This window comes from Cervus elaphus, chromosome 16 (genome assembly GCF_910594005.1).
Source record: "Cervus elaphus chromosome 16, mCerEla1.1, whole genome shotgun sequence".
Taxonomy (NCBI): domain Eukaryota; kingdom Metazoa; phylum Chordata; class Mammalia; order Artiodactyla; family Cervidae; genus Cervus; species Cervus elaphus.
In genome coordinates, this window is record NC_057830.1 from 30,002,648 (window position 1) to 30,120,724 (window position 118,077).

The 118,077-nt window shown below is 42.2% G+C and overlaps 2 protein-coding genes across 2 annotated transcripts; one reads left to right on the plus strand and one right to left on the minus strand.

Annotated features, from left to right (window-relative positions):
• Positions 1-8,154: 8,154 nt before the first annotated feature.
• FBP2 (fructose-bisphosphatase 2) lies at positions 8,155-51,695 on the plus strand. Its single transcript, XM_043870486.1, has 7 exons — positions 8,155-8,430; positions 13,441-13,603; positions 15,550-15,642; positions 33,813-33,953; positions 40,894-41,031; positions 47,893-48,012; positions 51,287-51,695. The coding sequence occupies exons 1-7, from the start codon at positions 8,261-8,263 to the stop codon at positions 51,479-51,481; spliced, it is 1,020 nt and encodes a 339-aa protein (XP_043726421.1). The 5' UTR covers positions 8,155-8,260; the 3' UTR covers positions 51,482-51,695.
• A 13,552-nt stretch (positions 51,696-65,247) lies between these two features.
• CTSL (cathepsin L) lies at positions 65,248-70,171 on the minus strand. Its single transcript, XM_043927631.1, has 8 exons — positions 70,057-70,171; positions 69,448-69,583; positions 68,833-68,955; positions 68,594-68,740; positions 68,185-68,409; positions 67,113-67,275; positions 66,092-66,209; positions 65,248-65,623 (listed from the first exon to the last, which is right to left on the minus strand). Exons 2-8 carry the CDS (start codon positions 69,571-69,573, stop codon positions 65,524-65,526), a joined length of 1,002 nt encoding a protein of 333 aa, XP_043783566.1. The 5' UTR covers positions 69,574-69,583; positions 70,057-70,171; the 3' UTR covers positions 65,248-65,523.
• Between the last annotated feature and the right edge of the window lie 47,906 nt (positions 70,172-118,077).

A 118,077-nucleotide genomic window follows, 5' to 3' on the forward strand; every position in this document is an offset into this window, starting at 1 on the left:
GGGCAGCTGATCTCTGGCTGTGACCCTCCTGGCAGATGTCAACCGTCCAGAATCCCAGGAAGTCTTGGTTAGCAACTGGGAGCCTGCTTGCAATTTGGTAGAGGATGCTGTCTCTGAGGCCAAGATTGCCCCTTTCCGGCTCTGGCTTCCGCCCACCTGCCTCCCTGCCTCTGGCGGGGGATGGGCCGGTCTGCAACCGGCTAGCTCTCTTCTGCTATTCGCTCAGTCCTTTGTTCTGCGAGCGGGCCAGGCAGTGCGTTAGGTTAGGGCTTTTTTCAGGATAGTTCTCTCTTCTCTCTCTTTTTCTCCCCTCTCTCTGGCTACCCCACAGTTTGGGTTGCTATCTCACATTAGCTCCCTCAGATTGCCCTCAGGGCATTCAGGCCCAGTTCCTACCCTGAGCAATGCAACCCATGCCTCCCTGTTCAGCCCCCACTTGATGGTGGCAGATGTGAGCATCTGGGCTACTTCTCTGCTGGGAGTTGCCATAGGCACGTAATCTGTGGGTTTCGTTTATTTATTTCCTCCCAGTTATGTTGCCCTCTGAGATTCCAAAACTCCCCACAGACCTGCCAGTGAGAGGGTTTCCTGGTGTTTGGAAACTTCTCCTCTTTTAAGACTCCCTTCCTGGGACAGGTCTCCATATCTAACTCTTTTGTCTCTCTTTTTATCTTTTATATTTTGTCCTACCTCCTTTTGAAGACAATGGGCTGCCTTTCTGGGTGCCTGATGTCCTCTGCCAGCGTTCAGAAGTTGTTTTGTGGAATTTGCTCAGCATTCAAATGTTCTTTCAACGAATTTGTCAGGGAGGAAGTGGTCTCCCCGTCCTATTCCTCTGCCCATCTTAGGGCCACCCCAATGCAAAAATTCTTAACAAAATATTGGCAAATCAAATTAAAAAATTGTAAAAATAATTATATACCATGACCAAGTGGGACTTACACAGGTATGCAAGGCTGGCTCAACATTTGAAAATTAAGTAATGTAATCCATCACATAACAGACTAAGAAAGAAAAATCACATAATCACATCAATAGATGCACAAAAAGCATTTGACAAAACCCATTTAAGATAGAAATTCTCAGTAAACCAGGGATAGAAGGGAATTTTCTCAATTGATAGAGATTATCTACAAAAACCCTACAGATAATATCATATTTAATGATGAGAAGCTGAAAGCTTTCCTGTTAAGATCAGGTACGAGGCAAGGATGTTCCCTCTCATCTCTCTTTTTCAGTGTCATACTGGAATTTCTTGCTAATGCAATATGGCAAGAAAATAAAAGATACACAGATTGGGAAGGAAGATAGAAAAGTGCTTTTGTTCACAGATGACATTGTAGTCTATGTAGAAAATCCAAAAGAATTGATACACACACACACACAAAAAAACCCTCTTGGGACTATTGAACAATTATAGCAAGGTTGCAGGCTTCAAGGATATTATACAAAGGTAAACCGTTTTCCTACATACCAATAATGAACAGGTAGAATTTGAAATTAGAAATATTTCTATTGATATTGACACCTTGAAAAATGAAACAGTGTAAGTCTAACAAACAAAACCTTAAAACTCTGATGAATGATATCAAAGAACTAAATCAATGGATAGAAAGCCTCAATATTATCAAGATGTCATGTCTTTCCAACTTGTTCTATACATTCAATGCAATTCCAGTCAAAATCCAAACAAGTTATTTTATAAATATTGTCAAATTGATTCTAAAATTTATATGGAGAGACACAATATTGAATGAGAAGAAAAAGCTGGAGGACTGATGCTACCTGACTTGAAGACTTAAGATAAAACTATAGTAATTAAGACAATGTGGTATTGGCAAAAGAATAGACAATGAAACAGAACAGAGAGATCAGAAATAGAACCCCTCAAATACAGTCAACTGATCTTTGATAAAGGTGAACAGGCAACAGCAACCAGGATGTCCTTCCATAGGTGAGTGAATAACTGAACTGTGGTACATCTAGACAATAAGAAATTATTCATTGCTAAAAGAAATGAGCTCCCAAGCAATGAAAAGACAGGAAGGGATCTTAAACACCTATTTCCAAATGAAAGCAGCCAATCTGAAAAGGCTACCTTCTGTATGCTTCTAATTATTTGACATTCTGGAGAAAGCAAAACTATGGAGGCAATAAGAATATCAGTGGTTGTCAGGGGTAAGGTGGCGAGGCGAGATGAAAGGCAGAGCACATAGGGTTTTTAGTGCAGTGAAACTATTCTGTGTGACATATACCACATACTATATCACATATATTATCATAATAGGCGTATGTCATTATACATTTGTTCAGACTCACAGAATCTACACCAAGAGTGGACCTTAAGGTAGATTATGGTCTTTGAGTGATAACGCTGTGTTAATGTAGGTTCATTCTTTGTATTAAAAAAAAAAAAAAGTGAACAAAATACCATACTATTCTGGTGAGTGATGCTGATAACATGGGAGACTATGCACATGTGGTTACAGTGGGAAATGAGGAATCTCAGTACCTCCTCTCAATTTTGCTGTCAACCTAAACTACCCTAAAAAGTAAAGCTTTAAAATTTTTTTCAAACAGCATAGTATCATGAGAATATAGGTAAATGGTGCAGTGGGTACCAAAGAATTAAAATATAAGCCCAGGGACTTCTCTGGTGTTCCAGTGGTTAAGAGGGCTTCCCAGGTGGCACCAGAGGTAAAGAATCCACTTGCCAATGCAGGAGATATAAGAGATGCAGACTCCATCCCTGTGTTGGGAGGATCCCCTGGAGGAGGGCATGGCAACCCACTCTGTATTCTGGTCTGAAGAATCCCATGGACAGAGGAGCCTGGAGGGCTACAGTCCACAGGGTCACAAAGAGTTGGAAATGACTGAAGTGACTTAGCATACATGCATATCAGTGGTTAAGAATCTGCCTTCCAATGCAGGGGACTCTGGTTTGATCCCTGGCTAGGGAGTTCACACATTCTGTAAAGCCGGTGTGCTGCAACTAGAAAAATCTGCAAACTGCAACTAAGACTCGATGCAGATATATAAGTAAATATTTTAAAAAAGAAAAGAAAATATAGGTCCAACATATGCCAGTCCCACTTTAACTTCATTTTTGCATTTGAAGAATGTATACAGCACTTTCTTCATATTTTTATACATTGAAAGCTAGACTTGGTATTACTATGTTATAGTAAAGTTGAAATTGTATTCTTTACTTTTTATCTTTGTTTTCTGTTAACCTACAAAGCTGATGCTTAAGCATCAAGCTGATTTCACTGAGGCATGAGAAAAGGAAGATGTGATCTCACGAAGAAACAGTCCCTATGTGAAGCAGTTTAGCACAGCATTCAATGGTCAGTGCTCAGGTATATAGTAAGTACTATAGTCCTATGGCAACAAGTGTGTAGATATTCTGACACATTTTGCCATAATTGCATAATTTTTTGCATTACAATTTTTTTTTCCATTTTTACCTGATGGCCTTGTGATAGGGCTTCCCAGGCGGCATAGTGGTAAAGAATCCACCTGCCAATGCAGGAGATGCATGGGACGTGGGTTCAACCCCTGGGTCAGGAAGATTCCCTCCAGCAGGAAATGGCAATCCACTCTCATATTCTTGCCTGAAAAATTCCATGGACAAAGGAGCCTGGTATATAGTCCATGGGGTTGCAAAGAGTCAGACACAACTGAGCAATTAAACACATGTTTTGTTATAATAAAATCTTCTCTGATTGAAAATTTCAAAAACAAAGTAAAATAAGAAACTATGTTGGGATTACATGAGACAGTATACATAAAGCATCTTAGCAGAGTTTTGCTAACAAAGAATAGTCCCTCAGTTGACAGTCTAGAGTCACATTCTGGATCCCTGCCTTTGGGTGAAGGGCCCTGAGGCAGAAATGAGATCATCCCAGCTATTAGAAGGGTCTGCTTTTCTTTATTAGACTTAAGTCTGTGAGCATTTTTCACTAAACAGAGCAAGGCCAGAGATAGCTTTGTGGTCACCAGTGTATCCTTAGCACTGAAATAAATGTGATCTGGATGCTCTTCTCCCTTCCTCCAGGCTTTCACCATAGCTCCTAATGTGTTTCCACCCTGTCATGTGCCCTGAAAGAACTTTGGCATTTGCTGAAAGGTCATCAGCTGCAATCTTAGACCACTGGGTAACTCAAACTTCTGACATTTAAATGCAGTTGCAAAGGGGTGGGATTGCTGCTCCAGCCTAGCCCAGGCTGGAGGCTGGCAGCCCCTGCCTTGGATCCCTTTATAAATGAGTGGTTGACTGCTTAGAGGTGACACCAGCCAATATTCTCCCTCCTATCCTCAAATTATCTACCCTGGGTGCCTGTGATAAAGCACTAGTCTGTTTGTTACTTTCATTTCCAATCTCTTGTGAACAAACACTTTCAGAAAACATAATAAAAGGAAACTACAAAGGCTAATAAGTACATGAAAAGATGCTGAGCATCACAAATTATTAGGGAAATGCCAAAGACACAATAAGATACCATTTCATACCCATGAGGATGGCTGTTATTTAAAAATAAACAAACAAACACACATGGACATCCCTGCTGGTCCAGTGGTTAAGAATCCATCTGCTAATGCAGGAGACACAGATTCAACCCCTGGTCTGGGAAGATTTCACATGCCATAAGGCAACAAAGCCTGTGCACCAAGACTACTAAAGCCCACGTGCTGTAGAGCCCATGCTCTGCAACAAGAGAAGCCTCTGCAATAAGAAGGCTGCATATTGCAACTAGAGAGTAGTCCCCACTCACCTCAACCAGAGAAAGCCTGCTTGCAGCAACAAAGACCCGACACAGCCAAAAATAAAAACAAAGAAATAAATTTAAAAAAAAATTCTTGGCAAAGATGTCTACACACTGGAACTCTTGTGCACTGCTGGCGGGAAAGTAAAATGGTGCAGCTTCTGTGGAAAATGGTACAGTGATTCTTTAAGAAGTTAAACACAGAGTTATCATGTGACCCAGCAATTCTACTTCTGAGTATGTACTCTCAAAAAACTGAAAGCAGGGACTTGAACATGTATTTGTCCTACAATGGACATGATAGCATTATTCATAGGAAAAGGTGGAAGCAATCAAACTGTCCCTCAATGGATTAATGGGTAAACAAAATGTGATATATCCACCAGTGGAATATCATTCAGCCTTAAAAAGGAAGATTCAGACACATGCTACAACATGGATGAACCTTGAAAATATGATGCTGAGTGAAATAAACCAGTCACAAAATGAGAAATATTATATGACTCCACTTATATAAAGTACTTAGAATAATCAAATCTATAGAGACCAAAAGTAGAATGCTGGTTGCCAGGGACTAGGGATTGCGGGGAAGAGAGAGTTATTGTTTAACAGGCATAGAGTTTCACTTTACAATAAAATAATGCTTTTTAAATGAATAGTTTTATGAATTTTGACACATGTATAGGTTCAAGTTGCCATCACCATAATCAGGATATAAAACAGTTTCATCAGCAAAGAATTCCCTGTTCCATCCTCCCTGCCCACACCAACTAACCTGGCAACAATGAAGTTGGTCTCTGACTATAGTTTTGTTTTTTTGAGAATATCATATAAACAGAATCATACAGCATATAGTCATTTAAGCTTGGCTTCCTTCCCCTGCATAATGTCTCTGAGATTCATCCCAGTGCCACATGCAGTTTGTACCAATAGTTTGTTCCTTTTCATTGCTGAATATTGTTCTATTTTGTGCATCTATTAATACCACAGTTTCTTTACCACCACTGAGGAGCATTTGGGTGTTAGCAGTTTCTGACAATTATAAATAGAGCTGTCATAAATATTTATGAATGGGTTTTGGCATGAACATACGCATTCATTTCTCTAGAAGAGATGTGACAGTCCACTCTGAGTGGCATTGTTTTGTACAACCGTGGGGGAAACCCTCTTAATCAGATGACGACATTCAACTTCAAAGGAAACCTGGAAACCAAGCAACCAGACCAGTCTCTTCAGTTACAGCCAACTGCTGACCCAGATAGCCTAATATCCAGCCACTGCCCTTTCTATAATTATGTCTGAAGAATTATGGTTGATCTCCCGTGTGAAGGACAAAACTGAATTACTTATGGATGGCAACATGATACATGAGGACCAAAGAAAGTTCCATTCTACAGTCCTCACAATTCCTAGAAACTATTGGGGAAGTAAAAGAAAGTTTTCTTATGTTCTTAAAGAAATTTAGATCCTGGTGATGTCAAAATTAAAATGCTCTGACACAGCAGTTCGTCTTCTCCAGCTGTATCTTACTGAAGCACTGGCACATAGGTAAGGAAGCTTGGTGCAGCACTGTTGGAAGAACAAACATTTAAAAAAAATCCAACTGTCCACACATGGGAGTGTGGTATGTCTCTGTGTATTGACACAAAGATGTTTTGCTGTGGTAGACACTTAAGACTGGATATTCAATACCGGTGTCCAACTCTTGCAGCAAAGCATCACCCATCTGGCCAATGCTACATAAGTGGAAGGTTATTCGGGACAGCAGTGAGGGGTGGTGATGGATGTTTCTGGGGAATTACTTATTTCCTAATAAAAGAGAACTAATGTGGTTGAAGCTGCCTTCTCCTCTCTGAATCTTCAATGTGCGCTAGATGTTTGGAGCTGCAGTGCCCATTTTGTGCCCATGAGATGGTAAGCATGGAGGCAAAAGCCCACTGGCCAAGGATTACAGAGAGGAGACAGAGGGGTTCCTAATGGAACTTTTGACCAGCTAAATGAGTGCCAGCTGCTGCCTCGGAGAAAATATGAGAAAAATATGTGAGACTTCCCACATATTTAAATCACTCTTCATTTTCTATTACTTGCAGCTAAACACATTCCAATTGAAGTAACTGTCAAAGGAAAAAATCAAATTGCCCAGCAATGTGCATATTGTCCTATTTTGTAAAATGAAACTGTATATGTATACATAATAGTGATACAGACATCAAAAAATTGGAAGGGTAATAGTAATTAACCAGTATTGGGCACCTACTGTGTGACAAGCATACCTTATCACGTTAAGCCTCACAATCTGTAAAGGTAGATGTTTTATTGTTTTCACCACTTATAAGTGAGGAAACTGTGGCTTCAGGAGCTTTTCCAAATTGTACAACTAGCAGATGGTTAGCCTGGAACCTGGAGCCAGGTTCTCTCTGCTCCTAGAGACAGTGCTTGGACCACCCTATGCAGACCCCACCCACACCCCTGCCCGAGGTGCCTATTACTTATACTGTGTGTGCTTAGCTGCTCAGCCGTGTCTGACTCTTTGCGACCCCATGGACTATAGCCTCCCAGGCTCCTCTGTCCATGGGGATTCTCCAGGCCAGAATACTGGAGTGGGTTACCATGCCCTCCTCCAGGGGATCTTCCCAGTCCAGGGACTGAACCCAGGTCTCCTTCACTGCAGGCAAATTTTTTACTGTTTGAGCCACAAGGAAGCCCATTACCAATACAGACCCCACCAGCTCTAACGCAGCTATTTCTAGGGGGTGGTTTAGGGGACGGTCCGTTTCCATAGTGTTTCCTTTCCAATAAGCAAGTATTATTTTTGTTTTGAAAATACAAATGTAGAGAAATTGAAAAAATAAAGAATTAATAAAGTAACTCTGGTGTTAGGCACTGTGCTGGGAATATTTCTTTCTTCCAGATTTGAATATCAACTATAAATATCCATTCAGTCACATAAGCCTTTTGGAATTAAAAAGCATCCTTTTCAAACATACGAAAGGAACCTGGCTAAGCGGATTGCCAATATTTTGTTATGTGACCTATACCCCAGATAAGTTATCTGCCAATCTGACTCCTGCCCCATGAAGGAATGAAACCCTGCAGGAAATACATGTGAAGAATGCTTTTGAGTCTTTGAATAAGAGTTTTATGAATCATTTTTCTAGTGGCTGGATTTCTCATCTCCTACCTGTTACCAAACGATTGCTTCTTAGGGTCCTTAAAGAAAAAAAGTTCATCAAGAAAAAGCAGGTCTGTGTTCCAGGTTCTATTTACAGCTGACTTATAGGCCTTGGCAGCCTTCAGGTCAGCCAGCCGGAGAGATTTCCTTGAGGGCTCGCCCAGTGATCTCAACCACGTGGTCTGAGGCACTTTCCCTTAAAGGTCCTGGCACCAGGGTACAGATTTCTAATCAGCTCTGAAACTGCAGAGGCACTGATCAGCCCTTAGAGATAAGGCTTTCTTCTGCAGTGAGAAAAGAATCTGAAAATTTACCCGCCGCCATGGGGGACAGAAGCCCCTTCGAAACGGACATGCTTACCCTGACCCGCTACGTTATGGAAAAGGGGCGTCAGGCCAAAGGCACCGGGGAGCTCACGCAGCTACTCAACTCCATGCTGACGGCCATCAAAGCCATTTCCTCGGCCGTGCGCAAGGCGGGCCTGGCCAACCTGTGAGTGAGATCCCGTTGCGACCCCGGCCCGGTGGGGGTGGGTAGAGCTGCAGGAGTCTGGGCCGGAAGCTGGGTCAAAAGTATTAACCTGCGCGCCCTGCAGGGAAATGGTCTTTCAAGTTTCTGCCAGGTGTGCTTTGATAAGAGGGCCTTTGACTTGTTTCAGGAAAGACACAAAATTCTTGGAGACATTCTATGGAGGAAAAAAAGCATCATTTTTCCAGTCGCTGTGTATTCTAATGACAACAAGCTCGGGGGCTTGTTCCATGAAAACATATTAAATCTGAAATCTGTTAGTTGTTTGGTCATGTCCGACTCTTTGCAACCCCATGGATTGTAGCCCACCACTCTCCACTGTCCACAGAATTTTCTAGGCAAGAATACTGGAGTGGGTTGCCCTTTCCTTCACCAGGGGATCTTCCCGACCCAGGGATTGAACTTGGGTGTCGTGCATGGCAGGCAGATTCTTCACCCTCTGAGCCAACAGGGAAGCCCACCTCTGACAAGGTGACTCTTATTTGCATTCTCACTGGCACAAAGCGACCGCCGGGAGACTTGAGACGATTCCTGACGCCCTGGGCAGATAGGAGCGGTTTTATCGTCACGGCCTTTGCCCATAGTTGTCAGGAGCTAGAAATCATTTACCGAATCTTTCTTTCTCTCATTTACCAAATCTTAAGGCCCGTCATCCATCTCCTGTTAATCACTGAAAGAAGCGTTTTGCTTTTAAAACCAGTTGTTATTTCTTCTCTGTGACTCAAGCTTCTGTCCACTTGGTATGCAGGACGCTGGGAGGTGCTGGCCTGGGAGCGGGGAATGAAGAGCCTTCTTCCACTTTGCTCTCTTGGAGCTTCACCCAAGCCCAGGAGGCCAAGTTCAGGCTGTGCCGCTGATCCTCACAGCCGAGGGTCCGGTTCCAGTCTGTGGTGAAAAGGAGCAGTCTTTGGGTTTCCACTTTCCTGGTAGCAATTCCAATGGAGGTCCTCTCAGAAGATGAAGAGATCTATTATTGATTATTATTATTATTCCAAAATGAAGAAATAGCCAATTCCAATAATTTAAAATATTTATTCTTGGGCATTCCCTGACGGTTCAGTGATTAAGACTCTGTGCTTCCATTGCAGGGTGCATGGGTTCAATCCCTGGTCAGGGAACTAAGATCCTGGCAGCCAAGGGACCAAAAAAAAAGTAAAAAATATTTATTCTTAACAACTTAGCACTTTTAATACCAAAAACAATGTGATAATTATAGAATTTATTTATATTAATGTGAGGTTTCGTGACCCAGTAACCCAGTAATGAGCTCCAAGTCAGAGGAGATTGTGACTGGCTTCCCCTCTCTCTGTGTATTGCTTTAACTGTCTTAGTACCTCGCTTGGCAGTAATGACCGACTCCACCTTTAAGGACCTTCGTGAGTGTGAGCCACAGCCACTTGCCTCTGTTCTGCGCCTGCCTGATGGTGAGCCGGGCTGTGTGTAGAGTAGTTCCCTGGGCTGCCTGCTGAGTGTTACTCAAGTGAATGGGCTCCCTTGTGCAGGGGGCTGGGCAGGGCAGGGGTTATGGCTAATTGCAGCAGAACTCTGACTTCATGGTCATGTAGTGTCCAGAGGAAGTGGACTTAGGGATTGGATAATTCAGGTGTTCCTCTGACTTGGTTTTTCATACCATCTGATTAAAATCAATGGCCCACTCTCGCTAAGGCCTGTAAAAATGTAAAATGGCTTGGATACTAATATCCTCTAACTAACTTGTGGGGCTGTTATAAGGCTTAGTAAGTCCATGTGATGATGATTTTGACATTGCCAGCCCCATAATAAATGCTCAGTAAGTGCTCATTATTTGTTGTTGTTCAGTCGCTCAGTCATGTCCGACTCTTAGACTCCACGGACTGCAGCATGCTAGGCTTCCCTGTCCTTCACCATCTCCTGGAGTTTGCTCAAAGTCTTGTCCCTTGAGCTGATGATGCCATCTGACCATCTTATCCTCTGTCATCCCTTTCTCCCCCTGCCCTCAATCTTTCCCAGCATCAGGGTCTTTTCCAATAAGTCGGCTTTTCACATCAGATGGCCAAAGTACTGGAGCTTCAGCTTCAGCATCAGTCCTTCCAATGAATATTCAGTGTTGATTTCCTTAAGAATTGACTGGTTTGATTTCCTTTCTGTCCAAGGGACTCTCAAGAATCTTCTCCAACACCACAGTTCAAAAGCATCAATTCTTCAGCACTCAGCTTTCTTTATAGTCCAACTCTCACATCCATACATGACTACTGGAAAAACCATAGCTTTGAATATACAGACCTTGGTTGGCAAAGTGATGTCTCTGCTTTTGAATATGCTGTTTAGATTTGTCATAACTTTTCTTTCAAGGAGCAAGTGTCTTTTGATTTTGTGGCTGCAGTGATTCTGGAGCCCAGGAAAATAAAATCTGCTATGGTTTCCACTTTTTTCCTCAACTATTTGCCATGAAGTGATGGGACAGAATGCCATAATCTTAGTTTTTTGGATGTTGAGTTTCAAGCCAGCTTTTTCACTCTCCTCTTTCATCCTCACCAAGAGGCTCTGTAGTTCTGTTTCCCTTTCTGCCATTAGAGTGGTATCATCTGCATATCTGAGGTTGTTGGGTTCCAAGTCCAGTTCAGTTAAGTCGCTCAGTCAAATCCGGCTCTTTGCGACCCCATGGACTGCAGCACGCCAGACTTCCCTGTCCATCACCAACTCCTGGAGATTGCTCAAACTCAGGTCCAAACCTGGGGAAATTTGCGGGCTAGCAGGTTGATGTTGCCAACTGACCACTAGATGGCGGGCGCAGCCCGTGGAAACAAAATGTCAGACTTTCACACTTGATCGGAGGGTAGAGGCAGGATTCTTCAGTTAGGCAGAGACCATGTGTTCTGCCAATTCAGATATTTCTGTCGCTTTCCCATTCAGGGGGCTTCAAGCCCCTCATTCCTCTGCTTCCTCTTTTTTGGAAGATATTTCTAGGCACATGCTCCATAAATGCAAAACTAATCAGAAAGTCTCATATTTTTCTTTTTTTTCTCTGCTTCCTGCTGTAGGAAGAAGGGAATGCTGACCCCAGAATCCTCTCCACAGCTTCCTAATGTCAAAATGCAGAAAAATTCATTTAAAATTTGTCAGTAAAATTTTAATGTTAGTAAAAGCAGTAAGAAGATAAAAGCATTTTCCTGTCCATGATCTAACTTGGAGCAGTTGTCAGGCAATTAGATCTCTTGTGAATGAGCTTCCATTCTTTCTGAAAGGAGAGGTGTTGATGGAGGGACTGTGGGGAGGGAGGGAGATAGAGCAATATGCCCAGTTCCTGCAAGGAGGGTGCACAGGGTGGGCTGAGGGGTAGAGTAAGGGCAGGGTTAGTGTGGTGTTGGGGAGAGGTGTTTGCAAAACACAGAACAGAGAGCCTGTTTCTCTTCCCCATCACCCACAGGCCCCAGGCACCCCAGCTTTTCATTCTCCAGTAGAAGCTGCATTAAACAGGAAAACTGAGTTTCCAGGGTTTGTGAATGCTGTAAATGCTGACGCAGAACAGTCTAGTTTTGTCACTGTTGTGTGTTTGTTTGCTTTTATTTTGAAGCAGGAGGTACAGTCTTTGAGGTCAGCCTACCAGTATCATTTTCCAAGGCAGAGCTCATCACATCAGACATCAAGTAATGGGGGACACCTGTTGGGGAGAGGGGAGATGTTGTCAGTCGGGGAAAAGGGATGGGAAATGAGTTGTCTCCCGGTTTAGGGTAAATCAGTGGCTCTCAACCCTGGCTACTTGTTAGAAACACTTGAAGAATCCTTCAATAAATAAACGGTGTTAACAAAAAGGAGAGGCAGGAATTACTTTCCTGCCATCCATTCTTTGTAATTCAGAGAAGGTGTACTGAGCCTCTGAGCACTGTGGAAACAGGCACAGTGAGTCATAGCCCTTGCCTGCAGTGAGCAGACAGTCCAGCAGGGAGGACATTCCTATGAACAGACTGTGAGCTGCCGTGGAAGGCCTGGTATGTGGTGGGACCAGGGAAGCTTCTAGAAGGGGTTAGGAGGGCTAAGCTGTCGGTGGGCAGAAAGCACTCCCATGGGGTGGGGGGACACCCCATGACTGAAGGTGGGAAGGAGAGAAGCAGCTTGCGGGGTGCCGGTGGCCTCAGGACGTTTGCGGCTGTTGGAATGTGGAAGGCTGGAGGGGAGTGAGAGAAGAGCATGGAGCCCGGGGACAGTGAACCAGGAGTCCATGGAAGGCAGGCGTGTGCCCACGCAGGCTTCCAGAGGCTGAGGGTGAAAGGCTAAGAGGCAAGGCCAAGTGTGGGGCCAGGGCTTCCTTGATGGGGTCTGAAGCCAAGTATGGGGGACTTGGGGACTCTGGGAGAGATGGGGGTGATCTGACTGGCTTTTTAGAAGGTTCCTACCCACGAGGACGGGAGCTGGAGACTTTAGATAGCAATCCTCTATAACCCAAAGCACCCAAATAGAATTTTTACACTGGCACTCTTTCTTATATTGCTTGGTAATGGTAATAAAGAACCAAATTAAATTTTATCCCTAATTTCCTTCTTTATTCAAGTAATGCCAGGCTGCCAGCAGAACAGTTTTTAATTCAGCCCAACAGGCCACTATTTGAGGATAATCAACAAATACTAGAAATTCCAAGGCTGGAAACCCACAGTCCTTTACTTTTAAAAGTTTTTAATTATGGTGATGTGTCTGACTTTATGAACTCCCCCTCCATCTTTCAGGGCCCTGAGGGAGGCGGGGGTGGGGCAGAGCTGTACATTAGTAAGATTGAATTCTATAGTGTTACTGGAGTGACTAGGGACTTGCAACAGTGGCTCCGAGTCAGGGTTAAGAACCAGCGCTGTGAGACAGGACGCACTCGGTCATATTTATAATCTGGAGACCCTGGAGCCATGAAGGGAAAATAGGAATACAGGGGAGGTGTCTTGGCGTCCTGGCATGTTCGCTGGAGTCTGGGCTCCCTTCCTGATTTCCTCCAGCTTTTTGCTGTCTTAGGTACGGAATCGCGGGAAGCGTGAACGTGACGGGGGATGAGGTGAAGAAACTGGACGTGTTATCCAACGCCCTGGTGATCAACATGCTCCAGTCCTCCTACAGCACCTGCGTCCTGGTGTCGGAAGAGAATAAAGAGGCCATTATCACCTCCAAGGAGAAGAGGGTACGTGTGGCCGCCGGGCTGAGGTTCTTCTATTCACCATTAGAGGGCGCAACAGAACTGGGAAGAATCTTGGATTGCCTTGCTTTTAGTTTCTGGGATTTTCCTCAATTGCTTAATTTTTGTTTTCCAGAAACGATGGCTTGCATATTTCTTCACTTTGAAGTTTTATGCTGTCTGGTCGAAAAGACTCCATAATAAGGAAGTGATTCATTCAGGAAATATATCAGTGCTTTACCGAAACTTATCAGTGGACAGGGTTCATTTTGGGTTTTCACCTAGTGTAACAAATCCCAACGTTTTGGAGCTTGATAATCAGATCCAGTAAAAAGCAGAGTTCCTGGAAAGAGCGATATTTTTGGTCTTTTACTCTTCTCATCCCCACAATCCTCACCCCTTCCCCAAGGGGGTTTGGTTCTAGCAGAGATTTCTTCAGGCCTGACAATCTGTTAGACTAAAACAGAAAAGAAATTGTAAAGATTGTTGCTCTTGCCTTAATACAATGGTAAACTTGTTTAGCTCATGGCATGCCTGGGGAGGGTCTATATTCAGTATGGTTCCACAGTTTATTTTTTAAAAAATTCGTGGCCAAAAATTCAACCCATGTTCAGTTGCAATACAGTAATACCAAATAAATGTCAGCACTGTTGGCTCTTGTTTTATGCACTGGGTCTTGGGACAAGATGCCATTTCTTTATGATTAGCTGAAAGGATGGAAAAAGTAAAGGCAAATTTATTAAACACTTACTGTATACTGGGGACTGTGCAAAAGCCCTTTGTATTTGTTGTCTCACGTAATTCAGGCTAAGTCACACCTGTTATTTTCAACTCAACTGTCACAGCAGCTTCTGAACATTCTCCATTGTGTGCTTGACATTGAACAAATAACTGCTGAATGCATGCATGAATGAATGGGCTGATTTGGATTATCTACAGGGAGAATGAAAGATTTCCAAGTTTATGGATTCCACTCCCCCACCCCTACCTTCTATTGAGAAAGAAAGAAGGAAGGAAAGAAAGGAAAGACAAATTAAGCTAGGGCAGTACTCATTGGAAAGTCAGGGGTAAAGTAGCTAAGCAGTGGGAGAAATGATTCCCATTTTACTTGATGTTGTGCTGGCAGTATTTAATGAGCCAGGAGACCCTCGTCCCCATCATTAAAGCTCTCACAGAACCTTGTACCTAAGAGGTCTATAAAAAGTATCTGGTGATTTCTTTCTACCAAGTTGTCTGTGACAGCAGTGTGGGTAGACATGAGGGACCTGGTATCTCAGGACCCCACCTGGTCTGTCTTCTGGTCTTCACATCAGAAAGGAAAGGTGGATGCAGCAAAACCCAAAGGAATACTTTTATTCTGCTGTTGCACTTACATACAGCTGCTATCTTAATAAGAGAGGCCCAGAGGCCCAGGGACCTTGTTCTGAAGTTTTCTTTTGGTAACAATGTGCCAAAATGAAGAAAGCCTGTCTTGGGAGAAGCTCGATGTATCAACAATTCAATAATGACCTTACTATGGACTTAGGTAGAACTTGTCCAAGTTTATCTTCAGCTTCTCCAACTCCTTCCAGCACAGTGCCCAGTTCAGACCTGGTTTCCTCTTGCACTTTCAGCAATTCCGAGTTCCCAGTGGTCCCAGGTAGGAGGGGAGGATGAAGCCAGGGTAGGTGGGAGCAAAGATATTTGAGGGTAGATGGGACCTCCATTAGCATCAGCTAATCTATTTATGGGCAAATGAGCTCTGAACTGCACAATTAATATATGTGGATATGCTCTGCATTCCTAAGTAATTGTAGTTTTTGATAAGGATATCCCTTTGCTCTAAATCGCTTTTGATGGGGTGTTACCTGCCAGACTCATCCACTTACAGAGTGTGTTGACTGGAACAGGGTGTTGACTTACACAGTGTGTTGACCTGTGTTGATCAGGTGTTCTGCCCTCTGTGCATGTAGGGGAAATACGTGGTCTGCTTTGACCCACTGGACGGATCTTCCAACATCGACTGCCTGGCTTCCATTGGAACCATATTTGCCATCTACAGAAAGGTGAGCAAACAGTCTGCTCTTTAACACCTCCTTCCTCTGGTGGTTTCAGGAAGGTTCCTGGGCTCGGAGCCACGAGTCTGGAGTTCTAACCTTTGTCCTCCCACTCAGCAGACACACCATGGCAGGCAAGCTACGAACCTCCCTCTGCCTCAGGATCCTCACTGAAGGCCTGAGTTGGTCTTTTCCCTTCACCCTCTTCTCAGTGTTCATGGGGAGGTAGGGTGAGAGGATACATGCGACCTTGTTTTGAAAATCTGGATGCGATACAAATGCCAGACATGGAGTTAGGTTCCAAGCGACATCCGAAGGCCCCTGTGTTCCTTCCTTAGGTATCTCAAATCTTATTGCATTCATTTTCTGTTGCTGCTGTGACAATTCACACGCATTTAGAGGTTTAAAACAACACCCATTTATTGTGTCCCAGTTCTTGGGTCAGAAGTCTGACAGCATGGCTGAGCTCTATCTGATAAGGCCCAAATCTGGGTGTCAGCTGGCCTGGTCTTCTATTGAGAAGAGCTTGCTTCCAGGCTCATTGAGGTTGTTGGCAAAATTCAATGAAATAGTCAATATCCATCCCCTCAGTAGTTACAGTTTTTTGTTCTTGTGATGAGAACTTTCAAGATCTACTCTCACATTAGTTGCTCAGTCATGTCTGACTCTTTGCCACCCCATAGATTGTAGCCCACCAGGCTCCTCTGTCCATGGAGTTCTCCAGGCAAGAATACTGGAGAGGGTTGCTATCCTCTTCTCCAGATCTTCCTGACCCAGGAATCGAACCTGGGTCTCCCACATTGCAGTCAGATTCTTTATCATCTGAGTCACCAGGGAAATTTCATAGCAGCTTTCAAATATACAGTGTGGTATTGTTAACTGTAGTCACCATGCCATCCATTACATCCCAAGGACTTATTTATTTTATAACTGGACGTTTGTACCTTTGACCACCTTCACTCACTTCACCTACCTCCATCCCCTGATTCTGGCAACCACCAATCTGTTCTATGAGCTGTTTTTTTTTTTTCTTTGAGTCCACATATAAATGAGATCACATAGTACTTATCTTTCTCTGACTTATTTCATTTAGCATAACACTGTCAAAGTTCATTCATATCATCACAAATTGCAGGATTTCCCTCTTTTTCATGGCTGAATTTTATGTGTGTGTGTATATATATATATATATATATATATATATATATATGACTTCCCCGGTGGCTCAGACAGTAAAGCATCTGCCTACAATGCAGGAGACCCAGGTTCAATCCCTGGGTTGGGAAGACCTCCTGGAGAAGGAAACGGCAACCCACTCCAGCATTCTTGCCTGGAAAATCCATGGACAGTGGAACCTAGTAGGCTATAGTCCATGGGGTCACAAAGAGTCAGACACGACTGAGTGACTTCACTTTCACTTTCATATATATATATGTATACATATGTATACATATATATATGCATATTTGAAATAGTGATTTCATTTCCTTCATGTGTATACCCAAAAGTATAATTCCTGGAAATTATATAGCTCTATTTTTAGTTTTCTGAAGAACCACCACACTGTTTTCCGTAGTGGCTGTATCAGTTTACATTCCTACAGGCAGTGCACAAGGGTTCCGTTTTCTCCACATCCTCACCAACATGTGTCCTCTCTCATCTTTTTACTTAGTCCTGGCAGGTGTGAGGTGATATCTCATTGTGGTTTTGATCTGCCTTTCCCTGACGGTTAGTGATGTTGGACACCTTTTCATGTACCTGTGGACCCTTTGTATGTCTTCTTTGGAAAAATGTCTATTTGGTCAGATTGTTTGTGTTTTTTGCCATTAAGCTGTGTGAGTTCTTTATATATTCTGAATATTCATCCCTTATTCTATGTATAATCTGCAAACGTTTTTGCCTTTTCCTTTTTTATGATGGTCTTAATAGCGTCTTAAAACCAACTGATTTAAAAATGAAAAGGAATAATGAAGGAGGCTGTGCATGTGTGCAGACAGGGGATATGTTGGAAATCTCTATTTCTTTCCCACATTTTTTCTGAGATTCTAAAACTGTTCTAAAAAAAATGGAGTCTGAAACAAAAAAAAAAGAGGGATATTATTATATATAATATGGGCTATTCACATATGGATTTTGGTAATTTTCAAACACAGAGATATTTTGTCTTAAAATTTAAGTAAAGCACAGGCTTTGAAGGCTAGTCCAAATAACCATAGATCCTCTCTGATTGTATTGCTAAAGAAGGGGGACAATGTTGCTTAATGGTCTAGTGAGAGAGCAGGTCGCTTCAGAGCTCTAATTACCAAAAAACTGCAAAAGTAAAGACACTGTAAATAAAATGAACAGGCAGATGACAACTAAGGAAAATGTTTGCAACATATAAGGAATTTACGTTTTTCATATATAAAAAGCAAATCAACACTGCCTGCATACCAAGTTGCCTCAGTCATGTCCGACTCTGCTGCCTATGGACTGTAGCCCACCAGGCTCCTCTGTCTGTGGGATTCTCCAGGCAAGAATATTGGAGGTGGCCGAGCCCTCCTTCAGGGGATCTTCCTGACCCAGGAATTGAACCCAAGTCTCTTATGTATCCTGAATTGGCAGCAGACCACTAGCATCATGTGGTAAGCCCAAAATCGATAATAAGAAGATGAATATCCAGATAGAAAAGTAACCAATGACATGAAACAGGCAACTTACAAAATAAATAAAATGGTCAATTAATATACAAAAATTTACTTTATTAATTATACAAAATGGAAACTAAAGCAAGTTTCTTTTTTTTTTCACCCATCAAGTTGACCAAGTTGAAAAAACAACACTATATTAGGTTTATCAGATTAAATTAAAATGAATGCTCTTGTCACTGGTACCAGCCTTCTCATGGCGAATGGGCTTGCATAACTCTGTGAAGTTATGAGCCATACTGTGCAGGGCCACTCAGAACAGATGAGTCATAGTGAAAAGTTGTGGCAAAATGTGGTCCACTGGAGGAGGCAATGGCAACACACTCCAGTATTTTTGCCAGGAGAACTCCATGAACAGTACGAAAAGATAAAAGCATATGACACTAAAAGATGAGCCTCCCAGGTTGGAAGGTATCTAATATGATACTGGGGAAGAATGAAGGGCAATTACTAACAGGTTCAGAAAGAATGAAGCCGCTGATCAAGGAGGAGACGGCAAGACTGAACATCTGCTTTTTAGTAGATGTTAGTGAACATTACATGTTAGGAATTAGTGAACTAAAATGGATGGGAATGGGTGAATTTAATTCAGGTAATCATTGTATCTACTACTGTGAGTAAGAATCCATTAGAAGAAATGGAGTAGCCCTTATAGTCAACAAAAGTGTCTGAAAGGAAATACTTTGGAGCAACCTCAAAACTGGCAGAATGATCTTAGTTCATTTCTGAGGCAAACCATTCAGCATGACAGTAATCTAAGTCTATGCCCCAACCACTCATGTCCAACTCATTGCAACCCCAGGGACTGCAGCACTCCAGGCCTCCCTGTCCATCACCAACTCCCGGAGCTTACTCAAACACATGTCCATCTTATCCTCTGTCGTCCCCTTCTCCTCCTGACTCCAATCTTTCCCAGCATCAGAGTCTTTTCAAATGAGTCAGTTCTTCACATCAGGTGGCCAAAACATTGGAATTTCAACTTTAACATCAGTCCTTCCAATGAATATTCAGGACTGACTGATTTCCAAAGAATGGCAAGGAGAGATAAGAAAGTCTTCCTCAGCAATCAATGCAAAGAAATAGAGGAAAACAATAGAAGAGGAAAGACTAGAGATCTCTTCAAGAAAATTAGAGATACCAAGGGAACATTTCATGCAAAGATGGGCTCAATAAAGGACAGAAATGGTATGGACCTAACAGAAGTAGAAGAGATTAAGAAGAGGTGGCAAGAATACACAGAAGAACTATACAAAAAAGATCTCCATGACCCAGATAAGCACGATGGTGTGATCACTCACCTAGAGCCAGACATCCTGGAATGTGAAGTAAAGTGGGCCTTAGGAAGTATCACTACGAACAAAACTAGTGGAGGTGATGGAATTCCAGTTGAGCTATTTCAAATCCTAAAAGATGATGCTGTGAAAGTGCTGCACTCAATATGTCAGCAAATTTGGAAAATTCAGCAGTGGCCACAGGACTGGAAAATATCAGTTTTCATTCCAATCCCAAAGAAAGGCAATGCCAAAGAATGCTCAAACTACTGCACAATTGCACTCATCTCACACACTAGTAAAGTAACGCAAAAATTCTCCAAGCCAGGCTTCAGCAATACGTGAACTGTGAACTTCCAGATGTTCAAGCTGGTTTTAGAAAAGGCAGAGGAACCAGAGATTAAATTGCCAATATCCACTGGATCATCGAAAAAGCAAGAGAATTCCAGAAAAACAGCTATTTTTGCTTTATTGACTATGCCAAAGCCTTTGATTGTGTGGATCAAAATAAACTCTGAAAAATTCTTCAAGAGATGGGGATACCAGTCCACCTGACCTGCTTCTTGAGAACCTGTAAGCAGGTCAGGAAGCAACAGTTAGAACTGGATGGAACAACAGACTGGTTCCAAATAGGAAAAGGAGTACGTCAAAGCTGTATATTGTTACCTTGCTTATTTAACCTATATGCAGAGTACATCATGAGAAATGCTGGGTTGGATGAAGCACAAGCTGGAATCAAGATTGCTGGGAGAAATATCAATAACCTCAGATATGAAGATGACACCACCCTTATGGCAGAAAGTGAAGAAGAACTAAAGAGCTTCTTCATGAAAGTGAAAGAGGAGAGTGAAAAAGCTGGCTTAAAGCTCAACATTCAGAAAACTAAGATCATGGCATCCAGTTCTATCGCTTCATGGCAGATAGAGGGGAAACAGTGGAAAGAGTGGCAGACTTTATTTCTTTGGGGCTCCAAAATCACTGCAGATGCTGACTGAAGCCATGAAATAAAAAGATGCTTGCTCCTTGCAAGAAAAACTATGACCAACCTAGACAGCATATTAAAAAGCAGAGACATTCCTTTGCCAACAAAGGTCCATCTAGTTAAGGCTATGGTTTTTCCAGTAGTCATGTATGTATGTGAGAGTTGGACTATAAAGAAAGCTGAGTGCTGAAGAATTGATGCTTTTGAACTGTGGTGTTGGAGAAGACTCTTGAGAGTCCCTTAAACTGCAAGGAGATCCAACCAGTCCATCCTAAAGGAAATCAGTTCTGGGTGTTCATTGGAAGGACTGATGTTGAAGCTGAAACTCCAATATTTTGGTCACCTGATGGGAAGAACTGATTTATTGGAAAAGACCCTGATGTTGGGAAAGATTGAGAGCAGGAGAAGGGGATGACAGAGGATGAGATGGTTAGGTGGCATCACTGACTCAATGGACATAAGTTTGAGTAAACTCGGGAGTTGGTGATGGACATGGAGGCCTGGCCTGCTGTGGTTCATGGTATCGCAGGGAGTTGGACACGACTGAGTGACTGAACTGAACTGAACTGAACTGATTTCCTTTGGGATGGACTGGTTGGATCTCCTTGCAGTTTAAGGGACTCTCAAGAGTCTTCTCCAACACCACAGTTCAAATCATCAATTCTCCTGTGCTCAGCTCTTTTTATATTCCAACTCTCACATACATACATGACTACTGGAAAAACCATATCTTTAACTAGACAGACATTTGTTGGCAAAGGAATGTCTCTGCTTTTTAATATGCTGTCTAGGTTGGTCATAGTTTTTCTTGCAAGGAGCAAGCATCTTTTTATTTCATGGCTTCAGTCAGCATCTGCAGTGATTTTGGAGCCCCAAAGAAATAAAGTCTGCCACTCTTTCCACTGTTTCCCCTCTATCTGCCATGAAGTGATAGGAGTGGATGCCATGATCTTAGTTTCTGAATGTTAAGCTTTAAGCCAACTTTTTCACTCTCTTCTTTCACTTTCATCAAGAGGCTCTTTAGTTCTTCTTCACTTTCTGCCATAAGGGTGGTGTCATCTTCATATCTGAGGTTATTGATATTTCTCCCAGCAATCTTGATTCCAGCTTGTGCTTCATCCAACCCAGCATTTCTCGTGCTGTACTCTGCATATAAGTTAAATAAGCAGGGTGACAATATACAGCCTTTCCTGATATACTCCTTTCCTGATTTGGAACCAGTCTGCCATTCAGGTATGACCTAAATCAGATCCCTTATGATTATACAGTGGACGTGACCAACGGATTAAAGGTATTAAATCTGGTAGACAGAGTGCCTGAAGAACTATGGATGGAGGTTCATAACACTGTACGGGAGGCTATGACCAAAGCTATCCCAAAGAAAAAAAAATGCAAGAAGGCATAGTGGTTGTCTGGGGCAGCTTTAACTGAGGCAAGGAGAGAAGCAAAAAGCAAGGGAGAAAGAGAAAGATATATCCAACTGAATTCAGAGTTCGTAGAAAACAAGAGAGATAAGAAGGCCTTCTTAAATGAACAATGCAAAGAGAAAGAGAAAAATGATAGAATGGGAAAAACTAGAGATTTCTTCAAGAAAATTGGAGATATCAAGGAAACATTTTATGCAAGGATAGGCATGATAAAGCACAGAAAAGATAAGGATCTAACAGAAGCAGAAGAGATTAAGAAGAGTTGGCCAGAATACATAGAACTATATAAAAAAAGGCCTTAATAATGCAGATAACCACAATAGTGTGGTCACTCACCTAGAGCCAGACATCCTGGAGTGTGAAATCAAGTGGGCCTAAGGAAATATTACTATGAACAAACCTAGTGGAGGTGATGGAATTCCAGCTGAGCTATTTAAAACCCTAAATGATGATGCTATTAAACTGCTGCACTCAATATATCAGCAAATTTGGAAGACTCAGCAGTGGTCACAGGACTGCTGGTCAGTTTTCATTCCAATCACAAAGAAGGATAATGGCAAAAAATGTTCAAACTACCATACAATTGCACTCATTTCACATGCTAGCAAGGTAATGCTCAAAATCCTTCAAGCTGGGCTTCAACAGTATGTGAACCAAGAACTTCCACATGTACAAGTTGGATTTAGAAAAGGCAGAGTAATTAGAGATGAAATTGCCAACACTTGTTGGATCATGGAGAAAGCAAAGGAGTACCAGAAAAATCTTACTTCTGCTTCATTGACTATGCTGAAAACTTTGACTGTGTGAATCACAATGAACTGTGGGAAATTATTTAAGAGATAGGAGTACTAGACCAACTTATCTGTCTCCTGAGAAACCTGTATGTGGGTAAAGAAGTAACAGTTAGAACTGGAAGTGGAACAACTGACTGTTTCCAAATTGGAAAAAGAGTATGACAAGGCTGTATATTGTCACCCTGGTGGTTTAACTTATATGCAGAGTACATCACGCAAAATGCCAGGCTGGATGAATCACAAGCTGGAATCAAGATTGCCAGGAGAAACAACAACAACCTCAGATATTCAGATGATATCATTCATTGCAGAAAGTGAAGAGGAACTAAAGACCTTCTTGATGAAGGTGAAAGAAGAGAGTCAAAAAGCTGGCTTGAAAATCAACATTCAAAAAACTAAGATCTTGGTATTCAATACCATTACTTCATGCAAGTAGAAGGGGAAAAAGTGGAAGCAGTGGCAGATTTTATTTTCTTGGGCTCCAAAATCACTGAGGATGGTGACTACAGCCATGAAATTAAAAGACACTTGCTCCTTAGAAGGAAAGTTATGACAAACTTACACAGCGTATTACAAAGCACAGACATCACTTTGCCAACAAAGGTCCGTATAGTCAAAGCTATGATTTTTCCAGTAGTCATGTATGGACCCTAAAGGATGTTGAGTGCTGAATAATTGATACTTTTGCATTGTCCTGAAAGAGACTCTTGAGAGTTCCTTGGACTACAAGGAGATCAAATCAGTCAATTCTAAAGGAAATCGACCCTGAATATTCGTTGGGAGGACTGATGCTGAAGCTAAAACTCTAATACTTTGGCCACCTGATGGTAAGAGCAGACTCATTGGAAAAGACCCTGATGATTGAGAAAGATTGAGAGCAAAAGGAGAAGAGGGTGGCAAAGGATGAGATGGTTAGAAAGCATCACTGACTCAATGGACATGAATATAAGCAAACTCGGGGAGATAGTGGAGGATGGAGGGGCCTGGCATGCTGCAGGCCATGGAGTTTCAAAAAGTGGGATACGACTTAGTGACTGACCACCACCACCAACAAACCATAAGTTTATTTTTCATGTCTGTAACTCTGTTTCTGCTTATATGTGAAATCTACCAAAAAAAAAAAAAAAAAGAGTGGGCTTCCCTGGTGGCTCAGATGGTAAAGAATCTGCCTGCAATTCAGGAGACCTGGGTTCAATCCCTGGGTCAGGAATTTGCCTTGGAGAAGGAAATGGCCACCCACTCCAGTATTCTTGCCTGGGAAATCCCATGGACAGAGGAGCCTGGCAGGCTACCATCCATGGGGTCGCAAAGATTCAGACATGACTGAGCGACTAACACACACATTTAAAAAAAAGAGTACAAATAAATTTATTTACAAAGTGGTGGCTTCTCTTGTTGTGCAGCATGGTGTCTAGACGAGTGGGCTCAGTAGTTGCAGCCCTGAGCTATAGAACATGGGTCCAGTACTTGTGGCACATGGGCTTAGTTCTTCCGAGGCATGTGGGATCTTTTTGGAACAGGGATCGAACTGGTGTCCTCTGCACTGACAGGCAGATTTGCATTTACACCACCAGGGAAGTCCTAAAACTTAATCTTTTATTGTTTTTTCTTGGCCCTGCCACACAACTTGTGGAATCTCAGTTCCCTGACCAGAGATTGAACCTGGGCCGTTACAATGAAAGCCTGGAATCCTAACCACTAAGCCACCAGGGAACTCCCTAAACATAAAACTTTAAAAAAATTATAGTAAAACATAAGATAAAAATCTCTAGGAATTAGGGCTTAAGTTCTTAGACCTAATTCCAAAATCATCCATAAAATTTTTTAAAATGATAGTTGGATTTCATTAAAATTAAAAACTTTTGCTTTGCAAAGAGCTCTTTTAAGGGGATGAGTATAAAAACTGTAGAGATTATTTGTAAACCACATGCCTGACAAAGGACTCATACCTAGAATATAAAAGAACTTTCAAAACTCAACTGTAAAAATGCCAGACAATTCACTTAGAACATGGAATGTGAAGAGACATGTCACAGAACAGGTAAGGTAAGTTTTTTGGCAAATAAGCATGTGAAAAATGTCCAACATCACAAGTCATTCAGCTCAGTTCACTTCAGTCGCTCAGTCGTGTCTGACTGTTTGCGACCCCATGAATCGCAGCACGCCAGGCCTCCCTGTCCATCACCAACTCCCGGAGTTTACTCAAACTCATGCCCATTGAGTCGGTGATGCTATCCAGCCATCTCCTCCTCTGTCGTCCCCTTCTCCTCCTGCCCCCAATCCCTCCCAGCATCAGGGTCTTTTCCAATGAGTCAACTCTTCGCATGAGGTGGCCAAAGTATTGGAGTTTCAGCTTCACCATCAGTCCTTCCAATGAACACCCAGGACTTATCTCCTTCAGGATGGACTGGTTGTTAGGAAAATGCAAATTAGAAAATGCAAATTAAGTGCTGTATCTTTATGTGATGGTGTGCACATAATCTACTCATGTGAAAATGCCATAGAGCTATACATGCACTTAATACCAAAATTCCTGGTTTTAATATTGTACTATCATAAAATATATAAAATGTAACTATTTGAGGAAATTGGGTGAAAGGTACACAAGATCTCTCTGTATTATCTGTGCAACCTCCTGTGGATCTATAATTATTTTTAAGTAAAAACTTAAAAGAATTTTTTAAAAAATTTATTTTATTTTTGGTTGTGCTGGGTCTTCATTGTTGTGTGAAGGCTTTGTCTAGTTGCTGCAAGAGGGAGCTACTCTCCAGTTGCAGTGTGCAGGCTTCTTGTTGTTGTGGCTTCTCGTGTTGCAGTGCGCACGGGGTCTAGGGTACGCAGGCTTCAGTAGTTGCAGCTTGCCGGCTCTAAAATGTGGGCTCAGTAGTTGTGATGCATGGGTTTAAGTTGCCTGGTGGCGTGTGGAATCTTCCCGTGCAAGCTGTGTCCCCAGGATTGGCAGGCAGACTCAACCACTGGATCACCAGGGAGTCCAAAAATGTTTTTTAAATTTAGGAAAAACCTAAACTTTAAGTGACAGAGATTGATTAAATTTGGGGTGTCCATACAATAGACTATTCAGCATACTGGTGAAAAAGTATATATGAGTGTGAATAAATTTGCTTGTGTTTATGTGTGTATGAACTGAATGCAACAACCACGGGCCGGATTGCACTGAGGTAGGAAAGCAGATGTAAACAAGACAGTCAGCACTGCCAGCATGGAGCTTACAGTCTGTTTAGGAAGCTGGACATCAATCACGCTAATGAGTTATATTGGGAGCATCAGAGGAAAAGCACTGAGTACCCAGAAGACCAAACCTTGAAGTCTGGGAAGGCTTCTATGGGGAAGCTGATGTTTTACCTGAGACTTGAAGGCTGAGTATGAGTTCCTTAGGTAAAGGGTATGGGAGAAAGGAGAGAGCCATTCTGACTAGGAACACATGCACAGGCAGAGTCCTGGAGCTCACATGCAGGATGGAATGTTCAAGAAGAGAAAATAAGCTTGGTGAGCCAGGGCCTGGGTTTAGAGAGGGAGAGGATGGTGTTGGACAAGGCTGGTCAGCCAGCAGGGGTCAGGTCTTGGAAGACCTGGTAAAAGGAGTTAGGAATATTGGACCCAAGGCAGTGGGAAGTCAGTGAAGTGTTTCGAGAAGTAAAGGGCCATAGGTGAGGGCAGGGTGAGGATGAAGTCAGGGGACCAGACAGAAGGTGGTGGTTTGTTCAGACGAAGTAATGGTGGGGGTGGATAGAGAGGAAGGCATGGTCCTGGGGAGAGAGCTAGCAGGACTGACTGGACTGAATGATTGAAAGGCTATGGATGAGGGTGAGGAGGATGGTCAGGAGATGGTGGGGAGGGTGACACTGAAGTTGCTCCAGGAACCATTTGTCAAGATGGGCAGCAGTGGGAGAAGATCAGGGATTTGGGGAGGGGTGAGTGAGAAGGGGCAGATAAGTCCATCTCAGACGTGTTAAGGTTGAGGCATCTGTGGAATACCTGAGCAGGAATGTCTGGTGGGCAGGTGGCTCCAAGGCTGGGCTATCAGGGGAGATGGAGCTGTAGGTCTGGGAGGCAGCATCTGTGTGGGGCTTAGAGTTTTGGCTGCAGGTGAGATGGCCAAGAATTGTGTGGAATATAAAGAGAAGAGAGTTTTATTAGTTAGGACTCTGTTATAAATGTCAGGGATGAGTCAAGAAACCTCAAAGCTTCAGAGAGGGACTGAACCAGAGAAGGTCAGGCCACGAGAGCTTTTTCCCTTGAAGTCTCTCATCTCACCTTCCCAGTTTTCTCTTGTTCTTTAGCCAGTGGCAGAGGAAAGATGGTCACCCCATAACTTCTATGTGGATATTCATCAGAATGCTGTAGCCCCAAACAGATTTCTGGAGCATAGAGTGGGCCAGTTGGAGTCACCACATTCCACAAGGTGGCAATGAAGAAAGTTCTTTAGATGTTCTGGCTGGATATTCTGAGTGCTGGGAAGAACCAGGAGCAGCACTGATGTTTCAAAGGTCAGAAGAAGGGGAGTTGGCAAAAGCAAAGAGAAGGCATATGGAGAGTCTTAGAAAGAAATTCAGAAAAGAGGGAAGTGGACAGAAGCTCAGGAGAGACACATCTCACGAATGAGACAGGAGCTACTGGATCCAGTGCTACCAAGAAGCAGGGTAAGAGGAAGACTGGTAAGAGAAAGAGGTATGCCCAATTTAGTTGCAGCCTGCAGTGAGGACAGGAGAAGGGAGATAACCAGTGTAGGCAGATGTTCTCCATTCCAGAACCTAGATGAAGACAGAGATGGGGCAATAGCTGGAGGGAAGCCCTGGGTCTAGAAGGTATTATTTAAATTTTTCTAAGGCCAGTGAACTAAAGAGCCCTTGATGAAAATGAAAGAGGAGAGTGAAAAAGTTGACTTAAAACTCAACTTTCAGAAAACTAAGATCATGGCATCAGGTCCCATCCCTTCATGGCAAATAGATGGGGGAAACAATGGAAACAGTATGAGATTTTACTTTGGGGGGCTCCAAAATCACTGCAGATGCTGACTGCAGCCATGAAATTAAAAGATACTTTCTCACTGTAAGAAAAGCTATGACCAACCTAGACAGCATATTAAAAAGCAGAGACATTACTTTGCCAACAAAGGTCCATCTAGTCAAAGCTATGGTTTTTCCAGTAGTCATGTATGGTTGTGAGAGTTGGACTATAAAGAAAGCTGAGCACCTAAGAATTGATGCTTTTGAACTGTGGTGTTGGAGAACACCCTTGAGAGTCCCTTGGACAGCAAGGAGATCCAACCAGTCAATCCTAAAGGAGATCAGTCCTGAATATTCATTGGAAGGACTGATGCTGAAGCTGTACTCCAATACTTTGGCCACCTGATGTGAAGAACTGATTCATTGGAAAAGACCCTGATGGTGGGAAAGATTGCAGGCAGGAGGAGAAGAGGACGACAGAGGATGAGATGGTTGGATGGCATCACCGACTCAATGGACATGAGTTTGAGCAAGCTCTGGGAGTTGGTGATGGACAGGGAGCCCTGGTGTGCTGCAGTCCATGGGGTCACAAAGAGTTGGACATGACTGAGAGACTGAACTAAACTGAAGGCCAGTGAGGTCTATTTGTAATTCAAAGCCAGAGGAGCCAAAGGGGGAGGAGTGGTTCTTTTCAAGCCCCAGTGCAGAGTCTAGAGGATCAAGGACAAGGTGTGCTGCCAAGTGGAGGCTGCAGGATCACAGCTCCGAGAAAGAATAGGCTCTAGTTTGGGAGAAATCAGAGAATAGAACTCTGGTTTCATACACAGAAAATGTAATCCTTCTGATGACTAAATGAAGATATTTCAGAAACTTCAATGGGGAAGACTAAAGATTTTTAATAAAAAATCCAATTCTGCATTTGACTTCCACCTTGCTGAAAGTCCTTAGGAGATCATGCTGTAGAGCAGTAGCCTCACACTTTAGTGTGGAAGGTTGATTCTGGGGGCCCAGGGTTTCTGATTCTGTAGGCCTGGGGTGAGGTTCAAGAATTTGCATTTCAAAGATCCCAGGTGATAATGCTGCTGCTTGGCCACATTGAGAATCATTTCTCTAGATCCTGGTTCTCAGAATCTGTATGTGGCCTAGGAATCTGGAAGTAAAGTGAATTTACTGAGTACATGTGCAAGTTGGATGAAATGTATCTAGCTGCAAGAAAAAAAGAGTATTAGAAAGAATGCAGGATTGTGAAAGTAAGGAAAAATATTAAAGGGAATATACAGTTTTGATTTTTTAATTAATGGTTTTTGTAGTCCTGAGGAAATATGAAAATAACAAAAATATTAAAAGGAATGTGGCATCTTTAAAGAAGGATAAAATTTGGTGTAAAGATAAAGGCCCTGGGGGAATCCCTGATAGTCCAGTGGTTAGGACTCTGTGCTTTCACTGCCAAGCATGGGGGTTCAATCAGAAGCTGCACAGCATGGCCAAAAAAAGAAAAGTCATTGTGATTTTACTAGTCAACAGCAAACTTGGCCCCATATTCCATGTGATGTTGCAAAGAATGCTGGCTTCCCACCAAGAGACTTGGGTCAAGCCCCAGCTTTATCACTGGCTGGTTTCAAGATGCTGTGTACCTTTCTGACCTCCATCTCTCCTCTTTCAGAAGAAGAGAAAAGTTCTCTTTGAAAAATTCTCTTTCAAAAAAATTTTATAGAGCCTCTTCATTGTTTCATAAAACATAATGTGAAAGTGCTGTGCCATAGGGAAGCAAAATTTTCCACCCCAAAAAGTGTCTCCATGGCATGAAAATTCATTCAGGCTGATTATTTTTAAGGCCCGAAAGACTCAGGAAGAACCTTTAATCTACCCCTCAGTTGCCTAAAACAATGTGGATAGTGAGACCTTGTTTCCGGAAGGGAGCTATTACCATCAATATTATAGTATGAAACTAGGCTTGTAGATTGGCAAGAACTTAGCAGAGTCTGTTTGTTAGAATTGCACTCTGTATCTGCAGGGTCCAGGGAACATTTATTTACCAAACATTTGCTTTTCCATCTCCATGTGAATTGCCTTCCTCACCTCTGAAGTCCCAGGCCACTACCTCCAACATCCTCTTTTGTCTTTAGCTGATGATGAGGGCTTTAGACATTTTGGTGAGTTACAATTTTCCTGGGTCTCTCCCATGTAAACTTATTACTAAACCTTTTTTTTTTTAATCCTGTTAATTTGTCTCATATCAGTCTAATTCTTAGAAGAGCCTGGAGAACTTAAAAGGGTAGAGGAAAATTTCTTTCTCCCTGAGAGTACTTTAAAAGATATAAAATCTCATATAATTACAACTTATTTTTTTACCTTGAAATTTTTTTTTCAGGAACTTCCTGATGGTCCAGTAGTTAGGGCTCCATGATTTCATTCCTGGGGGCCCAGGTTAAAAATCCCTGGTTGGCGAACTAAGATCCTACAAGCCACATGGCTTCAGTTCAGTTCAGTTCAGTTCATTTCAGTCGCTCGGTCATGTCCGACTCTTTGCGACCCCATGAATTGCAGCACGCCAGGCCTCCCTGTCCATCACCAACTCCCGGAGTTTATTCAAACTCATGCCCGTCGAGTCGGTGATGCCATCCAGCCATCTCATCCTCTGTCATCCCCTTCTCCTCCTGCCCCCGACCCCTCCCAGCATCAGGGTCTTTTCCAGTGAGTCAACTCTTCTCATGAGGTGGCCAAAGTATTGGAGTTTCAGCTTCAGCATCAGTCCATCCAATGAACACTCAGGACTGACCTCCTTTAGGATGGACTGGTTGGATCTCCTTGCAGTCCAAGGGACTCTCAAGAGTCTTCTCCAACACCACAGTTCAAAAGCATCAATTTTTCGGTGCTCAGCTTTCTTCACAGTCCAACTCTCACATCCATACATGACCACTGGAAAAACCATAGCCTTGAACAGATGGACCTTTGCTGGCAAAGTAATGTCTTTGCTTTTTAATATGCTATCTAGGTTGGTCATAACTTTCCTTCCAAGGAGTAAGTGTCTTTTAATTTCATGGCTGCAGTCACCATCTGCAGTGATTTTGGAGCCCAAAAAAATAAAGTCTGACACTGTTTCCACTGTTTCACCATCTATTTCCCATGAGGTGATGGGACCAGATGCCCTGATCTTAGTTTTCCGAATGTTGAGCTTTAAGCCAACTTTTCCACTCTCCTCTTTCAGTTTCATCAAGAAGCTTTTCAGTTCCTCTTCACTCTCTGCCATAAGGGTGGTGTCATCTGCATATCTGAGGTTATTGATATTTCTCCCAACAATCTTGATTCCGGCTTGTGCTTCCTCCAGCCCAGCGTTTCTCATGATGTACTCTGCATATAAGTTAAATAAGCAGGGTGACAATATACAGCCTTGATGTACTCCTTTTCCTATTTGGTACCAGTCTGTTGTTCCATGTCCAGTTCTAACTGTTGCTTCCTGACCGACATACAGATTTCTCAAGAGGCAGGTCAGGTGGTCTGGTATTCCCATCTCTTTCAGAATTTCCCACAGTTTATTGTGATCCACACAGTCGAAGACTTTGGCATAGTCAATAAAGCAGAAATAGATGTGTTTCTGGAACTCTCTTGCTTTTTTGATGATCCAGCAGATATTGGCAATTTGATCTCTGGTTCCTCAGCCTTTTCTAAAACCAGCTTGTACATCTGGAAGTTCTCAGTTCACGTATTGCTGAAGCCTGGCTTGGAGAATTTTGAGCATTACCTTACTAGCGTGTGAGATGAGTGCAATTGTGCGGTAGTTTGAGCATTCTTTGGGATTGCCTTTCTTAGAATTGGAATGAAAACTGACCTTTTCCAGTCCTGTGGCCACTGCTGAGTTTTACAAATTTGCTGGCATATGGCTTGGCCCCCTCCAAAAAAAATTTTTTTCAAGAGTTACTTCTCATAATGGACATGCTTCCAATGTGTGTATAATATTCAAGCTCAATCATTCTCTTTCCTATGAACATAATCACCAAATCGGTCTTCCTAACTTTAAATGTGTTATCTTTCACTTCCATCAGTTTCCAGCTCTCTGGAATTTTCTGCTCAGGAGGAAATCTCTATGTAGTATTTCTGGACCTGTCTTTTTGTTGCAGGAAGGGAGATCCCTTGCAGGGCCCAAGAGTGGGCTCTTGTCTAACACTCAGAAGTGAATTGTCTGAGGAGACACAAATGCTGACAGAGCAAGAGACTTTATCGGGAAGGGCTGCCCCGGTTATGAGCAAGAGAGTGAGGGAACCCAGGACTGCTCTGCCACGTGGCTCCCAATCTCAGTCTTGGGTTTTATGGGGATGGGATTAATTTCCTGGTCATCTCTGGCCAATCATTCTGACTTTGGGTCCTTCCTACTGGTGCACACATTGCTCAGCCAAGGTGGATTCCATCAAGGAAGATTTTGAGAGGGTGACAGGACATGTGGTATCTCCTTTTGACCTTTTCCCAACTCTTCCAGTTGGTGGTGGCTTGTTAGTTCTGTGTTCCTTATCAGGACTTCCTGGCTTAAATAACTCATGCAAGAGGTTACTATCGTGCCTGACCAATGTGGGTGGTTTCAATCAGTGTTTCCCCTAACATTTTAGCCAAAACTCACTGGTGTCTAGAGAGAACACAGCCTCTAGCTGAATATCTGTGGCAGCTACTCTAGTAAACAGATGGGAGAAAATCGAATGACAGTCGAAGCAGTAAGACCAACAATTTTTCATTTGATCCTTGCATAGGAAGCAGCACAGCCTCTGGATATGGTGATCTTTGGGAAGCAAGTTTGGAGCCTCAGCTTGTCACATATGTCATACTTATTTGCTCAGTGTGTGAAGATGAAGCTAGCTGGATCTGTTGCTCTGAAAATAGTTCATTCAGATCTGCCCATTCACTTTTCCTTCAAAGCTCCTCTCACATTTGCCATCCATAATGATGTTAGGGTGTAGAACCAGAGCCCTAGTGTTCCTGCAAACATTCCCCCCTCCCCCACTGCTTCCAAAGTGTATGCAGTGTAGTCAGAATCTTAGACGACGGTGGAAAAAGAACTGAGCAAGCCCAGTGGCCATGTTCCTGCCTCTCCTTCTGCCATCCAGTCAGCTCCTTACAGTGAGGGCAGGAAGTTCACTCTCCTTTTTTCCAAATTCATAAGATTTGATTCCTTGCCTTTTTGAACATAAGAAAGTAGGGGAGGACAAGCCCTTCAAGGGATCCTTGGAAAAGCAGGTTTTGAAATCCAGTCTCATCTGCAGCTCTCCCCTTCCATCAAGAACCTCTGCTGCTTCTTCCTTGGATGCCTACCTCATCTTGTCTCACTGAATTCCCACTTCCATGCACACTGTTATCACTGTTAGCTGACAAGAGAGGCTTCCTCATGAAAATGTCCAGATTTGTAGACTTGGGCCCTGGGGGTGTGAACAGGCAGGGGCAGGGCCTTGAAGGGGCAGCTGCCTGGGTTGATTCCAGTTCTGCTTGATGTTGGGTGAATTATCTAATCACTCAGGCTCTGAGTTTTTCATCTGGATGATGGAGACCATAAATATACCTATCTCGGAGTGCTGTTGTGTATGTAAAATGAGATACTGCACAAAATCAGAGCTCAATGACTGTGGTCATTATAATCATTAAGGAGCATGGCTTATGATTTTTAAGAGAGGCTGTGATCTTAGCACCTTGGCATGCTGTTCTTGGCAGGATAGAGACAGCTATGTTCAGGAAATGGAGAAGTCCAAGAATGGCCTTTGCAATGGCTCAGCTAGACCCAGTCAGTAACATGGCAACTCGTTTTCTCCAGCTCGCTTTACTGCAGCTTGGAAATCTGGGAAGCGCACTTCCTTCCATGGTTCAAGCAGATCTGATATGCAGTTCAGTTCAGTTCAGTCGCTCAGTTGTGCCTGACTCTTTGCAGCCCCATGGACTGCAGCACACCAAGCGCCCCTGTCCATTACCAGCTCCCAGAGCTTGCTCAAACTCATGTCCATCGAGTCGGTGATGCCGCCTCTGGCAAAGGGCTCTCTCCAGAGACAGTAATGTTTCTCTTACTCTTTTTTGCAGACCTCAGAGGATGAGCCTTCTGAAAAGGATGCCCTGCAGCCAGGTCGCAACATTGTGGCTGCTGGCTATGCGCTCTACGGAAGTGCAACCCTAGTGGCTCTTTCCACGGGGCAAGGAGTGGACCTCTTCATGCTGGACCCAGTAGGTACCTGGTGATGAAATATGAGCCTTTGTGCTTTCATTCCTGTCCCCTGGGATAATTTACTGGTTATTCCTAATGCTTGCTTTGGGGGCCAGAGAGTCTGGTTTGGGGGACCAACAGCATCATCTAAAAACATTAAGATCTCTGTTCATGGGAGGGTACTTGAGGGGTTCTACATGGTCAAATGTATCACTTAGGTCCTGTTTGTGAGGAATTTATTATCAAAAAAATATATTCAGCTTCTGTGGTTTGTGGAACTACAATGACTTAAGAATCTCAATGCTGCCAATTTCCAGGCAGAAACAGATTCTTTTTATTTGTTTGTTTGTTTTTGGCTGCTTTGTGCAACATGCAGGGTCTTAGTTCCCTGACCAGGGATCCAACTGGTGACCCTACATTGGAAAGGTAGAATCTTAACCTCTGAACCACCAAGGAAGTCCCAAACATGGATTCTTTACAGTAGAACCATCTGGTAGAATTTTCTGTGATAATGATTATGCTCTGTAATCTATGCTGTCTGGTATGGTGGCCACTAGCCTTTTGTGACCACTGAACATTTGCAGTGAGTTAGTGTGACTGAGAAACTGGGTTTTTACATTTTATTTCATTTTAATTAATTTAAGTAACTACACGTGACTACTGGACTGCTGTTACCCTATTGGACACCAGTTTGGAGGATGTCCCCTAATATACATGTTCTTCCCAAAAGGAGGAGTCACTGGTAGAAAGCTGTTTTATCAGAAACTGTGTTATTCTCCACACTTCCCACAATGATAAAATAGCAGTAGCAGAAGAGGAAGAAGCACAACCTCTGGGTAGATGAAAAATATAACACAGTGCTGATTGGAAGAAGTAATTGGATAAAGACACAGAGTTCAAAAACAAAGATTGAGCCTTCATGGCAAATGTACACTAAAAATGTTCAGATCAACTGTTCTTAAAATTTTTCATGTCAATGGAAAATACTAAAAACAATAAATAAATTTACTACACATACGTTTACTTGCTAACTATGAAACTCTTTTGTAATGCTATGATCAAGCTAATTCATCATTTCACAAAAGCAAGATATCTATTCTGAGAATAAATGATTTTGGGGGGCCTCTAGAATGAAATGGCAATCCACTCCAGTATTCTTGCCTGGAGAATCCCAGGGACAGGGGAGCCTGGTGGGCTGCCGCCTATGGGGTCGCACAGAGTCGGACACGACTGAAGTGACTTAGCAGCAGCAGCAGCAGCTAGAATGAAAGATTCAGTTCAGTTCAGTTCAGTCTCTCAGTCGTGTCTGACTCTTTTCGACCCATGGACTGCAGCATGCCAGGCCTCCCTATCCATCAACAACTCCTGGAGCTTACTCAAACTCATGTCCATATAGTTGGTGATAGTTGGTGATGCCATCCAACTATCTCATTCTCTGTCATCCTCTTCTCTTCCTGCCTTCAATCTTTCCCAGCATCAGGGTCTTTTCCAATGAGTCAGGTCTTCACATCAGGTGGCCAAAGTACTGGAGTACAACTTCAGCATCAGTCCTTCCAATGAATATTCAGGGCTGATTTTCCTTTAGGATGGACTGGTTGGATCTCCTTGCAGTCCAAGGGACTCTCAAGAATCTTCTCCAACACCGTAGTTCAAAAGCATCAATTCTTAGGTGCTCAGCTTTCTTTATAGTCCAACTCTCATATCCATACGTGACTACTGGAAAAACCATAGTTTTGACTAGATGGACCTTTGTTGGCAAAGTAATGCCTCTGCTTTTTAATATGCTGTCTAGGTTGGTCATAGCGTTTCTTCCAATGAGCAAGCATCTTTTAATTTCATGACTGCAGTCAGCATCTGCAGTGATTTTGGAGCCCCCCAAAGTAAAATCTCACTGTTTCCATTGTTTCCCCATCTATTTGCCATGAAGTGATGGGACCAGATGCCATGATCTTCGTTTTCTGAATGTTGAGTTTTAAGCCAACTGTTTCACTCTCCTCTTTCACTTTCATTAAGAGGCTCTTTAGTTCACACTGCTTATTTAACTTATATGCAGAGTACAGCATGAGAAATGCTTGGCTGGATGAAGCACAAGTTGGAATTAAGATTGCTGGGAGAAATATCAATAACCTCAGATATGAAGATGACACCATCCTTATGGCAGAAAGTGAAGAAGAACTAAAGAGCCTCTTGATGAAAGAATGAAAGATTAATTTTAATAAACATGTAAAATCTAAAAAAAAAAAAACATGTTCAGGAGAAATTTTTGACAATATGTGTAACTTAAAGAATTTCTCTTTTAAATGCTGGAGACTTTGCCTATCACTTGTGAACTCCTTTGACAAATATAATCAGGTCTTGTGAAAACTCAGATAATTTTGGTCAAAGCCCATTTCAAAGTTTCCAGTATTCCATGAATCAAAAGCAGGTGTTCAGTATTTCAATTTAATTTGAAATTACAGGTGTTTATTGAGAACTTCCAGATGTTCAAGCGGGTTTTAGGAAAGGCAGAGGAACCAGAGATCCAATTGTCAACACCCGCTGAATCATCGAAAAAGCTATAGAGTTCCAGAAAAACATCTATTTCTGCTTTATTGACTATGCCAAAACCTTTGACTGTGTGGATCACAATAAACTGTGGAGAATTCTGAAAGAGATGGAAAGACCAGACCACCTGACCTGCCTCTTGAGAAATCTGTATGTAGGTTAGGAAGGAACAGTTAGAACTGGACATGGAACAACAGACTGGTACCAAATAGGAAAAGGAGTACGTCAAGGCTGTATATTGTCACCCTGCTTATTTAACTTATATGCAGAGTACATCATGAGAAACGCTGGGCTGGATGAAGCACAAGCTGGAATCAACATTGCCGGGAGAAATATCAATAACCTCAGATATGCAGATGACATCACCCTTATGGCAGAAAGTGAAGAAGAACTAAAGAGCCTCTTGATGAAAGTGAAAGAGGAGAGTGAAAAAGTTGGCTTAAAATTCAACATTCAGAAAAAGAAGATCATGGCATCTGGTCACATCACTTCATGGCAAATAGATGGGGAAACAGTGGAAACAGTGGCTGACTTTATTTCTTTGGGGCTCCAAAATCACTGCAGATGCTGACTGCAGCCATGAAATTAAAAGATGCTTACTCTTTGGAAGAAAAGTTATGACCAACCTAGATAGCATGTTAAAAAGCAGAGACATTACTTTGCCAACAAAGGTCCATCTAGTCAAGCCTATGCTTCTTCCAGTAGTCACGTATGGATGTGAGAGTTGGACTATAAAGAAAGCTGAGCACTGAAGAATTGATGCTTTTGAACTGTGGTGTTGGAGAAGATTCTTGAGAGTCCCTTGGACTGCAAGGAGGTCCAACCAGTCCATCCTAAAGGAGATCAGTCCTGGGTGTTCATTGGAAGGATTGATACTGAAGCTGAAACTCCAATACTTTGGCCACCTCATGTGAAGAGCTAAGTCATTGGAAGAGACCCTGATGTTGGGAAAGATTGAAAGCAAGAGGAGAAGGGGAAAACAGAGGATGAGATGGTTGGATGGCATCACTGACTCACTGGACATGAGTTTGAGTGGACTCCAGGAGTTGATGACAGACAGGGAGGCCTGACATGCTGCAGTCTGTGGGGTCGCAAAGAGTTGGACACGACTGAGCAACTGAACTGATTGAGCATCCAGTGAGTCCTCAGATACCATTCTAGGTAGTGGAGGGAGATAACACACTGGTCAAACAGGAACTGTCTGTCAGGAGTTTACATGCTGATGCATGAGAGAGCACACAGCTCTGGTCATGGTGCCTGTGGGTGTATCATATTAGTTTGCTAATGTGCACTGAGGCTCAAGGTCTAGTGAATGTCGACTCTGTCTGCCATCTTGGACCTATTTGGTTCTAGTCAGTTTATTTTGTGTCCTCGTATTATGTCATTCTTTTAAAGACTGTGCCCTGTCCACTTCCCTCCTGTATCAATTGTCACACGCTCTCTGCTGAGCTCTCTTTATTAGCCTGAAAACCCACAAAGGACACTTGAACAAGGACCCTATGTATGAAGCTTAGGACCTGTCTGAGAGGTTGAAACAGCATATGGCACTTGTTACAGATAGAAAACCATGGAGGGTGGCCTGCACGTTATTCAGGCAGGGCCTCACAAGACAGAGTTCCTTGATGGGGCAACCAGAGCCTCCCTAATCTGTGAGTTTGCAGAGCTGGTAATTTGATTTTGTCAAAGCACAAATTTTGTTCAGGTACAGAGGGATTACCTCACTTAACCAAACCCTCAACTGTGGTCTAAGCCACAATGAGACATATTTGTTTACATATGGCAGATATAATTTCCGAATGGCAGGGATATGGTGCCTGATCATCAGGTGCCCTCTTGTCCAAGTTGTGGAAGGCCATTTGTATGCACGATGGGTGCTAGTGATCACAGTCAGAACAAAGGTATATATTTTCCAGGTTGGAGTAAGACTCCACAACCATCTTCATCCCACAATAGAGAACAACTCGTCAGGGGCCTGAGTGTCCACATTCCCAGCCCTGGGGTGGATAAACAAGTGAAGACATTATTTAGACAACAGTTGTGTATCTGTCTTGATCTTTGTGGTGCTGGAGAATACCCTTGAGAGTCCCTTGGACAGCAAAGAGATCAAACCAGTCAATCCTAAAGGAAATCAACTCTGAATATTCATTGGAAGGACTGATGCTGAAATTGAAGCTCCAATACTTTGGCCACCTGATGCGAAGAGCCGACTCATTAGAAAAGACCCTGATGCTGAGAAAGACTGATGGCAGGAAGAGAAGGGGATGACAGAGGATGGTTGGATGGTATCACCGACTCAATGGACATGAGTTTAAGCAGGCTCTGGGAGATGGTGATGGACAGGGAAACCTGGTGTGCTGCAGTCCATGGGGTCGCAAAGCGTCAGACACGACTGAGTGACTGAACTAAAAGAGTCAAGGATCTTGGCTTAACTAAGTTGAGGGTGTTATTGCATTAACAGGAAAGCTGAGGCCCCAGGTTAGAGATGGGCAGGCCTAGGAGACAGGATTCCCAGGACCAGTCCCACAGCACTGCCCCTGGTCTGGACACCACCCATGATGCTGTGTCTCTCACTCAGGTTTCAAATGCCAGGGAGGAGTAATTATGTTGCTAATACTTTGCTAATATTTTGCTAATACCAAGCCAAGTCAGGTACTTGACCTTGGGCTAGGGGAGGTCCAGCTTAGAGTCTTTCTAGACTGGCATCCAATAGGAAGCGTTGATTATTCAAAGGAAGTTCAGGTGCTTTTAAAAAGTGAAACTCCACGCTGAGCTACTCCAAAGCAACAAATGTCTAGAGCAGGTTACTAAAGTTCATGATCCAGAGACTGTCAAGAACTTCCCTAAGAAGCTGGGTTTACTAAGCCTGGGAGAAGGCATTCTAGAAGAACCATGAGACCTCGTGCTGAGAGGGTGTTCAGTTCAGTTCAGTTGCTCAGTTGTGTCCAACTCTTTGCGACCCCATGGACTGCAGCATGCCAAGACCCCTGTCCATCACTAACTCCCAGAGCTTGCTCAAACTCATGTCCATCGAGTTGGTGATGCCATTCAACAGTCTCATTCAGATGAGAGAGGAGGTTGGCATGGTCTTATTGTATATAGAACATGGGCTTTTGCTTGATGATTCTAAGGAAGGTTTGAAAAAGAGAGGGTCAATTCTGGATTGGGTATTGTCTAGATGTGGGTACAATTAATGATTTTGTATCTCAATTTTTATCTAGGAGGTGGGAAGGTTAAAGTGAGGGTGAAGATTCATTGGTAAATAAGCAGTCAGTACTCACATTTCACAGAAGAGAAGTGTGTTTGGTTATTTTTGCGGTTGAGTATCCTTGTCATTGTCTTATTTCAGACACGGTCAGTGTAGCCTTGTCTCTTTGTCAGAGTGTTGTCAATGTTCATTAGGAATCTTCTAGCTGTGAGCTGTCATCTTAGGGGATTTTTCCTTTCTCAGTCTTCAAAGTTTAATCAGAACTGATTAGATTTCCAGGTCTTGATTTCCTTCCTAGTGACTTAGTGAGACATCGAGCCTTTCAAAGTGAATTTGCAGCTAGCTGATTGCCGCCCTAGAGATGAGACCATCAGCTCTCAGGTAAAGAGATACCTGAGGGATGCCCTGCAGAAAGGGACCAGGTGGCTATAGGGAGATGGGGCACTTTTGTTAGTAATTCTGAGGATGAAAATAAATTTTATCAATGATTCTTCATGCCAAGTGAATACAGTTTCTGATTGAAGGGATTTCCTCTTTAGCCTGTATAAGAATACTTGGGGTACAAGGAACTTTGCTTTTTTTTTGTTCTTTTTTTTGCTGTGAAGTGCAGCTTTCAGGATCCCCACCAGGGATCAAACCTACGCCCCCTGCACTGGAAACATGGAGTCTTAACCACCGGACCACTAGGGAAGTCCTTAGGGATGCAAGGAAATTTGAATGGCTTCCAAGATTGAGTCATTAAGATAAAATAACTGGACCACAAACTAGTGGTCTAATTACATCCCCACTTTCATGACAAATCCCATCTGTGTAACTTCTTCCTCTCATTGTTGATGGCCCAAATCTTCCTGAAAACATTAAGGATTAACTGGGGATGAGAACTTGAGGGGATAAATACAGCTAGGTTCTTTACAAATGAGTAGTCTAGCTACAGTGAGAGTTACAAGGGAAATTTTCCTTCTTATTCCTTTGACTTATTTTATTTTTTGTTATATCACAGCTTGTGCGACCTGTGCAGGCTCCACATTGTCCCTGTTCTTTGTAAGTCTCATAAAAACATCGCTGGACAGGCTACAGGAGGACCTCGCTACCCCCTGGGTCCTTCCAGCAGGTCCACCTCAGTTATTGTTCTCTGGTTATTGGAGTGTGTGCTATTGACTTCTGGTTCCTGATATCTCTCTTCTTCCTGGTATTTCCCTTCACCTTTCTAGGCTCTTGGTGAATTTGTCTTGGTGGAAAAAGATGTCAAGATTAAAAAGAAAGGAAAGATTTACAGCCTCAACGAGGGCTATGCCAAATATTTTGATGCTGCCACCACAGAATATGTGCAGAAAAAGAAGTTTCCTGAGGTGAGTGAAGAAAGCCTGAAGCAGAAGCAGGGAGAAGACTGTCTCAGTGGGTTCCTGTTTGGGAAATGGCTGTGGGGGGCTGGCTGAAAGAGGTTGTTGCCCCTGTTTGTGGCTTTGGCCAGTGTGAGCATGGCGGACTCTGACTTTCTTCATTAGCAATCAATATCTTTCTTTGATAGCTAAAATTTCCTACTAATGGTATTACTTTCTAGGTTAGGGTTGGTTTATCCAGGAGAAATTGTCTATGAAGAAGGCAGAGACCAATTTTTCAAAATCCAGAGTTTTAGGCCAGAGCATCTCTCATCTTTTGCCGAGCTGCCATGGTGTAGATTCTGGTCACTCGGTTATATTTAAGTGAAGGTCCCTTTCACGTGGTCTAACATTAGGACATGGTGTTTACTCCAAGTTTTAGAAAGGTCTTTGGCTCTAAGGGTGAACACCGAGTCCTAGACTTCATGTGGCTATTAATACAGCCCAAACAATCCAATAAGTATGCCTGCCATACAAAAAGCCCTATTAAGACAAATGTGGGAGGGAGTCACAGTGTTTCCAGGTCTAGAGTGTGAAGTCTGACCCACACTGGAAGGGACTGGAAGGACAGTGGTGTGAGGTGCCAGCCTGGCTGTCCCTGGAAGCGCTTCACAAGCTCTAGGCAGAAAGTGCTCAGGATTCCATGGAGTCCAGAGCACTTGGTCAGCAGGATGCTGGACATACTTCTGCTGCCTCAGACTGAAGCTTTAGAGAGTTTTCTTCTTTCCCTCTTGTTTGTTCTTGAAGCAAAAATCTTAGAAGTGCGGTTTCCAGTATCTCTCCTTTGTCATCTCACACAAGCCCATCCGCTTTATCGTCTGAGCCACCAGGGAAGCCCCTTAGGTGTCTTAAGGGCAGAAGTAATAGGATATGGATTGTGAGGTTGATAAAGTCAAAATTATTTATTTACAACTTCCCAGTCTTGGCTATAATTTCACAATGGTTCCCATTCTAAGGTAAAACATACCTCTTCTAGAATCCATAAAGGAAGATACTTATTTTACCACTGGAAAACCAAACTCTTAGGCACACACACACACACACAAAACAAAAAACAAAACCATAAATCCTTTTGAAGGAGAAGTTTCAAACTGAGAAACAAAGGAGTCATCCATGTTTGACCAACAACAGGTGAAGAGTCTGACTACACGAGGACCCAAATCCAAGGATGAACACCCAAACAGAAAACCAGTCAAAGGGCACACTCATGCAAGTCATGAGAGAAGCAGGAATGTCCAGTTAACAAATTGGAAGATGCTAATAAAAAAGAAATGCAAATTAAAATACAACATCATTTCCACATTTGAGATTTGCACAGATTCAACAGATGTATAGTGCTCAGTGGTGTGGGAAAATAAGTACTCTTATAAATATTAAAGGAAACTTAAATGTCCCCCCTCACTTCCCAAACTTTCTGGGTGGGGCAATCTGACAGTATGATTTCCAATATTAAATATTCATATCTTTGGACTCAGTTAATCCTAAATTTTCCCCGGAAACTGATCCTAAAAAACCAATTGATCAAATAAAAACAGAGATAAATGAACAAGGATATGTCACTGCAGTATTGTTTTATAACAACAACGAAGGAACAACTGAAGTATCCAATAGGAAGGGTTGGCTGGGGCATTCACAATATTCTAGTAAAGTGTTGTGCCACACAGCTATTCATCTATTAGAAATTTAAGTCCTGCTTTATATATTGGTAGTGAGACATGTCCACAAGATAGGCAGTCAACAAAATGGATTACACCATTAAATACATGTGAATGTATTTCTGCATACACATATGTATATATAGGATGTGTGTATGAATAAAATGTCTTCAAAATGTGCCATCTTGTTAATAGTGGTTTCTAGAAGTTAATATTATGGAGTTCTTGACTTTCTCTGATGTATGAATATGTGCAACATGTCACTGAAAAGAAATCATTGTAACTCTTTCTGGAAATTATTGCAAAAACCATTGTCATTTGCAGAGGCAATCAAAGAGTATACAACCAAGAAAATTGAAGGGGAAAAAGCATATCAAGTAGTTAATTAATAAAAAATACTATATTCTTTTTCTGGATTTTATGGTGTTTAGTATAGTAAGAGTCAGCTTTTAAAGATGTGTAATATGTTGTGATTTCTTCTTCCTTATTTTAAATAATACGTGTTTAAATAAGAAGTGTTTACTCTTACACTTAAAAAAGGAAAGAAAATAGAATATTCTGTTTTGAAAAGAAGTCCCTTTGCTGTCCTGTAGTTTTGCCCTGGGAAGCCCATCTCCAGGGTGTGCAGGCAGTGTCCCTTCCACTCCTCATTCTTCCAGAGGCCATTGCTTTCTGGCAGGGTCTTTGTGTTTTGGCTGCTCTTGCACCCCAAGGAGATGGGAAGTGGACCAGCACTTTTCTACACCATCCACCACTGTGGAAAGAGCAGCCCTTCTTTGCTATTTCTGTCTCTTACCAGTGGCAGTTTCTCCTATTAGCCATGATAATCATAGCTATTGTGTATTGTGTCTGTTCCAAGTGCTTATCATGTACTAACTCATCAATTCTCCAACAGATTACAAGATAAGTATTAATACCACAACCCTCATTTTACAAATAAGGGGACTGAGGCCCAGAACAGTCAAGTAATGTTAAGGAGTGCAAGCTCTTACTGCTTGCCACATGACAAGCCAATAAAACAAGAGACGAGTTGTTGGGGCAAGGAATAGGAACTTTATTAGGAAAGTCAGCAGACCAAGAAGATAGTGGACTAGTGTCCCAAAGAACCATCTTGCCTGAGTTAGAATTCAGGCCTCTTTTATACTAAAAAGGGAGAGGATGTGGTTGTTTGTTGCAAACTTTTTGGTGTCAGGATCCTTTGTCCTTGCAGTTGCCCAGGTAGGTCAGGATGTGATGTTCCTGTAAATCTCCAACAAGACAAATGTTATTCTCTGTTCTGCAACTTTTTATTTCTCTCTCTCTGTGTTAGTTGCTCAGTCGTGTCTGACTCTTTGCAACCCCATGATCTGTAACCCCCCCAAGCTCCTCTGTTCATGGAGTTCTCCAGGCAAGAATACTGGAGTAGGTTGCCATTCCCTTCTCCAGGGAATCTTCCTGACCCAAGGATTACTTCTAAAGGTCAGAGCCATGAGAATGGGCTATCCTGTATATTTCAAGTTAGAGGCAACATCAATCACAAATACGTTCTTCGTTAATTATTCACTTAGCTGCATTGGGTATTAGTTGCAGCACTCAGCGTCTTCATTGCATCAAATGGAATCTTTCGTTATGGTGCATGGACTCTCTAGTTGTGGTGTGCAGGCTTGGTTGTACCTCTGCATGTGGGATCTTAGTTTCCTGACCAGGGATTGAACCCACGTCCCCTGCATTGCAAGGCAAATTTTTAACCACTGGACCACCAGGAAAATCCCCTAGAGGCAGCATTCTTGTGGTAAAAGCAATAGGATACAAAGGTTGAAATAAAAACAAACAACAACAACAAAAGAAAAAACAGATACAGTATGTATTCAGAGTTGTTCTTCCCTATTCAGTAACTTGTCTAAGGTGACTTTTAACTGAGAAAGCCAAGATTAAAATCTAGGCCTTCTGTTGTGCAACAGAGCTTTAGGATAGTTTTCATCTTGCAAAACTGAAATTCTATAGCCATTGAACAACAATTCACCATCTTCTCCTTCCCCCCACCCCCATCCCTAGTAACCATATCCTACTTTGTGTTTCTATATATTTGACTACTTTAGATACCTCATATAAGTGAAATAATGTTGTATTTGCCTTTTTTGACTGGCTTATTTCACTTAGCACAATGTTCTCAAGTTTCACCCATGTTGTGATGCTTAAAGCTCAGCTTCTCTGTACACTGGTGCCGACTTGAACCTTGGAGACAGAATTTGGGGTGAAGTAGAAAAGAATAGTTTTATTGCCTTTCCAGCAAAGGGGGACACAGAAGGCTCATACCCTCAAAATCATGTGTCCCCTCTTGGGGAAGATAGTGAGAAGTTTTGTAGCAATTGTCCAAAGAGGACGTGATCAGCTTGTGGACATTCTTCTGATGGGTTGGTGGTGAGCTGAGTTGGAATCAGCATCATCAACCTTCAGGTCCAACTGGTCTGGGGTCTACGTGCTTGTGGGCGGCATACCGTCATTAACTGTTGTCTTCTCCCACCTGGAGGGGGTTTCAGTATCTGCAAAATAGTTCAAAGATATTGTTGTGTGTATCCTTTGATGGGGAAAACAGGACCTTGTCCCAAGGCTGCTCTTGACTGTTTCTCCTTGATCTCCCATCCCCTCCCTATTCTGATTAACAGCTGCTTGAATCTGCCCCTTGTAACTCAGGGAAGGTTATGAAGGCTCAATGAAGGCTGCTTCCTATAATCAAAGAAATGGGGGACACAGAAAGTTTTTGTGCCTAGGTACCCCAAAGGGCCCTGCTTGATATCAGTTGAGCAAGTGACAAGATTTTTTTTTTTCAAAGTCCAAATAATATCCTACTGTGTGTATACACCACATTTTCCTTATCCATCCATCCATCAGTGGACACTTAGGCTGCTTCCACTTCTTGGCTATTGTGAATAATGCTTCAGTGAACATGGGTATGCAGATATCTCTTTGAGATTCTGTTTCCAATTCTTTTGGATAAATACCCAGAAGTGGAAAGAAAGTTTTCATTTTTTGAAAGTTTTTCTTTCCTTTCATTCCCTCTTTAACCCTCTTTGCTCCAATATCAGCCCTTTGTAATCCTCTTTTACAAAATCCAGCATCATGTTTCCACCTTATGTTATTTGACCTCTCCATGGCATTTAGGGTTGTTTACTCTTCCCTCCCAGCTTCTCTGGTGGCTCAGTGGTAAAGAATCTATCTGTTAATGCAGGAGAAACAGGTTCAATCCTTGGGTCTGGAAGATTCCCAAGAGAAAGAAATGGCAACCCACTCCAGTATTCTTGCCTGGGAAATCCCATGGACAGAGGAGCCTGGCAGGCTATAGTCCATGGGATTGCAAAATAGTCGGACACAATTTGGTGGCTAAACAACAACAACAGCAATCCCGTCCTTCATGAAACTCGTCTTCTTTAGCCTTGTGTCTGGTTTTCCATCCATCTTCCTAACCATCTTCTTCTTTTATTAGTTCCCATACCTCTGCCTATGCTTCAGTCTTGGTACATATAGGACTCTATTCCCAACAAACCTTTTGGCTCACACTTGTCCCCCCAGGGTGATCTCATCCAGTCTCTTCTGATAGGATTCAGATCTGCTTGCTCCTCCAGACACCGAGAACTCCACATATCCAACTCTGACCCTCCTATTCCCTACCCCCCACCACTCTACACACACACAAACACACACACACACACCCATACACACCATCTTCCAAGTTTACTACTTTCTGGTTTTCTTCTCTGGACCTATACTGCCTCTACCATCATATTCATTCCCAACAAAGTTTGGGGAATCCAGAGAATTACCTCTTCCTCATGCCCATAACTAATCATTTACTGGACATTACCAACTCTATTTCCTAAATATTCCTCAAAAAGTGAAAGAAGTCACTCAGTTGTGTCCGACTCTTTGCGACCGCATGGACTGTAGCCTGCCAGGTTCTGCTGTCTATGGGGATTCTCCAGGCAGGAATACTGGAGTGAGTTTCCATTTCCTTCTCCAGGGGATCTTTCCAACCCAGGGATTGAACCTGGGTCTCCTGAATTGCAGGCAGACTCTTTACCCTCTGAGCTACTCAAGTTAGTCCATTTTCTTCATCCCCAATTCAGACCTGCATTCTTTTACCTATTGAGAAGTCTCTTAATTGGCATCTGAAGGTGTTTTGTATACTTGATATCATTATGTAAATAAAATGGAGGAGGCAAAATCTTCCATGTAATTTTTAACATACAACCTGAATAGTGCTTTCAAGACATCTCATGTGTATGCACTTCAGAAAGTATTTCCCCAGCAGCTACTTTTTGCCCCACACCAGGCTGAATTCAGGGAATGATGCCAAGATCAAGCAGACAGTCTTTTCCCCAAGGGTGTCACACACTGATGGAGGGGTTTGGCATATAAATGCTTATAAAATCAATGCATTTTATAGTGGCTGATGCCACACAAAGCATTGGATATTTGCTCTGAAAATTTTTGGTATTTCCTTGTCCTGTTAGAGAATTATTAGATTAGACACAGAAATCTCACATGGGTCACTGAGTGAGGGAAAAGCAAACCTGCCCGAAGGAGCCCTTTCATCAGATAGTCATGCCTTACTGATATGCCCTTACTTAAGGGAACTCATGAACTTTGACTTATTTCTTTCAGAGCAGATTTTCTTTTCATTACAAGACTAATGAAATTGGCATTTACACAGAAGCTATTTTATTTCTTTGAATGATTTCTAAAGGTATTTAAAATAATTTTACCAGTGGGTAAACACTGCCTGCACTAAGTGTAAAAGTTGTCATGGTTCAAGGGGATCTGGTTTTCAAGAAGCTAAAAAGTGTTCTGAACTGTGGGGGCCAAGGAGAAGATTCAGAGGAGCCCAGCAGTTGCTGTTTGTCTATACTTCTTTTTTCAGTGTTTTGTTTTTTTTTTCTCATTAGCTTCTGTCTTAGGACAAATATTGTCTCTCACTTTAAGCAGTCCAACATTTAATGAGTCCAATTACTAGTTGAAGTTTGGGGACTCCTAATGAATGGAATGGTCAGCTACATAATAATTTCAATTCCTAAGCTAGTGGGTAGAGGAAAGAGGACTTGGAACGCAGAGCTCACACCCACTGGATGTGTCACCTGAAGCAAGTGCTGACTGATTGCTAAACCCATTGCATCTTGCCTCTCCCCTCTCCATCCTCCAGGACGGCAGTGCTCCCTATGGGGCCAGGTACGTGGGCTCCATGGTGGCTGATGTGCACCGCACCCTTGTCTATGGAGGGATCTTCCTGTACCCAGCGAACCAGAAAAGTCCGAAGGGCAAGGTAACTCTCCTCTGTCCACTGGCTGAATCTGCTCAGGGAGCCGGTCACAATTCCCTTTCTCATCACGCCTGTTTTTGGCTACCATCTGTCTGTGAGTGGACAGGTGGAAGAGAAATGAAGCATATATCCCATTAATAGACTTCCAAGGTTGTGATAGAAGGTCTGGAGAAGGAGGAGGCTGAAGTTGTTGGTGACTGTCACTGGCCTTCACTTCTGCGGCTCTCACGCTCCTCAGTTCGCTGTGAATCAGCTGTGTTCATCCCCCACTTTCCACATGCTGTGTCTGTCTTTTTGCTTCATTACCAGCTGATTTTGGATCATAGATCCTCTTGAGAACTTAATGAAACTTATGAAACTTACATGAAATGTATTACATGTAAACATACACATTACATATGTTGTCAAGGGGTTCACAATAACCTGAGGTCAACCCAAGAATTTCCTAGAGAATTCCCAGAAGTTCAGGCTAAGAATTTCTGAACTACCTGTAAAGATAGGTCTGGGAAGATCTCATTGCAACTTTATGAAACCAAATTTAAAATACTTGTGTTATCAAGTGGGAGTCCTATGATCCAATTCGTCTATCTTGAATAGACCCTGCTATGGAAAGGTGTCTGATTTTTAGCCAGTCACAGAATCATAGGTAAGAAGACAAATTCAAATAAATGTCTGCATATTCTCTGACACACTAACAACTAGCCACACGTATATGCATCTCTCAGTGTGGGTGATCTAATCTGAATTATTGGAATGCCAGATTCAAAGCCACGATAAAGTCTAACACAGCAAGTGAAACCACAGAGAAGATTTTTAACATGCCGGTTGGTGTATCAAGCATTTCTCTTCCTGTGACAGTTTAGCTCTTGTATATTAGCTTGTTGGACAGATAAATCTAGTGAGCAGAACAGTGTTAAGGAGTATTACATGCGATCAAGTAGATGATGTGGAAATTCTTAAGTAGAACCACATTTGCCAGCTACTCAGTTCTAACAAGGAGAACATTAAGACTAATTACTACTAGCTATCTGAAGTGACTTAGCATTAATATTAAGATGATTTAAAATTAGTCAGAAAATATCTACATATAATTACAAAAATATTCCCATAAGATATATAACTGCATATATAGATCTACATTCACAGTATCATATTCAAAGTACTGTTGATTTCTTTTTTTAAATTTTATTTGGAGGAAAATTGCTTTAGAGTGTTGCGTTGGTTTCTGCCATATGACAACGTGAATCAGTCATAAGTATACATATATCCCCTCCGTCTTGAATCTCCCTCCCACTCCCCACCCCATCCCATCCCAACATAGCACCAGTTTGAGCCTTCTGTGTTACACAGAAACTTACCATTATCTGTTTTACATATGGCGATATATATGTTTCAATGCTACTCTCTCAATTTATCCCACCCTCTGCTTCCGCTGCCGTGTCCACAAGTCTGTTCTCTGTGTCTGCGTCTCTATTCCTGCCCTGCAAATAGGTTCATCAGTACCAGTTTTCTAGGTTCCATATATATGTGCTAATATATGATATTTGTTTTTCTCTTTCTGACTTACTTCAGTCTCTATAACAGGCTCTAGGTACCACTGATTTCTGATCTCCATGTTTTAGCTCTCCTGGTCTCTGTGACCATGTTTCTGTGAGGGGGTGGGTGGTGGGGTGTGACTGCTTCTCCTCATATTGTCTCTGTGGAGCAATGTAGATTTTAATTGTGGGGAAGAAAGTAGATCACATAGCCTGTAGGTAAAGGCACCATGAAGATCTGGACACTGTGTGTTAAAATGAGTTTATTAAAATGAGTTTACTACAACAATATCTTAAGGTCAGAACAAAACTTGGTTCCAAGGTAAGTTTTATGTAAGTATCCCTGTCCTTATCTATCTATGTTTTTGTTTATAGTATCTGAATTAACATGGTACAAATAAAAGCATCCTATTCTGTTTCCCCAAAATGGAAATAAATATCCCCTACAGTTTTAACTTACTTTCTGCCAGTGCCTAGCTCTCCAATTCAGATCGGAAATAGTTTGTTCCTCTCTTTGAAATAACAACAATCTAAAAATCAGCACAAGATGTAACTATGAAGAAAAGAATGGGAAGAAGTCGTGCAGAGCTGGATCAATCACATTGAAAGCTGATTACAGAAAAGGAAGTTTAAGTTACAGATTTCATACCTACGAGGGAAGGAAGGAGAGGATGGTGTGATATAGAGTCAGAGCATGCAGCAAGAACATCACCTGAATCTAAGTGATGTGTGTGTGTGTGTGTGTGTGTCTGCTGGGGGTCAGGGGATGAGGAAGAAGTCAAAACATAATGACAGAAAAAGACCCAGAAAGGACATTCAATCAGCCCATTTCAATGCAACTCACCATATCCTAACTGGACACAGGATTGACACCTAGTCGCCCCACAGTGCCTTTTAGAAGGACATTTCTTTCTCAGAACAGGCACTGGATCCATGTACCCAGCTTGGCAAAAAATGATCCGGCTGATTTCTCCCCATTTCTGCCCTCCCCTGGGAGCCCTTGTGCAGCCTTGTTTGGACACTGCCTACATGTCAGGCAATACTAGGAATGAAGATGCCACAAAGACCAACCTTAAGAGATGCCTCCCCTGCCCTCAAGGGAGGGCGTCCAAGGAGTAAGGCAGATGTTAAACAAACCTCAGAGTTAGGATTATCATGAAAGGGGAAATACAGGATGCTGTGGGAGAGCAAGCAACAAGAGACTACGCAACTCAGTCTAAGGGGTCAAAAGAAGAGGTCATCTAAACACCAGCAAACTCTTCAGCCAAGTTGACACTTGAGCTGTTCCTCCCCATGATCCTTGACACTGGGGTTATCCTGAGAGACCACCCAGCACTCTCTAGGTGACCCTCCGATCCCATCCAAGCTTGACTCTATTGGCCTTAAGGTCTGGCATGTAGAGGCTCCTAACCTGGACTCAGAATCACTTCGCCACATTGACGAACCAGTGAGGAGTGAATACTAAGATCTCATACTCCCAAGTCTCTCATAAGCACAAAGGTTAGGAGACAGGTAGCTATCGAGCAGAGGTGTCCCCAGAGGCATATGTGATCAGCATCAGCTGGGGCCAGCCTTGTGGAGACTGTGGGTCTCTGGCAGCCGGCTCCCCTGAGATGCGCAAATGTACTTGCACTATTGAGACAGAGGTTCAGCAGTTGGAATTCCTCCTGGAGCTTCAGGCGCATGGTTTGGGGATCTTGGCAACTTGGAACACTTGTCCACCTGACTCTGTTTCTCCGCAGCTCCGGCTCCTGTATGAGTGCAATCCCGTGGCCTACATCATCGAGCAGGCGGGAGGCCTGGCGACCACAGGCACCCAACCCGTGCTGGACGTGAAGCCTGAAGCCATTCACCAACGAGTCCCCCTCATTCTAGGGTCCCCAGAAGATGTACAGGAATATCTCACCTGTGTACAGAAAAATCAGGCAGGCAGGTAGTGAGTCTGACCCACAAGCCCTCTTCTCTTTGTATGTGCTTTGTTAGGGACCCTAGATGAATAAGTGAGTGAATGCTGGTGATGAGAAACAGAAGGTAAATCCACTGAATCATGTGCAGAAGAGCAGCAGCCCACTGCTCACAACAGGTCTAGAAGCCAGAGGCGAGTCTGTGCTCAGTGTAAAGGGCTGAAAATAAAACTCACATGTGAAAAGAGCAACTGTGATTTGTCTTCCATCATGAACAGTGGTAAATAGGGTTGTTATTTATCAGCCCAAGTAATCAGCAGCTATCCCTTGTGGGCAGAAAGTACAGAGGTCAGTTAAGAATTTGTCTTGGCTGAAAATTTGAACCTAATGTCTTAATCCTATAGTGATTAATTTCCTTTCATATAAAGTAGATACATATATTTACTATATATACTCATTTTATATATACTTATATATATTTAATGTATATAAATTCATCCATTATAGATATTTAAATGGCTGACTTAATTTCTTAAAAGTTTTTTGTCTTATTGTGGATAGGCTTTGAGTTATAAATCTCATGGCTATTAAACTGTAAAATTTTGGATCAAGCAAACAAAGATACATCAGGACAAATCCAACTTATTTTTAGGAGCAAAGATTTGGATGACCAATAACTACTTGAATGGAAAAATGTGGTCACCTGTTGACAAAGTCACATACTAACTGGAGTTAATATTTAAAAATTAATACCTGGTTTTCTCAGCCTTGTGACTTTTCCTTTTTAATTTTTTGGGAAAATACTTTAATCCATTCTAGATCCTAACCAGAGTACATTGGTTAATGACTTCATTTGTCCAAACTGTGTTATGATTGGAATGGGTGGCTATGCATCAGAAATCTGTTTACTTTTCCAAGAGTTGCTATATATGTGTATAGACCTGGAGGCCAAAAATGCCTAGTGAAATATTCACAAACAAATCCAGAAATATAAATCAAAGATACATCAGGACAAAGTCAGACTTTACTCCAAAATTCAAGAATGATTCAGTATTAGAAAACCCATTAAAGAATGCATTAGATTAAGGCAAAAGGCAATGGTGGGGAAGTGGGGGCTTGGAGAAACCATGGAAGGAAACATTCCTTCACTTTCGCTTTGGACAAGGTGGTTCATACAGCCCAGAGGTGGATTTCAATTTGGATATAATTCAGGACTCAACTTTGTTCCTCAGTCCACCTCTGCTTGGCAGCAGTAAGAGAAGCAGTAAAATTTAAGCATAATCAAAAAGTTTTCATCTCCCCCCACAAAACACAGAAATTTTCTTTCTCTAGGAAAAATTCTGATGATAAGCAATGGGCTATTAATGCTTTATTATACAGTTCATCTGAAACTTATATCTGAACAATTCAAACTGAAGTCTTTGCTTCTTAGGAATAAATTGATATGGTGCACTTATAACACATGATTTCAAGACCTCACAGCCAGGAGGAAAGTTTTTCTGGAAGCAAAGCTGAATGATACCACCTTCAATCATGATTTGTATTGCTCTGATGAATATGGTAGGTGCTCAGGGAAAGATTCATTCACTATCCTTCTTTAAGCTGAGACTGTTGGTCCCTGCACATCAAATCTAAAAACAGGAATCTAGCAAACAGCATGGGACTCTCATTCAATTCTTAGTGGCTACATATCAAAGATTTGAGGGTATCAGTCAGTGGTGCCTGGGTGGCCAGTGCTTTCATAAGCAGCGTCTGGAAAGACCATCAGAAAGAGGTTGTGCCTTCTGGCCTAAGTGATCTGAGAATCCCTTTTCTCTTGGTTTCTCATTCCTTCCTGAATACCTTCACAGTTTAGTGAAGGTATTGCTTGTGTCCAATTCAGGAGAAGCCCAGTTGTCCTTTCCATTTTCCAGCAGCCTCCAGGGCCATACACTCTCCAGGTGTGGCCCCACTTGAGGAAAGTGGGACCATTCACTGGTTTCCTTTGTAATTTGTACAGATGAACTTCAAGGGAGCAGACCCATTAACACATCAAAAGGAGAAAAGATATTTTAATAGGTGCTCTTTAAAAATAAAAAGAAAACATGCTGTTTCAAATCAGTGGGTAAAGAAATGACTGGTGTTTGAATAATTAGCTTGTCATTTGAGGGGGAAAAAACCCAAAACCTGGATCTGCAAATGTGTTGCAGATGGATTCAAAAATTAAGCATAAAAAGTAAAACTGTAAAGGCATTGCAAAAAGATAAAGCATATATTTATGACCTTAAACAGGATCAAAAGACACAAAGCCCAAGATATAAAGGAAAGACCGATGTGATTACATCGAAATAAAAACAATACACCATGAATTTAAAAAGACAATTTATAGCTTAGGAGAAAATATTTATAATATATAACAAAAAATGAACACCAAGAATCATACATATTGAGAGAAAAAAGAAGCTATCCTAGAGAAATAAACTAACGATAAAAAACTGCAATTTGCAGAAGAGTAAACGCAAATAGTCAATACACATGTGAAAAGGTGGTTAGACTCCCTGATAATCAGGGAAATATAAGTAAAATAACATCAGATTCAGTTCAGTTCAGTTCAGTCGCTCAGTCGTGTCCGATACTTTGTGACCCCATGAACCACAGCACTCCAGGCCTCCCTGTCCATCACCAACTCCCGGAGTTCACCCAAACCCATGTCCATTGAGTCAGTGATGCCATCCAACCATCTCATCCTCTGTCATCCCCTTCTCCTACTGCCCTCAATCTTTCCCAGCATCAGGGTCTTTTCAAATGAGTCAGCTCTTCACATCAGGAGGCTAAAGTGATTGGAGTTTCAGCTTCAACATCAGACCTTCCAATGAACACCCAGGACTGATCTCCTTTAGGATGGACTGGTTGGATCTCCTTGCAGTCCAAGGGACTCTCAAGAGTCTTCTCAAACACCACAGTTTATTTTTTTATTTTTATTTTTATTTTTTATTAGTTGGAGGCTAATTACTTCACAACATTTCAGTGGGTTTTGTCATACATTGATATGAATCAGCCATAGATTTACACGTATTCCCCATCCCGATCCCCCCTCCCACCTCCCTCACCACCCGATTCCTCTGGGTCTTCCCAGTGCACCAGGCCCGAGCACTTGTCTCATGCATCCCACCTGGGCTGGTGATCTGTTTCACCATAGATAGTATACATGCTGTTCTTCTGAAATATCCCACCCTCACATTCTCCCACAAAGTTCAAGAGTCTGTTCTGTATTTCTGTGTCTCTTTTTCTGTTTTGCATATAGGGTTGTCGTTACCATCTTTCTAAATTCCATATATATGTGTTAGTATGCTGTAATGTTCTTTATCTTTCTGGCTTACTTCACTCTGTATAAGGGGCTCCAGTTTCATCCATCTCATTAGGACTGATTCAAATGAATTCTTTTTAATGGCTGAGTAATATTCCATGGTGTATATGTACCACAGCTTCCTTATCCATTCATCTGCTGATGGGCAACACCACAGTTTAAAAGTATCAATTCTGCACTCAGCTTCTTTGCAGTCCAACTCTCACATCCATACATGACTACTGGAAAAACCATAGCCTTGACTAGATGCACCATTGTTGACAAAATAATGTCTCTGCTTTTTAATATGCTGTCTAGGTTGGTCATAACTTTCCTTCCAAGGAATAAGCATCTTTTAATTTCATGGCTGCAATCACCATCTGCAGTGATTTTGAATTACAAGAAACAATGAAGACTGCAAATATTACATTGCTAACAAGGCTGGGAAATGATCCCCTTATCCCCGCTGGTGAGACAGATAGTGGGCACATTCTTCTGGGAGGGCAATTTGACAGTTCTTTTTTCTTTAATGTTTGTTTATTGACTGTATTTCTGACTGTGCTGGGTCTCTGTTGTTGTGCGGGCTGTCTCTAGCTGTGAGTGGGAGTCAGGGGTGGGGGTGGCGCTACTCTTCGTTGCAGTGCACTGGCTTCTCACTGCAGTAGCTTCTCGTGTTGTGGAGCACAGGGGCTAGGGCACTCAGGCTTCAGTAGTTGTGGCTCATGGGCTCCATAGTTGCAGCTCCTGGGCTCTAGAGCAACAGGCTCAGTAGTTGTAGTGCACAGGCTTAGTAGCCCTGCAGCAGGTGGAATCTTCCCAAATCTGGAATCAAACCCATGTCTCCTGCATGGCAAAGCAGATTCTTTAGCACTGAGCCACCAGGAAAGCCCTGAAAGTTCTTTCTAATTGGAAAGCCCCCCTGGCCCAATAGTCCCATTTTGGTATTTACAAAAGCCTATATTAGTCTTTTAAAAATTAAGTATTATTTGTGATAGTGAAAGGATGAGAATAATTTTTTTTTTACCTTATTCACAGAAATTCATGCTGTATTTTTTTCTAGGGTAATATGGAATACTGAATTACAATTGCTTCCTCTGTTTAGCAATCTAAGCTATGTGTTGACTTTTGATTCTTGTAGATTTATTCCAAACTATAGTTGCTAGTATACTTAGCCTTTGTGAACTTCATATATACCTAGTTGACCAGCAAAAATGAACAAGCAATAAAATAAAACAAACAAAATACCCAGGATGAGAACAATTTAAATGTCCACATGCAGGGAGATAACAGATTTGCTATGTAGTAGTTTACATAAGTTGGGACTTACAAACCCACTGGAAATAAATATATTAAATAGATTTATACAAAGGCATTCTTAATATTAAAATAGACAAATGCAGAAAGAAAATATGTCTGCTAGCACGCTTTGGCCTTTTGTTTCCTTTTAACCTGAATCGAATTAACATGTTCTTTACTCTCTGGCTTCACATTCGTGAAATGAAAGCTATTCACTTTTTTTTTGGTAAGGAAGAGAATACAAATGAGAAAGATGTGGAGGGAAGGTGGGAGAGGGAGGGTGGGTCTATAAGGTGGGTCTGTATGTCAGTCAGGGTTCTCCAGAGAAACACAACTGATCGGGGAAATGGGCACACACACACACACACACACCATGAACCCATGCTAGTGATTTAGCTGTGAAGTAGACAAAGTCCCTGCCCTCAAAGAGCTCAGGCCTGGTGGATGAGACACGTGTTTAATTGCCACTCACTGTGATGAGGGCTCTAGGAATAAAGTACTGTATGTTTGCTCTGGAGCCATTTAAAGGAGCTGCTGTTCTGAAAGTGAGGAGTCAGGCAAGGCTTTCCAGTGGAAATGACATTTAAACTGAGACTTGAAAGTGAGGCCAGAAACTAGTCAGGAGAAAGTTAGTGGAGAAAGCAAGTGAGAGGATATGCACGAGCAGGTGACAGAACCTATGGGCAAAGATTTGAGAATAGGTAGAGTATGATTTGCTAAGCATATGCCTGCAATGCGGGAGACCTGGGTTCAAGGGTTTGGAAGATCTCCTGGAGAAGGAAATGGCAACCCACTCCAGTGTTCTTGCCTGGAAAATCCCATGGACGGAGAAGCCTGGTAAGGCTACAGTCCATGGGGTTGCAAAGAGTCAGAAATGACTGAGCGACATCACTCACTCACTCACTCAGAGTATGATCTACTGGGGGCACAGCTGGTAATTCAGTTGGGAGTAGAATGTGAGGAGGGGGAGTGAGAGGTGAGGCTGCAGGGGTAAGCAAGGCCTAACTCATACAGGGTGTTCTGAGTTGGTTAAGGAGTTTGGAATTTGTCCTGAGGGCAATGGGGAGCCACTGATGAGTTTTAAGCAATGGAGGAACATAATCAATATGCATTTTAGTAAATATTGCTTATACTATCAAGATAGGCGGGAAAAACATCAACAACCTCAGATATGTGGATGATACCACTCTAATGGCAGAAAGTGAAGAGGAAGTAAAGAGCCTCTTGATGAGGGTGAAGGAGAGTGAAAGAGCCGGCTTAAAACTAAAATATTAAAAAAACTAAGACCATGGCATCCAGTCCCGTTATTTCATGGCAAATAGAGGAGGAAAAGGTGGAATTAGCAACAGAGTTCCTCTTCTTGGGCTCTAAAATCACTGTGGACAGTGACTGGAGCCATGAAATCAGAAGATGATTGCTTCCTGGAAGGAAAGTGATGACAAACCTAGACAGTGTGTTGAAAAGCAGAGACATTACTCTGTTAACAAAGGTCCGTATAGTCAAGGCTATAGTCTTCCCAGTGGGCACATACAGTTGTGAGAGCTGGATCGTAAAGAAGGCAAAGCGCCAAAGAATTGATGCCTTTGAACTGTGGTGCTAGTGAAGACTCCTGAGAGTCCCTTGGACAGCAAGGAGATCAAACTAGTCAATCTTAAGGAAAATCAACCTTGAATACTCACTGGAAGGACTGATGCTGAAGCTGAAGCTCCAGTATTTTGGTCATATGATGTGAACAGCTGACTCATTGGAAAGTTGTGGAGGTGTTGGGAAGGATTGAGGGCAGAAGGAGAAAAGGGCATCAGAGGATGGGATGACTGGATGGCATCACTGATGTAATAGACATGAACTTGGGCAAACTTTGGGAGAAGGTGAGGCACAGGGAGGCCTGGCATGCTACAGCCCATTTGGTAGCAAAGAATCAGACGTAACTGGACAAATGAACCACAACTTATACTATAGAAAATGGATTCGGAGTAGTCAAACGAGAGGTTTGTTAGAAAGTCAATGTCATCATCTCCATGGAAGTTGATGGTAATGTGACCGTGACAAGCAAAAAAGCCATAAGTATGGAGAAAGCATAGGTGTTTGAGAAATATTCATGAGGGTTGAGGTATCAGGGGTTGATTATGTATGTCAGAGAAAAGGAGAGGGAGGGAATGAATGAAATGGATGTTTGTGCCATATACAAAGCCAGGGAGCACTTGCCGATGACCTGTCCCAGGGAAAATTCAGCGCTGTACATTGGAGTTTGAAGTTTCTGTGGGTTAGCTGGGTTAGGACATCTTACAGGCAGTTGGGTACATGGGGGGTGTTGAGCTCAGGAGAGGGACTGAAAGTCATCAGAAATTTCAGGTGGTACCTGTAGTAACTAGAGTAAATGAGGTCATTTGGAAGGGTCTGGACTTTAGGGATGGACTTAATAAAAGGTGAGGATGTGGAGTATAGCAAGTTTAAACAAGCTGTTCAAGAGATTCAGCTGGAAACAGGAAGAAGAATATAATGTAGTAACTGCAGTAGTAACCTGGGGCTAAGAGGAGGTTTGCTTGCTTGTTTTATGATGGACAAGACACATTTACACCTTAAAAAAAAAAAAGAAGAAGAAGAAAAAAAAACAGTGAAAAACAAAACTCCACGTGTGTTTGGGTAAAGACAAAGCAAAAGGACTATTCACATCCCTGAATTAATAATTGTGGTTGTTCCCCTGAGGAAGGGGAATATTTAAGGGGGTATAGTTTCAAAAGGGGCCTTTGCATTATCTTCACTGCTAGACTTTGGAAACTCTGAGAATGTATTCATATAATGTGAGTACATCGGTTATTCATTTGTCCGGATAGCAGATCATATTGTGTGCCTACTCTGTGCCAGGTCTTGTCTTCAGCACTGAGGATAGAGAGGTGAACAAAACAGAACCCCTTGTCTCTGTGTGGATCTCTGAATAGACTGAATGCTGATGTGTGGAAGAGACACAGTAAACAAAACTAACAAATAAAATGTAATAGTGTAATAGATGGTGGTAAACGCTATGGGAAAAATAAATCAGGGGAGGGGAGAACAGTACTATCAGGGGTTATTTTAATTTTAGTTCTGGGTAAGGGCAGAATTATACTTTTGTCCATATGTATGCCTAGGAATGGGATTTTTGGATCATATGGTAACTCTATATTTAGTTTTTTGAGGAGCTTCCATACTGTTCTCCATAGTAGCTGTACCAAATTCCACTCCCACCAACAGTGTAGAAGGGTTCCTTTTTATCCACACCCTCTCTAGCAATTGTTATTTGTAGAGTTTTAATGATGACCATTCTGACTGGTGTGAGGTGATACCTTGCTGTAGTTTTGATTTACTGGTAAATAAATAGCTGGAAAAGTGAGTAGGTAAAAGGTAAATTCTGGTTCTCACCAGGTGAATAGTTAACTCCACCTGAGACCATGTTCTCTGGCCCATTCCTTAACAAAAGAGTTTCTCAGGCACACAAGGGTTTTTTGTTTGGAAACGCAGCTCATCTCCAGGAAGCTCTCTTCTTGGAAGTTAGAATGACACGCAGGACAGTATGACAGTCTGTGATAAAAGTCATGTGACAAAAGGCTCCCAAGACATCCAGGGAGAATGAGGGTGGTGGGCCAGTAAGTGCGGGCCGGGACTACCTCCTACCGAAGGAAAGCAAAAGTCAACCCAGGAGTCAGAGAGAGACTCCTATTACTAGGGGGCAGGAATTCAGTGTCAAAAAAGACCATAAAAGTATTCCCCAGCATGACTTAGGCCATTTTGTGTCACGACTACTTTTTTTAGCAGCGTTTATATTGTTAATATTAAGTCTTGTTGCATCAACTCCCATGTTCCCTTCACATCTTATCATCTTTCCTCCCTCACAGAGAAAAACAGGAAACATTTGATGTCATCAAGTAAAAGTGGTGCCAGTGAGTAAAGAAGACATTAATTTTCAAGTTAATAACTTTAATTCTCAAGTTAAATACAAAGAGAAGGAAGCAAAGCTTGTTTTCAGTGCATTTTAATGTGTGACAATGTCTTTCTATGAGGTATCGACTATCTCTAGTTTGAAACACTGACCAGTGCTTGATTTAGATGAGAGAGGACTTGTGAGGAAGGGAAAAGATACCCAAACTTCTTGTGCCATTTTTTCCACTTGCTGATCTTTAAATCCACTGCGAAGTCATTGTAGGGTTTCTTCAACTTCTCCTGTCTTAGCTGACTATTGCCTTGTGGACAGTACCATTTGAAGAATTGCGAGGAAAGGCTGAGAACACTATGAGCTGAGGGATTCCTGATGTTACTTACCCCTCTGTGTTCAGCAGGTCTGACTCATCTTGGGTGGTCCTGAGCCAATGAGTCCTCTTGGGCAGTCTGGGCTGCGGAGGAGAGAACAGGGGAGCTGTGCCGGCCAGGGCGGGCGTTTCCCGGGGCTGACATACACCACACACTATGGTTTAAAGTCATAGGAATTTACTCTCTCACTCCTGGAGGCCAGAATTCCAAACCAAAGTGTCTGCAGGGCTATATCCCCATGAGGGCTCTAGGGAGGAATCCTCGGTTGACTTTTCAGCTTCTGATGGTAAGTTTATGTTTCAGACCAGATTATTGTGTCAACTGAAGAAGAAGAAAAAAAGCACAACCTTAAAGTTGGGAATTATGCTTTACTTAGGGGCTTCCCTGGTGGCTCAGACGGTAAAGTGTCTGTCTGCAGTGCGGGAGACCCAGGTTCGATCCCTGGGTTGGGAAGATCCCCTGGAGAAGGAAATGACAACCCACTCCAGTACTCTTGCCTGGAAAACTTCATGGACTGAGGAGCCTGGTAGGCTACAGTCCAAGGGTTTGCAAAGAGTTGGACACAACTGAGCGACTTCACTTTCATCTACAGATTTAAGCAGGAGAGACAGCCTCTCAGATAACTCTGAAGGACTGTTCTGAGGAGGTAAGGGAGGAGCCAGGATATATAGGAGTTTTTGCAAAAAACAAAACAAAACAAATAAAAAAATACCCCAGGTAGCTTTCCTAGTAGATCAAACAGTAAAGCAACTGCCTGCAAGGCAGGAGACCCAGGTTTGATCCCTGGGTCAGGAAGATCCCCTGGAGAAGGAAATGGCAACCCACTCCAGTATCCTTGCCTGGAAAATTCCATGGACAGAGGAGCCTAGCGGGCTATAGTCCATGGGGTCGCAAAGAGTTGGACACGACTGAGTGACTAACATACAGTCAGAACATCAAAAGATAACTGTTAATTACTTTGTGTGCTTAGTCAATCAGTTGCACCTCATTCTTTGAGACCCCATGGACTATAGCCTACCAGGCTCCTCTGACCATGGGAATTCTCTCCAGGCAAGAATACTGGAGTGGGTTGCCGTGCCCCTCCTCCAGGGGATCTTCCCAACCTGGGGATCGAACCAAGGTCTCTCAAATTTCAGGCAGATTCTTTACCCTTTGAGCCACGAGGGAAGTCAATTAATTACTTTAAAAGTGCTTTTCTATGTTTAGCGAGATGCCAGAATCTGGATTCACTGCAATCATTTCTTTGATTTGCACCTTAATTATCTAGGTCTGGTATCCTGTTTTTCTCCATCCTAAATCCCCTCAGGTTCACAGCTGGTGGCAGCTTTTAGTGGCTGAGGGGTTGATGGCTGCAACATCCTTGGTTTACTGATATGGCAACATTTGTCTAAAATCAAAATTTGTTTTCAGCTTTATTTGATTTATGTCAGTTGGCTTATTTTCAAAAGCTTTTACGACAGATACTTTTTCAAACTTTTCACAGTTTGCATAAATACAAATGTCTTTGAAAGTTCCAAAAGATTCTAATATCTGTTTAATCATTTGACATCTGAGAGGTCTTCACATTTTCATTCATATCAGCAGCTAGGCATTTTCTTAGAATCTTGGGCTGTACTTCCAAGATTACATGAAAGCAGTATGAACTAGCCTGTCATAGTGAAGCAAGGTGACAGACACTAAGGAGTCCTTTCCAGTGGACTTTCAGAGATTGAAGGTGGCAGATTGCCTTTTCCAAAGATGGCCACAACCACATCTTCCATCCCACATGCTCTTCTACTAAATGACCTTGCCTTGCCCCACCAGGAGGTGGACTGTCAACCCCTTCCCCTGGAACCTGGGCAACATGCCCTGAATACAGTGAAGCAGCAGAGGTTGCACTTGGGACTAAGATCAGGTCAAAAGAAGCCTTACAGTTCTTCGTTAGGCATTCTGGCCTGTTCTCTCGGGATGTTCCTCTCCGAGCCAGCCTTCATGCCATGGGAGTTCAAGTCATGGGGAGGTCCATGTAGGTACTCTGGTTGGCAGCCAGGGCTGAATGCCCAGACTGCAACAGCATCTAGGACAGCCATGTGAGTGAGCCTGCTTGGATGTCAGCCTGTCAGAACTGCTAGTGATTCCCGCATGCATGAAAGACTTCCAATGGAAAACAGTGTAGTTAAGCTCAGTCAGGAAATTGGAAAGATAGTTTTTTTTTTTTTTTTCCAAACTGCTATGTTTCCTTATAGTTTGTTTTTAAAGTAACAAAAAATCGGAATAGTCTTTTCACTGCATGCCCCACTGGTTCCCCTGTGTCCTAAAAACCTGTGTGTGTCCTAAAAACCTAAAAAGCCCCATCTCCCGCAGCTTAATCTAAGCACTTTCCACTTTCTCTAAATGTCATTTCTCTTTTCTAAGGGTTCTGACCTGGGAATTCTATGCTCAGACACCCACCCTTTTATCCTGTATTATTATTGATTGACTCAGGCATCCCTGGTGGCTCAGTGGTAAAGAATCTGCCTGCAATGCAGGAGACCCAGGTTTGATCCCTGGGTTGGGAAGATCCCCTGGAGAAGGAAATGGCAACCCACTCCAGTATTTTTGTCTGGAGAATTCCGTGAACAGAAGAACCTGGTGGGCTACAGTCCAGGGGGGTTGCAAGAGTCGGACATGACTTAGTCTCTAAACAACACAACAACAATAACATTGACTGGATCCTCTGGGTCCACATCAGGTTTCTCTCCCTGCTGGTGTTTCAACCAGCTCCCTCGAATAGCACCATCTCCTCCTCAGGGTTGGGAATGTCTCTTCCACAGCGTCACCAGGACACAGAGGATGCTACCATTCTGGTGTCTCAATCTGGTCCCAACCAGTCAAAGGGGCTCAGATTAGGAGCCTCCCAAATTTTCCCATGGCTACACTGGATTGTGCTATCTCAAAACACACAGACTTTTACTCCAAACACATCTGTCATTTTGGGTCAGGAAGTTGGAAATATAAGCAGCTGTGGCCACACTGAGGCTCCAGCGTTACACACAGTCCAGTGCAGATGGACTTGACCAGAGGCTGCTGGAGGTTTTGTGGGCTGAGACCCTAACTGTGCTCCACTTCATGTCCTCATAAGGAATTACAGCATTCTATTAACTGAATGCTTCCACTTGCTTTTTATTTCCTTGAGTAGGAATATGAGAATTTTAAACCCAAAGACAGTAAGTACTATGTGTTTCCTTAGCCTGCAGAATGTAGGGAGTTTTTCTTTTTAAAATCAAATTCAGGAATTAGGGACCTAGGTGTAAATTAGGCTTCGGACAATCACTTCTGATATTCGCCTATTGTCCACCTCTGAGGCCACCAGACTACTTTTGAAGCCCAGTCTCAAAAGTGGGTGCTTGTCCTTCATTGCTTATGGATGTGAAGATAAACATTCTTGGCAATGCTTTGGGTCTGTTGCAAAGTAGCCACGTTGTCTTCACTAGAAGTCCGGCAAGTTGCACCAGAAACAGACTCTGGGACATTGATTTTCAGAGTTATATCCTATAACATCGTGGGTCAAACGATCATGATCTCTAAGGCCCTTTTCTCGATTGGAAATCATATGCGTGGGTGTTCACTTTTCTAAAATGTGAATTATTTCCTTATGAAAACAATTTACCGTCTTTCCCCAGGGCAGTGCCCTAGCACGCCTGCGCAGCAGACCACGCCCTGCTTCCCCCTGCCCCTCCCCCTTACTTATCCCTCCCTCCCTTCTCCCTAGTTCCTCAATTCTTCATCCCCTTCCCGCCTGGTCTCAGAGGACCCCACTGTAGCACCACTTGTCTCCGCCCTGCCGGCAACCTTCGCGAAGCCGTCGGTACCACTCCCAGCTCACGTGGGCCCCAGTGGGCTGCCCACATCTGTCCCCCAGCTCCCTGTTCTGCTGGGCTTTCTGAGTCATCAGAAAGATGACTCGTCGTGGGTGGCTTTCTGAGCGGCCCCTTCCATGCCCCCTCTGCATCCTCTTCCGCCACTTGGGACTCCGCCTCCTCGCCCCTCTCCGCCTCCACCCCACCCCATTACCGCGTTCCCCGCCCCAAGGATCCGGTGGTCATGTGTCCCAGAATCGGCCAAGCCAGGTGAAGAGGAAGATCCTGGTGTTACTCACTCCCCTTTTGGTGGGGTCGTGAGACCCACGGTCCACCTGGAACACCTCCTGACTTCATTCTGGAGGTGGTAATGGACAAACATCCCCTCGGGATTTTGTAGGTAAGAGGCCCCATGTGGCTGCCTTCCTGGAAGTGGTGAGCCCGTGGTCCCAGCTGGTGGTGGTCACAGCAAGTGGGACTCGAGAGACTCCTAGGAGAGCCACAACAGTGCCTGGGGGATAAACAGGTGGCCGGAGTGTGAGACACATTCAGTAATCTAGGAGGCTCAAAAGAGAATTCAAGCTAGCTTTGTTTTGATTTTTTAACAACTCTTGTACAAGACGACTTACCCTTGTCCTTTAGATTGTCAGATTTTGCTCTATTCAAAGGATGTCAGACACAGTCAATGGGCAACTAACATAAGATCTGCGTATTTGTAACTATAAGAACCAGAAGGCCACACAGCCATTCTCCTAATAGACCACTGGCACATCCAGTTAGGGGCTTCCCTGGTGGCTCAGAGGTAAAGAACCCACCTGCAGTGCAGAAGACGTGGGTTTGATCCCTGTTGGTAAGATCCCCTGGAAAAGGAAATGGCAACCCACTCTGGTATTCCTGCCTGGGGAATTCCATGGACAGAGGAGCCTTGTGGGCTATAGTCCATGGGGTCACAAAAGAGTCAGACATGGCTTAGCAACTAAAACAACAACAAATAATCAGTTATGTCTTAAGAGCCCAATTATGTTTTTTACTCTACAAAAATTTAATGTATTAAAAACAGAAAGAAGCACCACCTCTATTCTGAAATAAAGTTTTATTTTAAAAGGTAAAACTTTATACATCCTTTTAAAACATGAAAGTTCAAAATTCATTAGGCAAGTTGATCATACAAACATATTTACAACAGTAGTGAAAGAAGTGGTAATATTTCACCAGAGTAAAGAGGTGATAAAATTCAGATCACAACTTGGATTTTCAATGATTCAAGTCTTTCATTCCCACACAATAAAGTCTGGTCAGTTTTAAGAGAATATCCTTCCTCTGGATATTGTTCTTAATCCAGCCTTTGAGATTTAGACAGTAGGATAACTGATCATGGTGGCGATTCCACAGTGGTTGTTCCGGTCTTTGGCCATCTTTATGTAGCCATTCATGCCCCAACGTTCACCCCAGCTGAAAGAAGAGAAGGTTTTCATTTTATACAAAGAATCAAACACATTTATATTTATTAATACTTAAACAGTGCACCACAGGTCAAGACAGATTCAGAAAGAAGCAAGAAATGCAGTTGTTCTTGTTCATGGTTGAGTTCTAAATGTACAAATAACTTCTATCCCCAAACCTTTCACAGAACTATACAATTAGAGATGTGAAAAAGAAACTCTTGGGGCCAGATGTGTTTTAGAATTAAAAAAATGTTTGGATTTAGAAATGAGATGATACCAAAACTACATCAATACCTTAGGCAACTTCAGACAGTATCTTAATGTTATAATCAAACATTAATATGTCTGTGATCACCCTAAGTGGCATAAGACTTCAGAAGTGTACTTAAGGATTTGAGGACCTGAATTCAAATGCTGATTCCAAAAAGGACTCCCCTTTTCAACCTCAAATATAAGTATTTGGGACATTTTATACCTGTTTTTGACAAGCCAATATTTATTGTCATCTGAGTGTGCTCCTTCAAAGCCATAGCCAACTACCAGAACAGCATGATCCACGGATTCACTGCTGCATTTTGGCTCATAATAAATGCCTGGGAAAATAAAATACAATGTTGGGGTGAAGACCTCCAAGTGACCTACTCTATTAATTAGGGCAAGGAGAAATATCAAAATTCAGCTAAATGATATAAATCTAGATAAGATTTAAAAACAAGATTCTTTTTTTTTCATTCTAGGCCAGGGATCCAGGCCCTCATCTAACACTAGCAGATATACAAACAGCATACTCTCTTTTGTAAACAGCATGTCAAGAGACATAAAAGAACACTCCATAAAATCTTATCATTTTACTTTCAGGACATTCAGTCTAGGGAAATAGCACACAACACAAAATTACTTCAGCCAAGTTCTTTCTAGTTTTAATTACAGTAGCAAAATTCTTTGGAAAATTTCAAAGTTCTAACAGTGAAACTCTGGGTGGCTACAGTCATAAATAGGGCTTTCCAGGTGGTGCTAGTGGTAAAGAATCTGCCTGCCAATGCAGGAGACTCACGAGACGTGGGTTCAGTCCCTGGCTTGGGAAGATCCCCTTGAGTAGGAAATGGCAACCCACTCCAGCATTCTTGCCTGGAAAATTCTACAGGCAGAGAAGCCTGGTGGACTACAGTCCATGGGGCTGCAAAGAGTTATGGACACAACTGAGCACACACAACTGGAAAAAAGTGAACTAAGCTATATGAATCAAATTAAGTAGCCATTTAAATATATTTATGAATATGTTATATATATATATGAATATATGCTTAAAATCATGGGGATATGGTTCAAGTAGTGTCAAATGGACACATCAGGCACAAATACTAATATTAACAACTATATTAAATCTATACACCTTCAAATTTTACATTGAATACATACTGAAGAGTCAGTTTTGCTGTTTGTCATGGTGATTTTCCATTTTTTCTGCCTAAATTTCAACATAGACAAATACTTACCTGACTTATAGAACTGGAAAGATGGATTGCTTGCATCTATAGCAGCAGAGATGGGGCCCAAAGTTGCCACTGCCTTCATAAGGGCCTTCTCCTGCTTAGGGAGGTCCACGAAACCAGTTACATTAGCAGCAGAATTGTTGGGATTGTAATGGCAGGTGCCAGCCTTTCAAAGGTAATGGGGAAGAGACTTGATTAATACCATCCTCCTCCTGGGGTACATGAGTTCAAGACAATCTGCAGCTTAATGATTTCCAAGTCAAGTTTGTTACAAAGCATCCCAGGAAATGAAATGCTATTGGCTGTTTTGAAATGGAAAAATTAGCTTGTGTCTATTCAATCAGACACTCTCAATCTACCTGCCCATAAGAAACTTTTACTCAGGAGAAATTTGTACTTATAGAGGATGATATGTATATTTCCCCGGTGCCTCAGCAGTAAATAATCCACCTTTACTCCTACAAGGCAGGAGACACGGAGACGGGGGTTTGATCCCTGGGTCGGGAAGATCCCCTGGAGGAGGAAATGGCAACCCACTCCAGTAATCTTGCCCAGTAAATCCCACAGACAAAGGAGCCTGGCAGGCTACAGTCTATGGGGTTGCAAAAGAGTCAGATACGACTGAGTGACTAAACAACAACAACAAATGTAATTTCCATGTACTATAGAAATATTAACAGCTTTATGGTAACTCTCTGGGCTTCCCAAGTGGCACTAGTGGTAAAGAACCTGACTGCCGATACAGGTGACATAAAAGATGTGGGTTCGATCCCTGGGTCAGGAAGATCCTCTGGAGGAGGACACGGCAACCCACTTCAGTAATCTTGCCTGGAGAATTCCATGGACAGAGAAGCCTGGTGGGCTACAGTCCAGAAGGTTGCACAGAGTTGGATATGATTGAAGCGACAGCATGAACACATGGTAAGTAGCTAAACAGAGAACTGTGCAAAGCTAACTATTTTAATGACCGTTCTGACTGTCTGCAGATAAAGATTCTACAATCTAAAATGTGGATTCTAAACATGATATCTGTTTTCCCCTTTGTTCAACTTTGATAACAAGGAGCTCCTCTTACCAATCCAGTGTATGGGTAGGATTCCTCTGAGTCCAGGCCTCCAACATCCAAAACATACTGGAAGGCATTATCTGTGAGGCCACCTTGACAACCATGATTGCCTTCAGGTTGAGAGCAGTCCACCAGGTTCTGCTCACTCAGTGAAACAAGTTTGCCAGTTTTTCGGAACATCTGTCCTTCAAGGGCACCTGTGGTACTAAAAGCCCAACAAGAACCACACTTACCCTGAAAACAAAATTTAAAAGCATAATTTACAAAACAAATAGCAAGACTTTGACAGTAGCCCATATATTTGGAAATGCTTTTAAAACCTAGTGAATTGCATGTTGTTGCACAGTGTATCAGAGCAAGGATGGCAATTCCTATTCGGCTTTACTCTTGGAGAGAGATCTGCTGAATACCATCATACCTGATCCTTCACAGGAGTTACATAGCCTTTCTCTCTCCAATCCACGGACAGGGGAATCGAAGCAAAGATAGTTTCTTGGGACACTTTCCTCTTCTTGTTCTTCTGCCTTTGAAAGCCATTCATCACCTGCCTGAATTCTTCATTGGTCTTCAAGGAAAAGGAAATAGAATGTTGAAAAGCAAGAGGTTATTTTGCTAAACTGTTAAGGAGAAGGCACAAAAAATTCATGCCACACTCACCATGTCACCAAAGGCATTCATTGCCATGCTGAAGCTATATTTCCCTTTGCTGTATTCCTGATTATGCAGCTCAATCATTTTCATATTCTTCTTCCACACCTCTTTTCTCCATCCTTCTTCATTCTAGAGGCAAACAAGTAACCTATACTTTTTTCTATTTAAATCCAACTCACCAAGGGCTTCACCAGGTGGTGTTAAGTGGTAAAGAACTCCCATGCCAAGGCAGGAGATGCAAGAAACACAGATTCAATCCCTGCACTGGGAAGATCCCCTGGAGGAGGGTATGGCAACCCACTCCAGTATTCTTGCCTGGAGAATCCCATGGACAGAGAAGCCTGGTCACAGAGTTGGAAGCAACAGCACACAGTGGCACCAAGTGGATTTGTATATAAAGAGGAAGGGAGACCATGGCCAGAGATGGCTCTATACTCTTGGGAGCTGTTCTCCAGCGCCCACATAACAGGGCAGATGCCCATAGTGTACTCAGTAACAGGTGCCATGAAGTTACTGCCCTGATAGGAGCCAGCCTCAAGAGACTACTATCTGCTATAAACTCCCAACAGCATGGACCATTCTCTGCAGAATTTCAGATGGACAGTTTCAGATGTTACCAACCAAGTCATACAGTCTCCTGTGTACTGCCTTCCACAATTCCCATTGTGTATTTAAACTGTGGTCAAATTCTGGAGCAGCTGAAGCTATTCCCAAGCAAAGGGCTGTCAGGAGGAGTGAAGGATTCATGTTCAAAAACCTAGGAAGGGAGAAGAAATGAGTATCTGATTAAACCAGTCTTTCTAAAAGGCCATCTTTTTTTTTTTTTTCTGAGCCACTGTGGTGGAGTAAAAACATTTATATTCCCAAGTATTTATACAAGGACAGTAGGGGAAGTCTATGGATGTGGGTGGAGAAAAAGAGCTCTGAGACCCCAGTTTCCGCGCGGGACAGGGTCAGGCTCTTCTGGGACTCAAACAGCGGCCAGGACGAGCCACCCGCCCGCGCTGCAGGCGGGCCCAGTCCGGGGCGGGCCCAGCGAAGTCCCTCCGCTGACAGAGTATGTAGACGCGGTGCCGACAAACGCTCTGCAGTCCAGCTAGCGGGGGTCATGCTGTCTTGTCGGACCGGCGCCTCCTGGAACCCCTCCTCAAGCCCTCAACCCCCAAGGCTGCCATCGCGCTGCTAGCCGGGGTGACCCCGCCGCGCTACGTCCCAGCCCGTGGCGCTCACCTGTGGCGAGGGCTGCCGCAGAGGTGCAGGCGGCGACTCCAGATCCCGGGGCGTCTTAAGTTGGGCTGTGGGCACCAAGACCTCCTATTTAAGGCTCCAGGACTGCGCTCGGCAGGCCCCGCCCCCCCCCCCCCCCCCGCTAGTACGCCCCGCGATTGGCTGAGCTTCATATAGGCGGGGCCTGTGCTGGGACTCCCGGCGCGTGACAAGGCTGGTCCCAAATTGTCCAGATGCCAGCCTCAGTGGACCCCACGGCAGCGAGCTGGGGGCCACTGGGCAGAATTGAGAAGGGCGGCCGGCGCCTCCCTGGGGACCCGGATCAACTAATTATCTCGAATTCGTGCGCTTGGTCGGTGGTTCACGAAAAGAGGCTTGCAGGGGGTCCCAAGTGGATTTTTAGAGCAACCCTGTGCCTCCTTCCCTAGGGTTTTGTCTTGTTTTGTTTAAATTTTAAGTCCTAATCCTAGAGTTCTTGGTGAAAGTCTTCGGGAGGACTGAGAACTGTCTCGTCCAGGGGCTCCCGCTTATTCCGCAGCGAAGATGGGGCAGGCTGGAGGAATGCAAAGCCCGCAGGCCGACCTCCAGGATTAAGCGGGTACAAGATGGGTTTGAGGAGCGGAATCGCAGTTCCTCAGAGACCCTGGCGCCCTGGTCACTGCCCAAATCTCAGGAAGGCAAAGGGCTGGGAGGGTCTCCAGAGAAGAGGTGGTATTTTGTAATACCCTTCTCCTGTCTTCCCCATTTAGGGGTTCTTCTTGTCTCTCAAGTTTTCCTCAAAACCAACAGAAACGAGTTGTTTACAGAAAATTTTAGTTTAATTAAGAAAAAAGGAAAAATGGCAGGTAGTAACTGGTTTTACTTTCCCGCTCTTCTTCCTTAGTATCTAGGTCCTTTTCTCGAGACTTAAGAAATTTAAGATTTAAGAAAAGGTCCTTTTCTGGAGATTTAAGAATTGTGACTTTTACTTCAGTGATTTCTACTTTAATTTACATTGACTGTCAGGATTTAAATGACAGCGAAACGTTTTAAATGGAGGAAAATAGGTTTATATGTTAAATACAAATTTACATAACTAAGAACTTAGGGAATACAAGTCAAACTTTGTGCATATTTGTCCTTTACTACATAAAAACATATTCATTATAGAAAATCCCATTTGAACCAGTCCTAATGAGATGGATGAAACTGGAACCCATTATACAGAGTGAAGTAAGCCAGAAAGATAAAGAACATTACGGCATACTAACACATATATATGGAATTTAGAAAGATGGTAATGATAACCCTATATGCAAAACAGAAAAAGAGACACAGAAATACAGAACAGACTTTTGAACTCTGTGGGAGAATGTGAGGGTGGGATATTTCAAAAGAACAGCATGTATACTATCTATGGTGAACCAGATCACCAGCCCAGGTGGGATGCATGAGACAAGTGCTCCGGCCTGGTGCACTGGGAAGACCCAGAGGAATCAGGTGGAGAGGGAGGTGGGAGGGGGGATTAGGATGGGAAATACGTGTAAATCTATGGCTGATTCGTATCAATGTATGACAAAACCCACTGAAATGTTGTGAAGTAATTAGCCTCCAACTAACTAAAAAAAAAAAAAAAAGAAAGAAAATCCCTTTTAGAAAAAAATGATCATTAGCCTCACGTCCGGTCCCACATTACTTTTTTTCTGAGCATATTTTGAATCGTTTAAATTAAAATGTAGTCATGATTCACTGGACTTCTAAACTAATTTGTACTTAAGATTAAATTGATAAGCATTTTAGAAGCACAATCAGACATGTAATTTTACTATGTTGATATCTACATAACATAAAAATGTTTATTTAAGTGTACAGTTCTGTGGCATTAAGTACATTCACATTGTTGTGCAACCATAACCATCACCCATCTTTGGAACATTTTCATCTTCCTAAAGAGAAACTCTGTACCATGAAACAGTAACACTGCATTTCTCCCTGCACGCTGCCCAGCCCCCACCCCAGAAGCCCTTGGCAACCACTATGGAATCATGGTGATATTTGTCATCTTACGCATATTTCAGTTAAAATAATGTTTTAGAGGTTTATTCATGTTGTAGTGTATGTCAGAATTTCTCTTTTTTCTGAAGGTGACTAAAATATCCTTGGACAAATGTTTTGTTTCTCCAGGCATCCCCAGATGACTATATGGGTTATTTCCAGATTTGACTGTGTTAAATGACACTACTGTCAATGTTGTTGTACAAATGTTCATGTTTCTGTTTTCAGTTTTTTAGGGGATCTACCCAGAAGTGGAATTGCTGGATATGGTAATTCTATGTTTAATTTTTTTCTCTGTTTTCCACTGTGTCTGCATCATTTTACCAGCATTGCACAGGTTCCAATCTGATTGTGATTTGCAAATATTTTCTTAAATTCTGTGAGTTGCCTTTTCATAAAATCAGTACGGTCCTTTGGTGCACCAAAGTTTTAAATTTTGATGAAATCCAGTTTACCTATTTTTTCTTTGGTTGCTTATTCTTTTGGTATCATATCAAAAAAAAATTATTACTAAGCCCAGTATCATGAGGCTCTTTACTTGTGTTTTCATCTAAAGTTTTGTAGTTTTAGTTCTTATGTTTGGATCTTTATCCATTTTGTGTTAACTTTTGCATATGGTATAGTTAAGGGTCCAATTTCATTCTTTTGCATGTGGATACCTGACTTTCTCAGCATTATTTGTTTAAGACTATCCTCTCCCTATTGAATGGTCCTGGCAACCCCATACAATTTAGAAAAATCAGTTCTTTTAAAGTTTTAAGATCTTTGAGGAAATAGAAGCTTTCCTTTCTCAGACACAGCTAGAGGCCAAAGGTCTTAGGTGGTTACAAAGTATTGGAAATGACTGGAGGTTAAAATTTTTTAAAAATATACCATGGAGTTCTACAGTCATTCATTTAAGAAATCTAACTGCATCGTGTAATATATGGGTTTTACATTTGCCCTTGGGTCACAGAGTGGAAAAACCCTACCACTGCATGACGTCTATACCTGGGGCAGCCTAAAGACTGCCTGCCTAGCCTGCCTGGAGGCTGCTCCAAGGAATGGCAGCTCCTTTGTTTCTTGGAATGTGATATAAATGCCCTGGAGAAAGCTGGACTTTTTAAAATTCCAAATGTGCCCCAAATCTAAAATTAGGCTAAGAAATACCTAAATGCCAGAGAAATATAGGAGAAGGTCATTTAAGCAAGAAACTGTAACATCTATTTATACAAAATCTGTTAAGTAATGTTTTACAGAAAGGCACTAACCATTTTGTTCTTATTCCTACTCTTCTCTGCCATTTCTTTGCCAAATAACTTCAGTTCAGTTCAGTCGCTCAGTCGTGTCCAACTCTTTGCGACTCCATGAGCTGCAGCACGCCAGGCCTCTCTGTCCAACACCAACTCCCGGAGTTTACCCAAACTCATGTCCATTGAGTCAGTGATGCCATCCAACCATCTCATCCTCTGTCGTCCCCTTCTCCTCCTGCCTTCAATCTTTCCCAGCATCAGGGTCTTTTCAAAGGAGTCAGTTCTTCGCATCAGGTGGCTGAAAGTATTGGAGTTTCAGCTTCAACATCTGTCCTTCCAATGAACACCCAGGACTGATCTCCTTTAGGATGGACTGGTTGGATCTCCTTGCTATCCAAGGGACTCTCAGGAGTCTTCTCCAACACTACAGTTAAAAGCATCAGTTCTTTTGCACTCAGCCCTCTTTATAGTCCAACTCTCACATCCATACATGACTACTGGAAAAACCATAGCCTTGACTAGATGGACTTAGATAAGTGCTAATTATTAAAATAGTCATATTTTAGCTAAGTGATCAATTCTTTGCTCTGCCTTTGATAAAATGCAGTTGGTGGATTCCTACTTAAAATGCAGTATCTCTGAGAACATATTTTTGTGTTCATCTGTCTAGATTTCTTTTGCTTGCTGGGGAAACAGGATATGATTCTTTACCCTGTGTCTGAAAGTTTTAAATCCTAGGGTGATGAAAAAATCTTGTATGATAGTATTCAAAACCCTGAGGCCACTTAACAACTATCCCCAATATAACAACCCACTCCAAGTTGATTAAATTTAATGAGCCAAGAATTACTCTTAAGAAACATTATCCAGGCAACTGTCCATTTGTAAAGTGGTTTATTATCACTTGGGCTTCCCTGGTGGCTCAGTGGTTAAAGAATCCACCTGCCGATGCAGGAGACGCAGGTTCAGTGCCTGAACTGGAAAGATCCCCTGGAGAAGGAAATGGCAACCCACCCAGTATTCTTGCCTGGGAAATCCCACGGACAGAGGAGCCTGGCGGGCTACAGTCCATGGGGTCGCAAAAGAGTCGGATGTGACTTAGCGACTAAACAACAGCAACAACAATTTATTATCACTTATAATTTTATGGACAAGAACTGTTTATAGTCACAGACTATTGATATTCATGTGAAGCCATTTATGAAACAAGTTACTTTTCTGAGCTACTCTAACATTGCTTTTCCTGTAGGATTAAACAGTGAGCCAATTCATTAAATCAGTCAACAAGAATTAGTTAAGCTCTGCCCTTGTGCTCACTGTCCTTTGCTTGGTGTAGCTTGAGCATAAAATTATAACAGTTTTCTCAGGTGTAGCCTGTTCAAGGCAAAACACCCTCCTGGAAGCTGACTGGGGTGGGAAGAGGTCCAACCCATTTCAGGCAGCATGCCTTCTGCGTGGCTTACCTGTCTTTTCCTCCTTTCACATGACACCAGGTAAGCCAGCATCAGCGCTAAATTCCAGAGCCTGGCCCTGGGGAGCTGTGGTTCCTTATCTCACATTTTCCTCATGCTCTCTGGCAACCAGAGTCCAATTTGCCGAGTGACTGATGGGGGCTGCGGGTGCAGGGCAAAAGCAAAGTCTCCAAAGTTCAGCTTCCTTTTCTAAGCTCTGCCGGCCTAAAGCACATTTATTTCCTCGCTTTAGAGAGGAATCTGGTACCATCCTTGATTTTGTATACCCCACTGCCGTGACCATCTCCATCTGTAAAATGGGGCATGCAGTAGCACCCATCCCTTGGGGCAGTCATTCTCCAAATGGGTCCCCTTACCCGAAACATCTACATCACTTGGGAACTTACTAGAAGAGCAAATTCTGGAACCCCATGCTAGATCCAGTGACTCAGACACTAGCGGATAGAGGTCTGTAGTCTGACCCCAGGTGGTTCCGATGCACCTTCAGTTTGGAGAATCACAGTCACAGGGTTGTTGGGAAGAGTCAATGAAGGAGCATTTGTCAGAAGCTCAGAACATTGCCTGGTTCTTGTGTTGTTTGGCTATTAGAATTGTCACGTGAGTGTATGCTCCTCGGTTCTTTGTCTCGTCACAACAAAAATTTGGAGTGACGGACATAAAAGCCCCTTGGCGGGTCACAGCTCTCGCAGAACAGACCGTGTTATAGCTCTTAAATAAACCAGTGTTAGTGCTCAGTGTTACAGCTCTTATTTATTTAGATAATAGCAGAAAAATCCATCTTTGAAGCGTGAGGGCATGTCGATCCAAAGACGCGAAGAGAAGATCGCCCCATCGCGCGGGAGAGAGAGAGAAAAGGGAAGAGGCCTTTGGCTTCTCTTTTTATATGTTTCTCTGTCCCTGGGCCTGCCTTATGTAAATTGGGCCTAGGCAGGAGCATTGTTTGTTTTACCTGAGGTTCTCACTCCAGTCCTTGGACCTTCCTTTGTTCTTTTTCGCGGGCTTTCCCCTTCCAGGTCTTTTAGCCACCGCCATTTTGGACTCTTTTTCCCTATTCTAACTACCTAACAGAATCATCATTATCATGGTTGGAATCTTTTCTAATCATGTTTTCATTTCTAGGAGTAGTATTCACAGGTGGAGATGCTCTTCCTGTGGAACAAAGCCAAAGGCACGTATATATGCAAGCTCTCTCAACAGCACAAAGATTTTCTCTGTTTCAACTACTTACCTTAATGATACGGAACTTGATCTTTACTTATGTTTCATTTCTTTTATAATATATAGCATTCTTTTAACATATAACCCATCATTTTAAAGTGAATATTATGTGGGTTTTAGTATATTCACTGTGCTATGCAACCATTGCTGTGCTGTGCCAAGTCACTTTAATCATGTCCGACTCTGTGCGACCCTATGGACTGCAGCCTGCCAGGCTCCACTGTCCATGGGACTCTCCAGGCAAGAATACTGGAGTGGGTTGCCATGGCCTCCTCCAAGGGATCGTCCCAACCCAGGTTTGAACCTGCGTCTCTTACATCTAACCTGCATTGGCAGGTGGGTTCTTTACCACTAGCACCACCTGGGAAGCCCAGAACATTCACAGTACTCCAAAAAGAAGCCATGTACTTGTTAGTTTAAATATAGCATGCCTTGGCTTCCCTGTCCATCACCAACTCTTGAAGCTTGCTCAAACTCATGTCCATCGAGTCAGTGATACCACCCAACCATCTCATCCTCTGTCGTTCCCTTCTCCTGCCTTCAATCTTTCCCAGCATCAGGGTCTTTTCCAGTGAGTCAGTTCTTCACATCAGGTGGCCAAAGTATTGGAGGTTCAGCTTCAGCATCAGTCCTTCTCAGTTAGTCCCAATTCCCTCCAACCCCAGTTCCCATAATCTCCATATGGACTCTATGGATTTGTCTGTTCCAGACACGTCACAGAAATGGAATCATGAAATATGTGACCTTTTGTACCTGGCTTCTTTCATTTAGCATAAGGTCTTCAGGTTTTTTGCATACTATAGCACATATCAGTATTTCACCCTTCTTTGTGGCTGAGTAATAGTTCAATGTATGAATATACCATATTTTAAAAATTTATTCATCAATTGATGGCGTTTGTGTTTTTTTCACTTTTTTAGCTATTATGAGTAATGTCACTAAAAACATTTGTGTACAGGTTTTTGCATGATGATATGTTTCTATTTCTCTTGGATGTATACATAGGAACTGGTATGTATAACTTTCTGAGGAAATTCCAGACTATTTTTCACAGTGGCTACATCATCTTATTTTCCTACCTGCATCATATGAAGGTTTTGATTTCTCCACACCCTAAGACATCTCATTTGTCCATTTTGAAATGATATCCAGGCTTGTAGGTAGACGTGCTAGCTTGTGGTTTTGATTTGCATTTCCCTAATGAATGACGGTGTTGAATATCTTTTCATGTGCTTGTTGGCTGTGTTTATATATTCTTTGGAGAAAGGTCTATTCAAATCATTTGCCCATTTTTAAATTGGGTTATTTATCCTTTTATTGTTGAGTTGTAAGCGTTCTTTATATACTTTGGATATTATACATTTATGAGCTATGTGATTTGCAAATATTTTTCCCATTCTGTCGTCTGGATTTTCACTCTCTTGATAGTGTTGTTTTTAAAAATTGTGGTTAAAATACCCATAACATAAAATTTACCACTTTAACCATACAGTTCAGTGATAATAAGTACATTCACGTTTTGTGTCCCCATGGCCACCATGTATCTCTGGAATTCTTTTCCACTTATAAAATTGAATCTTTGTCCCATTAAATAATAAATCCCCATTCCTCCCTTCCCCCAACCACCAGCAGCCATCATTGTACTTTCTGTGAAAATACTAAAAGCTACCGAATTGTCCACTTTCATATCATGAATTTTCTGATATGTGAATTATATCTCAATTTTTAAAAAAGCAAGAGAGAGGAATTGATTGAAGTCATTGGACATTTTATGGTGTCTCTTAATGTTGCTGTCATCTACTGGGATTGATTTCAATTGTCTGCCCTTCTCCCGATGGAGCCCTTCAGGGGTACCGAGAAGGAAACAGTTCATGGGAAAATGGTAAAAATGAGCATGGAGGTAAGACTCATTTTAACCAAATGGCTCATCTGGTGACTTACAAGTGTACCAGCACAGTAAAATCATTTGGCACTGACCCTTATTGAGCACTCTGCAGATCTAGGCACTGAATCCCCCAGTCAATGAAACTTCCTGTAAACACAATGGGGAGTTGTCACCTCAGAATGGATAGTTTGATCATTTGCCCAGTAGATGAAAAGGCCAATGTTGGGACTTGCTTGAACTGTTATTTCTGTTCTATTTTTTGGTTTCCCTTTTGGATTGAAGAAGTAGTGAAAATCACTTATACTTTCTCTTCTTGTAGTTTATCATTTTGATTGAGGTGGAAGAAAGCACTGATAAATAATCATGTTTGACTGGAAATAGTAAACTTCAATAACCAAAATTACAGAACATCCCAAGGTTTCTGTTTAAAAACTTTTCTGTTACTGCCATGTCTGCATTAAAACAGTCATGGAAAAAAGACAAACCAACAGAAACAATTTTTATATTCCTTGACTTCATGGTTTTACCACCCAATTGCACTGGCTTTGAAACGTAGATAATTCCTGTCTCATCCTCAGTAATCATAAACTTTGCACAAATAACTTATCCTCTTCAAGCTTTGGTTTCATCCAATCTAAGATGTGGACAATGCTAATGACCTCATAAGATGGTATAAAAAATTAAATGAGATAACATGAATACTGATACAAGCAGCCACATTCAGAATTTCTCTCTCTAAAATGGACATATCCTTGAATGACATTCATTCCAAAGGCACACTAACATTGCAGTGACCTCTGTTGATGCTGAGATATGATCTGTTGGTCATGTTATTACTTTTAGCATTCACTTAGAATCCTACTGTAAGGCAGTAGAGACAGTTGTAACTTAATTCAGGGAAACAACCCTCAATGACTACAAAACCATGGGAGCTGGCATCCTTCCCATTCAGGATGATCCTCTGCCAAATTTCTTCCCTTTTTTCACATTATTGTCCTAGGAAGGTCTCCCCTCCAGGAATTCATGTGGACCTATGAGAGGATTTGAAATCCTCTAAGAGGGTGATAGAATTCTAAAATATGCTTCCAATTTCATTTAAGGATTTTGAGTGGTAGGCATGAGACAAAGGATCTTGAGGCATCTTGGCCTCAGGTGCCAGGCCTGCATCCAGAGTGACATGAATGACTATGCCTTGCCTTTACTGCCAGCCCTTTAGCCAGATCTGTAAGCCTGGGTGTTACATCCATCTCTTCTTCACTCTCTACCATCTGGGGATACTGTATGAAGAGGTTGGAATGAAAGGGTGGAGCCTTGGGATAAGTGACTATTTACTTATAAGTGAGTATAAGTCACCATTACCTTCTGCACAGTGACTGGATTCAGGAGGTGATGTTTTGCAATTCATTCTAGTGTTTTGTTTAAAACCTCGAAGGTGGCACCATTCTGCCACTACCTGTCCTCTCTGATTGGAATATTGGCCCTTATTTCCTCTGTTAACACAGAGGGACCTGCAGAAGGTAAGTCCCTTTTATGTCAGGCCCTGTGCTGAGGAATCAGTGATGAACAAGCACGGATACTTGCTGTGCTGGAGGAGCTTACATCCGTGCAGTAGACATGAATCAAATATTCCCTTTGGATAATATATAGACTTGCGCTTGCTTTCTTCCCCTGTTCACCTAACAATCTTGGCACTTTCTCATTTTGTGGGTCCACAGGTAATGAAGTTTTCATGTAGCCATCCCATGCCCCTGGTAGAGGGAGGCTTAGAAAGTGTGGCCACTTCCTCTTCTCTGGATTTCATCAGGAAAAAGAGAAGTCCTGAACTACATCAAATAAAAGACCTTTTGACCTAGTGCTCTTCATTACAGCTCAGATGTGCCTGGTTGATTCAGATGTTTCAGCCAGAATCACAGGGCCCACTTGGCTCTGCTCCACCTCACCTGACTGTGGCCTGATGTCTGGTCTCCGTCTTCAGGGAGTCTGACTGCACCATTGGCCTTCAGACTGTCCTTATCATGTCCTTTGGTGACCTCACCATTACCTTCTGGAGGTCCCCCTGTATTCACAGAGGAAACAAGGGCCAATATTCCAATCAGAGAGGACAGGTAGTGGTGGAATGGTGCAGCCTTTGAGGTTTTAACGAAAACAGTTTCATCACCACCTTGAAGTTATTTATCAGAAGGCAAAATGTTTATTTTAACAGAATGGGTACAGAATCCATCCCCTGTCTACCACCAAAGGTATTACCAAAACGTCTAGGATCATAAACGGCACCAATAACACAAATTCTTCTGTTTTAGATCTAATACTATACCATGGATATCTTTCCTTGACAATACATGTAGGCTTGCATTGTTCAGTTGTCATTCCCTTAATCTCCTTTCATCTACTGGTGGCCATTTAGATTAGGCTTTTATTTTTTCCTTTGTAACATAGCACTGAGTATCTTTGCACATATATCTTTGCATATATGTATAAATAGTATTATAAAATTATTCACTGTTATCTCTCCATTTTGAGTTTATCTTTGTGTATGGTGTTAGGAAGTGTTCTAATTTCATTCTTTTACATATAGCTGTCCAGTTTTCTCAGCACCATTTATTGAAGAGGCTATCTTTTCTCCATTGTATATTCTTGCCTCCTTTGTCAAACATAAAGTACTCATAGGTGCATGGGTTTATTTCTGGGCTTTCTATGTTGTTCCATTGGTCTATATTTCATCCTTCAATAAAAAATAAATACATTAAAAAAATTAATTCCTGGAAATGGCACTACTTACTTAAAAAAAGTTATTTCGGTGTGTAATACCATCTGTAGTGAATTTCCTCACAACTCATACACTAGCTGTTTTAATAGGCAGAATGTCACCTAATTTGCATATCTTGGAAAGAAAAAGAAAAGAACGTTAGTCACTTAGTCATGTCTGACTCTTTGTGACACCGTGGACCGCAGCCTACCAGGCTCCTCCATCCATGGGATTTTCCAGGCAAGAGTACTGGAGTGGGGTGCCATTGCCTTCTCCGATATATGCACCACTATATATAAAATAGATAACCAACAAGGACTCACTGTAGAGCACAGGGAACTCTACTCACTATTTTGTAATAACCTAAAAGGGAAAAGAATCCAAAAAGATAACAGCTTCTCCCCCAAGCCCAGCCCTGGCAATCACTGATCTGCTTTCTGTCGCTGTAACTTTGCCTTTGTGTGCATGCTAAGTCACTTGAGTTGTGTCCGACTCTGCGATGTTATGGACTGTAGCCTGCCAGGGTCCTCTGTCCTTGAGATTTCCCAGGCAAAAATACTGGAGGGGGTTGCCATTTCCTCCTCCAGGGGATCTTCCTGACGCAGAGATTGAGCCCATGTCTCTTAAGTCTCCTGCATTGGCAGGCAGGTTCTTTACCACTAGCGCCACCTGGATGCCTTTATTAGAAGTTTATATAGGGCTTCCCTGGTGGCTCAGTGGTGAAGAATCTACCTGCCAATGCAGGAAACATGGGTTCAATCCCTGGTTCGGAATTGAGCCCCTGTGCCACAAATATCGAGTCTGTGCTCTAGAGCCGGGTAGTCACACCTACTGAGGCCCTCACGCCCTAGAGTCCCTGCTCTGCAACAAGAGAAGCCACTGCAGTGAGAAGCCCTCGCGCCGCAACTAGAATGTAGCCCCCACTTGCCACAACTAGAGAAAAGTCCAAACAGCAAAAAAGACCCAGCACAGCCACAAATAAATAAAATTGTCTTTTTTAAAAGTCCACATAAATGGACTCATACAGTAAGCTTTCTCTCGTGTCTCGCTTCTTTCACTTAGCACTATGCTTTTGAGATTCATATCTTTGATTATTAGTGCATTTTATTATCATTTCATATTGGTTCTTTGTTCTACAATAGACTGTTGATGTAGTTCCCCCATTTTCTATTGGTTTCTTGCTCCTTTCGTTGTAAATTTATAGAAGCACTTTTTTTAAAAGTCAGTGAATAGCATGGAAGTTGACTTTATTTTTCTAAAGCTTCCTGAGTTTCTTTTTCCACCCAAGGGCCTCCTTGAGCAGCGATAGCCATAGATGTCACCTTCATCCTCTCTTCTGTTACCTCTGGAGGTGCTTCTTCCCTCCCACTTCCCAGCTCGCCGCAGAGGAGCACACGCTGGCCTGCTGCTCACACCGCCCGGGTGGGGCTGAGGGGCCCTGGCAGGGGACAGCAGAGGACAGAGCCCCTGCTTCCGCCCCTGCTCCTCGGCGCCCATCTAGGGTGATGTCCCTGCTGCACACTTCTGTCTCCAGACCCCGCTCACTGTTCATGAGCCTGTGCATTTGGTCCTGGGACCAGAGATCCTGCTTGGCCAAAGCCCGGATTTGCTCTGACCTGCAGCAAGCCTCCTTTTCGTCCTGTGCGATGGGATGAACTAAGGGGTGGAGGAGGGACTGTCGCCCTCATTCTGCCTTGTTACTCCCCATAAAGACTCAGAAAGCCTCCACAGGGACGGGTAGTCTTTGCAGCGGCCACTTCCTTTTAGCGAAAAGGGAAGTCTGGGCAGGTGTACGGGGCTGGGGAACAAAGGGTGGTGGGAAACCTCCTGGGACAGACAGGGTCCCATCCATCCCCACAGCCCGAGGCTGCCTGGGTGCCACCCCCATGCCTCCTCTCTCCCAGGCTGCACTGTGGTGTCGTGATGCTGGAAGAGCCCGCCATCTCTCCGGCCCCAAAGGCCTGGATCTGCTGCGCTGGGACTGGTGTGTGCCTGGCTTCCTGGGAGATCTTACTGCCCACAGAGGTGAGGCTCTGTGCCATCAGCAGGGCCCCACCTCAGGTGCACCCCGTTAGTGGGCTATCCTGTACCAGCCTTAGTGCCTAACCACCAAGCACTTGGCACCTATGAGAAAATACATCTTGTTTTCCAGTCAGCCCACCAGGCATACATTAAGGGCACACACGCTGCTTATAAACTGGGGTTACCCTGTTTAAAATTCATAGAAAGCTTAGGAGTGCTTCTCAGTCAGGTACAGGTGGATTTTGCTCAGTTTTCCTTTTTATTCTGTCTCTACCTAGTTCAAGATTGCATTGAAGAGGACACATAGCAGCATGGAGTAATTCAAAATGAGAATGGTGATGATGGTGAACAAATAATCTTGGTTCAATTCCAATGCACACCTGAAAGTTCTTTTATTAAAAACTATTAACTGGAAAATATGTGCATAACTGTCCTCCTATGATGATTTCATGTGTTTTTGTTCCAGAATTTCTTTATGTTACTCTCTGAAATTCCCAGCTCTTAACCAACTGAATCTTCCCTAGTATCTTCAAATTCCCCATCTTTAGATTTGAAGGTCCTTGTAAAAGGTTTCTTGAGATTTCTTTCTTTTTTTTTTATTTTTCTTTTGATTTTGGATATGAAGCTTGTGGGATCTTAGTTCTCTGACCCGGAGTCCTAACCACTGGACCACCAGGGAATTCCCAGGATTCTGAAGATTTTGACTCAGTAGCCAACAAAAGCCCTCCCAAACATTTTTCTGACTCTGCAGTCCACAAAGAGACTGGAAGCACTTCTCAGCATCTTTCCGTGGAAAGACTACCTGCTCCATCCTCTGCTGCAATACAACCACCATGAAGCTCAATGGTTAGCTTCACTGAATTTATCTTACCACGTAGGCTTGGATTTCCAGGTATGTTTGTGCTGTGTTTCATATTCAAGTACGCAGTTCCAACAGTTTATAAGTTGTATTCTTTGTCTACCTTGTATTCTATGAAGCATCAGGTACAGAGCCCATCTATCTCTGTGTGGGTGCTCTGCAAACATTAATTAGTGATGATCAGGATAATGATATTGACCAATGACTCCGTGAAATTAATGAATCATCTGGTGGAAGAAGCCAAGTACAGCAGTTATGTAACATTGCTTCACCCAACAAGTAATATTTCATACCTCAGAGCAACACAGAGCATTTTGCCTGTCAGTGCCTGCTCACTATTTCCAGTCAAAGCCAAAAGGGCTTCTTTGTAGAGTAAAACTTTCAAACATATTGACCTTAAGGGGAGACACTTCATGTAAGAGATATAGCTGTTTCCTTTGGTTCAGGCTACTATCAAAACCTGGCTCCCTCATGAATTGGCAATTGAATAAACAAAAAGATGAAGCAAGAAGTTTGATTCAACTAATAAAAACAAATAAACTAATTCATGTGAGTATTAATTCCTAACCCCCTTCAGTGATATTATTCCTAACCCCCTGTTGAAAGATCTGGACCTTTTAAAACAAATTGGCTGTACTATAGAGAAATATACAGAAAGGCTTTTAATTTATCTATATGAGATTGCTGATATTTGATGATTTTTGACCTTCAAAATAGCAATTTCAAGTGGTTCAACTTAGTAAAAGATATAAGAATTCTTGATTTAAAACTCTAAGACTTTTAAAATGTTTTTTCATTCTATATGATGTCTCTCTTTCCCCCTTTTCTCTAACTAATACACTTGTATTTATTCTTTAATACCCAGCTGATATGTTAGCACTCTTAGAAGGCAGTTTATTTTTTTTTTCTTTCCCATAGGTCATAATACAAGCTTTCACTACAAGCACTTATCACACATATTATTGATATTTTCTTGGTGTCTATTACTTATGAAGTTATAAAGGAAATGGATTAACTTTTATAACTGTATGAATAATCTATTAAATATAGGTAAAAACAATGTGCAAAATAATATTCAAATTATATTTTTAAAAAGTGAGTTCTTTTACTTAGAATATATCTATATAAACATCAGTCCAGTTCAGTTGCTCAGTTGTGTTGACTTTTTGCGACTCCATGGACTGTAGCATGCCAGGCTTCTCTGTCCATCACCAGCTCCCAAAGCTCAAGCTCATGTCCACTGAGTCGGTGATGCCATCCAACCATCTCATCCTCTGCCATACCCTTCTCCTCCTGCCTTCAATCTTCCCAGAATCAGGGTCTTTTCCAATGAGTCAGTTCTTTGTATCAGGTGACCAAAGTACTGGAGCTCCAGCTTCAGCATCAGTCCTTCCAATGAATATTGAGGACTGATTTCCTTTAGGATTGACTGGTTTGATCTCCTTGCTGTCCAAGGGACACTCAAGAGTCTTCTCCAGCACCACAGTTCAAAAGCATCAATTCTTTGGCACTCAGCCTTCTTTATGGTCGAATTCTCACATCAGTACATGACTATGGAAAACCATTTGACTATATAGACTTTTGTTGGCAAACTGTTGTCTCTGCTTTTTAATATGCTATCTAGGTTTGTCATGACTTTTCTTCCAGGAAGCAAGTGTCTTTTAATTTCATGGCTGCATTCACTATCTTCAGCAATTTTGGAGCCCAAGAAGATAATATCTGTCACTGTTTCCATTTTTTCCCATCTATTTGCCATGAAATGATGGGACCAGTTGCCGTGATTTTAGTTTTTTGAATGTTGAATTTTACGTCAGCTTTTTCACTCTCCTCTTTCACCATCATCAAGAGGCTGTTTAGTTCCTGTTCACTTTCTGCCATTAGAGTGTTATCCTCTGCGCATCTGAGGTTGTTTATATTTCTCCCAATTTTGATTCTAGCTTGTGATTCATCCACGAGTGTAATTGTTTGGTAGTTTGAACATTGTTTGGCATTGCTCTTCTTTGGAATTGGAATGAAAATTGACATTTTCCAATCTTGAGACCACTGCTGAGTTTTCCGAATTTGTTGACATATTGACTGCAGCACTTTGACAGCATCATCTTCTAGGATTTTAAATAGCTAAGCTAGAAATTCATCACCTCCGTTAGCTTTGTTTATAGTAATGTTTCCTAAGGCCCACTTGACTTCACACTCCAGGATGTCTGGCTCTAGGTGAGTGACCACAGCCTCTTCATTCTTTCTGGAGCTAATTCTCTGCTCTTTCCCAGTAGCATATTAGACACCTTCCAACCTCAGGGGCTCATCCTTCGGTGCCTTATCTTTTTGCCTTTCAATACTGTTCACGGGGTTCTCAAGGCAAGAATACTGGTGAAAGTGAAAGTCGCTCAGTCGTGTCCAACTCTTTGTGACTCCATGGACTATACAGTCTTTGGAATTTTCCAGGCCAGAATACTGGAGTGGGTAGCTGTTCCCTTCTCCAGGGGATCTTCCCAACCTAGGGGTCAAATCCGGGTCTCCTGCATTGCAGGCAGTCTTCACCAGCTGAGCCACAAGGGAAGCCCAAGAATATTGAAGTGAGTAGTTTATCCCAGTAGTTTATCCTAGTTGATTCCAACCCAGGAATCAAACTAGGCTTTCCTGCATTGCAGGCAGGTTCTTTATCAACTAAGCTATCAGTGGTTTGCTATTTCCTTCTCCAGTGGGCCATGTTTTGTCAGAACTCTCCATCATGACCTGTCTACCTTGGGTGGCCTTACATGTCATGGCTCATAGCTTCGTTGATCACTACAAGGCTGTGATCCATGAAGGGGAAAAGAACTAAATTGTGACTTCCAATTGCCTTAGATTTTAATGTTTTCCTGATTTGAAAAGTACATCCATTCATAAATTGCTGTCATTCTGGTCATTTTAAAAATGAGAAAATGAAGTTGAAATATTCACATTTATATTTACTTTTCTCTGTTTCCATTTTTTTTCTTTCCTCTCCAACTAATAATCTGTGATCACTCAACCAGGGCAGGTGAAGTTTTTTTCTACACTCTATATGACAAAAGAACTTCACAAATAATAGTCAAACAGTTGCAGGAAATATCTTTGAATTTTTGAGAAGAAATAATACTTATGTTAGCATTATTATTATCTGCATTCAAATGACCAGAAAATTACAAGTATATCATCTAGTAATTAGTCCCCCTATTTGATTTCTCTTTATCAGCAATGAGAACAGCAAGAACAAGTTACTTCAAACTGTCAACGGAAAAAAACGTAGTGTAAGAGCAATGAGTTTCAGTTTTATTCAGGGACCTTACTGAAGACTACTGGTAAAGAATCCTCCTGCCAATGCAGGAGATGCCAAGATTCCCAATCCTTGGGTTGGGAAGATCCCCTGGAGGAGGGCATGGCAACCCGCTCCAGAATCTTGCCTGGAAAATTCCATGGATAGAGGAGCCTAGTGAGCTACAATCCATGGGGTCACAGAGAGTCAGATATGACTGAGCACGCATACACAAATCCACTGAAGACTCTAGCCCAGATGACAGTCTCTCAGATAACCTTTTTGGCTGGGAAAGTCAGGCTGTCCAGCATCCATCTTGATAAAATGTTACTGCTTTTACCAAAATAGATGCCTCAAGTTAATGATCTTAGTGCTTTTTCTGTGTATGGAAAGAATCTGAGATCTATGAAATTCTTCCCTAGGTATGTGTCTTAACTATTTGAGGTCAGATATGCAATATGCAGCCTGCTTCGTCTTGTTTTTCCATCCTGATTTTCCCTCAGAGTGCACTGTAACTAGGTAACTGCAGCGATTTAAGACTTAACACTTTCTCTTGTGGCCCAGTGATAAAAAGTCCGCCTGCTAATGCAGGAGACACAGCTTTGATCCCGGACCTGGGACGATCCCACATGCTCTGGAGCAGCTAAGCCCCTGAACAACTATTGAGCCTGTGCTCCAGAGCCTGGGAACCGCAACAACCAAAACCTGTGCACCTTTGAGCCCATGCTCTATGACAAGAGAAGCCACTGCGATGAGAAGCCCTCGAGCCGCAACTAGAGAGAAGCCCTTGCTTGCTGCAACTAGAGGAAAGCCCTCACAGCAGCAAAAACGCAGCACAGCCAAAAACAAACAAATAAATAAACAAAACCAAACAAAGAGCTGAGTATAGCTGAGTGATGAGTAACAGTCTTTGTTCTTTTTGTTTACAAAACTGTCAATTCAGATAGTATACAATTCAGAAAACCATCATCACCATCATTACCTTGGTACCAACAACTTAAGTACTTGTTAGATATTGTTAATAATTTAAATATACCATTGCATTTACTTTTTTTCCTCTCTTAATTTTTTAAAAATAGGATAGTTCATTTATAATGTTCTATTCATTTCAAGTGTACAGCAAAATGATTCAGTTATATGTATGTCTGTATACATATTTCTTCTGATTCTTCTCCATTATAGGTTATTACAAGATTCACTACACTTACTTTTCATAGTAACCACTACTTGAGAGAGTCTCTGAATACTTACTGCGCTTCCCAATGATCTAAAATCAGAGTTGAGGGATTCTAATTTAGTCTATATAAAGAATAAGAAACAGACCAGAAACGTGAGTAATGGTAGCTCAAGTGGTTGTAAGATCTCTGAGTAGCAAATGACGGATTACCCAAATTGTTGCAGTAAAAACAGAAATGAGTGAATGGCCTTTGGCATAAACCAGCCAAACAGGCCTGCAAGAGTTAAACAATCGTGGTTATTCTTTAGCTGTTATGGCTGACAAACACTTGTAGCTGGACTTGTCCTTCACAAAGCTTCACAAGGCTAATTACTCTTTGATTCCATATAGATTATACTTTGCACCTGGCTTTCTTCTCCCCCTAGACTCTCATGTAGCATTCTGCATTTCAGAAAGAAGGTCACAGGCCAATAACTTCAGGGACACCAGACCTGGTTGCTGATTTGCCTGTGCCAGCTGTGGTCATTTTGAAACTTTGTACAAGAAAAAAAAAAAAAAAAGCAAGATCTTCATGAGGATATAAAAGCTCTCTCTATTCCCAAGAGAGGGGGACAGAGTTCTTGAGGTGCTAGCCAGCTGTGTTTCCCTTTGGCCTGGCAAAAAATAATAAAGCTACTCTTTTCTATTTCCTCTAAACCCTGTCTCCATATTTCTATTTGGCATCAGTGGATAGGGAGCCAAGATTTTGGCAACAGAATCTATTGAATTAGTTTTTTAAAAGTGAATTTGGGGCAAGAAATTGGGGTGTTCACAGAGTTGATGGCAAGGCTGGAGAAACAAATATCAGGATTGAAACAACCAGAATTCAGGGCAGTTCTGGCATCAAAGTAGCAGGAACTACTCGGAGGTATTGTCAGGGCTCAGCTGCCAGAATGAATAGATTCGAATTGCTTCTAGCATCCCTCTGCTGAAGATTCAAAATTCTGGAAGACAATATCTCATCCCTTGTCTAGAGGAGGGCAAGAGACCATGATTATAGCCCCACCATAACTGCACACAGTGTGGAAGAAGAAATCAGATTGCTCCTACCAAGATAAGAAGAAATGGATGCTGGTGGATAAGAAACAAACCACTGTAAACCATGGCAGCTGCTCTTTAGCTTTCCAACATACAGATGAGCTTTTTTCTTTTTTTCAAATTAATTTATTTATTTGGCTGTGCCAAACTTAGTTGTAGCATGTGGGATCTAGTTCCTTGATCAGGAATCGAACCTGGGCCCCCTGCATTGAGAGCACAGACTTTTAGCCAGTGAACCACCAGAGAAGTCCTCAGATGAGCTTTTTTCTTAATTGAAATTTTCATTTTGAGACGATTATAGATTCACACGAGGTTATAAGAAATAGTACAGAGAAATTCCACGTACCTTTTACTCAAATTTCCTCGGTCATGACATCTTGTATAACCATAGTACAATATTGCTACTAGGACATTGACAAACCACTGACCTTATTCATATTTGCTACATGCATTCATTTGTACGTGTGTGTGTATTTAGTTCTACACAGTTTTATCACATGGGTATGTTCATCTAATAATGCCCACAGTCAAGATACAGAACAATTTTGTCACCACGAAGAGCCCTCACACTTCCTTTTTGTAACCACACCACATCCCTCCCATGTCTCCTCCCCTCCCCCCTTGCCCCTTTTAGCCTCCAGACACCACTCATTTTGTCCTGCATTTCTATAGCTTTATCACTTCAAGAATGTTATAGAAATGAAACCATACAGTATGTATCCTTTTGGGGTTTGCGTTTTTCCCATTTATCAAAATTCTCTTGCAACCTATCCAAATTGTTAAGTGTATTAATAGCTTTTATTTATTACTGAGTAGCATTCTTTGGTATGGATATACCATAGTTTGCTTAACCATTCACCTGTTAAAAAACAGTTGGATTGCTTCCAGTTCTTGACTATTTGAATAAAGATGCTATGAACATCTGTGCACATACTGTGTGAACACAAGTTTTTTTACTGTTTTATATTTTATTTATATTATATTCTATATTATTTTTATTATTATAAAATATTTTATTATTATATATATTATATTTATATTTATATTTATTTATTTTTATATTTTTACTGTTTTTTTTTTTTTTTAATTTTTTTATTAGTTGGAGGCTAATTACTTCACAACATTTCAGTGGGTTTTGTCATACATTGATATGAATCAGCCATAGATTTACACTTATTCCCCATCCCGATCCCCCCTCCCACCTCCCTCTCCACCCGATTCCTCTGGGTCTTCCCAGTGCACCAGGCCGGAGCACTTGTCTCATGCATCCCACCTGGGCTGGTGATCTGTTTCACCATAGATAGTATACATGCTGTTCTTTTGAAACATCCCACCCTCACCTTCTCCCTCAGAGTTCAAAAGTCTGTTCTGTATTTCTGTGTCTCTTTTTCTGTTTTGCATATAGGGTTATCGTTACCATCTTTCTAAATTCCATATATATGTGTTAGTATGCTGTAATGTTCTTTATCTTTCTGGCTTACTTCACTCTGTATAAGGGGCTCCAGTTTCATCCATCTCATTAGGACTGGTTCAAATGAATTCTTTTTGACGGCTGAGTAAAATTCCATGGTGTATATGTACCACAGCTTCCTTATCCATTCATCTGCTGATGGGCATCTAGGTTGCTTCCATGTCCTGGCTATTATAAACAGTGCTGCCATGAACACTGGGGTGCATGTGTCTCTTTCAGATCTGGTTTCCTCAGTGTGTATGCCCAGAAGTGGTATTGCTGGGTCATATGGCAGTTCTATTTCCAGTTTTTTAAGGAATCTCCACACTGTTTTCCATAGTGGCTGTACTAGTTTGCATTCCCACCAACAGTGTAAGAGGGTTCCCTTTTCTCCACAGCCTCTCCAGCATTTATTGCTTGTAGACTTTTGGATAGCAGCCATCCTGACTGGTGTGTAATGGTACCTCATTGTGGTTTTGATTTGCATTTCTCTAATAATGAGTGATGTTGAGCACCTTTTCATGTGTTTGTTAGCCATCTGTATGTCTTCTTTGGAGAAATGTCTGTTTAGTTCTTTGGCCCACTTTTTGATTGGGTCATTTATTTTTCTGGAATTGAGCTGCAGGAGTTGCTTGTATATTTTTGAGATTAATCCTTTGTCTGTTTCTTCATTTGCTATTATTTTCTCCCAATCTGACGGCTGTCTTTTCACCTTACTTATAGTTTCTTTTGTAGTGCAAAAGCTTTTAAGTTTCATTAGATCCCATTTGTTTAGTTTTGCTTTTATTTCCAATATTCTGGGAGGTGGGTCATAGAGGATCTTGCTGTGATTTATGTCGGAGAGTGTTTTGCCTATGTTCTCCTCTAGGAGTTTTATAGTTTCTGGTCTTACATTTAGATCTTTAATCCATTTTGAGTTTATTTTTGTGTATGGTGTTAGAAAGTGTTCTAGTTTCATTCTTTTGCAAGTGGTTGACCAGTTTTCCCAGCACCACTTGTTAAAGAGGTTGTCTTTTTTCCATTGTATATCCTTGCCTCCTTTGTCAAAGATAAGGTGTCCATAGGTTCGTGGATTTATCTCTGGGCTTTCTATTCTGTTCCATTGGTCTATATTTCTGTCTTTGTGCCAGTACCACACTGTCTTGATGACTGTGGCTTTGTAGTAGAGTCTGAAGTCAGGCAGGTTGATTCCTCCAGTTCCATTCTTCTTTTTCAAGATTACTTTGGCTATTCGAGGTTTTTTGTATTTCCATACAAATTGTGAAATTCTTTGGTCTAGTTCTGTGATTATTATTATATATATTATATTTATATTTATATTTATTTATTTTTATATTTTTACTGTTTTATATTTAAAATTTGCTAAGAGAGTAAACCTTAAGTTCTCATCATAAGGAAAGAAAACTGTATCTGTAAGCGGTGATGGATGTTAACTGAATTTACTGTGGCAATCATTTTGCAATAAACACGCCTATCAAGTCAATATGTTGTACACTTTAAACAATACAATGTCATATGTCAATTATATCAGTAAAACTGGGGAAAAAAGAAACTGCTAAACTATATTCCAGAACAACTGTACCATCTCACATTCCTGCTAGAAATGGGAAAATGATTCAGTTCCTCATATCCTTACTGGCATTTGGGGTTGCCACTACTTTTTATTTCAACCAATCTAATAGGTGTGTACTGATGTATTATTGTGTCTTTAGTTTGCATGTCCCTTATGGCTAATGGTGTTGACCATCTTTTCATGTGCTTATTTGCCGTCTGCGTATCTTCCTTGGTGAAGATAAGAAGTGCTCCTCCTTCAAACATAATGCACAGAATCAGGAGCTAACTCAGTGTCAAACAAGATATCTGCTGTGGTTGCACATGTTCTGTGGAGTGCTTACCCATAGGAACTCATGTGGAAAATGGCTCATTATAGTATATGCCAATGGACACTTGATGTTCAGCAATGCCATCCAATAGAGAAATGTATCAGAGCATCTTCTTTCTCTCTTAGCATCAAAGTTGTGGCTTCATAGAAGAACTTCTCAGGATATAGCTGTTTCTGCTGTAGGGAGGCTGTCTCTGTCACTCTGAAGTTTTAGGCTCTTCATGTTTAGTGACAGGACTACGGTTGCATGGCAATGCATTAGGAGTTGTTTTAATATGTATATCCTGCAGCTTTACCACTGTGAACAATAAAAAGCATAAAGAGTGTCAATCATGACTGAAAAAAAGAAGCTGCTAATCTATGTTCCCAAGCAGCTGTACCATTTTACGTTCCCACTAGCAATGGATGGCATGATCCAATTCTTCCATCTCCCACTCACAGTGCATCCTGAAGGGAATCCAGGAGGAAAAATACAGGATGAGGCATTCTGTGCTTTGGATAGGTGGGTCCCTATATGGTTAAGATGCATATCTCAGAAAAAATCGCAATGACCCCCTATTCTTACTTCCCATACATAGAAAAGCACTAAAATCATTAACTTGAGGTATCTGTTCTTTGTGATTAGTAGTAATCTTCTGCCGAGACGCCTGGTGACTACATGTATTTCTTAGGCAAAAAATGCATTACTGGCTTCTCTCTTATCTCATGGAGCTGTCCTCTTAGAGCTACTGTGAGATTGTTTCTAGGGCTATAGTCCTCAGTAATGTTTCTGGAATAAACCTTAACTCACAGCTCGTATGTTGTGCATTTTTCTTTTAGTTGACACTAGCAAGTCACTTTGCTTTATTTGAAGGGCTTTGTACCAACTTTTAACAAAATTTTCTAATAGAAGCAGTGAGGCTATTGGAGCCCGTGGACTACTGTTCCAATAAAGTCCCATTTTCAGGTTTCCTTGTCAAGTGTTTCGTTTATACTTTATTCACTTATTTTTGGCTTCTCATACAAAGTCACTAACCTCACAGACTTACTGGGTTATCTCTGCACATGTAAGTTCGCATCCTATAAAAATACTTGAGCCCTTTTCACTATTTAAATATACAATTATAACTTAATACAGTGAGGTGCTAAGTGAGATATTTCAGGTTTCCCCTCAGCTCTAAAGGAAGGCCACAGTCAGAGTTCAGACAAGTTCTAGCTATGAGACCAGTGCCTTTTTCTTGGGCTTGTCATGACAGCAGGACTAGAACATCTCAAGTCCCTGATTTTGTTAATTATGATGGTATAATACAAAATACAAAACTCTGCCTCCAAATGACAGTTATTCACTGTTTCTCTCAGGTCTGTGATTCAGCTGGAGGTTTTCTGGTCTAGGCTGGTTCAGCAGGCTCAGCTCCACGCATCTCTCATCCTCCCTGGGCTAGTCCTATTCCTGTGGCAAGACAGAGATTGAAGAGGGTGAGCAAAAACACACATGACCTCCTATTGCCTAGGCTCAGAACTGACAGTGTCCCTTCTACATGATTCCATTGGTCAAAGCAAGTGACACAGTCAGGCTCAACACCAACTGAGCAGAAAAAAATACTCTACACATGCAAGGAAGGTGGGGGGAATGAATGTTTCTGAATAAAATCCATCTGCAGCTGGGTTCCAAGAGCACGTGTCCCCACACAGCCAGATGGGAATGGGTGGCATTTTTATGCTCCAGCCTCTGAAGTCACATCTCATGGCATTTCCCATGCCATGTGGGGCAGTCACCAGACTCGACAAGGTTCAAGACAGGGGGACAAGATCTCATAGTTAAATGGAAGGACTGCCAAGATCATTTTGTAAAAAGACCACATAGAGTTGGAGATATCGCTATGGATCTCTGGAAAATGCAATCTGCCATGGGAGCAATACAGTAGTATTTCCAAGGCACAAGCTTCTTAGTAGTCAGGGTGTTGGGAGCTGAAACACACTCTCAGAATCCTGGACGGTGGATGGGGTACCATTTGGTATCCTGAAGAAATTATTTCCTCAAAAAAGAAATGAGCACCAGTCTTCCAGACTGTAGGTTTCCCCCTGGACACTGGGGTCTGTAGTGGCTTTAAGTTACTAAATTTCTTTCTGGGAGCTTCTGACTAGCTGACTAACAAGTATAATTCAGGGCCTCTCAGAGATCATCACAAGATCAACTTATACCTCTGGGTGTTTTCCCAGGTAGGTGAGAGAGGCCAAGTGGACACAAGTGTGCAGATCTAGGAGCACACTGCTTCCTTTCCAGTCTATGAACCTTGGGCATGCCACTTAGCCTCTCTGAGCTCCAGTGTTTTTATTCTACAAAATAAAAATGAGAAGAAATTTGTTCTGCGTGGTAAGATATGCTTGTGCATATAAAGCATTAGCACTGGCACTTGGAAAGTTCTCAAAAAATACACACCAGTATAACGATGGTGGTGACTGATGCTATACTGGGAAGGAAAAGGAGCTGAAGGGCACTGGGTGTTTGCTGTAGATTGAATGTGTCTCCACCAAACCAAGTGTTGAAACCTTAACCCCCATGTGATGGTATTCAGAAGTGGACCTTTGGGAGGCAATTAGGTCATAAGAGTGGGCCCCTAATGAATGGATTAGTGCCCTTATGAAAGAGATCACAGACAGTTCCCTTGCTGCTTCTGCTATTTGAGGACACATTGAAAATATGGTCATCTGTGAACCAGGAAGTGGGCCCTCATCAAACTCTGAATTGACTGGCACCTTGATCTTGGACTTCCAGCCTCCAGAACTGTGAGAAATAAATTTCTGTCTATAGCAGAATGGATAGTGTTGACACATGGCTAACAGGGTCCCAATTTTTCCACATGGTTGCAAATGTCTGTAAGTCTGGGTGGGCAAACAGCACTTCTGTTTTGGATTTTCTTTTTAAAGTAAGACTCAAAGAGAGGAATTATTTTGTTTGAGGGGTGAGGATGACTCTTCTCCTCTACCCACCAGGACAGAAGTTGAAGTTTAAGTGACTTTGGACACCAGATTTTGGAGTAGCAGAGGACTTGCTAGAAATAAAAAATGAATACTCTATACAGTGCTTATCAACCTTCTTTCTCCTTTTTTATTTTTAAAATTCAGCCACACTGTGTGGCATGTGGAATCTTCTTAATAGTTACTCAACCAGGAATGGAACCTGAACCCCCTGAACTGGAAGTGTGAGTTGCTCAACTTATTTTCTATGAAATTTAATTGCCTAAGGAAAGGATAAATTAAACTGTAATTTTCTTTTTTAATGCATCTCAAATAAAAACTTATATGCCACTTATTTTCACTCAATAATATTTCACTCAATAATATTTCATCTTTTTATGTCAGTATATATAGATCTATGTCATTCTTTTTAAAGGTAACATGGAATTCTACATATGGACATCTCTCTTGGTTGACATTTGGACTGTCTTTGGGCTGTTTCTTTTTCCTGTTATACATTGGGACAATGTTGTACAAATATTCTTGTATATTTGTGTGCTTATTTCTTGAGATTCTTGGGGAATTTATTACCTCTATCAGTGGATCATTAAAAATTTAGTGGATATTTACAAATTGCCCTCTGAAAATGGAGCCAGTTGATACTCTCACAGACTGTGTGGGTCCTCCCTTCCTTACCCATCTTAGCCAACAATGAATCTATTGGTTGAGAATTTATAGATCCAATTGTTATGGGGAGTTCTCTATGGTAGAAGTGAATTTGTAATGAGAGTTGTTGCTTTTGTCTTTAATATTAAAAAATAGTTTAGTACCATCTATAATGATCTGTAGTGGGTACTGAATTCACAGATAGAATGATGTGGCAGTTCTCTTTTTCCCATGGGTGGTCAAGTACAAGTCAGTTAAGTAAATAGAAAGCGAATTTTCTCCCCCTCTCTTGCCTTATTTCTATTTTACTATGTATACAGATTCAATGAAGAACAATTCTTTGAAGTTTCAAGAAAATGTTAACAGGCATCATCTTCCCTCACATCCCAAGCACATGATTTCTTTTAAAGATACTAGTGTTGCAATCCAGGGATCAGATTATGGGTAGAAAGTAGAGTTATGAGGAAAATGCATTATAGCCAAATACCTGTTACACAAGACACCATTCCCTCTCCCAGAGGCTGCAGTGAGCAGAGGGACCTGGAGGGCACTCAGCAGGTCAAGCAGAGGGCTTCAATGGCAGCAGCACAGGGACTAATAGTCCCTAAGACCAGTCTCTCTTGCAGATTTGCAAATAAGCATCTGTCTACCACAGGTGAACATGAAGAAAATGAGATCATGAATCCTGACCCCAAAAATGTGTACTGGAGCAGGAGTGTTCCCTGGAAAATGAGGCAAGAGAGAAAAGTTTATGAGTGCTATGTAGTTGAATAGACAACAACAAATGGTATTGGGTCCTGACTTATTCTGAAAATTCTGTGCCTCTTGGGTGGAGCACAAAAACCCCTTGAGGGTAGGGCTTCTATATGTGAATTCCACAGACCTCTTGGGTTCATAGATAAATTTCAGGAAGCCTTTATTAGAGTTCTCCAGAGAAACAGAAGCAACAGGATGTATATATATAGAAAAAGATTTATAAGGAATTGACTCATGTGATCATGGAGGCTTAGATGTCCCAAAGGGCTTCCTTGGTAGCCCAGCTGGTAAAGAATCTGCCTGCAATGCAGGCCCTGGTTTGATTCCTGGGTCAGAAAGATCCACTGGAGAAGGGATAGGCTACCTGCTCCATTATTCTTGGGCTTCCCTTGTGGCTCAGATGGCAAAGAATTTGCCTGCAATGTGGGAGACCTGGGTTTGATCCCTGAGTTGGGAAGATCCTCTGGAGGAGGGCATGAAAACCCACTCCAGTATTCTTACCTGGAGAATCCCCATGGACAGAGGAGCCTGGCAGGCTACAGTCCATGGGGTCCCTAAGAGTTGGAATGACTGAGAAATTAAGCACAGCATAGCATAGAAGTCCCAAGATCTGCAGTCAGTAACCCAGGAAAGTTCAGTCCAACTCAGAAGGCCAGAAAAATAGGACTGGAACCAGTGCAAAAGCCTGCAGGTTCCGGGCTCAAGAGGAGCCAGGGTTTCAGTTGGAGACCAAAGACAGGAAAAGGCCAATGTGCCTGATGGAAGGTGTTCAGGCAGGTAAAGTTCCTATTCTTGAGCATTTGGTTAGCCTTTTCATTCTCTTCAGGCCTTCAACTGATTGGATGCATGCTGCCCTTATTAGGGAGGCTAATCTACTTTACTCCCTGCACCAATTCACATGTTCATTTCATCCCAAAGCACCTTCACCACAGGTATACCTCAGTTTGACTAAATGTCTTGGTATTCTGTGGCCTCGTCAAGTTGACACATATAATCAGCTATCAAAGTCCACCCCTTGTTAACTTGGGCATCCACATATATCTCCTCAAACCATACTTCATCTCCAAATATAGACAATAACAAGATCATAATTCTGTCTAATATGATGCAACTGTCCTGATACAACCAAAAATGCACTAAATCCCTTCCCCAGAAGAGGAGATCAAGTTCTTGAGTGCTACTCTTCTCCTTGATATCCTGTAACTCAAATACTAAGATATAAAGTCAATTGTCTTATGTTACACAAGAGAAAAGAGAAGGAAAAAATTAAAGATGTTTCAGGTACACACACATATACATAACAAAAGGGACAAAATGCTCACAATAATTACAATTTTCATTTCTATAACTTCTCACATGTTCATCCATGGCTGGTATTTGTAACTCCTTTCTTCTATTACCCATTCATATTCTCTTTGTCTTCAGCAAGACATCAGCAGGTTTTTTTGTCTTGCGTGGTGACCCAAATCTTCACTCCTGAAAGATCTAGGCTCTTACTAGTCCTGCCTGGATTGGGTTGCTAATTCTCTATTGACCTTAACCACAGGACACCCTAAGATCTCATTGGTACAGCAGACACGCTCTTCCTTCCCTCCACTGTGGAGTAGCAGTCCAATTTCTCCTTGGTAGTGAGGATCAGTCACCCCAGCCGGCACCATAGTTCCCTTCTTTGTCTGTTAGCTCAGGTGTGAGTAACCCAAAGAGACTGGCAGCGTTCTTAACTTCCAGTCCACCGGAATCATGGTATCTCCTGCTGGAAGAATTCCTCCTCTGGAACAACGACTACTAGGCTGGCAAAACACAATGTTGTGGCAAAAGGAAGCAAGTTTTACTAGTGGGTCATGAGGGATAATACTGAGTGGTTCTGCTCCCATTTCCATCCCTTGATTCTTGGATCCTTGAATCTTGGCTATTGGAGAAACAGCACCATATACTGGATGCTGATTCAGACAATATATGGACTGTTACCTAGCTGGTGCTGAAACTGAGTCTTTGAAAGTCCATTCCACTGTTCATGGTAGGGAACATGGTAAGACCAGTGAATTCTATGAGGATGGGCCCAATGATGATGCACTTCATTGGCTGACAGTTGAGGTCCTTGAACAGGGGCAATGTTGTGTGGAATATTACAGTGGTGGACAGGAATTCTGTAGCTCCATGGATGGTAGTTTTGGCAGAAACATTGCATGCAGGGAAGGCAAATCTTATCCATAGTAAGTGTCTATTCCAGTGGGAAGAAAATTCTGCCCCTTAGGGATGGAAGCACCATCTGAGTACCACCAGGTAGCTGGCTGATCACCCTGGAGAATGGTGTCACATCAGGGACTTAGTGGTGGTGTCTGCTGCTGGCATATTGGGCATACAGGTAGGTTGGCCTTGGGCCACAGCTCATGAAGCAAACTATAATTACCTGTCTAGCCATTTCTCCTTCCAAGAAAAGTGAACAAACTAGAGGCTAAGGTCTGCCCCCCAGAATTCCTCTTTACCACTCTACTTCAGGCAAGTTCCAGAAAGGGGCTTCAGTGCTGCAACTGGCCTCTTTCAAACAGTGCTCACATGGTGTACAGACTCATCAGTAAGCCAGGACCAAGTCTTCTCTTTCTCTGTTGATTGGTTGTAGGGAACTCCCCATGAGGCCATAGACGCAGACCAGGAGAGAGAAGGCAGGAGTTTTGGAGCCATTTCCTGATGTAACTGACTTGTGCCTTAAGGGCCCAGATCACATACATACCACTTCCATTTGATGGTGGAGGATGGCTGTGCATGTCCAATTTTATGGTTTAGCGTGTCAGATAACATCTGTACACAATAGGCAGCCCAGGTCTCATTGATGACCCATGGTTAGACCTTCAGTCTCTACAAAGGCTCAGTAGCAGGCCAGGATCTGTTTCTCAAAAGGAGAGAAGGGCTTTACTCCTAAATCCTTAGGGTCTGTGCTGTGATTCACCTCCAGGAGCCTGACAAAGCCTTCAAACAGCATCCTGACTTGCTGCTGCCACATCAAACACCACTAGATATGACCCAGGTGGGAGAGCACTTTCTTCTGAGCTTCACTTAAAATTAACAGTGTGGACTTTGAAATGTTGTTGCTGAGCTATGAAAGACACCAGGATTCTTGGCCTCTGGAGGAGAGGAATTCAATCCAGGGACAGTGACGAGGCTTGATTGTTCAGAGCTTTTGTGTGATAAAGTTTTATTAAAGTATAAAAGAGACAGAGAAAGCTTCTGACATAGACATCAGAAAGGGACAGAAAGAGTGCCCTCCTCCTAGTCTTTAACAGGAAGTTATATACCTATTAGCAGGCTGCTAATTACAGGAAGGAAATGTCTCAAAACTCAGAGAGTGACACCAGGCCCCTCACCCACAACATGCATTTTGAGATAACATTGCACAAGATGAGTCATCCTGGGCCATAAAATGATTTACATGAATCTTGAGAAAGGCAGGTTTCCAAGAATATACATAGTCTCGTTAATGTAAGTTAGGAGAACAATTGTAAGAGTAAATCATACTGGTTTGTTGAGCCATTATCCCTTCTGAGTCTTAGGCGGAACTGACTTGAAGAAAGACAGAGTCTAAGGTAAATACATAGTTTACTAACATAGCTTCATCTTTTAGGATTTGAAATAGCTCAGATGGTATTCCATCACCTCCACTAGCTTTGTTCTTAGTGATGCTTCCTAAGGTCCACTTGACTTCGCATTCCAGGATGTCTGGCTCTAGGTGAGTGACCACGCCATCATGATTATCTGGGTCATGAAGATCTTTTTTGTATAGTTCTTCTGTGTAGTCTTGCCACCTCTTTTTAATATCTTTTGCTTCTCTTAGGTCCATACCATTTCTGTCCTTTATTGTGCCCATATTTGCATGAAATATTCCCTTGGTATCTCTAATTTTCATGAAGAGATTTCTAGTCTTTCCCATTCTACTGTTTTCCTCTATTCCCTTGCATTGATCACTGAGGAAGGCTTTCTTATTTCTCTGTGCTATTCTTTGGAACTTTGCATTCAAATGGGTATATCTTTCCTTTCCTCCTTTGCCTTTAGCTTCTCTTCTTTTCTCAGCTATTTGTAAGGCCTCATCAGACAACCGTTTTGCCTTTTTGCATTTCTTTTCCTTGGGGATGGTCTTAATCACTGCCTCCTGTACAATGTCACGAAACTCTGTCCAAAGTTCTTGAGGCACTCTGTCTATCAGATCTAATCCCTTGAATCTATTTGTCACTTGCAGTGTAAACTTATAAGGGATTTGATTTAGGTTATACCTGAATGGTCTAGTGGTTTTCCCTACTTTCTTCAATTTAAGTTGAATTTTGCAATAAGGAGTTCATGATTTGAGCCATAGTCAGTTCCCAGTCTTGTTTTTGATGGCTGTATAGAGCTTCTCCATCTTTGGCTGCAAAGAATATAGTCAATCTGATTTTGGTATTGACCATCTGGTGATGTTCATGTGTAGAGTCTTCTCTTGTGTTGTTGGAAGAGAGTGTTTGCTATGACCAGTGTGTTCTCTTGGCACAGCTCTGTCAGCCTTCACCCTGCCTCATTCTGTACTCCAAGACCAAATTTGCCTGCTACTCCAGGTATCTCTTGACTTCCTACTACTTCCTACCATTTGAGCTATTTCAAATCCTAAAAGATGATGCTGTGACAGTGCTGTACTCTACATGCCAACAAATTTGGAAAACTCAGCAGTGGCCACAGGACTGGAAAAGGTCAGTTTTCATTTCAATCCCAAAGAAAGGCAATGCCAAAGAGTATTCAAGCTACCACAAAATTGCACTCATCTCACACACTAGCAAAGTAATGCTCAAAATTCTTCAAGTAAGGCTTCAACAGTACTTGAACCGTGAAATTCCAGATGGTCAAGCTGGATTTAGAAAAGGCAGAGGAACCAGAGATCAAATTGCCAACATCCATTGGATTGTCAAAAAAGCAAGAGAGTTCCAGAAAAATATCTACTTCTGCTTTATTGACTACACCAAAGCCTTTGACTCTGTGGATCACAACAAATTGTGGAAAATTCTGAAAGAGATGGGAATGCCAGACTTCCTTAATTGCCTCCTGAGAAATCTGTATACAGGTCAAGAAGCAATAGTTAGAACTGGACATGGAACAACAGACTGGTTCCAAACTGGGAAAGAAGTACATCAAGGCTGTATATTGTCACCCTGCTTATTTAACTTATATGCAGAGTACATCATGTGAAATGCCAGGCTGGATGAAGCACAAGCTGGAATCAGGATTGCTAGGAGAAATAGCAATAACCTCAGAAATGCAGATGACACCACCCTTATGTCAGAAAGTAAAGAAGAACTAAAGAAACTCTTGATGAAAGTGAAAGAGCAGAGTGAAAAAGTTGGCTTAAAGTTCAACATTCAGAAAACTAAGATCATGGTATCCAGTCCTATCACTTCCTGGCAAATAGATGGGGAAACAATGGAAGCAGTGAGAGACTTTGTATTTTTGGGCTCCAAAATCACTGCAGATGGTGACTGCAGCCATGAAATTAAAAGACGCTTGCTCCTTGGAAGAAAAGCTATGACCAACCTAGACAGCATATTAAAAAGCAGAGACATTACTTTGCTGCCAAAGATCCATCTAGTCAGAGCTATGATTTTTCCAGTAGTCATGTATGGATGTGAGAGTTGGACTATAAAAAAAGCTGAGCACCAAAGAATTGATGCTTTTGAACTGTGTTGTTGAAGAAGACTCTTGAGATTCCCTTGGACTGCAAGGAGATCCAACCAGTTCATCCTAAAGGATATCAGTCCTGAATATTCATTGGAAGATCTGATGTTGAAGCTGAAACTCCAGTACTTTGGCCACCTATACAAATAACTTACACATTAGAGAAGACCCTAATGCTGGGAAAGATTGAAGGCAGGAGGATAAGGGGATGACAGAGGATGAGATGGTTGGATGGCATCACTAACTTGATGGACATGAGTTTGAGCAAGCTCCAGGAGTTGGTGATAGATAGGGAAGCCTGGCGTGTTGCAGTCCATGGGGTCGCAAAGACTCGGACATGATTGAGTGACTGAACTGAACTACCATAGCTTAAGAAAAATATTCCCATGAGAAAAATGCATTGATTAGCTCAAGGCTTGAGTAAAGTTAAGTTCAGGTGCACCCAGGTGTTGTCATGGCAACACCAAATTTTAAAGAAACCTGCTTTTAATTTTGTATAGAGAAGGGAAAAAAATCTGACACTTGTAGTTTGTTTCCTCCTGCTGTTTAAGAGAGAGATAAAAAACATCTGACACTTGCAACCTATTTCCTCCATTTGGGGGCCTCTAGCTTCCTACCTGTTACCCTCTCAACTTCCCTGGGGGTACAGTGGATAAGAATCCACTTCCCAATGTACAGGACATGGGTTCGATCCTTGGTTGGAGAAGATCCCACATGCCGCAGGAGCAACTAAGCCCGTGCATCACAGCTACTAAGCCCTTGCACTGCAACTACTGATGCACAGGTGCCTAGAACCTGTACTCCACAACAAAGAAGCGACCACAGTCAGAAGACTGTGTGTCACAATGAAGAGTAGCTCCCAGTCGTTACAACCAGAAAAAACCTGTGCACAGCAACAAAGACCCAGTGCAACCAAAAATTAGTAAATAAATCAATTTATTAATTAAAAAAAAAAGCTAGAAGTGTTTTGGATCACTCAGCAAATAAACTGGAGTAACACATCCAAGTGAGGAGCATGTTGCCTCCAAAATTAAAAGATACTCAAGAAGCATTTTATCTCTTTTTGGATATAGGAAGGGGTAGATGCAACAAATTATTCTTGACCTGAGAGGGGATCTCTCAACCTGCCCCATATTGGGTCCCTAGAAAGGTCACTGAGGGTGAAGGCCTGAGTGAATTTTGGTCTGATTTATTTCCCACCCTCTAACATCTGGTCAAGGCTATGGTTTTTCCAATGGTCATGTATGGATGTGAGAGTTGGACTGTGAAGAAAGCTGAGCGCTGAAAAATTGATGCTTTTGAACTCTGGTGTTGGAGAAGACTTTTGAGAGTCCCTTGGACTGCAAGGAGATCCAACCAGTCCATCCTAAAGGAGATCAGTCCTGGGTGTTCATTGGAAGGACTGATGCTGAAGCTGAAACTCCAATACTTTGGCCACCTCATGAGAAGAGTTGATTCATTGGAAAAGACCCTGATGCTGGGAGGGATTGGGGGCAGGAGGAGAAGGGGACGACTGAGGATGAGATGGCTGGATGGCATCACTGACTCAATGGGCATGGGTTTGGGTAGACTTCGGGAGTTGGTGATGGACAAGGAGGCCTGGCATGCTGCGATTCATGGGGTCGCAAAGAGTCGGACATGACTGAGCGACTGAACTGATTGACTGACTGAACGTATAAACGTCTTACCAATAAGTCCTAGAATGGTTGCTACTTCTCACTCATTAGGTCCAATTAGCATAATGACAGCAATGCAGTGGACCACTATGATATACTGTGGAAGGGAAAGGTAATAATAATCCATGCAGACTGAATTATGATATAGGATTAGAGATTTGATATATCCCTGAGACAGACAGTGAAGGAATGTTGCTGGCATTGCCAGCTGAAAGCAGACTGCTTCTGGTTGGTCTTACTGACAGAGATGGAGAAAAGCACATTTGACCAGATCAATAGCTGCATACCAGTACCAGGGGATGAGTTAATGTACTCAAGCAATAAAATCTCATCTGCTCCAGCACTGCAGTTGAAGTCACCACCTGGTTTAAGCATGTGATAATCCCCATTCATTCTCCAGGATCCATCTGTCTTCTGCATGGGTCAAATAGGAGACCTGAATGGGAGTGTGGTGAGAATCATCACCCTTGCATTTTTCAAGATCTTGATGGTGGCCCTAACTTCTACAGTGTCTCTAGAGATGCAGTACTGCTTTTGGTCTTCTATTTTCCTAGGTAGAGACAATTCTTGTGGCTTCCACTTGGCTTTCTCACATCATAGAGGTAGGGAATCAATGTGTGAATTCTGCCAGATATACGGCTGTGCTGTGTTGCTTAGTCATGTCCGACTCTTTGTGACCCCATGGACTGTAGCCCACCAGGCTCCTCTGTCCAACGGGGTTCTCCAGGAAGAATACTGGAGTGGGTTGTCATGCCTTCCTCCAGGAGATATATGGCTGACCATATCTATTCCAATTATGTATTCCAGAGCTGGGGAAATAGCCACAGAATGGGTTTAGGGAACCGCCAGGACCTCTGTGAGAGGCACCTGAGCTAAATCTCCACTGAACACCTGTCTTCCATAAGCCTATACTCAGACTGGTGCTCCATAGTGACATTTTAGGTCTCCTGGAATTAGTGTTAGTTCAGAGCAAGTGTCCAGTAGCCCCTGTGGGATCTGATTATTTCCAATATACAGTTCCATTGGTCAAAGGCCATCAATCGCTTTGGAGAATGCTGGGAGAGGTTAACAGTATAAATTTCTGATAGTTTATGAGGGTCCTTCTTCAAGGAAACCTGGCTTCCCCTTCATTCAAGGAGTGCTGGGTCTACAAACTGGCTCAAGTCTGGGGACTGATTGATTGATTAAACCTGTTTAATGATTCAGATTAAACTATTGTTCACTTGACATAGAAATTGTCTGCTTAGTAAGAACTTGGTAGGCTTCCTATTTATTTCCCTTTTAGGAATGCCATGATCAACCAGTCAATGCCATAGGCTTGCATGAGTCCGTTTAGTTTGATCACTGCTTTGACTTTGAGGTTCATTATGGTAACCACGCCTACCTTGCCTTTGGTGGTTGAGTGCTGTCACTTGGCCTCTTACAAATTTATTTCTCATGGTTTTGGTAAAAGTGTGTCTTCCAGACCCTTCCTAGTGTTTGTAGGTAATCTTCCAGTCTTCCTAAGCCTCTGAATCCCTCCATCTACATTAAACCAAGGCAGGTCTGGCATTTCCAAGTTTCATAATAGGTCACCTTTTGGTTGATGATTCAGTCAAGCAAATAATTAAATTGTTGTAGCCCTTCCTGACTTCCTGAGCTGCAACATTTAATGCAGGATCTCTGCTTAGTGAGTCCATGTCAATAAATTCATCCTGATCCAACCCTATGTTCCTTCCACCATTACCCCAGTTTTAGTCTCCATTTCCACACATGTTCCCCAGATTTCTGTGTGCATCAGTTAGAAAGGTCAAGTGGCTCTTCTGGAGTGTAGCAGACTGTCTCATGGGTTGTACTCTGTACCTCACCATTAGAAGTGTGTTGGCAATTGAGTCTAGTTATAGATCTAGAGACAAAGTGCTGGTGGGATGGGGTTGTCTTAAACTGCCTTAGTCATCTTATCTGTCCTAATCTGCTCAGGATGCCATAGTAAAACACCATAGTCTGGGGGCTGAAACAACAGAAGTTCATTTCTCTCCAGTTTAGGAGGGCTGGAAAGTCCAAATTCAAAGTGCTTGTTGATTAGATTTCTGGCGTGAGTGTTCTTCCTGGCTTGTGGATGACTGCCTTCTTGTTGTGTCCTCATATGGTCCTTTCTTGATTTGGGTGCATGGGGAGAGATAGAGAGAGAGAAAGGTCTGTTTCTCTTCTTCTTAAAAGGTCACTAATTCTATTGGATTAGAATTTAGGAACTTATTTAAAGAGTCGGACACAACTGAAGTGACTTAGCATGCTTTCACCTCTTAAAAGTCATTTATCCAAATAGTCATGTTAAGGGTTAGACCTTAAACAGAATTTGGGTGGGACACAATTAAAAGCAGATGCCATGAATTTATAGAGGGAAAGAAAGTTCATCTGTATTTTCACTAACCTTTGACCAAAAGGTTATCTCCCTTTCAACTATGTATGTCACCATACTCATGATTGGTTCATCTTGAGACATCAGATATTTCACATTACAGTACAGTTGGTCTAGATATCTTATAAAGTTGTTTATGCCTGTCACTATTTCAAAATAGTGAAATATGGGGAAACAGAGGAAACAGTGGCTGACTTTATTTTTTTGGGCTCCAAAATCACTGTAGATGGTGATTGCAGCCATGAAATTAAAAGACGCTTACTCCTTGGAAGGAAAGTTATGACCAACCTAGACAGCATGTTAAAAAGCAGAGACATTACTTTGTCAACAAAGGTCTGTCTAATCAAGGCTATGGTTTTTCCATTGGTCATGTATGGATGTGAGAGTTGGACTATAAAGAATGCTGAGCACTGAAGAATTGATGCTTTTAAACCGTGGTGTTGGAGAAGACTCTTGAGAGTCCCTTAGACTGCAAAGAGATCCAACCAGTCCATCCTAAAGGAGATCAGTCCTGGGTGTTCGTTGGAAGGACAGATGTTGAAGCTGAAACTCCAATACTTTGGCCACCTGATGTGAAGAGCTGACTCATTTGAAAAGACCCTGATGCTGGGAAAGATTGAGGGCAGGAGGAGAAGGGGACAGCAGAGGATGAGATCGTCGGATGGCATCACTGACTCAATGGACATGGGTTTGGGTGGATTCCAGGAGTTGGTGATGGACAGGGAGGTCTGGCATGCTGCAGTTCATGGGATCGCAAAGAGTCAGACACGAGTGAGTGATTGAACTGAACTGATTTCAAAATTACAGCATTTAAGAGATACCCCACTGGAGGTATGAATATGATCCTATTACCACTTCTATTTTTATATTTTGATAGGTATATTACAATATCCAATCACCTTGTAATTTTATTGCAGACATTTGAAAGCATTATTTTGAGACAGGACCCAGAGGTATTACTAGATTGCAAGAGGTCAGGCTGAAAGCTCCTACTGTAAGGAAATCTGTTGAACTGTGGGTGTGCTCCACTGGGTAAAAACTGTCAGGACCACCAGGGATGCCTTAGAAGTGAAGTGTGAGAAGTTGAGCTAATATTTAAACCATAAGGTCCCATTGGCAAGAAAGGAGTTAAGTGACCAAAGCCTCCCAATACAAACTTGCAGGGCATTGTGCTTGCACTGCCAGTACATCAGAATCATAGTCAGGAACTCTGATACTATATCAAGGAGTATTGAAGCCTTGACTAAAGGGTAAAAATGACCAGACAGAATTATTATCAACTTACTTTTTCTCATGAAATCACTCATGGTATTCTCCTGCCCTTGTCTAACATTAGCAGAAACTTGCTCTACAATAGATAAGTGATTACTTTCTGGATTGTTTATTAAAGGTTAAATATTTTTCCCTTCTGAACACTTTCAGAAGATTAAAAAGTGACTAATAAGCACATGCAAAGTTATCCAAAATCATTAGTCATGATGGAAATAAAAATTAAAACCACAGAGAGATACAAGTTTAAACCCACTAAGATAGCTAAAATTAAAATTACCAAAATTGCCAAGTGTTGGTGAGGATACAGAGAAACAGGAACTATTTTGCATTGCTAGTAGGATTAAAAATGGTATATCTACTTTGGAAAATAGGCATTTTCTTATGAAATCCAATTATACATTTTCCCCCTGACCTGGCAATTCTTCTCAGGTATTCACCTGTAAGAAATGAAAGCCTATGGCACCGAACAGCTACCAAAATGTTAACAATAGCTGAATTTATAATAACCAAAAGGTAAAAACAGTCCAAATGGCTATCAACAGGAGAATGGATAAATAGTTGTGTCATATCCATACAGTGGAATAGTATTCAGCAATGAAGAGAAGTGAACTTCTGATATAGGCAACAACATGGATGACTCTCACAGACATTCATTTCAGTTCAGTTCAGTTGCTCAGTCATGTCTGACTCTTTGTGAGCCCAAGGACTGCAGCACGCCAGGCTTCCATGTCCATCACCAACTCCTGGAGATTACTCAAACTCATGTTCATCAAGTTGGTGATACCATCCAACCATCTCACCCTCTGTCTGACTGGAAAAGGTCAGTTTTCATTCCAATCCCAAAGAAAGGCAATCCCAAAGAACGCTCAAACTACCGCACACTTCCACTTATCTCACATGCTAATAAATAATGCTCAAAATTCTCCAAGCCAGACTTCAGCAATACATGAACCATGACCTTCCAAATATTCAAGCTGGTTTTAGAAAAGGCAGAGGAACCAGAGATCAAATTGCCAGCATCTGTTGGATCGTAAAAAGCAAGAGAGTTCCAGAAAAATATCTATTTCTGCTTTATTGACTATGCCAAAGACTTTGACTGTGTGGATCACAATAAACTGTGGAAAACTCTGAATGAGATGGGAATACCAGACCACCTGACCTGCTTCTTGAGAAACCTGTATGCAGGTCAGGAAGTAACAGTTAGAACTGGACATGGAACAACATACTGGTTCCAAATAGGAAAAGGAGTACATCAAGGCTGTATATTGTCACCCTGCTTATTTAACTGATATGCAGAGTACATCATGAGAAATGCTGGGCTGGAAGAAGCATAAGCTGGAATCAAGATTGCCAAGAAAAATATCAATAACCTCAGATATGCAGATGACACAACCCTTATGGCAGAAAGTGAAAAGGAACTGAAAAGCCTCTTGATGAAAGTGAAAGAGGAGAGTGAAAAAGTTGGCTTAAAGCTTAACATTCAGAAAACTAAGATCATGGCATCTGGTCCCTTCACCTCATGGGAAATAGATGGGGAGACAGTAGAAACAGTGTCAGACTTTATTTTTTGGGGCTCCAAAATCACTGCAGATGGTGATTGCAGCCATGAAATTAAAAGACACTTACTCCTTGGAAGGAAAGTTATGACCAACCTAGACAGCATGTTAAAAAGCAGAGACATTACTTTGTCAACAAAGGTCTGTCTAGTCAAGGCTATGGTTTTTCCAGTGGTCATGTACGGATGTGAGAGTTGGGCTATAAAGAAAACTGAGTGCCAAAGAATTAATGCTTTGAACTGTGGTGTTGGAGAAGACTCTTGAGAGTCCCTTGGACTGCAAGGAGATCCAACCAGTTCATCCTAAAGGAGATCAGTCGTGGGGTGTTCATTGGAAGGACTGATGTTGAAGCTGAAACTCCAATACTTTGGCCACCTGATGTGAAGAGCTGACTCATTTGAAAAGACCCTGATGCTAGGAAAGATTGAGGGCAGGAGGAGAAGGGGATGACAGAGGATGAGATGGTTGGATGGCATCACCGACTCAGTGGACATGGGTTTGGGTGGACTCCGGGCGTTGGTGATGGACAGGGAGGTCTGGTGTTTTGCGGTTCATGGGGTTGCAAAGAGTAGGACACGACTGAGCGACTGAAGTGAAACTGAAACTGTTCTTCATCCAGTTTGGCATTTCTCATGATGTACTCTGCATAAAAGTTAAATAAGCAGGGTGACAATATACAGCCTTGATGTACTTCTTTCCTAGTTTGGAACCAGTCTGTTGTTCTATGTGCAGTTCTAACTGTTGCTTTTTGACCTGCATACAGATTTCTCAGCAGGAAGGTAAGGTGGTCTGGTATTCCCATCTCTCAGAATTTTCCACAATTGTGATTCACACAGTCAAAGGCTTTGGTGTAGTCAATAAAGCAGAAGTAGATGTTTCTCTGGAACTCTCTTGCTTTTTACGATCCAATGGATGCTGGCAATTTGATCTCTGGTTCCTCTGCCTTTTCTAAATCCAGCTTGAACATCTGGAAGTTCAAGGTTTAAGTACTGTTGAAGCCTTGCTTGAAATATTTTGAGCATTACTTTGCTAGTGTGTGAGATGAGTGCAATTGTGCAGTAGTTTGAACATTCTTTGGCATTGCCTTTCTTTGGGATCGAAATGAAAACTGACCTTTTCTATGGCCTTTGCTGAGTTTTCCAAGTTTGCTGGCATATTGAGTGCAGCACTTTCACAGCATCATCTTTTCGGATTTGAAATGCCTCAAATGGAATTCCATCACCTCCACTAGCTTTGTTCGTAGTGATGCCTTCTAAGGCCCACTTGAATTCACATTCCAGGATGTCTGGCTCGAGGTGAGTGATCACACCTTTGTGGTTATCTGGGTCGTGAAGTTCTTTTTTGTATATTTTTTCTGTGTATTCTTGCCACCTCTTCTTAATATCTTCTGCTTCTGTTAGGTCCATGCTGTTTCTGTCTTTTATTGAGCCCATCTTTGCCTGAAATTTTCCCTTAGTATCTCTAATTTTCTTGAAGAGATCTCTAGTCTTCCCATTCTATTATTTTCCTTTATTTCTTTGCACTGATCACTGAGGAAGGCTTTCTTATCTCTCCTTGCTATTTTTTGGAACTCTGCATTCAAATGAGTATATCTTTCCTTTTCTCCTTTGCCTTTAGCTTCTCTTCTTTTCTCAGCTATTTGTAAGGCCTCCTCAGGCAACCATATTGCCTTTTTGCATTTCTTTCCTTTGGGGATGGTCTTCATCACTGCCTTCTGTACAAAGTCATGAACCTCTGTTCACAGTTCTTCAGGCCTCTGTCTATCAGATATAATCCCTTGAATCTATTTGTCATTTGCACTGTATAATCATAAAGGATTTGATTTAGGTCATACCTGAATGGTCTAGTGGTCATACCTGAATGTCACAGACATTACGCTGAGTGAAAGAAAGCAAGACATACAGGAATGCATTCTGTGTGGTTGCATTTATTTAATTCAAAAACTGCAAACTAATCTGGTGAAGGGCTTCCCTGGTGACTCAGTGTTAAAGAATCCACCTGCCAATGCCTGGGTTGGGAAGATATCCTGGAGAAGGAAATGGCAATCCACTCCAGTAGTCTTGCCTTGGAAATCCCATGGACAGAGGAAGCTGGAGGGCTATAGTCTATGGGGTCGCAAAAGAGTCAGATGTGACTTGTAAACTAAACCACAACAATCTGGTGAAAGAAATCAGAGCAGAGATTGCCGCAGATGGTACAGAGGGTAGGGTACTGACTAGAACAGGAGCACAGTGGACCTTGATTGGTGAATTGAAATGTTCCATATCTTGAGTTTCCTGTTGTTCACACAAGTGAATACATTTATCAAATCTCATCTATCTGTGAGGTGAAGACATTTTGCCTCAATTAAAAGTATACCTTAATTAAAAGAAAATGAAAACTGGATTCTCCCACATAGGAAATACATGGGAACCGTTTTCATGTCTCAATTTTTTGCTCTTTAAGATGCAATTGAATACAGAGTGAAGTAAGTCAGAAAGAAAAACACCAATACAGTATATTAACACATATATATGGAATTTAGAAAAATGGTAATGATGACCCTTTATGCAAGATAGCAAAAGACACACAGATATAAAGAACAGACTTTTGGACTCTGTGGGAGAAGGCGAGGGTGGGATGATCTGAGAGAATAGCATTGAAACATGTATATTATCAAGTGTGAAACAGATCGCCAGTCCAGGTTCAATGCATGAGACAGGGTGCTCAAAGCCAGTGCACTGGGATGACCCAGAGGGATGGGATGAGGAGGGGGGTGGGAGGGGGTTCAGGATGGGGAACACATGTACACCAATGGCTGATTCATGTCAGTGTATGGCAAAAACCACCACAACATTGTAAAGTAATTAACCTCCAATTAAAATAAATAAATAAATTTTAAAAATACCAAAAAAAAAAAAAAAAAAGATGCAATTGAAAGTCCCCCTCTCTCTTTTGCACATGTTGGGGAAAAATGGACTGGATAATGTATATCTACATCTCTTTGAGATATGAACAATGACTAGGAAAATATTAGCTTATCAGAGAGTAGTTTTTGAAATCTAAAATAGCTGATTTTTATGAATTCCTATCCTGGAGAACCAGTCAGAACATAGAATACAATTTAACTATGATATGTGGATTTGTGCTCCTATGAAATAAAACTGGCAGTCTTCATTTCTTATAACCATAACTTTTGTTTGCTTTGGATACAATGTCTGGCATGTGGAGGGGTTGCTGTAAGAGACTGCCAGCAAGAACACAGTGCAGCAGCAGCAAACTCCTCTTCATTGGGATGCCAATTAGTGACAACACCTTCACCTCGAACCATCCTACTCACTGGAGAGCCTTGACAGGAGGCCCAGGAGGAGTACCCCTTCCCAATTTTGTCAGGACACTTCTTGTCTAGACAGAGGAACTAAAACCCACATGGCTAGCCCCAATTTGCCTAAAATTATCACTGGGACCAATAGAGAAGGCTGAGTACCAAAAAACTGATGCTTTTGAATTGTGGTGATGGAGAAGACTTTTGAGAGTCCCTTGGACTGCAAGGAGATCAAACTAGTCAATCCTAAAGATCAACCCTGAATATTTATTGGAAGGACTGATGCTGAAGCTGAAGCTCCAATACTTTGGCCACCTGATGCAAAGAGCCTACTTATTGGAAAAGACCCTGATGCTGGGAAAGGTTGAAGGCAGGAGGAAAAGGGGATGACAGAGGATGAGATGGTTGGATGCCATCATCACCAACTAAATGAACATTAGTTTGAGCAAACTCTGGGGGATGGTGAAGGACAGGGAAGCCTGGCGTGCTGCAGTCCGTGGGGTTGCAAAGAGCTGGATATGACTGAGTGATGGAATAATAGCAACAAATGTTAGATATTATTATTGTTATTATTATATTGCTATGGTTAATAATAAAAAGATAATAATAATAACAAGTGACCGAACAGCAACAATCACTGGGACACTCACCACATCATCCTTTTAGTTACCTTTGAATGTCGTCTCACTGACAGAGGATCTGCTTCTTGAGAAGAAGCTTAATATTTACTGGTAGCATTGAAAAGAAGTCCATATGAACTGAGAGAGTAACACTGACGTATCTATTTTATACATATACACTACCGTGTGTAAAATAGACAGCTAATGGGAAGCTGCTCTATAACAAAAGGAACTCACCTCAGTGCTCTGTGAAGACCTGGAGGGGTGGGATGGTGGAGCGGTTGGAGCGGGCTCAAGAGGAAGGGGATATGTGCACACATATGACTGACTCATGTTGTTGTATAGCAGAAACCAACACAACATTGTAAAGCAATTATACCCCAATTTTTAAAAAATTAAAAACAAAAAAAGAAGTCTATAGTTTCAAGAAACACAAGGAAGGCATTTGGGAGAGGGGCAGAGGTAGAGACATTTGCTGAGTGTGGGCCAGAGAGTCCAGGGGAAAAGAGACTGGATGGCCAGAGGAGAAAAGGCAAGTGGGTGGGTGGAGAAGGAAGGAGTGCAGACGGAAAGCGCAGCGTTCGATCACCTTCCCAGACTAAAGAGAAAGAGGGGAGGTAAGACTGGTTAGTGAGGTGTATCAGAAAAAAGTCATTTTATCTCATTGAAAATGAGTCTGCAGAACTGACATTAGTTTTTGGTGGGGGAAAAATGCTAGCCATATTTTTTAGAGACTTTAAATTTTAGGGCAAAGAATTTCCCATTTGAGGCTAAATTTAGTTTTCCCTTCCTGAAAAATGTTTTGTTCATGTTTGCTACTTAATTCAGATTTTCCAGCTTTCTAACAGCCTGAGCTGATTGATCTTGCATGTAGAATATTAAAAAAAGGAAAGAAATTCTACAAAAGTCTTGACATGAAGTGTTTTTGCAATGCAACAAAATATTCCTGCTTCAGTGCCAGGGAGCCCCACAGTTGACGGGACTTCTTAGGAGCCACAGCAACCGGCCCTGACAGTTTCATGAACTCTGAATAACCAGTGACCTGCCATACCACCATTTTATCTCTGCTCCTGAGATTTTTGAGGGGAGACAGATTTCTCTCACTTTCCCAGTGATTCAGTGGTAAAGAACTCACCTGCAATGCAGGAGATGTTGGTTCAGTCCTCAGGTCAGAAAGATTCCCTAGAGTAGGAAACTCTGGTATTCATGCCTCAAGAAACCCATAGACAGAGAGCCTGGTGGGCTATAGACCATAGAGTCGCAAAGAGTTTGACGCAACTGAAGTGACTTGAGTACGCATGCACACATGCACAGCATTATCTCATTCAACAAGTATTTATTTAGGACCTATTACATATCAGATCCCCTGGAGAAGGAAATGGCAACCTATTCCAGTTTTCTTGCCTGGAAAGTCCCATGGACGGAGGAGCCTGGCAGGCTATAGTCCATGGGCTCACAAAGAGTCAGACAAGACTGAACAACTAACAGACACAGACACATATATCAGGTGAGGGTTGAACACAATGCTTGGTGGGCAAAGAGAGATGATCATCAAATAAACAAATAATGCAGTAATTAAGGCCACAGATTTTGGAATCAAATAGGTCTGGGTTCAGGTCTTGGTTCTGTCACTTAACAGTTCTATAACTTTGGGCAACACACTTCACTTTGTAGAACCTCCATTTTCTCATCTGTCAAAGGGGGAAGATGAGACATACCCACCTCTGGGGGTATTGTAAAGATTATAGAGGATAATTGACATAGTGCTTAGCATATAGCTACTGCTATTCTTAATGATGTTTTGGAATTTAAGAGTGCCCTTATACCATCAAAATGCCCTTGTTGGGGTCATACCTCAAGATATATCACTGAAGATTTGAGAGTTCCCAGACAATACAGAAAAATAATCAGACATGTGACAAGCCCCTGAGGCCTGTCACATACCTGAGACCTTACTTAGGACATAGCAGAGATGAAGAGAAGATTAGGCATACAAAAACATTCACCCAGAGCCACAAATTCTCTCCTGGCACCATCTCCACACGTTGATTCAGATGTGCTCTGTTCTCGTGGTTCAATTTGGAACTAAAGAACTACTGTGCCCCTGGGGTTTCTCAGTCAAAGCCGCTTCCATCATCACTGCCTTCCCCAGCTTTTCTTTGGTTGTTGATCCCCATATATGCAGGAAGCACTGACATAGGCCAATTGTGGGCAGATCTCTGGCAAAATGCAGCGTTGAATCCAGCCCTTGCCTCGTGAACCTGGCTGACTTGTGCTCCATGGGGGAAGTTGCTATTCTTCCCCCTCTTTTGCACAACCTCAGAAAGATAATAAGTCCAAAATGACTTTCTTGACTTCTAGTGGGCTGATCCAAATTATCCTGGTAAACTGGACCTATGAGCTGACATGAGCAAATCACTGCATTAAAGTGTTAGCCTCTAGGTCCTGACCTACTCATAATCCAATAAAAAAGCATTGGTTTGTTGTAAAAATATGAAGTATGTGAATGTTTCACTACCAAGTGGATCAATGAACCAAACCAGTTTTCTGGCTTAGGAGCAGTAATGTCATGATTTCCCTAGAGTGTATCCTGGGGGAGGGACAGTACGCCTGGCATAGCTTGCTTTCCTCCCATGAATCCTTTCATTGAGGAACCTGGCAGTGACTACTTACAAGGATTTTCAGAGGGACATTGGCCATTATCCTCCCAGCAGTTTCTTCCTTTCCTTCTTTTTCTTCTTCTTCTTTTTTTTTTTTTTTTGGTTAAAACACAAGTAATCATTATGAAAAACTTAGAAAATACAGATAAGGAAAGTGGGGAAGAAAAGTACACAAAATCCCACTGACCTCTTGATATAAGTAGACAACTTGTAATGTATCGCTCAGTCATGAACACGCTGCTTTGAGTTATGGCGTTTGCTCACCATAATAACTCTTGTCTCCATTTTACAGAAGAATAAACTGAAGCTTGGAGAAGTCTGGGGACTTCCTCAGCTGACAGTCAGTGTAACTCCAGACAAGTCAGCATGCAGCGCCACAGGGCTGTCTCAGCCCTGGATTGAAGGTTGGTGGTTGTTAAAAATCATTCAAGACAATTATGCTAATAGGACCTTTCTCACAGTGCAGGGGAACAACAACCAAGAGCGCACACCCTTCTCAGTGCCATATACAAGGCCATTCTAGGTACTTAGAGACCCCAACCCTCTGTCACTGTCTCCACCAAAACATTTCCTGAAGGGGTTTCCTGTACTGTGATTCTCCTCTGACTTAAGGGGAAATCCTACCGAGGCTGATCTTAGAGATGGTGGACTCTAGAAGATTCCCATGCACTGACTTGGCTTGGAGGGGGTAGGTCCTGCATGTTGGGATGACCAAGGGTGGCAAAACAGACTTCCCATGAGACCCCAGGCCCTTTGCACAACCTCAGTGAAAAGTGGCTTCATGAAAAATGAGGGAGGTGGGAGGGGGGATCGGGATGGCGAATACGTGTAAATCTATGGCTGATTCATATCAATGTATGATTCATATCAATGTATGACAAAACCCACTGAAAAAATAAATAAATAAATAAAGGGGAAAAAAAAAAGAAAAATGAAAGAGGCTAGGTTTTGCATGAGTGGGGGGTCCAAATAAGATATATTTTAAGAATAAAGGAATATGATGGTTCTCAACAGTATGGGAGAATAACTAGCTCCAATGGCAGGGTCACAGTCATGGGTGAATCTGGAAGGGGGTAAGTAGTTCCTAGAAAAAGGAAGGAAGTGTAGAGGGTGCATGAAATCTGGAGAGTTCAAGTTTGCAATTTCTTCTAAACCTAGCCTTATGATTCCAGCGAATACAAGGTCACTTATAGTCCTACTCAGACACTAACAAGGCGAACTGACAAATATAAAGAAGAGCATGCCAGTCTCTCTAGTGAGTTAGGACACTTGATGTATATCAGGCACATGCGTTCTGCCTTGGGTTTGTGTCTCTTGGTTGGTGAACTCCCTTCCCATGCCCCACTCTCTTCCACCCTGAATTCTGTACATTTTTGTTGCAAAATGGAGCTGTTCTTGGTGGATGCCCCACAATTTGTATTGTGGAATATTCACTGAATTCAGAGGGATCGAAACAGTCTAGGCACAAATCCAGTTCAGGCTGTGGCAAATACTATCTTTAGAATGGTCAGGGCTTGGTGCCAACGATTACCTATACACATGAGAACCACGGGCTGTGAGCACGTGGCTTGAGTTGAATGTGGTGAAATGTGGCCCCCCACAGCCCCCTCTTACAGGCACCTTTGAGCAGTTCCTAAAGCGCATTACTGTTTGCACAAGTTGGATGGGAAGTAGGCTGCTGTGTGTAAAATACACAGAATGCTCTACCCCTGCTTGCTAAGAACTCACAATCGAGGATAATCTGGCAGGCAGAAAGTCAAGGCTGGTCTGTCACACAAACTATAGCTCCGGTAGATGAGTCTTGTTGCTTCCACCTCTCTCCCAGGGGGTCCACAATGCCCTCCTAAGAGCACCCACCACCATTGTTTCCAACTTCTTTCTTGTCGTCCTGGAGATATGGAGCAAGAGAGCTTCCTTTACTCACCTGCTCACTGGGAAGCAACCTTTTTTCTTTTTTATTGTGGTAAAACGTACATAATGAAATTTACCATTTGAACCAGTTTTGGTTTAGTACATTCACCTCATTGTGTAACCATCACTAACATTCATTACCGGAACTTTTTCATCGTCTTAAACTGAATCTCTGTGCTCATTAAACACTAACTTCTCATTCCTCTTTCCTCTTGGTCCCTTAATTTCAGCTGTGATGAGAAGAGTATTTTG

Excerpts from the sequence above, each read along its gene's own strand:
- FBP2 (XM_043870486.1), top strand. The coding sequence starts at position 8,261 with ATGGGGGACAGAAGCCCCTTCGAAACGGACATGCTTACCCTGACCCGC. Across the intron at positions 13,604-15,549 it reads TCACCTCCAAGGAGAAGAGG|GGGAAATACGTGGTCTGCTT; the intron begins GTACGTGTGGCC and ends CTGTGCATGTAG. Across the intron at positions 15,643-33,812 it reads TATTTGCCATCTACAGAAAG|ACCTCAGAGGATGAGCCTTC; the intron begins GTGAGCAAACAG and ends TCTTTTTTGCAG.
- CTSL (XM_043927631.1), bottom strand. The coding sequence starts at position 69,573 with ATGAATCCTTCACTCCTCCTGACAGCCCTTTGCTTGGGAATAGCTTCA. Across the intron at positions 67,276-68,184 it reads CCTACCCATACACTGGATTG|GCTGGCACCTGCCATTACAA; the intron begins GTAAGAGGAGCT and ends TACCTTTGAAAG. Across the intron at positions 66,210-67,112 it reads TTTCCAGTTCTATAAGTCAG|GCATTTATTATGAGCCAAAA; the intron begins GTAAGTATTTGT and ends TTATTTTCCCAG.